The 101,871-nt window shown below is 35.3% G+C and overlaps 8 protein-coding genes, 2 long non-coding RNA genes and 1 pseudogene across 21 annotated transcripts; 9 read left to right on the top strand and 2 right to left on the bottom strand.

The window, feature by feature from the left end:
* The first annotated feature begins 6,092 nt into the window (after positions 1-6,092).
* On the top strand, positions 6,093-10,401 carry LOC109156776 (LEAF RUST 10 DISEASE-RESISTANCE LOCUS RECEPTOR-LIKE PROTEIN KINASE-like 1.2). 3 transcript variants are annotated; one of them, XM_019304615.1, is made up of 4 exons: positions 6,093-7,060; positions 8,622-8,663; positions 8,848-9,114; positions 9,207-10,401. In XM_019304615.1, the coding sequence occupies exons 1-4, from the start codon at positions 6,292-6,294 to the stop codon at positions 10,175-10,177; spliced, it is 2,049 nt and encodes a 682-aa protein (XP_019160160.1). In that variant the 5' UTR covers positions 6,093-6,291; the 3' UTR covers positions 10,178-10,401. The 3 variants fall into 3 exon arrangements, with proteins under 3 accessions (XP_019160160.1, XP_019160159.1, XP_019160157.1); XM_019304614.1 differs by having other exon boundaries at positions 8,616-8,663; XM_019304612.1 differs by having other exon boundaries at positions 8,613-8,663.
* Positions 10,402-11,435: 1,034 nt separating this feature from the next.
* Positions 11,436-14,167, top strand: LOC109156780 (LEAF RUST 10 DISEASE-RESISTANCE LOCUS RECEPTOR-LIKE PROTEIN KINASE-like 1.1). 2 transcript variants are annotated; one of them, XM_019304624.1, is made up of 5 exons: positions 11,436-12,268; positions 12,525-12,566; positions 12,694-12,933; positions 13,006-13,846; positions 14,006-14,167. In XM_019304624.1, exons 1-4 carry the CDS (start codon positions 11,554-11,556, stop codon positions 13,815-13,817), a joined length of 1,809 nt encoding a protein of 602 aa, XP_019160169.1. In that variant the 5' UTR covers positions 11,436-11,553; the 3' UTR covers positions 13,818-13,846; positions 14,006-14,167. The 2 variants fall into 2 exon arrangements, with proteins under 2 accessions (XP_019160169.1, XP_019160168.1); XM_019304623.1 differs by having other exon boundaries at positions 13,006-14,167.
* A 2,017-nt stretch (positions 14,168-16,184) lies between these two features.
* LOC109156779 (LEAF RUST 10 DISEASE-RESISTANCE LOCUS RECEPTOR-LIKE PROTEIN KINASE-like 1.1) lies at positions 16,185-22,862 on the top strand. 5 transcript variants are annotated; one of them, XM_019304618.1, is made up of 5 exons: positions 16,185-16,479; positions 20,619-21,078; positions 21,180-21,275; positions 21,402-21,641; positions 21,719-22,862. In XM_019304618.1, exons 1-5 carry the CDS (start codon positions 16,234-16,236, stop codon positions 22,564-22,566), a joined length of 1,890 nt encoding a protein of 629 aa, XP_019160163.1. In that variant the 5' UTR covers positions 16,185-16,233; the 3' UTR covers positions 22,567-22,862. The 5 variants fall into 5 exon arrangements, with proteins under 5 accessions (XP_019160163.1, XP_019160167.1, XP_019160165.1 ...); XM_019304622.1 differs by lacking the exon at positions 16,185-16,479 and having other exon boundaries at positions 20,041-21,078; positions 21,225-21,275; XM_019304620.1 differs by lacking the exon at positions 16,185-16,479 and having other exon boundaries at positions 20,041-21,078; positions 21,210-21,275.
* A 653-nt stretch (positions 22,863-23,515) lies between these two features.
* Positions 23,516-26,130, top strand: LOC109156737 (LEAF RUST 10 DISEASE-RESISTANCE LOCUS RECEPTOR-LIKE PROTEIN KINASE-like 1.1). The gene is made up of 5 exons (XM_019304571.1): positions 23,516-24,352; positions 24,482-24,517; positions 24,603-24,848; positions 24,924-25,768; positions 25,854-26,130. Exons 1-5 carry the CDS (start codon positions 23,653-23,655, stop codon positions 25,950-25,952), a joined length of 1,926 nt encoding a protein of 641 aa, XP_019160116.1. The 5' UTR covers positions 23,516-23,652; the 3' UTR covers positions 25,953-26,130.
* Positions 26,131-29,543: 3,413 nt separating this feature from the next.
* LOC109156787 lies at positions 29,544-30,058 on the bottom strand. The gene is made up of 3 exons (XR_002050113.1): positions 30,038-30,058; positions 29,868-29,902; positions 29,544-29,567 (listed from the first exon to the last, which is right to left on the bottom strand). It is a non-coding gene; the product is annotated as an uncharacterized LOC109156787 (long non-coding RNA).
* A 1,646-nt stretch (positions 30,059-31,704) lies between these two features.
* On the top strand, positions 31,705-33,625 carry LOC109156781 (LEAF RUST 10 DISEASE-RESISTANCE LOCUS RECEPTOR-LIKE PROTEIN KINASE-like 1.2). The gene is made up of 4 exons (XM_019304625.1): positions 31,705-31,837; positions 31,938-32,177; positions 32,257-33,128; positions 33,382-33,625. Exons 1-4 carry the CDS (start codon positions 31,765-31,767, stop codon positions 33,478-33,480), a joined length of 1,284 nt encoding a protein of 427 aa, XP_019160170.1. The 5' UTR covers positions 31,705-31,764; the 3' UTR covers positions 33,481-33,625.
* Positions 33,626-34,715: 1,090 nt separating this feature from the next.
* On the top strand, positions 34,716-93,884 carry LOC109156775 (LEAF RUST 10 DISEASE-RESISTANCE LOCUS RECEPTOR-LIKE PROTEIN KINASE-like 1.1). 4 transcript variants are annotated; one of them, XM_019304611.1, is made up of 7 exons: positions 68,178-68,927; positions 69,597-69,689; positions 85,785-86,321; positions 86,442-86,474; positions 86,592-86,837; positions 86,918-87,759; positions 87,884-88,113. In XM_019304611.1, the coding sequence occupies exons 1-7, from the start codon at positions 68,198-68,200 to the stop codon at positions 87,980-87,982; spliced, it is 2,580 nt and encodes an 859-aa protein (XP_019160156.1). In that variant the 5' UTR covers positions 68,178-68,197; the 3' UTR covers positions 87,983-88,113. The 4 variants fall into 4 exon arrangements, with proteins under 4 accessions (XP_019160153.1, XP_019160156.1, XP_019160154.1 ...); XM_019304609.1 differs by lacking the exons at positions 85,785-86,321; positions 86,442-86,474; positions 86,592-86,837; positions 86,918-87,759 and adding exons at positions 70,409-70,441; positions 70,540-70,548; positions 82,948-83,181; positions 83,261-84,105 and having other exon boundaries at positions 69,597-70,235; XM_019304610.1 differs by lacking the exons at positions 85,785-86,321; positions 86,442-86,474; positions 86,592-86,837; positions 86,918-87,759; positions 87,884-88,113 and adding exons at positions 70,409-70,441; positions 70,540-70,548; positions 82,948-83,181; positions 83,261-84,105; positions 84,386-84,629 and having other exon boundaries at positions 69,597-70,235.
* Positions 38,600-41,399, bottom strand: LOC109156786. The gene is made up of 3 exons (XR_002050112.1): positions 41,389-41,399; positions 39,094-39,187; positions 38,600-38,610 (listed from the first exon to the last, which is right to left on the bottom strand). It is a non-coding gene; the product is annotated as an uncharacterized LOC109156786 (long non-coding RNA).
* Positions 61,407-65,038, top strand: LOC109156778 (LEAF RUST 10 DISEASE-RESISTANCE LOCUS RECEPTOR-LIKE PROTEIN KINASE-like 2.4). Its single transcript, XM_019304616.1, has 3 exons — positions 61,407-62,197; positions 63,659-63,709; positions 63,839-65,038. Exons 1-3 carry the CDS (start codon positions 61,465-61,467, stop codon positions 64,951-64,953), a joined length of 1,899 nt encoding a protein of 632 aa, XP_019160161.1. The 5' UTR covers positions 61,407-61,464; the 3' UTR covers positions 64,954-65,038.
* On the top strand, positions 65,297-70,904 carry LOC109156783 (LEAF RUST 10 DISEASE-RESISTANCE LOCUS RECEPTOR-LIKE PROTEIN KINASE-like 1.1). 2 transcript variants are annotated; one of them, XR_002050111.1, is made up of 4 exons: positions 65,297-66,104; positions 66,264-66,311; positions 66,404-66,660; positions 70,824-70,904. XR_002050111.1 is itself a non-coding variant. In XM_019304626.1 (3 exons), exons 1-3 carry the CDS (start codon positions 65,336-65,338, stop codon positions 66,562-66,564), a joined length of 978 nt encoding a protein of 325 aa, XP_019160171.1. In that variant the 5' UTR covers positions 65,297-65,335; the 3' UTR covers positions 66,565-66,788. The 2 variants fall into 2 exon arrangements, 1 of the variants encoding a protein (XP_019160171.1); XM_019304626.1 differs by lacking the exon at positions 70,824-70,904 and having other exon boundaries at positions 66,404-66,788.
* Positions 93,885-96,236: 2,352 nt separating the features above from the next.
* Positions 96,237-100,856, top strand: LOC109156777 (annotated as a pseudogene).
* The last annotated feature ends 1,015 nt before the right edge of the window (positions 100,857-101,871 follow it).

Here is a 101,871-nt window from a genome sequence, read left to right as displayed (position 1 = left end):
ACCGAATCCACAACACGAATTGAGCTGCTTTGGAATCCAAAGCTTAAGCACAATTGATTCGTGCAACATTCGTCCATGCATTCAAAAGCAAAGCACGAAAGGTGCTAAAATCCCAAATCACTAATTAAGCTTTCAAGCTTAATCATTCTTTAAGCTATCAAATTAAAGCTTAATCACAACACTTAAGCTTAATCAAACTTACTTTCTTGCACACCTCGTGTACAACGAATCAAGCTTAATAACGAATTGCTAATTTAATTAGCAATTAGCTTAGATTTTGGCTTCTCTCAAATAGGTTCACTCTAAGAATCAATTTCTCATTCACCTATTACTCATTTTGAGCGTACATTATATTAAATTCTTCGTCTCACTACGAAGAACTCGAATCCACTTTGATCCGACCCAAATCGGAAGTGGACCCACATATATTTGTACCACAAAATAATCACTCAAAATGTCATTTTTAGCTAAAAATTCCAACTTATCAAACATTTATCTTGTAACAATTAGATCAAATTATGCATAACAATTATAATCTAAACATTTTAAATCAGAGAACTTAATACTAAATATTTATATATTATGATAATTATATCCTATTATAACCGTTGACTCAAGAAAATTATCCAATTAACATGACTTTGTTAAGCACAAATTGTTTAAAAAATCAAACCATAAATTCATTTTTTTTTTTAAATGCATCAAATTTCAATTTTTTTTTCACCGATAAACTTTTTTAATTTGAATGTAATATTATAATTTCATTCAAATGTTATCATCTCAGTTTTCATTAAAACAATAGTATCCCCACCACTGACGACTTATGATTTAAGTGAATGAACTCAATTCTTATTAGGTAAACCAATGTTTTCAAATATTGTGAGTCAATCAATAAATGTTAAAGAAGTTCTTTCAAATGAACATCCACACTTATTTAGTTTAAAATAACCAAATATATTATTATTTTTTTAAAATTATTTGTAAGGATGTGATGCACTGATGTGCCAATTTGTAACTATCACGGTGAAGACAAAACTTTGAGTTTAATATTTACACTTCAGTATTCACATGATACTTGACCAAAAATATTGAGTATTCGCTATTTTTTTTCTTATTTATCTTTAAAATATTAGATTGTTCGAGTAGCATCTCCAATTTTTTTAAAAGTTAAAATTAATAATGTTATGATTCTCAATTAAATAAAAATAAGGTTTTAAAATTTATGAATTTAAACACATCCACCGAAGCTCAAACCCACCACCTTCCACGTAAGGAAGCAACTTAATTGGTACCATTGGACCACAAGGTGATTGGTTGATATTCTTTTATTTGATTTGTTTTCAGGCTTGCATTATGCTCAAAGGTATTAAACAATTTTTTGTGGGTTTGAAAAATCATACTCCGTATTTATCTTCTTTGTTGTATTTCTTTGACTAGGCTTTGAATTTTTAGAAGTTGCAAACTAGGATTGTGATGCCAAAGGCCTCAATAATAATAATAATAATAATAATAATAATAATAATAATAATAATAATAATAATAATAATAATAATAATAATAATAATCATATTATTATTATTATTATTATTATTATTATTATTATTTTCAGATCTAATTCTGATAACTTAATCAGTTGCATCCTAATGAATTATTGACGCCAGATAGATTAGCTAAATATATAGATTTTATTTGTTGTTTGGAGGTGGTGAAATCATTTTGGTCGATTTGTAAGTAATTATAAATAATTTTATTATCATGTTATGAAATAAATATTGAAAGGTAAATTTAAAAGGAAAAAAATGTATTTTTTGTTATAGAAGCATGTATTTGTGTCATACATGATAATTACAATTGGATGAAAATGACTTTCCATTCAAAGTAAATCCAAAAGCAAATTCTTATTATTATTATTTTTTTGGGCGTGACTCATAGTTTTTATTGTCGGACACAGTGACTAATTCTCTCGCTGAATTGTAGGTATTTCTATTGAGTGAGACAACTAGTCTGGAGATTTAAGACTGCTCCATACCCAAAGTCAATGATCAATTTTTGACTTTTAGTTATGAATAAATGAGTCCCTTTCCACTCAAGTATTCAACCAGACCCCATGCTGAAAAGCAAATTCTTATGATGTGCAGTAATTGTACTAAAAAAAATACTGTCTTTTTAAGTTTTTACGATTTAATATCAAATATTATTACCACGAAAGTAAAACCAAAATCAAGAGTTGAATTATTTTTAGTGTCAATTAATATATTTATATGTGCCAAAGACTTTGTGATCAAGTGGTATGAAGTGACTCTCCCAAATGAGAGAGAATGAGTTTGAGCCTCGGTGGATAAGGGAAAATTTTGTAACTCAATTTAAGCACAAAGAGTCATGACCTCCCACATGGAAGAGGGCATCTCGCAATAGTTGAAAACTAAGTTTTACCAAATAAAAAATTCAGTAACTTCTATTATCAGTTATCAATTACTTGGTAAACTGACTTAAATAAATTAAATAAAAAAAAAAAAAAAAAAACCCTCCCCTCTCATTCTCCGAGACGAAGAGGGGATTTTTTTTTTAAATTATAAAAATTATTTTTTTAAAGTTATAGCCACATCGTCAGTCAATGATATGTGATACTATACATGTTACTTTAGATTTAATTGCATAATTTTGAATGGTTAAGACTTAAGACTTAATTGTAATTTTTAAAATTGAATGGTCTGTTAGGATCGAAACTGGTTCACAACATCAAATTTACAATAGCAACTTGAACTGGAAAATATTGAGAATAAATTCTAGTGTAAGATTTAAAATAAATCATACACAGAGCAAAGAAAATTGAAGAAGAATTATTTTCTGTATTGGCAAAAGGATAAAACAATAGGAATTACAAATATAACTCTCTATTTTTTCTCTACAGAATTTTGCTATACTCTGTGTATATTTCGTATGAGATGAGAAAGAATGGGATGGGATAATCTGATGAAGGATGTTGCCTATTTATAACACCAGGAAGGTCTAGAGAATTCTTAAGCATTTAATATAATATTAAATGCCTAGAACTTGCCATGCAAGAAAAACTTCTCCTGCAAATTTTCCCAAAGCAAATCTAGCCCCATGTTTTTCCCTTAAGTAACCTCCTCCCAAGTCCCTTAGGAAACCTCCACCCAATTCCTTTGGGAAATTTCCTCCCAAAATTATTCCAACCAAACTTCTGCCCATTCCACATTATGAATTTAATATTTACATGGTCTAATTACATTCACATACAGTTCTATCATTTATGGTCTATTTAATCTTTATTCCTAAAAAGAAGGTTATGAAAATAATTATTTCAAAGCCGTGAATAATTCCGGTGGAGAAGAAAATTCAATCAACCCATGTGAATAATTCCCATATGAAATGTGGAGGAGAATGTTGACCTTCAATAACGCAACCTTGAAATTTTTGCCAACTCCACATCAATTCAACTATTTACCATGCACGTATTTGGACTTTCAAATACGTGGGATTTACACTGTAACTTCGAAATCTTCTATTGCGTTTTCTCCCAAAGATCGAAACAAATTCTTTTTATTTATTGAGTTTCGTGAATTAATTAACTCCACCTTCCATAACAAATTGAACCTACTTATTAATCAAATATGAATTATATATTACTGATAGAATAACTAGATCAAGTATATGGGTTTCGGGTCCAACTCAAAGCCAGACGTTATGCCATGGAACCGTGTTCACCATTCATGGTGAACACGGTTTCAACAGTGTTAGTGCACCGTTATCTTTTTTTTTTTTTTAATTAATTACGTGACTGCCTACACATTCACTTTGGAACCATGCCTACACATTCACTTTGGAACCATGAGATTATGAATTTTCTGTTATGAGATTATGAATTTTCTGTTATGAGATTATGAATTTTCTGTTATGCGATTATGAATTTTCTGTTATGAGATTATGAATTTTCATTACATTCATAATTTCGGAGTTTCGGACATTCATAAATTATGAATTCATGCATGCACATTCACTTTGGAACCATGCCTACATATTCCCGTCCGAAATCACGGACATTCATAAATTATGAATCCATGCCTGCACATTCACTTTGGAACCATGCCTACACATTCACTTTGGAACCATGAGATTATGAATTTTCTGTTATAAGATTATGAATTTTCTGTTATGAGATTATGAATTTTCAGTTGTGAGATTATGAATTTTCTGTTATGCGATTATGAATTTTCTGTTATGAGATTATGAATTTTCATAAAATTCATAATCTCATAACAGAAAATTCATAATTTGATCAGTAACGCGCCGTTAACTCCACATCCGCGATTTTTTTTTTTTTTTTTTTGCCTAAAAACAACGTCGTTTTGACTTGTGTTCACCATTCTCGGTGAACACGATTCCACGGCATAATTTGCGACTCAAAGCACTACCAATAATCTACCACTAAAGCAACAGTTAATGCTGAGTGTTAGAATAGTCAATAGTACGTAACAATCAAGAGCGGGGAGTCAATCCAAGCTGAAGCCATTGCCATTAATGCCGGAGTCGCTGTGTCTGTTAGGTAATTGAGTTAATTCAAATTTCATTGAAGCAATTAATACGAGCTGTTGTATATGTTGTTAGTTTAGTATATATATATATATATAGCGTATTATATTGTAACAAATGTGGGACACGCTCTAAACTTATAATAAACCCTTCAAGCAATACAATCATTGAAACTCATTATTTGTTTACTCTTCTATTTATCTTTAATTTTTCTGTATTACATCAATTAATACCGTCAATTACCACATCAAATAATGAAAATTTTTGATTTTTTTAATCTCTATAACTTAATTCAAACGATTTTTGTGAGTACTTTATATGTTCACATTCCTATTTAATAGTTGGCATCATTTTCCAAGGAGTAAAAAGCTCTCAAAAAAAAAATAAAAATACGGAAATGAGTTGCATGCGTAAAAACCGGTGAAAAATATATTGATTACAGACATCTGAGTTTGTCCCAGCTGCATGGGTGTCTGCAATTCTGGAAATTGATTAAGCAGGAAACATGTGACCTTTCCTTAGCTGTGATTAATGTCAAACAGTCCAAGGATAATCAATTGTCAAATGCCGGATTATTAAAAATAAAAAACAACGCATCTTCAACTAATTATAAAACTTATTTTTAAAAAATTATAAATATTTCTGATATTTATATTTTAACAATTTTTTTTAACTATTAGTATTTTTTTTTTTTTGAAAATTAACTATTAGTATGGTAGAACTAATCTTATTTTTATTTTCTAAAAAGGTCCTGTTTGATAACATATTAGCTTATCAGCTAATTTTGACTTATTTAATAACTATTAACTATTTGACTTGATTAAACAATCACTATAAGTGCTTGATTAACTAGTTTTTTGGAACAACTTATTAGTCTAAAATGCTAAAATTGATAAATTTTTTGAAAAAGTTATTTTGCATGTAATCAACTATCAACTAACAGATACACTTCTATAATCACTTAATATTATCAACTAGTCAAACCCACTAACCTAATCAGCTAACAACCATTAACTAACAAGCTATTTACAAAATATCCTCCAAATCTTTTGTTTTACATGTAAGTGGGGGTTGATAAAGTTGAGGTAATATGGGACACTATTTTTAGAACAAAAATATATAATATTAATTAGGATATATTCCGTGTGCAAAAATTGCGCCTAGCGATCCTCAGGCGCCTAGAAGATGCTTAACAATTTTTTCAACATTGGATATATTAATTAATTATTAATTACGTGAGAAAATGTAATATTTATAAAAAAATGTTTCCTCTCATGAGGTGAAGATCCAAGGTGGTCTAATAAGAATATGATATTACTATATTAGATAGAAACAATCTAACCACATGTTTTAACGGTTTTGATTTCCCCACGCCTAATCCAGTTATAATTGTAAGTCAAACGTTAGCAATGATGATATATTTTATGCCGTGTACGTGGAGCACAGAGATTGGTGAATTCATGTGACTTTAATTAATATGGAATTGTGGATAAATAATAGGACCCCATTTCGGCTACTCTTGATTCTTGATTCTTGATTCTTGATTCTTGAATGCGCTCAGCAGCCTAAAGATACGACGGAGATATGGATAGTCAGCGCTTTCAGGCGGAGCCACCATTTACCCAGTCAAACAATACTCAAATCCCTCCATCTCCATCTCCATCTCCCTTCTTTTTCTGCCTCTCATTCTTTCTCCTATAATCCCTTTGCTTATCTTTCACCTGTTCAAGATCACAAATGAACCAAGAATACATAGTATCGCTGCACCTTTGTATATTCAGTTTTGTCCTTCTGGCAGCGAAATCTTATTCTGTTGCTGCTGCTGATCTACAATATGAAGCCTGTGAGTCGAAGAAATGTGCCCATGGCCCAGAAATAAAGTATCCCTTTTTTCTTCAAGGCCAGCATGAATCTTATTGTGGTTTCCCAGAGTTCAACATCAGTTGTGATGGGCAGGGCTATCCGATTCTTCGCATACCTGAAAATGATTATGTAGTTGACAACATTTCCTATGACAACAATTCTTTTCGGGTTTATAATTCTGCCGTTTCAGGAATGGAGGCTGGTTGTCTTCCTGATATTAAGAATCTAACGGTGACAAATGGGAGTTTGAGTGTTTGGTTGAGGTTGGGTACTGAATCAAGAATCAATATATTGCGGAATTGCAGTGAATCAATTGTAGAGCGTCTTTGGAGGTACAAGGTTGGTTGTAATGATTGGGGGTTGGTATTGTTTGAAGGTAGTGGAAACTTGAAATCTGCGTTGCAGGATTGCAAAGAGAATGTGTTGGCACCAGTGGAGATAAGGGAAGATGATATAACTGATAGAAGTGGTGTGGTGAACTATGATTTGTTATTGAAAAGGGGATTTGAGTTGAGATGGAATGTAAGTAGTTGCAAAGAATGTGCAGAGAGTGGAGGGCGGTGTGGGTTTAACGCCACCACTCTCCACTTCTTGTGTTTCTGTCCTGACAGGCCTCATGCCGCGAGATGCAAACCTGAACCCGGTAAGCCCCCCTTCTGTTCTTCATTTGCATTCTCTATTGGTACTTTGTTATTGCTCAGAGTTCATTCAATAATTACTGGTAATTCTTGATGCAAAGTCAATTCTAACTGTAGTTTTCCTTTCCTAACAGTAAAGTCTTCTAAAATTAAAATGTTAAGCAATAGTCTTCTGGTTTAAACAAGTTCATGTCATTATCTATCTGTATGGATTTACCCGGCCAGAGAACCTGGAGAAAATTGATCTCTATTAACCTCCATGAAATGATGTTTTATTGTGAATTAGGTTGAACTGAATGCCAGTGATTCCATTTAGGACATTAGGCCACAACAAAACCGGTGGAGCCAGCTTCTTGAGTTATGACATTTTTCTGAAAAGATGTTATGAGTAGTCTAAGAGGCATGAATGCATCCAAACAAGGTCATTTTTTTCTAAATTTCCCAAGGTTCAAACAGTTGGAATGATTTAGATATGATACCATTATGAATCCTACTTGAACCTGACTATGCATTCAATCCAAAAAGACTAGTTCGTATACAACTTTTTCTACTAGTTTCTTTGTTCACCATAGAGGTGCCCACCTAACCATTTTGCAGTTATCTTTGATATCGTCTGAGAGGATGGAGAAGGCTATCAATTCCTCTTGGTGGTGAAACTGTGAACTTAGTAGTGAAGATTGCATAGGCAGGGTCCTTACAATTACATATATTATCATTTTGGTGGAAAAAAAGAGTATTTTTGTAGAAAGTTTCAGGAGTAAGCAAATCTTTGAGGTTTTTTTGTGAGGTTCAAGCTGTAGTACCTACTAAGGATCACTTACCCCCAATGGACATCTACCCCCTAACTCTGTGCATCACGACCTCTTTGGCCTATGTGTTTAGTTTGGTCAAGAATGAAAAATCTTTCATTGTAACTACTCTGATCTGAACAGTCTGCTCTGTTGGATTTACCGCAAGGGAAAGAGGGAACACATCAGTGCATCTATAGGCCATTAGGCCGTCTTATAAAAGCTTGTGATCTTAATATAATCCCCATCCCCTATTAACTACTTACTACTTTCAATCCTATCAACTTCAGTCTTTTCAGTATAACATCACTGATTAACTGGTTTCCACACAATGGTTTATGTCCATATCTAAATGCCTAGTCATGCTTGTTGCTAAATAATAAATTGATTTTTCATTTATGTTGACGTCTTTTGGGAACTCAACCTTATGGCTTTAATTAAAAAACTTTTATATAAGTTGAATACTGCAACTATGGACCAAGTCTAAGTCAACAAGAGAGGTGAAACATCAGGTAGATATTTATTCACTAGAGCAGTAAAATACCATCCAATTACATGTTTTGAGTCCTTCACTCCTTCATGCATTTGTTTGTCATTTCTTGTCAGTCATATCAGGTAGATATTTATTCACTTGGGCCTTCTTTGTTACCATATCACGTTTATATTTTCCCTGTATATTCCTACTTAGTTTAAATATATGTTGTTGATGATATTTGTTCTCTTTGCTTCTTGTGGACATTTTAGTTAACTAACCCTTCCTGGTTGACTTTTGTAGCAGATGGAACTCCAAAAAGTAAAAAGAAGCTGATTTTAATAGCAGGTATATCTGTCATCTACCTTGATGTTTTTCGTTTTTTCATTTTTTTTTTTAAAAAAAATTTCCATTCCATGCTTTAGTGTTCTCTCATGATGTTGAAGTTTGCTTCATTGGTCAAAATATCTGCCACTCTTTTTCTTGATTTTTAGCAAACCAGACGTTTGATTATGTTTTTGTTTTAATCCAGTTTTTGGAGCAATTATATTGATCCTCGCTTCGACTCTGGTGGTGGTTTTTGTTCTTTGCCGTCTCAAGAAGGGAGGTTGGGGTTCTTCACGGTTCTTTCGTCGTAGCACTAGCACATCTTCTGATCTCTCATTGAAACGAGACCTTGAACAAGAGAGTAAATACCTTGGGGTTCCTATCTTCTCTTACTCTGAACTTGAAGAAGCAACAAACAATTTTGATCCTTCCAAAGAACTTGGAGATGGGGGGTTTGGAACTGTTTACTATGGTAAGACATCTCTAACTGAATATGGCTGTTATTCCAAATTCGTATGCAACTAACATGGTTTTGAAAGCTAATTCTTGTACGTTAATAACCAGGGAAACTTCGGGATGGAAGGGAAGTTGCTGTGAAGCGGCTATATGAGCACAACAACAAGAGAATGGAGCAATTTAGAAACGAAATTGAGATTCTCGCCTCCCTAAGACACCGTAGTCTTGTAACCCTTTATGGTTACACGTCAAGGCACAGTCATAAACTGCTCCTCGTTTACGAATACATCCCTAATGGAACAGTTGCTGATCACCTCCACGGGGAAAGAGCGACAGATGGATCGCTCACGTGGCCTATCCGCATGAACATTGCAGTGGAAGCCGCTAGTGCTTTGGCTTACCTCCATGCTTCTGGCATAATACACCGGGATGTGAAGACTACCAACATTCTCCTCGACGAAAACTTTTGTGTGAAAGTTGCAGATTTCGGGCTTTCAAGACAATGCCCCAGTAATGCCACACACGTCTCCACTGCACCCCAAGGAACGCCTGGATATGTTGACCCCGAGTACCACGAGTTCTACCAGCTCACCGATAAGAGTGATGTTTACAGTTTCGGTGTGGTTCTTATTGAGCTCATTTCATCGATGCCCGCTGTGGATATAACTAGGCATAGACATGAGATCAACTTGTCAAACTTAGCCATGAATAGGATAGTCCGACGTGCATTTGATGAGCTGATCGATCCGTGTTTGGGGTTTGAGACGGATACCGAAATTATGAGGATGACTACTTGTGTGGCTGAGCTAGCTTTTCGATGCTTGCAACACGAGAAGGATATGAGGCCTACAATGGATGAAGTCCTGGAAACATTGAAGGAGATTCAAGGGTGTGGGGTAAAAAGCAACGTGGAACGAGAGACGAGTAATAATAATAATGTATCAGGAAGTGTACAAGTCCCTCCTTCACCTGAATCAGAAGATGCCATATTGTTGAAGGGGATTAGATTGGCAGTTTCCCCGATTTCTGTGACTGATAAGTGGGTTAGTAGTTCTACTTCAACCAGCAACAGTGGGTGATTCTTACTTTGCTTCTTTAATAGTTTTTGATTTGATTTTTGTTTAAACATACACCCACTGAATTGTTTGTAAATTATGAAGCGCATTAGTTAGTTTGTGGTTCATTTGGTTTAAGTGTAGTGGTTCCCTTATACAGGTTCTAAAGGTACAGCCTGACAGGGAAAACATTAGGGAAAGTCATGTTATTCCTATAGAAACAAAAGTAATTGCAAAGTGTTCATATATATATTCTTACTATATTTGCTCTAATTTAAGCAGTCTTGTGTATTATATAAAAGTTGTTTAATTTGTTGCAGTGATTGTTAACTTGTCATCTTAAAGCACATCTAGCATCCATTGATTGGTTCCGTGTTTTTGGAGTTGGTTTTCTTCAATTATATTCTTGCATGGGCCCTATGAAAGAGATACGGAATTCTTTGATTGATTTTCATATGCAGAGGCTTCATACTTTTGTGTCAGTCTTCTCTTTTGGCTGATATCTGGCTATGGGTCAAACACTAAAATGGGAAAGAATTAAAAATTATTGACAAAAAAGAAAATTTTTTAAAAATGAACAACATTAAGAAAAAGCTCATTTGAGACATGCGTTTCTTGTCGGACATACGTTTGAACTTAATTTTTTTCCTTAAAATTAAAGAAAACACACAAGTACTACTTGAATTTTTGTGAACCTCATCTATTCAATAACTTCTCCATCGGAGTCCTCCTACACCCCAAGGGACAAGACCCATACTCACCCATCCCAGGGTGGACTGTGGAGTCCCTCAAGCAGGTGAAGTACATAGACTCCAAGCATTTCTTGATATCCAGAGGCCGTGCCGCCGTGGAACTAGTCGGAGGGAGAAAAATCGTCATTGCGCAGATCATAAGAACAGTTCAACCTCACCTTTACCATCCGCAACCCCAGCAATAGCTACCATGGATTCATGACCGTGCTGCCTGTGCAAGCTTTCGCCGGCGGAAAAACCGTGAAAGAAACACGGTAGACGGGGTAGAGACGCAAGTGATACTTGTGTCTCTGGTATAATACCTAAGACAAAAGTACCACTTATTATTATTATTATTATTATTTGTTATAATTTAAAAACAAAATTAAATTCAAACACATGTGAGACATTCATTTTTGACATTTGTTAGAAACGCATGGTCCAAATGAATTTTTCCTAATGCTGTCTATTTTTTAAAAAAATTTTCATTTTTGTCAACAATTTCTACTTCTTTCTCATTTCAGTCTTTGACCCCTGGCGTGGGAGTTGGGGGAACATAGTTGACCGAAGTCAAGGTCGTTGTTCAAGTCTAGCTTTGTGCTCTTCACCTCTTCTATAATTTCTCCTCTTCTTCCGTTTGTTGTTTGAGAGAAGGAAAAAGCTGCTGCTATGGCTTTGCCCTTTAATCCTCCTTGTTTCTTCTCCTTTCTCCTTCCCTTAATGGCCGCCTTTTACTTTGTTCATGGCGAGGCTGAGTTCCTATCAAATTGTACCAAGGAATTCTCCTGTGGAAATTTGGGTTTTCTGGAGTTCCCTTTTGGTAAACACACGCAGCCTCATTGTGGTTTAGTGGCAGTTAATTGTGATACAACACCCCCAACTGTGCAGTTGGGAACAGGAGGAGATTGGTATCAGCTTCAACTTGTATTGGATTTCAGGGGTACGTATGCGATCAACCTTGGAGACTCGAAGCTTCAGAAAACCTTTGAGAGCCATAATTACTCAAATTTAAACTACACCCTCCACTTTCACAATTCTCCTTCTATCACATTCCTCAATTGGGATGCACACTTATTGAACACCTATTTTATATGCAATGACAGTCGTCAAGCTAAGGATGTAGGCAATTATGAAAGGTATACGTGTACTGAAGGACGTAGTTTGTACTACAAACGTCACTTGCCACAGAATAACCCCAAATGTGATGCTGTTAAGTGTACCCTGTATCCATCTCCATTTGTTATTCAACAAACAAATGATGGCTTAACTGCTCATCTTGTATTGCGCTTAGAAGTCTCAAAAACTTGCCATGATTGTTACAATGGAGGAGGGCAATGCACAAAAGACAGCAAGAACAATTTTCGCTGTGCACGAGGTAACCACCTATCTAGCTTAAAACTTAATTTGCAGTGTTGATTATATTAGCTAATAATATTCACATAGAAGATGCTTTCGATTAACTGCAATGGCTATGCCTACCTCCTAACTGTTGATAGGAGATGAAAAACATGGCAGGCTGCATATAATCTTGTTTCACTTTTCTACACATTAATCAATTTTTTTTTTCTTTTACAATATGATAAAAGGGAATTTATCTTTAACATTATATGTTCACTTATTTACTCTGATCTTTACTGTAACCACAGGAAATACAAGCAAGCACAAGCTAATTCCAATCATAGGTAAGTTTTTCCATATATATATATATGTCAAAGGTTACCACATCTACCAGCAGCTAGCATTATCCTACTTTTTCTACATTTCAAAGGAAGTGAGACCTTCATATACACTTCCTCTATCTTTCTTCAGTTTCAGGTGCTTTAGCACTGATCATTGTAAGTATGGCTATCGTTCTTGTCTGGCAACGCAAGCAAGGAAGAAAAGGCTACTCGAGAAATACATCTTCGGATCCCACCTCAGATCTTGAGAGGGGTCGCAGTAGGCTCTTTGGAATTCTAGTCTTCTCCTACTCCGAACTTGAAGAAGCCACAAACAATTTTCATCCTTCTAAAGAACTTGGAGATGGAGCTTTTGGCACTGTTTACTATGGTAAAACAGTAACAGATATTCAGTTTCTTATTCACTACTTTATAGGCTAATTCTTGGAATAATGCAATGCAGGGATACTTGGGGATGGAAGAGAAGTTGCTGTGAAGCGCCTTCATGAGCGCAGCTGCAAGAGAATGGAGCAGTTTGCAAATGAAATCTCAATCCTCACCAGGCTAAGGCACCAAAATCTGGTTACATTATATGGATGCTCATCAAGGCAAAACCGTGAATTCCTCCTTGTATATGAATATATCCCGAATGGAACACTTGCAGATCACCTGCACGGCAAAAGAGCAGCAGATCAACTTCTCACGTGGCCAATCCGCATGAAGATTGCAGTGGAAACTGCTGCAGCATTGGCTTATCTCCACGCTTCAGACATAATACACCGCGATGTGAAGACTAGTAACATACTTCTTGACAACAATTTCTGCGTCAAAGTGGCAGATTTTGGGCTCTCGAGACTCTTCCCTGCTAATGTCACTCATTACACCACTACACCTCAAGGAACACCTGGATACGTTGATCCAGATTATCACGAGTGTTATCGGCTCACTTATAAGAGTGATGTTTATAGCTTTGGGGTTGTTCTTATCGAACTCTTATCATCAATGCCTGCTCTGGACATACATAGGCATACAGACGAGATCCATTTGGCAAAACTAGCAATGAGCAAGATTCTTACAGGAGCATTTGATGAACTCATTGATTCCTCTCTGGGATATGAGAATGATACCGAAATCAATAGAATGGCGACTTCAGTGGCAGCGCTAGCTTTTCAATGCTTGCAACCTGACAAGGATATGAGGCCCACAATGGAACATGTTTTGGAGTCGCTAAAGGAGATTCAAGGCAATGAGTTGAGCAACGAGGGTGAATTGTGAGGAAACTAATTAATGTGTCTAAAGAAGAGGTAAGATCTCCATGCCAGCTTATCAAAATCAGTAAATGTTAAGTGGATTAGTAGCTCTGCTACATCTATCTAGTAAATGGAGCTGTGCATTTTACCAAATGCTTGTAAAATCATGTGATATTTTAGGCCATTAATTTGTTGCTTTGAAGCATGTTGCAGCTACCAAGTGCAGCTGTTGAAGTCACTGGAACTGGCAATTGCCTTCTGACTATATGGGATTTGTAACATAGTATTTTATTTCATTTTCTTATCAAACTAGCTTATGATTATTGTACCTATACTAGTGTTTCCTAACCTATAAATGAAACTACCACTTCTATTTCGATCTTTTCTGTTGAAGTCTGGTACGTAGTTCATTTTGGTTGGGTGAATACTGAATAGCTAAAGAAATTGAAGTGAGGTCCTTGTAAATTTGTAATAATAGATGTGAAAAGTGTTCAGGGTTCACTAGGACTAGTCTCTCAACTTCTAACCAGGAAGAACTATTACTCCTAGGGATTGGGAAAAGAGATATGTGCATGGCGCTGCTGTCCAAAAACAAATTAGGATTTGTAAATGGTGCTATTAAAATGCTTGGAAAATCTGATGAAACCTTTCATGCATGGTAAAGAGCTAACAACTTAGTTCCCTAATGGATTCTACACTGTGTGGTTCCCGCAATAGCACAAAGTGTGTTGTGGATAGAATCTGTCGAGAATGTGTGGATTAATCTCTCAAGGAAAGGTTAAGAGAATGAGATACCTTTCAAATCTCAAACATTAATGAGGATATCTGATCTATCCCACTAGCAAGGTGCCTATACTGTCACCGAGTTTTACACTCAGTTAAATTAAAGTTACTTTGGGATGAGTTATTTAGCCGGAGACCTCTACCTGTTTGCATGTGCAATATAATCCGAAGTGTGCGTGTGAAGTTATAGACAAAATTAAGCTACATATATATTCAAGAAGATGAAGTTGCAAGCTAAGGTTCTTGAAGGCAGGGGCTTAATGGAATTTATTTATTCCGGAGTGAGATCTCAAATTATGCTCTTGAATCCACTCTCTAACATCAGAGGCCATTTACTGTAATAGGACATATTTCTCATGTATGGGCAAAAATAGGACACTTTTAAAAGGTGGATAATAATGGGAAAAGATACTCTGGGTCATGTATTTTGCGGTGCGGTTTTTGATCTCGTGCTCTGTTTCTGCTTGTTTGGCTTAGTTCCGGAACATACATACATGCATGAAACCCAAGTGTGATACATCATGACTTGCGTCTGTGGTCAACATTTATAAAAAATAAAAAAAAATTCATATGCATTTGGGACATCGTTTCTAACCCCAAACGCATGTCCTAAAGTATATTTTCCCATTATTGTCCACCTTTCCAGTTGTAACAGTAAAATATATTTTTCACATTGGATTTACACATTGCTTGTGTTAGATGATTATTGAACTCTATATTCATAATTTTTGAACTTCATATTCATAATTATTGAACTATATATTCATAATTAGAGAATTCTATGTTCATAATTATAAAGTTATATATTTATAATTTTTGAACTTCATATTCATAATTATTGAATCTCTATAGTCATAATTACATAATTATATATTCATAATTATGAACAGTTTTGGAACCGTGTCCACCTTGCAAGGTGGACATGATTCCACAACATAATTTGCTAATGGGATACAGGATATTTCGATATTTATTATAAGCACATTCACTTACGGTACTCACACAACTCAGTAGACACTATATGTGGTTCTGAGTCGAGTATGAGATAAAATATGGCTAACGATCTACCGTTCAAGAGACAACACAACAAAGAACATCAACTGTTGCTGAAGATCAATATTGCATCCGTTTCTATGAGGTTAGGTTATTATTCAATATGGTTAGATTATTTATATCTAATATTCAGTATCACTAAATATGTTATACAAATAGAACTAATTACACAGAACGGCACCCTTTTTTACGACAATAAAATTTGCCGTGTTATTTGAGTTAGTTTTCTTCTTGCAATCTTGCATGTGCCCTATGAAAGTGATGGAATTCTTGCATTTCCATATGCAGAGCCTTCATAGTTCATACTTTTGTGTCAGTCTTCTCTTTTGGCTCTCTGCTTACTTCGCGTGGAATAAGGGGGAACATTTTATTTTATTTTATTATTATTATTATTTTTGAATACGAATAAGGGGGAACATAGTTGACCTGAAGTCAAGGTCGAGGTCGTTCAATTCTTTGTGCTGTTCCCCTCTTCTATAATTTCTCTTCTTTTATCTTCAATAGTTCATGTACCGCTTAAGATTTGTGATTTTCATTATAGTGAGATTTTTCCCAACACTTCCATTAGTACATTTGTCCGAGAGAAGGAAAAACCTGATGCTGCTATGGCTCTGCCCTTTAATCCTGCTTGTTTCTTCTCCTTTCTCATTCCCTTAATGGCCGCATTTTACTTTGTTCATGGAGAGCCTGAGTTCCTATCTAATTGTACCAAGGAATTCTTCTGTGGAGATATCGGTTTTGTGGGGTTCCCTTTTGGTAAACACACGCAGCCTCATTGTGGTTTAGTTGCAGTTAATTGTGATGCTACACCCCCAACTCTCCAGTTGGGAACCGGAGGAGATTGGTATCCGCTTCATCAGAGTGTTCAGAATTTCTTGGCGGGTGAATATGCGATCTACCTTGGAGACTCTAAGCTTCAGAAAACCTTTGAGAGCCATAATTACTCAAATTTAAACTACACCCTCCATTTTCAGAATTCTCCTTCTATCACATTCCTCAATATGGAGGAAGAAAGCATATTTAAATCCTTTCTTCATTGCAATGACAGTAAAGCTGATGATATAGTAGGCAATTATGAAAGGTATAATTGTAGTGATGGAATTAGTTTGTATTACAAACGTCAGTTGCTAGAGAATAATCTTAAATGTGATACTGTTAACTGTACCCTGTATCCATCTCCATTTATTATTCAACAAACAAATGATGCCTTAACTGCTCAATTTGGATTGTACTTGCAAGTCTCAGAAACTTGCCAGGAGTGTTACAATGGAGGAGGGCAATGCACAGAAGACAGCAAGAACCAATTTCACTGTGCACAAGGTAACTACTTTTCTCCACAGCCTTGAACCCACCTTAAAACTATGCAGTGTTCATTATATTAGCTAATAATATTCACATAGAAGATGCTTTTGATTAACTGCAATGCCTATGGCTACCTGCTAACTGTTGATAGGAGATTAAAAACATGGCAGCTAGGCTGCATATAATCTTGTTTCACTTTTCTACACACTAATCAAAATTTTGTTTTCTTTATCACTGATAAAAGGGAATTTATCTTTAACATTAATATGTTCGCTTATTCATTCTTTACTGTAACCACAGGGAACATAACCACAGGGATCATCACCACAGGGAACACCACCACAGGAAACATCACCACATGGAACACGCCGACAGGAAATACGAGCAAGCGCAAGCCAATTCTAATCATAGGTAAGTTTTTCCATATATGTCTAAGGTTACCACATCTACCAGCAGCAGCTAGGATTATCCTACTTTTCAGAGGAAGTGAGACCTTCATATACACTTCCTCTATCTTTCTTCAGTTTCAGGCGCATTAGCACTGATCGTTGTAAGTATGGCTATCGTTCTTGTCTGGCAACGCAAGCAAGGAAGAAAAGGTTACTTGAGAAATACATCTTCGGATCCCACCTCAGACCATGAGAGGGGCCGCAGTAGGCTCTTTGGAATTCTAGTCTTCTCCTACTCCGAACTTGAAGAAGCCACAAATAGTTTTCATCCTTCTAAAGAACTTGGAGATGGAGCTTTTGGCACTGTTTACTATGGTAACACAGTAACAGATATTCAGTTTCTTATTCACTACTTTATAGGCTAATTCTTGGAATAATGCAAATTAGGGATACTTGGGGATGGAAGAGAAGTTGCTGTGAAGCGCCTTCATGAGCGCAGCTGCAAGAGAATGGAGCAGTTTGCAAATGAAATCTCAATTCTCACCCGGTTAAAGCACCAAAATCTGGTTACACTATATGGATGCTCATCAAGGCATAACCGTGAATTCCTCCTTGTATATGAATATATCCCGAATGGAACACTTGCAGATCACCTGCACGGCAAAAGAGCAGCAGATCGGCTACTCACATGGCTAATCCGCATGAAGATTGCAGTGGAAACTGCTGCAGCATTGGCTTATCTCCACGCTTCAGACATAATACACCGCGATGTGAAGACTAGTAACATACTTCTCGACAACAATTTCTGTGTTAAAGTTGCAGATTTTGGGCTCTCAAGACTCTTCCCTGCTAATGCCACTCATGCCTCCACTACACCTCAAGGAACACCTGGATACGTTGATCCAGATTATCACGAGTGTTATCAGCTCACTTATAAGAGTGATGTTTATAGCTTCGGGGTTGTTCTTATTGAACTCGTATCATCAATGCCTGCTGTGGACATGAGTAGGCATACAGACGAGATCCATTTGGCAAAACTAGCAATGAGCAAGATTGTTACAGGAGCATTTGATGAACTCATTGATTCCTCTCTGGGATATGAGAAGGATACCGAAATCAATAGAATGGCCACTTCAATGGCAGCACTAGCTTTTCAATGCTTGCAACCTGACAAGGATATGAGGCCCACAATGGAACATGTTTTGGAGTCACTAAAGGAGATTGAAGGCAATGAGTTGAGCAACGATGACGAAAGGGTGAATTATGAGGAAACTAATTAATGTGTCTAAAGAAGAGGTAAGATCTGATCTCCAGCTTATCAAAATCAGTAAATGTTAAGTGGGTTAGTAGCTCTGCTACATCTATCTAGTAAATGGAGTTGTGCATTTTATGAAATGCTTGTAAAATCATGTGATATTTTAGGCCATTAATTTGTTGCTTTTTGGTGGTCCTTCACTTGCAGATGGTGTGATTTTGAAGCATGTTGCAGCTACCAAGAGCAGTTCTTGATGAAGTCACTGGAACTGGCAATTGCCTACGGACTATATATATGGGATTTGTAACATAGTATTTTATTTCATTTTCTTATCAAACTTGTGATTATTGTACCTATACTAGTGTTTCCTAACCTATAAATGAAACTACCACTTCTATTCCCAGGGAGTAAAACCAGAGTTCCTATTTTGGTTTTATTTCATTCCAGTTTTTGGAGCAACTATAGTCTTTGTTGCACTGACCAAGTGGTCTAGGTCAATATATATTAGGCCATGTTTCCTTTTATGTAACGCTTCCATTCTCAAAAGAGGTACAAAAACACTTCAATATTTCCAGTCTGATAGTTTATTTTGGTAGGGTAAATAGCTATAGAAATTGAAGTGAGGTCGTTGTAAATTTGTAGCTGTTAAGAGTTCCACATTGAAAATATAAGAGATAACATATGAATTTATAAGGTCATAAGTTAGACTAGTTAATTGATTGGATTTAGTTTTTTATTGTGGTTTGTTTTATGTGCATTATAGCCTAATTAGGTGACCTTATGAAATCAACTTGTCAAACTTAGCCATGAATAGGACAGTCCGACGTGCATTTGATGAGCTGATTGATTTGTGTCTGGGGTTTGAGACAGGTACCAAAATTATGAGGATGACTACTTGTGTAGCAGAGCTAGCTTTTCGATGCTTGCAACGCGCGAAGGATATGAGACCTACAATGGATGAAGTCCTGGAAACATTGAAGGAGATTCAAGGTGGTGGGGTAAAAAGCAACATGGAACGAGAGACGAGTAATAATAATAATGTATCAGGGAGTGTACAAGTCCCTCCTTCATCTGAATCAGAAGATGCCATATTGTTGAAGGGGATTAGATTGACAGTTTCCCCGACTTCTGTGACTGATAAGTGGGTTAGTAGTTCTACTTCAACCAGCAACAGTGGGTGATTCTTACTTTGCTTCTTTAATGGAGTTGATAATTTTTGTTTAAACATACACCCACTGAATTGTTTGTAAATTATGAATGGCATAAGTTAGTTTGTGGTTCATTTGGTTTAAGTGTAGTGGTTCCCTTATACAGGTTCTAAAGGTACAGCCTGACAGGGAAAACATTAGGGAAAGTCATGTTATTCCCATAGAAACAAAAGTAATTGCAAAGAGTTGGTATATATTCTCACTGATCTTTGCTCTAATTTAAGCAGTCTTGTGTATTATTATATATAAAAGTTGTTTAACTTGTAAGCTTAAAGCACATCTAGCATCCATTAATTGGTGCAAAAGTAGCTAGATGTGTTTTTTGGTTGATTTTCTTCCAATTCTTGCATGGGCCCCTATGAAAGAGATATGGAATTCATTGATTTCCATTTGCAGAGGCTTTTCATACTTTTGTGCCAATCTTCATACTTTAGTTACATCTTATCCTGGCGTGGAAATAGGGGGAACAAAGTTGACCTGAAGTCAAGGTCGTCGTTTAAGTCTTTCTGCTGTTATCCTCTGCCTCTAATATAATTTTATCTTTTCCGTTAGTTGTCTGAGAGAAGGAAAAAGCTGCTGCTGTTATGGCTCTGCCCTTTAATCCTGCTTGTTTCTTCTCCTTTTTCCTTCCCTTAATGGCCGCCTTTTACTTTGGTCATGGAGAGGCTGAGTTCCAATCTAATTGTACCAAGGAATTCTCCTGTGGAAATTTGGGTTTTGTGGGGTTCCCTTTTACTAAACACACACAGACTCGCTGTGGTTTAGTGGCAGTTAATTGTGATACTACACCCCCAACTCTCCAGCTGGGCACGGGATCCGGAGGAGATTGGTATCCCCTTCTGCGTTTACTGAAGCCTTCTGGGGATTACTATATGATCAACCTTGGAGACTCGAAGCTTCAGAAACCTTTTGAGAGCCATAATTACTCAAATTTAAACTACACTCTCCACTTTCAGAATTCTCCTTCTGTCACATTCCTCAATATGGATGCAAGCTTATTGAACACCTATTTTACATGCAATGACAGTCAAGCTGATGATATAGGCAATTATGAAAGGTATAACTGTACTGAAGGATGTAGCTTGTACTACAAACGTCACTTGCCAGAGAATAATCCAAAATGTGATGCTGTTAACTGTACCCTGTATCCATCTCCATTTATTATTCAACAAACAAATGATGGCTTGACTGCTCATCTTGTATTGTACATGGAAGTCGCAAAAACTTGCCAGGAGTGTTACCAAGGAGGAGGGCAATGCACAGAAGACAGCAAGAATGAATTTCACTGTGCACGAGGTAACCACTCTTCTCCTCAGCCTTAAAACTTTGCAGTAGTGTTGATTATATTCACATAGAACATTATATGTTTGCTTATTTACTCTTTACTGTAACCACATGGAACATCACCACAGGGAACATCACCACAGGGAACATCACCACATGGAACACCCCGACAGGAAATACAAGCATGCACAAGCTAATTCCAATCATAGGTAAGTTTTTCCATATATGTCTAAGGTTACCACATCTACCTGCAGCAGCTAGGATTATCCTACTTTTTCTACATTTCAGAGAAAATGAGACCTTCATATATATACATTTCCTCTATCTTTCTTCAGTTTCAGGCGCTTTAGCACTGATAGTTGTAAGTATGGCAATCGTTCTTTTCTGGCAACGCAAGCAAGGAAGAAAAGGCTACTCGAGAAATACATCTTCAGATCCCACCTCAGACCTTGAGAGGGGCCGCAGTAGGCTCTTTGGAATTCTAGTCTTCTCCTACTCCGAACTTGAAGAAGCCACAACCAATTTTCATCCTTCTAAGGAACTTGGAGATGGAGCTTTTGGCACTGTTTACTATGGTAACACAATAACAGATATTCAGTTTCTTATTCACTACTTTATAGGCTAATTCTTGGAATAATGCAATGCAAATTAGGGATACTTGGGGATGGAAGAGAAGTTGCTGTGAAGCGCCTTCATGAGCGCACCTGCAAGAGAATGGAGCAGTTTGCAAATGAAATCTCAATCCTCACCAAGTTAAAGCACCCAAATCTGGTTACATTATATGGATGCTCATCAAGGCAAAACCGTGAATTCCTCCTTGTATATGAATATATCCCGAATGGAACACTTGCAGATCACCTGCACGGCAAAAGAGCAGCAGATCGACTGCTCACATGGCCAATCCGCATGAAGATTGCAGTGGAAACCGCTGCAGCATTGGTTTATCTCCACGCTTCAGACATAATACACCGCGATGTGAAGACTAGTAACATACTTCTCGACAACAATTTCTGTGTCAAAGTTGCAGATTTTGGGCTCTCAAGACTCTTCCCTCCTAATGTCACTCATTACACCACTACACCACAAGGAACACCTGGATACGTTGATCCAGATTATCACGAGTGTTATCAGCTAACTTATAAGAGTGATGTTTATAGCTTTGGGGTTGTTCTTATTGAACTGTTATCATCAATGCCTGCTCTGGACATGCGTAGGCATACAGACGAGATCCATTTGGCAAAACTAGCAATGAGCAAGATTCTTACAGGAGCATTTGATGAACTCATTGATTCCTCTCTGGGATACGAGAATGATACCGAAATCAATAGAATGGCAACTTCAGTGGCAGCACTAGCTTTTCAATGCTTGCAACCTGACAAGGATATGAGGCCCACAATGGAACATGTTCTGGAGTCACTAAAGGAGATTCAAGGCAATGAGTTGAGCAACGATGGTGAAAGATGTATAAATGAAGCTACCACTTCTATTCCCAGGGAGTAATTAAAACCAGACTTCCTATTTTGGTTTTGTTTCATTCCAGTTTTTGGAGCAACTATAGTGTTTAATTTGTTGCACTGACCAAGTTGTCTAGGTCAATATTAGGCCATATTTCCTTTTATGTAACGCTTCCATGCTCAAAAGATGTAAAATATAAAAACACTTCAATCTTTCCTGTTAAAGTCTGATATAGATAGTTCATTTGGTAGGGCGAATAGATAAGGATATTGAAGTAAAGTCCTTGACTCCTTGTAAAATTTGTAAGAATAGATGTGAACAGTGTGTTCACTGTTGCTGCCTCTGTGTCTTTAGGCCTTCAAGAGGAGCTAGTTTTATAACTCTTCTTGTTTGCCTCTCCTTCTTTACACCTATAATATAGTAGCTTAGGCTTAAGAAAGAAGTAGGTTAATTGAGGCATTGGTTATGGTTGTTAACTTGTCACCCTAAAGCGCCTCTACCATCCAGGTTTTCTGATTTTTATTATCACAACAAGAAGAAGCTGCAGTTCAACAAAGAAAGGTGAAAGAAAATAAAGAAATTTGTGAGTGATGTAGTAGATTGTTAGCTACTTACTATGTGTAAATAATAAAGTCAAATATGAAAATTGGCAGAGGTTTAAAATCATGGGATAAGCTTTGGAGGAGTAAATGTTTGGGATGAGATTTGGAGGAGTGGAAAATTAGAAACTGCTTCGCAAGCCTGAAAAATATGATCAAATGCTCCTTTATTTTCTAAGTCTCAGATTCTTTATTCCATACTCAGGTTCCTAAGCGATTGGGCTCAAATATCTGACTCTTCCACGGGTAAAGCACTCCTGGCATACAGATGAATGCAAAAGTCAATGGGGTACGTGTTTTTTGGGTTGGTTTTCTTCTTGCATGGGCCCTAGAAATTAAAGAGAACTGGAATTCTTTGATTTCCATTTGAACACTGTTCTTACTTCTATCAATCTTTTCTATTACCTCTCTGGTTACATATATAGCGTGGAAATACGTAACATAATTGACCTCAAGTCAAGCTCGTTTAAGTCTTTCTGCTGTTCTCTTCTTCCAATTCCATTGTTAGAGGAGGAGAAAGGTGCTATCACCTATGGCTCTATCCTTCAATCCTGCTTGTTTCTTCTCCTTTCTCATTCCCTTAATGGCCGCCTTTTACTTTGTTCATGGAGAGCCTGAGTTCCTATCTAATTGTACCAAAGAATTCTCCTGTGGAGCTATCGGTTTTCTGGACTTCCCTTTTGCTAAACACACACAGCCTCAATGTGGTTTAGTTGCAGTTAAGTGCAATACAACACCCCCAACTGTTCAGCTGGGAACGGGAGGAGATTGGTATCCGCTTCTGCTTGTGAATCGTTTCAGGGGTGCCTATATGATCTACCTTGGAGACTCAAAGCTTCAGAGACCCTTTGACAGCGATAATTACTCAAATCTAAATTACACCCTCCACTTTCAGAAATCTCCTTCTATCACATTCCTCAGCTTCGATCCAAGCACATGGAACAACCATTTTAAATGCATCAATGGCAGTGAAGCTGTTATCCGCAATTATGAAAGGTATAACTGTACTCAAGGATATAGTTTGTACTATAAACGTCACTTGCCAGAGAATCCCAAATGTGGTACTGTTAACTGTACCCTGTATCCAAATCCAATTGTTATTCAACAAACAAAAGATGGCTTAACTGCTCAATTTGGATTGCACTTGCAAGTCTCAGAAACTTGCCAGGATTGTTACCAAGGAGGAGGGCAATGCACAGAAGTCAGCAACAATGAATTTCACTGTGCACAAGGTAACCACTCTTGACTTTAATCGAAGTTTTCATTTCTTGTACAGTATGATATATCAAAGGGAATTTATCTTTAACATTATATGTTCGCTTATTTACACTTTACTGTAACCACTGGGAACACTCCCACAGGAAATAATAGCAAGAGCAAGTCAATTCTGATCATAGGTAAGTCTTGTCATCGTTGAACTATATATGTATCCTTCATATAAGTCTAATGAGACCTTCATATACACTTGCTCTTTCTCTCTAGCTTCAGTTTCAGGCGCTTTAGCACTGATCCTTTTAAGTTTCGCAATCTTTGTTGCTTGGCGAAGCAAGAAAGGAAGCAAAGGATATTCGAGATATAAATCTTCAGATCCCTCCTCAGGCCTTGAGATAGGGAGGAGTAGGCTGTTTGGAATTCTAGTCTTCTCCTACTCTGAACTTGAAGAAGCTACAACCAATTTTGATCCTTCTAGAGAGCTTGGAGATGGAGCTTTTGGCACTGTTTACTATGGTAATTTAAGAATAACAGATATTCAGTTTCTTTTTCACTAGTTTCTAGGCTAATTCTTGGAATAATGCAAATTAGGGATACTTGGGGATGGAAGAGAAGTTGCTGTGAAGCGCCTTCATGAGCGAAACTGCAAGAGAATGGAGCAGTTTGCTAATGAAATCTCAATTCTCACCCGGTTGAAGCACCGAAATCTTGTTACACTATATGGGTGCTCGACGAGGCATAGCCGTGAGCTCCTCTTCGTGTATGAATACATTCCTAATGGAACCATTGCAGATCACCTCTATGGAAAACGAGCAGCAGATCGACTGCTCACATGGCCAATCCGCATGAAGATTGCAGTGGAAACCGCTGCAGCATTGGTTTATCTCCACGCTTCAGACATAATACACCGCGATGTCAAGACTAGTAACATACTTCTCGACCACAATTTCTGTGTCAAAGTGGCAGATTTCGGGCTCTCGAGACTCTTCCCTGCTAATGTCACTCATTACACCACTACACCCCAAGGGACACCTGGATACGTTGACCCAGATTATCACGAGTGTTATCAGCTAACTTATAAGAGTGATGTTTATAGCTTCGGGGTTGTTCTTATCGAACTTGTATCATCAATGCCTGCTCTTGACATGCGTAGGCATACAGACGAAATCCATTTGGCAAAACTAGCAATGAGAAAGATTGTAACGGGAGCATTTGATGAACTCGTTGATTCCTCTCTGGGATATGAGAATGATACCGAAATCAATAGAATGACCACATCAGTAGCAGAGCTAGCTTTTCAATGCTTGCAGCCTGACAAGGATATGAGGCCTACAATGGAACATGTTTTCGAGTCACTAAAGGAGATTCAAGGCAATGAGTTGAGCAATGACGACGAAAGGGTGAATGGTGAGGAAACTAATGTGTCTAAAGAAGAGGTAAGATAATCTCCAACTTATCCAAAATCAGTAAATATTTTAGGCCATTAATTTGTTTCATTTTTGGTGTAATGTTATGACATAGGAGGTGCGACGAAAAGCAATGCGATGGACATGGGGTGGTCCTTCACTTGCAGATGGTGTGATTTTGAAGCACGTTGCAGCTACTAAGAGCAGTTCTTGAAGTCACTGGAACTGGCAATTGGCTTTTTACTATATGGGATTTGTAACAGAGTATTTGATTTCATCTTCTTATCAAACTTATGATTACTGTACCTAGTATTCTATTCCAGGGAGTATATATTCTAACCACACTATTGTTATTGATTTTTAGCAAATTAGGCATTCTATTATGTTTTTGAATTGTTTCGTTCCTGTTTTTGGAGCAATTATATGATCTGTCAAAGATAACTCCAGACGATCAACAATCGGCTCCAGTTATTTTGTTGGAAGTTTTTATGTTGCGTTCCGCACCTTTTTTTTTTTTTTTTTTTTTTTTTTTTTAAAGTTTTTCAACTTACACTAGATTAATCTTAAATCCATGTCTAAGAGTAGCTGGAGAAGGTAAATCACGAGTTGTCCAAGCAGCCTCCCAATCAGTTCTTATCGTTGACTCTGCGCTGAAGTTATCATTTTATACACTACCGTCAATTTGAGAAACCCAAGAGCTCAAACACTAACTTGGTGAGCCTACCTCCAACTCTCCAAGATGTTGTTGGTGGGAGTCAGGCCCCACCCTACCACTGAACAACAACTATACCATGGACCTTGAGCCACCTAACAAGGTGAGTCCTGATTCAAATTACACAATTTACATATTGAATGCTCACAATTTAAATTGTGAACATTCAGTATGTAAATTATATATGTAATTGTAAATATTTAGTATGTAAATTTGTAAACAGTTAATATATGTAAATTGTATATTTTTGAACCCTAATCCACCTTACAAGGTGGATCCCTGTCCACAGAATAATAAGCGACCATTGAAGTGGTGACTTTAGGTTAAGGGTCCGTTTGGAAACTCAAAAAATAACTTTTGAAAAATGTTTTTCGAGTTTTCAGTGTTTGGATGCAACAGGAAAATTCAGTCAACGGAAAATTTTTCTGTTGACAGGGAAAAATGAAGTCATTTTGGCGAAAAATGACTTCCACCAAAATATTTAAACATACAATTCTACTCATTTTTCCAGAAAATAAACTAAACACATCAAGTTTTCCAAAATGCAATCAAACACGGCAAAAGAAAATATTTTTTAAAAAATGACTCATTTTCTAAGAGGCCACACCCTATTGTCCATGTGGTTCGGATAAAAAAATGATTCATCTTCCTTATATTGATCATATTGATCAGATTAATAGTAAAATAATTCTTATAAATAATTATAAAAAATTATGACTTCTCGAATTACTAATTCTTTTCATTTTTTTTTTTTTGCTAACCTTATTATTATTAATTGTTTAGACGGATAATTAAAAAGGAAAATTTTGTTTTTAATAAGTTTATTCCCTAATTGACTAGTTATTATTGTTCTTTAATAAGTATACTGATTCTTATAGAAAAGGAAACAGAAAAGGATCACTAATTGACTGAAAAAAAATACTATTAATTATTATTGTTTAATAAGTATTACTGATTATTATTTCCTTATTATTATATAAAAGGAAAGGAGAATTACTTTAAGTATTACTTATTGTTATTTCTTTTAGAAAGGTTTTGTTTTTAATAATAACTAGTATTTTCGCCCGTGCGATGCACGGGATGGATTTGTTATAATATATTAAAAATATTTGGATTGATATATAATTATTTAAATTAGAACATCAAATATTATACAGTGCAATTGAAGATATGTTTTGGATTATTTATGTGTTTTGATGTTATCATTGTTTGAATTTGAGCAAATAATTGCTCAAATTAAACGTTAATGTGTAGATGTATGCATGCGATGTTGTAACTTTGGAGATTTTATTTATCATTGTTTAGTATTTTTTTTTTATATAAATTAGGCAAATATGTTCGTTCTCTAGCAACTCAGTTATAGGAATGAATTGCTATCTTACATTTGTATGGAATATATATATTTTTTTGTCTAGATATATAGCAATTTTGTCATTTTAAAAAAACATAATATCAACGATTGTATTTACACATTATTGAAATCTGTTTGTATATGACATTGGTTGTAGCAACGCAATCCTGTCCATCATCGTATAGAGCTAACACCTTCAGTCCATCAGGATAGGTGACTCGGGTGAAAATATATAATGGTAGAGTATTAGTCAATTAGCAATCCTTTTATATTTTAAGTCAATTAGTAATATCAAATTCATTTTCAGCAAATTATTCTTATATATTTTTAGTCAATTAGTCAATTAGTCAATTAGAATATCATATGTAGTGATATTTTTACCTAATTTTCGTTCAATTTTTAATTGATGATGTATAATATTATTATTGAAATATTCACGTTCCATTTTTAATTTTATCTTTAATATTGTTTAAAATATGCATTTACTATTTATGATGTAGAATTATTATTGAAATATTTTCATCAAATTTTAGTTTCCGTTCCATTTTTAATTAAAATGCAATGATCAAACCATTTATTTTTTTCATATTAATCAATTATGGATCATTTTTTATTTGCAGTCAACTATTAATATTCATTTCTTTTTATATTTTCAGTCAATTTGTAATGACATATTCATTTTCAGCCAATTTTTTTTTTCCATTCAATTAGTCAATTAGAATATCAGATGCAGTGATATTTTTACCTAATTTTCATTTCATTTTTAATTGATGATGTAGAATATTATTACTGAAATATTTCGGTTTTATTTTTAATTTTTGTTTCATTTTTAATTTACATTTACTATTGTTTAAAATATGCATTTACTATTGATTATGTAGAATATTATTATTTAAATATTTTCTTTTCATTTTTAATTTACTTTTACTTGATGATGTAGAATATTATTATTAAAATATTTTCGTTCTATTTTTAATTTTCGTTTTAAAATTGTGAAATATTTATGACATAATTATGATTTGATGTATTTTATTGTATAATATTATTGTGAAAAATTAAAATGTAATGATCTGGCCATTTCCTTTTCTATTTTAGTCAATTATGGATCATTTTTATTTTCACTTAATTATTAATATTCATTTCCTTTTCCAATTAACCTAACTTCAATTCATTTTTTTTCATTTTTAATTTTCAGTAAATTATTAATATTCATTTTAATTGATGATGTAGAATATTATTGTGAAATATTTATGTTCATTTTTTCATTCTTTTTTTAATTTACCTTTACTATTTACTATTGTTTAGACAAGAAATCAAGTAAATAGGATTTTGATTTTGAATTTTTTTTCATTGTTACATATCGTGACATAACTGGCTAATCAAAAAGAACATTCATTACTTGTCATTATTCAAACACTTTCAAATATAAAGAAAAATTAAAACACTTTGTTTAGATTAACTCTTCGTATCATTTTTAACTCTACACCAACCATAGGATTTGCAAGGCCAGAATTTAAAAAAAAAAAAAAAAAAAAAGTTTCAACTCTTGGCCTTGGTATATGTTGATCCCACACTGTAGCTTTCAATTGATTGTCCCTATAAACAAATAAACTACGGAGTACTTAATAAAAAATACATATACAAAATACAATAAAAATAACAAAATTAGATAATTTACTTTGTATCCACGTACAATTAGAAAATCAATAAGTTAAGAAGGCTTCCCTGCAATGATCTTATCCAATGGGGAGTATATCTCAACGATTCTACCAATAACGTCAAACATGTTAATAAAAATAAATAAATTCAAATGTAGATTAAAATTGTAAATGAAACTTACCAACGAATTGTTTATCATCTACAGACTTCAAAGATGAAAATAATTTCAATAAATAAATTTGTCTAGAAAAGTTGTCATTTTTTTTTATATTCTTTAACCAAAGTAGCATAGTGGAATTACAACATAAAATAATGAGTGCATTTTTTGAAAATATAGAAATTACTTATCACCATAAAATTTTTAATGGCATAAACTTTTCATTGTTTGAAAAGCTTACAGTACTTACCAACATGTTCCCTTGGTATATGAGCATGAAGTTCCCTACAATGAAGTAAAAAAGAAAAGTGTTATTTTGCAACTTATTTTTGCAGTATAGGAAGCAGCTTTGTAATGCATCTTTTTTCCAATTTCATATACAACATGAGTTCTAGAAAAAAACAAAATCGAAAAAAATACCATTAGATCGGGAAATATGCACTCTCTAGATTTTATGGAATCACTCCCCTTTCTCTATGGGACTTCATATAGGTGCACACCAATCACCATCTAATAGCTCTGGAAGTCTTCAATGGAGAAATATCCTAGGCAAGAATAAACATTGGAGTCGTATAAAAAAAAAACAAAATTGAAAAAAAAATACCTCTTGATCTTCAAACATGCACTCTCTAGATTTTATGAATTCACTCCCCTTTCTCTATGGGACTTCATATAGGTGCACACCAATTGCAGTCTAATAGCTCTGCAAGTCTTCAATGGAGAAATATCCTGGGCAAGAATAAACATTGGAGGTATGTTAGTATACATATCTATATCTCTATATATAATTACTCAATATAAAAGAATGAATAAATGAATATAAGGAAAAAATATTACCAATTAATAGATTTACCAATTAGGTTAATACGTGAATATGGAAACAATATTATCAATTAATAGATTTTAATTAATTTTTATTTTAAATTTGATTACCAAATAAGTTTTACTACAAAAGTTTGGACGGGAAAATAAAATAGGAGGATTTTACTTTTATATATATATAGATATGGATAGATTTTTTCATCTCAACAAACACCCTGTTAACATAGGAGGATTTTACTTTTATATATATATATAGATATGGATAGATTTTTTCATCTCAACAAACACCCTGTCAGAAGTCATACATGGAATTTTGAGTATCAAATTCCTTATTTCCTTGTTTGCGGTTTATAGCTTCTAAAGTCATGTCCGGAAGTCCAAGTCAATATATTCTTTCACACCTCAAGTCAAGCTCGAACGTTTAATTATTTCTGCTGTTCTCCTCTCTTCTTCCATTGATAGAGGAGCTGAGGAAGGAAGCTGCTATGGCTCTGCCCTACATTCCTTGTTTCTCATTTCTGTTCCCCTTAGTGGCCTTTTACTTCGCTCATGGAAAAGACGAGTCCCTATCTGATTGTCCCAAGGGATTCTCCTGTGGAAATCTCGGTCCCCTGGAGTTCCCTTTCGCTCACCACACAAACCCTCATTGTGGCTTAATCTCAGTAGATTGTGATGCTAAACCACTTGCAACGCTCCAGTTGGAAACAGGGGGAGATTGGTATCAGATTGTGAGTATAAGCTGGGATGACAGTACAATCACTCTTGAAGACTCGAAGCTTCGGACGCTCTTTCGTAGCCGTGATTGCTCAATTTCAAACTACAGCGTCAAATTTCCTAATTCTCCTTGTATCACTTTTGACAATTTGGAAGGAAACAAATTGCAACATAAATATATAAAATGCAAATACAGTGAAGCTGTTGCTATCTGCGATTATGAAAGCTATAACTGTGTTGATGGATTTAGTTTGTATCACAAACGTCAATTGGTTTCAGAGAATCGCAAATGTGATTCTGCTAACTGTACCCTGTATCCAACTCCAATTGTTGTTGAGCGAACAAGTGATCCGTTAACTACTCAATTTGGACTGTACTTTGAAGTTTCACCTGCTTGCAATCAATGTTACAATGGAGGAGGCCAATGTATATCAGACAGCAAAAATGAATTTCAATGTGCGAAAGGTAATCACACTTGTCCTCACAGCTAATCTCCATGTTTGTCTCTTTGTTTTACTCCTATTTATGTTCAAATCTTCTAGTACAATAGATGTCAAATATTATGTTGCCTGTTACTTTATTGTGTATCATGACAATTCTATAATAGAAGTATGTTACTAATGCTTAGTTGCTTATTTGCAGTGACTACAGGAAAGAGCAAGTTGAGATTGATTCTAATCACAGGTATAGCTCAAGTAATAACCATCATTAACCAGCTACATTGTCCTACTTTCTCTACATTTATGAGCAATTCAAACCTTGATGCATATTCTTCATTCTTCAGTTTTAGGTAGTCTAGCACTGATCCTTGTAAGTTTGGCTATCTTTGTTGTTTGGCGACGCAAGAAAGGAAGCAAAGGCTATTCAAGAAATACATCTTCGGATCCCACCTCAGACCTCGAGAGAGGCCAGAGTAGGTTCTTTGGAATTCTAGTCTTCTCCTACTCCGAACTTGAAGAGGCCACAAACAATTTTGATCCTTCTAAAGAACTTGGAGATGGAGGTTTTAGCACTGTTTACTATGGTAAGAGAATAAAAGATATTCAACTTTGTCTGCCATTAGATTCACTACTTTCTAGGCTAATTATTGGAATGCAATTTAGGGAGACTAGGGGATGGAAGAGAAGTTGCTGTGAAGCGCCTTCATGAGCGCACCTGTAAGAGAATGGAGCAGTTTGCAAATGAAATCTCAATTCTCACCCGTTTAAAGCACCAAAATCTTGTTACACTATATGGATGCTCAACAATGCATAACCGTGAACTCCTACTTGTGTATGAATACATACCTAATGGAACACTTGCAGATCACCTCCATAGCAAAAGAGCAGCAGATCAACTGCTCGCGTGGCCAATCCGCATGACGATTGCAGTGGAAACTGCTGCAGCATTGGTTTATCTCCATGCTTCAGACATAATACACCGCGATGTGAAGTCTAGTAACATACTTCTTGACAACAATTTCTGCGTCAAAGTTGCAGATTTTGGCCTCTCAAGACTCTTCCCTGCTAATGTCACTCATTACACCACTACACCTCAAGGAACACCTGGATACGTTGATCCAGATTATCACGAGTGTTATCAGCTCACTTATAAGAGTGATGTTTATAGCTTTGGGGTTGTTCTTATTGAACTCATATCATCAATGCCTGCTCTGGACATGCGTAGGCATACAGACGAGATCCATTTGGCAAAACTAGCAATGAGCAAGTTTCTTACAGGAGCATTTGATGAACTCATTGATTCCTCTCTGGGACATGAGCAGTATACTGAAATCAATAGAATGGCCACTTCAGTGGCAGCGCTAGCTTTTCAATGCTTGCAACCTGACAAGGATATGAGGCCGACAATGGAACATGTATTTAAGTCATTGAAGGAGATTCAAGGCAATGAGTTGAGCAACGATGACGAAAGGGTGAATGGTGTGGAAACTAATGTGTCTATAGAAGAGGTAATATCTCCAACTTATCCAAAATCAGTAAAGAAGAGCTCTGCTACATCTAGCTAGTAATAGTGTTTGAAAATTAGATCATTTTTCTTATCTGCCGAGGGAGGACAAAATATTGTTTAAACACTCCCTATGTAAATTTGTGTGGTTTATCCTATAGAGAGCATGGTAGCACAGGGATTTTATATAGTACATGGACCTGTTCTTTTTTATCAAATGCATGTAAAATCATGTAATTTTAGGCCATTAATTTGTTTCATTTTGGTGTAATCTTATGATATAGGAGGTGCGTCGAAAAGCAATGCGCTGGACATGGGCTGGTCCTTCACTTGCAGATGGTGTGATTTTGAAGCATTTTGCAGCTACCAAGAGCAGCTGTTGAAGTCACCGGAACTGGCAATTATCTTCTTACTATATGGGATTTGTAACAGAGTATTTTATTTCATTTACTTGTCAAACTTATGATTATTGTACATACTGTTTCCTAACCTATAATGAAATACCACTTCTATTCCCAGGGAGTAAAACCAGACCTTCTATTATGTTTTTGTTTCATTCCAGTTTTTGGAGCAATTATATTCTTTGTTGCAGTGACCAAGTGATCTAGGTCAATATTAGGCCCAACTCGCGTGATAAATATTTACGTATAATGATTATTTTATTTTAATACCTTAACATATTTACGTATTTAGGTAAAACGATTATTACTAATGATAAATATTGTAATACTTATAACATAAATTGTGATACTTACAAAATGTTTTGTAATTCTAATATAAATATTGTAATACTTATGAAAGAAATTGTAAAAAATTTAATACTATTTGGAATTAAATCATTACTTATGATAGATATTTTAGTACTCATATATGAAATTTTGATACTATTTTATGGTAAAATTAATTGTTATTAATGATAAATAATGTAATACTTTATAACTGGAATTGTGATAGGTGTACCTTCATTGAACATATTATCCAGTTGTCTAAAATTCGATCCATTTCATGGACAAGAATCATAGTCTCACACAATTTTTTGCCAAAAAATGAAAGTGTAATTCTCTTCAAGTAGCTAAAAATCTTAGGTGGAGGCTAAGTTATATTCCTTGAGAAAATTATATAATGTGAACGCAACGCATTGGTTATGACTTATGGCTGCTGATTGGTCACACTGAAGCGGGTGTAGTATCCACATTTCTGATTTTATGGCCTTTGGTACTAGCGAGGTAATACAAAAGTTTGTGGGGTGTTTTTTGGGTTGGTTTGACACTGACATGAGAAAGAGAAGTGAATTCTTTGATTTTCTTTTAGGTACAGACTAACAGACCGTTCATATTTTTCTGTTGACTTTACCAATAAGAAGATTTATTACTTTTAATTTAGGATTTGCCTGGTTGATCATATCACAAAATGGAAGAGCCATACAACACGTTTTTCGTACTCCCGCATTATGCACAGTACATATATATTTTGACTGTGCTCTTTTAGCTCTGTGGTTATATCGCGTGGAAATATGAATACAACACAGTTGACTCAAGTCATGGTCAACCTTTTAAGTCTTTCTGAGTTTTACTCTTCTATAATTCTTCTGTGTAGGACTGAATATTTTATTTCTTCTTTAATTCTCTTCTTCAATTCCATTGTTTGAGAGAAGGAGAAAGCTGCTATGGCTCTGCCCTCTGTTCCTTGTTTATTCTTTCTGTTTCCCTTAATGGCCGCCTTTTACTTAGCTCATGGAGAAGGTGAGTCGCCATCTAACTGTTCGAAGGAATTCTCCTGTGGAAATATAGGTTATCTGGAGTCCCCTTTTGCTAAACACACGCAGGCTGATTGTGGTTTAGTGGCAGTAAATTGTGATACAACACCTCCAAAAATCCAGTTGGAAAAGGGGGAAGATTGGTATCACCTTCAGAAAGTGAAGAAAGGCTGGGGTGTCTTTACAATCACTGTTGAAGACTCAAAGCTCCAGGGACTCTTTGACAGACGTAATTGCAAAATCTTAAACTACAGCATCCAATTTCAGAGTTCTCCTTCTATAACACTCCGCAATTTTGAGCCATACGAATCCAGCACCTTTTTAAAATGCAATGATCACAGTCAAGCTTATGATGATCTCTGCAATTATGAAAGGTATAACAACTGTACTGAAGGATACAGTTTGTACTATAAACGTCCATTGATTACAGAGGATCCCGCATGTATTCCTGATAGCTGTATCCCGTTGCCAATTCCAATTTTTATTCATCAAACAAATGATATTTTAACTGCTGGATTTGGAGTGGAATTACAAGTCACAGAAGCGTGCTATTACTGTCACTATGGAGGAGGGCAATGTAGGGCAGATAGCAACAATGAATTTCAATGTAAAAAAGGTACACACTCTAGTCCTCATAACTCTTCTCCATCTTTAACTATTTATGTTCAAAATCATTTCAAATCTTCTAGCACAAGAGTTGTCAACTCCAGAGCCTAGTTTGCAGTTAGTCAGTGAATAATGTTAATGTTTTGTGTCTTATTTACCATCTCCTCAGGGAAGAGCAAGCTGAAACTCATTCTAATCACAGGTAATTAAGTTGTTGAACTTTTTATATCCTTCATGTATCAACCACCTGCATTGTCCTACATTCTCTACATTTCTGAGGAACTGAGACCAGGATACATATTACTTTTTCATTCTTCAGTACTTTCAGGTGGTTTAGCACTGATCCTTGTAAGCTTGCTGGCTATCTTTCTTGTTTGGCAACGCAAGAAAGGAAGGAAAGGCTATTTGAGGAATACATCATCGGATCCTGCCTCAGACCTTGAGTGGGACCGTAGTAGGCTCTTCGGAATTCTAGTCTTCTCCTATTCCGAACTTGAAGAAGCCACAAACAATTTTGATCCTTCTAAAGAACTTGGGGATGGAGGTTTTGGCACTGTTTACTATGGTAAGACAATAAGAGATGGTCAAATTCTATTGCCAGTAGTTTCACTGCTATCTAGGTTTAATATTTGGAATGCAAATTAGGGATACTTGGGGATGGAAGAGAAGTTGCTGTGAAGCGCCTTCATGAATTCAACTGCAAGAGAATGGAGCAGTTTGCAAATGAAATCTCAATTCTCACCCGGTTAAAGCACCGAAATCTTGTTACACTATATGGGTGTTCAACAAGGCATAACCAACTCCTCCTTGTGTATGAATACATTCCTAATGGAACAGTTGAAAATCATCTCCATGGAAAAAGAGCAGCAGATGGACTGCTCACATGGCCCACCCGCATGAAGATTGCAGTGGAAACTGCTGCAGCGTTGGTTTATCTCCATGCCTCAGGCATAATACATTGTGATGTGAAGACTAGTAACATACTTCTTGATAACAATTTCTGCGTCAAAGTTGCAGATTTTGGGCTCTCAAGACCCTTCCCTGCTAATGCCACTCATGCCACCACTACACCTCAAGGAACACCTGGATACGTTGATCCAGATTATCATGAGTGTTATCAGCTCACTTATAAGAGTGATGTTTATAGCTTTGGGGTTGTTCTTATTGAACTCATATCATCAATGCCTGCTGTGGATATACGTAGGCACACACATGAGATCAATTTGGCAAAACTAGCAACAAACAAGATTCTAACTGGAGCATTTGATGAACTCATTGATTCCTCTCTGGGATATGAGATGGATAATGAAATAAAGAGAATGACCACATCAGTGGCAGAGCTAGCTTTTGAATGCTTGCAACTTGACAAGGATATGAGGCCTACAATGGAACGTGTATTGGAGTCGCTGAAGGAGATTCAAGGCAATGAGTTGAACAATGGGGACGAAAGGGTGAATGGTGAGGAAACTAATGTATCTAAAGAAGAGGTAAGATACCTCCAATGAATCCAAAATAAGTAAATGGAGCTGTGATTTTTATCAAAAGCTTGTGAAATCATGTGATATTTTAGGTCATTAATTTGTTTGTTTTTGGTGTATTCTTATGACATAGGATGTGCGACAAAAAGCAATGCGCTGGACATGGGCTGGTCCCTCACTTGCAGATCATGGGACTTTGAAGCATGCTGCAGCTACGAAGAGCAGCTGTTGAAGTCACTGCCACTCACTGGAGTTGGTGATTGTGTTCTTATTATGTAGGATTTGTTAGAGTATTTTATTTCATTTTAATATCCAACTTATGATTATTGTACCCTAGTGTTCCCTAACCTATAAATGAAAAATACCACTTCTATTTCCAGGGGAGTATATATTCTAATCACTATATTTTACTTGATTTTCAGCAGACCAGACTTTTGATTCTGTTCTTGTTTCATTACAGTTTTTGGAGGAATTATATTGATCCTCACTTTGACTCCGATGGTGGGTTTTTTGTTCTTGGTGTCACAAGAAGGGTGGTTGGGGTTCTTCAAAATTCTTTGATCTCTCATTAAAACAAGACCTTGAGCAAGACAGTAAATGCCGGCTATGGATATGAATAGGCATAGACATGAGATCAACTTGCTTTATGTCTTGTAGTTCCCTTATAAATTGATGAAGTTATTTTGTGATTCAATCATTTGCTTTATTAAATTTTGTCTAGTTTGTTAAGAAGTGCCAACATGTGTAATTCCTTGCATAACATAGTCTGGAAAATATCAAGAACAGATGTCTTATTCTCATAGAAACATAAGTAAATGCAAAGAGTTTGCATTCTTACTGATCTTTGCTCTAATGTAAGAGCAGTCTTATGTATTATAAAAATGTTGTTTGTTGCAGTGATATAGGTCGATATTTGGCCATATTCTTCTTTTACAATAACATTTCTTCATCCTTTCCTGTTAAAGTCTGATAGTTGGTTTTGGTACTTGGTAGGGTGAGGAGCTAAAGAAATTGGACCCTGTCACCTGCTACAGTAATGCAAAACAGTTTTTGGGTTAGTTTTCTACTTGCATGGCCCCACGAAAGAGAAATAATTCTTTGATTTCCCACCATATTTTTCTGTTGACTTTACCAATAAGAAGATTTATGAGTACTAATTTAGGATTGGTTGATCACAGCCACTCAAGAAGGGGTATGGAACCCGTTTTTCATACTCTCACGCATTATATATGCATGCACTTTACATATATATATTTTCAGTCTGCTGCTAACCACTAGTCAAACTTGGAAATTGAGTAGCAATTTCCTTGTTTGCTGTTTGTGGCTAGCTTCTAAAGTCATGGCCAGAAGTTCAAGTCAAGCTACTCTTCCATCTCTTGGGTTACATCGCGTGGAAATATTCATGCAACACAGTTGACCTCAAGTCAAGGTCGACCTTTTAAGTCTTTCTGCTGGCTGTTCTCCTCTGATCTTCTATAATTCTCTTCCTTCTTCCATTGTTTGAGAGAAGGAGAAGAAGAAGAAAGCTGGTATGGGTGTGCCCTTTAATCCTTGTTTCTTCCTTCTCTTTTCCTTAATGCTCTTTTTATACTTTGCTCATGGAGAAGATGAGTTTTTGGCATCTAATTGTACGAAGGAATTCCCCTGTGGAAGTGTGGGTTATCTGGAGTTCCCTTTTGTTCAACACACGCAGCCTCATTGTGGGTTAGTCGTAGTAAATTGTTCTGCAACACCTCCAACACTCCAGTTGGGAACGGGGGGAGATTCGTATCAGCTTCTGCGTGTGAAACCATATCCTGTCTGGGGTGAATATGTGATCTTCCTGGGAGACGTAAAGCTTCAGAGACTACTTAAGTGCCCTAATTACTCAAATTTAAACTACAGCGTCCAATTCCCGTATTCTCCTTCTATCACCTTCCGCAATTTGGAAGCAGAGGAATTGAACTCCCCCTTTTTGAAATGCAATTTCATTCAAGCTGATGATGATATGGGCAATTATGAAAGGTACAGCTGTACGGATGGATTTAGTTTGAAGTATAAAAGTGAGTTGGTTCCAGAGAATAATCCCAAATGTGATACTGCGGCTAACTGTACCCTGTATCCAACTCCAATTCTTGTCGTCGAACAAACAAATGCTCAATTCGGACTCTACTTACAAGTCTCACCTGCGTGCTATGACTGTTATTACAAAAAAGGAGGCCAATGTACAACAGACAGCAAAAATATATTTCATTGTAAAAAAGGTAAACACTCTGATCTTGTCCTCACAACTCATCTTGCGTTTATCTCTATATTTATATTCAAAACATTTCAAATCTTCTAGTACAAGCAGAGTCGTAAGATATTAAGGTCTGTTTGGTTCGCACATTAGAATCAGAATCGGAATTGAATTGGAAATGAAAATCAAATACTTGGTAACGAGAATGAGTTTTGGTGAAAGCATTTTGCATGTTTGGTAATAGGGTAGAATTTAAATGATTATTAATATTGATGTTTGGTTATGTATGATCTTATAATGGGAATAAATGTTTAAAAATACAAAACAAAAAAATTAAGACAATTGATTCAAATACAATGAGATTCCTTTTCAAAATAAAAAATACAATGAGATCCAAAGCACCAATAAGATGGAATGATACCATTTTTTAATGGAATGAGGTTTTAATTGAAGGGATAATTAAATCTCATAGTTGTGTTTTAAAAAGTTGTCAACCAAACACTAATTTTGATTTTCATTCCTAGTGTGTAAACTCATGAACCAAACACACCCTTAATGTTGCATCTTACTCTCTTGTGTATAATAACAATTCTTTAATAAATTAAAAATGGCGTGAACCTGATGTTTTGTCACTTATTTACAAACCGTGGCTACAGGAAAGAGCAAGCAGAGATTGATTCTAATCACTGGTAAGTTATTGAACTTTGTATATCCCTCATGTCTAACTAATGTAATAACCACCATCAACCCCCTTCATTCTCCTACTTTCTCTACATTTCTGCGGGAGTGAGACCCTGATACGTTCTTTTTCAAATCTTCAGTACTTTCAGGAGGTGTAGGACTGATCCTTGTAAGTTTAGCTATCTTTGTTGTTTGGCGACGCAAGAAAGGAAGCAAAGGCTATTCAAGAAATACATCTGTGGGTCTCCCCACGGACCTTGAGAGAGGTCGCAGTAGGCTGTTTGGAATTCTAGTCTTCTCCTACTCTGAACTTGAAGAAGCAACAAACAATTTTGATCCTTCTAAAGAACTTGGGGATGGAGGTTTTGGCACTGTTTACTATGGTAACACAATAACAAATATTCAATTTCATCTGCCATTAGATTCACTATTCTCTAGGCTAATTCCTGGAATGCAAATTAGGGATGCTTGGGGATGGAAGAGAAGTTGCTGTGAAGCGCCTTCATGAGCGAAACTGCAAGAGAATGGAGCAGTTTGTGAATGAAATCTCAATTCTCACCCGGCTAAAGCACCCTAATCTCGTTACACTTTACGGGTGCACATCAAGGCATAACCGCGAACTCCTCCTTGTGTATGAATACATTGCAAATGGAACACTTGAAGATCATCTCCATGGCCGAAGAGCAGTAGATGGACTGCTCACATGGCCTATCCGCATGAAGATTGCTGTGGAAACTGCAGCAGCATTGGTTTATCTCCATGCCTCAGAAGTAATCCACCGCGATGTGAAGAGCAGTAACATACTTCTTGATGAGAATTTCAGCGTCAAAGTTGCAGATTTTGGGCTCTCGAAACTCTTCCCTGCTAATGTCACTCATGCCACCACTACACCTAAAGGAACACCTGGATATGTTGATCCAGACTATCACGAGTGTTATCAGCTCACTTATAAGAGTGATGTTTATAGCTTCGGGGTCGTTCTTACTGAACTCATATCCTCAATGCCTGCTGTGGATGTACGCAGGCATGCACACGAGATCAGTTTGGCAAAACTAGCAACAAACAAGATTCTAATAGGAGCATTTGACGAACTCATTGATTCCTCTCTGGGGTATGAGATGGATACTGAAATCAAGAGAATGACTACTTCAGTAGCAGAGCTAGCTTTTCGGTGCTTGCAACCTGACAAGGATATGAGGCCTACAATGGAACAGGTATTGGAGTCATTGAAGGAGATTCGAGGCGATGAGGATGAAAGGGTGAATGGTGAGGAAACTGATGCCTCTACAGTAGAGGTAAGATCTCCAACTTATCCAAAACCAGTAAATACAATTAAAAGTTTAAACTGATAGTAAAACTATACATTTAGATTTTTGTGTTGCTTATTCTGTATAGTAATGGAGCTGTTCTTTTTGCCAAAACCATGTGATATTTTAGGCCATAAATTTGTTTCTTTTTGGTGTGATCTTATGATGCAGGAATCACAAAGAAAAGCAGTGACCTGGGCTGGTCCCTCGCTTGCACCTCGTGGGATTTTGAAGCTCGTTGCAACTAGGAAGAGCAGTTGAAGTAACCGGATTTTGCCATTGCTTCTAACTATGAGGGATTTGTTACAGAGTATTGTATTTCGTTTTCCTATCAAACTTATGATTATTGTGCCTATAATTGAAATTCAATTTCTTGAGAGTATATATTTGAACCACAGGCTTCATGTATTAATTACAGTAAAATAAGAGTGTGTATCAGAACTCCTTGTAAATAGCCCTGCTGTTTTTCAGTGGACTTCAGCATATACTTCAGATAATTAGATCATCTTGCAGATATCTCTCTTACTATCCTTGTAATTGTTATTTTAAGTCTCAAGACGTTTTAGACTTGTTTATCATTGGTTATGGTCAGGCCGGATTTTAGGATGTGCAAAATGTCCAAGAGCACATGATCTCAATTTAGGGAGCACAATATTTTAGGATGTGTAAAATTGTAATTAATCTTAAACCTCATCAATTTTTTTATTTTTTATTACCAAATCACTTCTCTCTCCTAATAATTAGGACCTAATTAATTGAGCATGCCGCATGGCAAAACCGTTATGTTTCCCAACAGATCATATGATGTCTCAAGCCCTGAATTTGTAGAGATAACTTGAAACAAGTATCATTCACCAGTTTACCATCAATACTGCCTGAGGAATTGATTCTTCCCCCTAACAGAACATTCTACTTGCATTCCAAACGATAGCGGCAACACAACAGGTAGCCACTAGCCAAGTAGTTTCAAGACGTTTTATTTTTTAAAATTTTCAGTTTGTTTAGACTTTGAAGATAGTAGGTTAGTAGGATTCACGAGTTGCGAACATGACGGTCCATCTCATTGCTAAGGAGTCTTGTTCAAAGTCGACTTGTGAAGAGTGGAATCACAATCCCCCTTGTTTATTTCTAATGCTTTGTACTCGGATTTCAATTAATGAATTCCCTTTAGCTTTAAAAAAAAAAATGTTAGTAGGATTCTTATGATTTGATTTTAAAGATTGCTCTTATACTCTTGATATGACCTCATTTATCTATAAGAACAGAATCACAAAAATTTAAAAATCGATCCTAGTTAGGATTTTATAAAGCCTAATGGGTCGAAAAAGATCAAAGAGATTACTAAGATTGGTCTAGCTATTTGTTGCAAGTTTGTAAGCTACTTAACATTTTATTTTTAAAAAAAATGTCAGATCAGATTGAAAGTCTTAGTTTCTTCTTTCAAGCCAAGATTATGTACTTATTTAAGTCATTTTGTACACCATTATTCTTATATTCTATATTTGTTATTATTAATTGGGTTGATTTTAGTGCCAATCTTGTATTATTTTCATCCTTTATGCAGAGGGGTTAATTGAATGATATTGGGGAAGTTGGGGCTCAATTGAAAATAATCCTTTGATGTCACAATCTCCACTTCGTCTACAGCCATTAGACTTTTTTTTTTTTTTTTTTTTTTTTTTTTTTTTTTTTTTTTAAATCAAGAAAAAATGAAGGTAAATTGAAAGAAAAAAAAAAGAAAAAAAAAATAAAAAAGAGACAGAAAGAAGGAAGATGATAATACATAAAAGTTTGGGGTGTTTGGTTGACATGGATTTCAATTCCTTTGCAATGAAATTCATCATCTATACCAATTACATTGTTTGATTAGAAAGAATTACAATTCCTTCAAACTATTGAATTATAATTATACCTCAAAGATTTCCAATTCAACGGCCGGTTGCAAAGGAAAAATGAATAAATTTACAAATATGTCCATTATTATTATTATTATTATTATTATTATTATTATTATTATTATTATTATTATTATTATTATTGTGAGCATATAGCCATTAATGTGCAATCCAACTATCAGCTTAAGCTTTTAGTTGAGATGGAGCACATGCTTCAATTATTATTATTATATAAAGACATTTTAGTATTTATATTACTTCTTCGGTTCTACCTTTCTCATTCTCAAAATTCTTTAAATTCTTACTTTATTCTCACATTATTCTTTTCTCACCGAATTACAAATTCATTTCCTTCTTAATTTCTTTCTCCCAACCAAAATACCCTTAGGATATTTTAGTTGGGAGGAGATGCAAGAGAAAGAGAGGAATAATGATATTTTTTTAGAGTTAATTCCATTTTTGGTCCTAGAATTATAAATGGCAATCCACTTTTAGTTCTTTTTTAAAACATCCATATTTGGTTCTAGTATTATTGTGGCATGATCATTTTTAGTTCTCCGCCAACAAAATCGTTGAAATATCGTTAAATGCAAGATCATTTCGATCATTTTTATAGAAAGTGGGTTAACCCGCTATATTTTATTTTTATTTTTAAAAAAAATTCATAATTGAAGACCTAAATGACCTTGTATTTTTTTGAAATTTAAACGGGTTTTGTTGATGGAAGACCAATAATGGTCATGTCATAATAATACTGGGACTAAAGAAGAATGGTTTGAAAAAAAAAAAAAAAAACTAAAAGTGAAATGTGAATTATAAATCTAGGATAAAAAATGAAATTAACTATTTTTTTTTTTACCATAATGATTGGATATCACAGCATTCTACCATTTAGAATGATTTGACGATGAAAACTAACGAGGTTATGCAATTTTACTTAATCATTAGATTTTTAACAATAAAAAATCAAATTGAATAATTTTAAAGTTCGGTGCCTTTCAGAGTGTTTGTAACATAAATGAATTTACAGGGCGTTTGGTTGGAGAGAATTTAAATTCCCTTCCCAGTTAATTCTCACATAATTTCAAAGGCCATAAAATTTTTTAGTTTGGTTGGAAGAATTGTAATTCCATGGAATTACAATTTTTTCCATTTTCATGGAATTAAAATCCCATGTCCCCTTGGAATTTTAATTCCTGAGATTTTAAGGAGAAAAAAAGTTAGAAATGAGACAAAATTATCTCTTTTTTTAAAAAAATGTAAAATTAATACCACAACAACAATAGGCATTTTGGATTTTATACTATTTATTCCCTTTCAATTCTTATGTATACCAAACATTGAAATTGAAATTTCCAGAAATTCTATTTCTGTAAACCAAACAGTGAAATTTAAATTCCCACTTTATTTTTAGTAATTCATCTCTTATGAAATTGCAATTCTTTTCTCACGTAATCCCCTCCGATCAAACGCCCTGTTAGTAGAGTGATATGTGGGCATATATTTATAGTGGCATAATAGGTTTAGAGAAAACTAATTAAGTGAGGTAAATGCTACTGTTTTAAAATTATAAAATTGAGGTATAGCCATTTTAATGCATGCGTTGGGGATTGCAGAAGGAGTAGAGTCATTTTAATGCATGCGTTGGATGGCCTGGGGATTAAACATGTATTAATAATGTATATTAATTAATTAATTAATTGCAATAATATTAATTCTGCTTAACATTATATTAGTGCCAGAACACTAATATCAACCCATGAACGGTATAAATTATTTTACAGGAAATGTACAAATAGGTCATTGAACTATTTAGGTGATAATAATTAAGCCATCAAATTCGAATAAACTCCAAATTCATCCATAAATTCAGAAAAAAATTAATTAATATTTTTAGCAGGTTAACAACCGGTTTGCGCTGATTAGGATGCTATTAATATTTATATATATTTTTTCCTATTATCCTACTTGGACTACTTGTAAGCGTTTGACCTTTTAAAGTCAAAATTTAAAGCCCTAATTTCTTCACTCCTCTATTTTCATGTAAATCCAGACATCTATTTATTAAAATATAAATACACGTGGCATCCCAATCAGCAAAATTGTAGTTAACCTGCTAAACATGCTAATAGCTCTTTTTTCCGAGTTCATGATGAATTTGGAACTTATTCGAGTCCGGTAACTTAATTGATATTCTCCAGTTCAATGACCTATTTGTAGATTTTCCATAATTTTACTGGACTTCAAAAGTGCATTTGGCGGAAATGAACCAATTTTTTCTACATAGCATATTAGCATGTAACAATTCTGATCATTAGTGATTGTACAAGGGAAAATGTGACAAGATTTTTCAAATCTTTCATAAAAAAAAATTGAAAAATAGATATTGGGGATCACATATAAAAATGGTACAATAGTCCGAAATTAAAAAATATATATATTCTACTGCATATCTTTTTTTTTTTTTTTGAAATACTAATGATTCTTTACAAGGTAGTATCTGTTCAATACTTTCTTAAACATTTTCAGCCTAAAGAATCTAAGCTCCCACCACCGGAGTTCAAATCTATGACCATCCATTTGGATGGATAATCGGGATGCCATATCAGATTACATGGTAGTTAATTATTACACATTAAGTATGTGAATATTAAATTTGAATTTACTAAGAATTAGCTCACTAAAATCAAATTAAAGAAGGATTAATAGCAATTAAAAACTGACACTATATATTGGCTCCATGAGAACATATTTTTTGTTATACTATGCACCCCTGGAAAATTTTAAGATACGTACACTTTAAAGTTTTGTATAGTCCAAGTTTACACTCAACTCATTTCCATGTATAATTTGAAATTTTGTAACTTTAGCTTTAGTTGAGGCTGGCTATACAAAATTTGAGAAAATAATACAAAACTTTGTATAGCCCGCCTTTGCAGAGCATTCGGAATGGTCAGAAATTTCCACCCTTGCTTTCCCAACATTGTCATATTCATATCTTTCACTGCCCTAAACCCCATACCACCAAACTTCTTCGGTTTACAAAGATCCCCCCAAGTACTCCATCTAATTCCCTTTCCCCCTCGTTGCTTACACCCCCACCAAAAAGAGTTCATCAGCTGCTCAATCTCCCCGCAAAGCCCTTTAGGAAGTAAAAAAACATTCATAGCAATCCAACCGTACCCTAACAACCCACAAACCAAGCTAAGCATGCAAAAAATACTTTGTACATGTCGAAAAGTTCAATCCAACCCTAACAAGTAACAACCCACAAACTAAGCTTGACCCATTTCTCAAAATCATAATGTTATAAATCTCAAATAGGCTAAAGAATCAATTACTTATTTCTTCATACGTGCACAACATCAGCGCCACGTTTTGATGACAGAATGCTAAACTCAGCTCTCCGAGCCATTTCACTGCCTAACAAAGACCTATTCTGATCTGATTCAATTCTTTTTAGTGACAATAATTATCCTGTGACTTAAGGGATCTTTTGTTGGTTTTAGCATAGTACTAATGGAGTACTTTCTCTTGTGAGTCTAGTTCATAATCTCTTGCAAATTCCACTTTGTAGATCAATAATTAACAAATATTGCCATGTTTTCTTCAATTCCATTTCATCAGTTCGTTTAATTTCATTTCAAGTTTTTCTATTTCACTTGAGCTTTTATTACATGCAATTTTATTGTGCTTTTACTTTAAATCTCTAATCATGAGTAGCTAGAATTGCTTTTGGATTAAGCTTGCTCTTATTATATATGCTTAAATTGGATCAATTTGCATTAGAGGAATGAAATGCATGTAGAGTAGCTAGTTTGCTAATGCTTCTGGCCCTTCTCCATTATTACATAATAACTATTTTTTTTAAGTATTACTGACTTCCTACTGAAGCACAAAGAATCAATTTCGCATCCATTGAGCCTTGAACCCACAACTTTCCATATGTTGAGCATCCGTGATCGTTCTTAGAAAACAAGGTCACGGATTCTCTCTCTCTCTCTCTCTCTCTCTCTCTCTCTAATTAGGTACCTGCAACCCTTCCAACTGAGGAACGGTTGCGGATGCCTTTTTAAAAAAAAATATATGTATATTTTTTCTAAAATTAATTAATTAATTAATAAAAAAACCTCTTATTTATTTATTTATTTAAAATCTTATACAAAATTTTGCAAAACCAACAAAATAAATTATACAATATATTCTTCACAATAATATATTATAATCTTCCCTAAATTTATTTTTTTTGGATTAAACACATCCCTAATTAAGAAACTAGGGAAATAATAATCCCTATTAAGAAACTACAGATCAAAATGATATATCTATAATGAATATTGATGTTTAAATGACAAAATTTTAAATTAGCTTACCAAATTTTGATTGACTTACTAAATATTAGCAATTTAAAAACAAAAATAAAGGCCTATTGGGAAGATTTGAAGGCTACTCAATTGAAAATGGCATGAGATCAGTAAAAATTATATATGGAAGAAATATTGTTGTTTAAATGGCAAACTTTTAAATTAATTTACCAAAATTTTGATTGACTTGCTAAAAGCAAAAGGGGAAAAAAATATTATCAATTTAGAAACGAAATGAAAGGCATATCGCATAGTGGAAAACTTTGACACTATATATTGGCTTCATTTCAACATAAATCATATGTTTTTTGTCTTGTCACCTTGTAGTGCCTTGAAAACTTTTAAGGTACACACACCTTTAAAGTTTTGTATAGCCAACATTTGCACACAACTCTTTTACACGCATAATATGAAGTTTATAAATGTTTGTAACCTTAGCTTTTGTGAATTTGATCAATTTAATGGTGTAGGTGGGCTCTTAGACATGATGCTTTTTAAAGGAGGAAAGCTGCTTCAATGGGTTGTATGTGTAATCTTTGTTATAGGTAATGCTTTTTTTTTTTTTTTTTTTTGGCGTTGTCATCACACTTTTTTTTTTTTTTTTGTTTTATGTTATATATATATATATATATATATATATATATATATATATATATATATTGGATTACTAGTGATTATAATCTAGTTACATTGATTCTAATTAATGAAGACTAAATAACTTCAGTAACTAGTTCTCAATTCAATAGTCTTTATATGTATGGTAATAAAGTTCAGTAGTACTCAAAATAAAAATAAAAAAATCTTTGTAATAAATTCTTACAAATAATGTACTTTGCAGGGCTTCAAGTTCTTGCGGAAGACTATGACTACAGCTTCTCTAATGAGGCAACTTCCGAGTGTCACTATTTTTACCATTTGAAACATTATAATTGGTAGCAGTTTTGTGCTAATTAATATTATATAAGTAAACATCTTGGTTTTGTTGCTTGTATACAGTGTTTGGAAAATCCTCTCAAACCTCATTACAATGGAGGGATAATGGTGAACCCAGAGATGAGAGATGGGTTGAATGAGTGGTTTGGTTTCGGAAATATTGATGTAAACCTAACGGTGGGAGTTTCCAAGAAAGGAAACAAGTTCATCATTGCTTCCAATCGAAAAGAACCAGGAGATGGTTTTTCTCAGAAGTTTGATTTGGTGAAAGATAATCACTACATTGTTTCTGGTACAAATGTTCACCGTACCCTAGCTTTTGCATATATATAATTATGGGATTATTGCGTTTTTGGTCCTTTAACTATACACATGGTATAGATCAGACTTATTAGTCAATGAGTTAGATGTGCAAAGTAGCGATTTTTTTCATTATCAACTATTTTTGCCACCAACATGTCACTTAATAAAGTGGTTGACTTAGTGGCTAAAATTGTCACTTTGCACAAGATGGTCACGCATATAACACGGGTACTAAATTTATAATATGAGTATAACGGGAGGACATAAAAATGCAATTTCACCTATAATTAAACTCTCATAATATTTTAAAATAATTATTTCTATGTTGAATTTCTTTGTTGTAGGTTGGATACAGTTAAGTGAAGGTGAAGCTAATGTAGCAGCCAAGTTTAAAACAGCAACAGGCAAAGTGTATGGAGCTTGGGTTGTAGCTAGATCTGGTTGTTGGTCCATGTTTAAAGGTGGTTTTGTTGCTAATGTTTCTGGCCCTAGTGAATTACATTTTGAGGTGTGTTTTCATATTAATTAACCCAATTTCTTTAATTTTATGAATGGCTTAACTCTGATTAGTTTTAAGATTTTAATTCATCTTTACCCCTTCCGATCCCACAGTGCAATAATACCCAAACTGAGATATGGGCAGATAGCATATCAGTAAAAGCATTCACCCCAGAGGAATGGGTATCACATCAAACTAAGAGTGTTGAGAAGGTAAAAATTATCTGAAAAATTACATTGTAGCTTATAAAAATATTTTAACCCTAAGTTATATCTGTAGTGTAAATTCAATCTTTAACGTTATTTATTGCTGAAAAGAATAAGATTTAACGTTTTTTTTTTTTTTAAATTGGTGAAAAGAATGATTAAGGTTTTTCAACTCAGGTCGTTCAAAAATGCTGTAAAATACTAAAGTCTGAATGTGTGTCTAGCATTACTCATGAATATATTATGTGAAATCAGCTTGGTTGGCATGACTGGTGGTGCATTCGTGTCCCTTAAGAGAGGTGGGGAGTCTGAACCCCCTCTCCTATAGAAAAATCAATCTGGTCAATAATTGGCCCCTTAATTGGGCATGTGTCTTCTACCGTTAGGGCTTGCTCCGGACACCTCTTGATCTTACAAAAAATAATATAGTGTGAATATTTAAATTTGGTTGAAAATGTGCAGATACGCAAGACAAAGGTGGCAATTGAAGTAGTGGATGCTCAAGGAAAACCATTACCCAATGCAACAATTTCCCTCATCAAAGGACGACCAAATTTTCCATTTGGTTGTGCTATCAACAAGAATTTCTTAAACAACCCAGCCTATCAAAACTGGTTCTTCTCAAGGTTCAAGTACACAGTGTTCGAGGACGAAATGAAGTGGTACACCAACGAGCCCTCCCAGGGCCGAGAAGACTATTCCGCCGCCGACGCCTTACTCCGCCTGGTCAAAGGCCGCGGCGTCGCCGTCCGCGGCCAAAACATTTTCTGGGACGACCCAAACTTCCAACCTTCTTGGGTCCCAAAATTAACCCCCAGCCAATTATCCGCCGCAGCTTCTAAAAGGATTGCTTCATTGTTGAAGAGATACGCGGGTCAGGTAATACACTGGGACGTTATGAACGAGAATCTTCACTCTTCGTTCTTCGAGAGCAGGCTCGGCGCCGACGCGTCGGCGATTTACTATCGATTGGCCCGCCAGTTGGACGGCAAGGCGACTCCATTCTTGAACGATTTCAACACCATTGAGCATAAAGAAGATGGGGCATCGTCGCCCAGCAAGTACCTTCAAAAGATCGCGCAGCTTCGATCGCAAAGATATTCCGGCCCTCTGGGAATCGGACTGGAATCCCATTTTGATACTCCTGACTTGGCTTATGTTAGGACTGCACTTGATACACTTTCCTCTGCAAAACTCCCCATCTGGATCACAGAGTTGGACGTTACATCACGCCCTAATCAGGTAATGCTTAAATGCTGTATGTACAGTTTAACCATTTCTCTAATTAAGATAGTTGTATGATTGTGTTGTGTACTGATGGAGACAGGCACAATACCTGGGACAAATTCTAAACGAGGTTTCGGCACATCCGGCCGTTCAAGGTATAATATTATGGTCGGCATGGAAACCGAGTGGGTGTTACAGGATGTGTTTGACGGATAACAATTTCAGAAACTTAGCAACAGGGAATGTGGTTGATGGGGTGCTTAAAGCAATGAGCCATGAAGGTTTGGTGGGCACCACCGCAGCTAATGGAAGCTTTGTGACGTCACTGTTTCATGGTGAATATGAAGTACAGGTTGATCATCCATTGTTGGAGAAATCTTTGGTTCACAACTTGACTGTAACTAAGTCAACCGTTGTTGATAGTGAAAACAGGCTTTATTTCAAAGTCTCTGCACAAGTGTAGTCCTTTAAATTTGCAAAAATAATGTGTAGAAAAATCCTTCCAATAAGGAAATTTTTAATAAGAATATGTATTACTCCGTATTTTTCTACGTTAAATCAGTTTATTTGACTGATCTTCATCAAGTCCTATTCAAAGTGCATAAGTAGAGGTGGAAACATTTATTTTATCCAAAGACTTAAGATTTGTTTAGCTTAAGCTGAGATATGTAATGTAATTTAAATAATAAAAAAAGAAGAAGAAGAAAAGGTGATATATGAAGATAAAAAATGACGATACAAGCCTGGCCTAAACGATGTCGTTTTCCATTGTCGTTAATTTCTAAAAAAAAATTCTCTATTTTGGATATACAGAATAACAGAATTGTATAATAGAATACAAATAAACTCCTAACATAATACAAATAATCTAACATAAGACATAATATAGATAAACTCTTAACATAGTATACATGATGAGAATATAGATTGTGTTGAATACTGAAGTCCAAGATACAAATATAAATACACCAAATAGAGTTCTAGTCTAATACGAATAGTATAGTCCTAATACTCTATACTCTCCCTCAAGCGCAAGGTTGGCTAGCCAAAACATTGAACTTGTGATGAAGTGAATTAAAACGTAAAGAAGAGAGAGGTTGAGTAAAAATATCGGCTAGCTATATGATCTTTGGTTGAGATAAAGTGAACTTGCAAGTCCTTCCTGGCAACTTTATCGTGAACAAAGTGGTAGTCGATCTCAATGTGCTTCGTGAGAGCATGGAACACTGGATTAGCACATAAGTAAGTTTCCCTCAGGTTGTCACACCAGAGTTTCGGCGTAGAGGGAGGTGAGAAGCCGATTTCCTGCATCAGAGAAACAAACCAGGTGACCTCAGCAGATACATCAGCTAACCCCTTGTATTCTGCTTCAGTTCGTTGCTTGCGACCCACCCAGGATATAAGATTCTTCCCTAAAAACACAACAAAACCGCTAGTGGACTTCCGATCATCCGGATTACTAGCTCAATCTGAGTCAGAGTAGGTGTGAATGCCAAGGGAATCAGAATGAGAGGTGCGAAGACCAAGATCGAGAGTCTCGTTGACATAATGCAGGGCTCTCTTCAAAGCCGCCCAGTCTGCAGAGCACCTGCAAGGTTGCGGTAATGAGTCGGATCGGCATATGGGACGACCACAGGGCTGTCCACGGGTTTGATAGAGGAAACCGGTGTGGCCACTGGTTTGCAGTCAACCATACCTGCTCTTTTGAAAATATCCTTCATGTAACGCTGTTGAGACAAGAGCATGCCACTAGACAACTGTATAGTTTCAATTCCCAAAAAGAAGGAAGGAACTCCCATATCACGAACTTTAAACTCAAGAGCCAATTTACTAACAAGAATAGCAACACGATCCGAATCCGACCCCATAACTAAAATATCATCCACATAGACAAGAAAGTACAACCGTATATTATCATGCGAATAAATGAATAAAGAGACATCAGTTTTAGAAGGCGAGAAGCCCACACAAACCAAAAAATCATAACTATAATATCATGATTCTTCCCCCCTAACAGAACATTCTACTTGCATTCCAAACGATAGCGGAAACTCAATAGGTAGCCACTAGCCAAGTAGTTTCAAACGTTTTATTTTTTAAAATTTTCAGTTTGTTTAGACTTTAATTTGGAGATAGTATGTTAGTAGGATTCACGAGTTGTGAATACGACGGTCCATCTCATTGCTAGGGAGTCTTGTTCCAAGTCGACTTGTGAGGAGTGGAATCACAATCCCCCCTTGTTTATTTCTAATGCTTTGTACTCGGATTTCAATTAATGAATTCCCTTTAGCTTTCAAAAAAAAAAAAAAAAAAGAGGCTCAAGTGTCAAATCGCACCATGAACCAATTGTGATATGTCATGTTGCAACCTGATCTTTTATATATGCTATTCCGATGCACAAACTATAAAATTTTGTTCGCCTAGACTTTTTAGCAGGTTACCATCAAGTTACTAGTAATAATATGCTGACGTAGAGGTGTTTTTTTTTTTAAAAAAATATGTATTAAAAATATGACATGGCATCCTTTTTGACTTTCTTAACATTTTTTCTCTTTGTTCTTCTCCGGCTGATTTGTTCTTATCACTCTCTACAGGAGCCCCGGCGAAGGCGTGCAGCAGAGGCCTTTGGTATCCACTCTCGCCGGCAGCCATGGCGTGAACGAGGGCAACGTTGGCTGGACCTCCGGCGGCAGTAGCACTCCCTCATTCGGTGTCACAGCAGATCTGGCGTCTTCTTGGCGAAGCTGAGCTGCGGCTGCGACGATTGGAACTGACGACCCTTAATTAGTTTATTTACTTGTAATTTTTAGTCAGTTGGGATCTCTCCGATAATGAGTGTAGTTATTTTAAATTTTGTGTTTTCAGGTTTGATCTAAAACTCCACATCGTTGTGGGATAATTGCGGTGACCTTTGAATGGCGAATCTGGTGGTGCGGCCGTTCGGAGGATTTGCATCGGACTACGCCGCAAAGTTCTTCGGAATGAGGGAGAGGCTATGGGCCTTATGGATCATGCAAACGATGGGAGGACTTTTATGCTTCCTTTTGGGGCGGACAAATTTGCTTCCCTTTGACAGGGATGCTCATCTTTTCCATCGGAGCTCAGGCGGCTTGCGGGGCCACTTTCGGCATCATACCCTTCATTTCCCATCGGTCGTTGGACATCATCTCGAGGCTGACCGACGTCGGAGGTAACTCTGGGTCCGGATTGACGCAGCTAATATTATTCTCCACCTCAAAGTTCTCCACTGCGTTGGGGCTGTCGTTCAGGGGATAATGATCAGTGTTGAAGATCACTGTGCGGATGGCCTTCAGTCCACATCAGCACATAGTCCATGAAATGAGTGTTGAATTTTAAAAATAAGTCCACATTAACACATAACCCGTGCCATGTCATCAAGGCAACTTGGAAACCTGCTAAAAAGTCTAGATGAACAAAATTTTATGATTTGTGCATCAAAACAGCAGATATGAAAGGTCAGGGTGCGGCATGACATATCACAATTGGTTCATGGTGCGGAAGGGCACTTGAGCAAAAAAAAAAAAAAAAAAAAGTTGGTATGGAGGAGATGCAAGAGAAAGAGAGGAATAATGATATTTTTTTAAGAGTTAATTCTATTTTTCGTCTTGGAATTATAAATGACAATCCATTTTTAGTTCTTTTTCAAAATATTCATCTTTGGTTATAGTATTATTGTGTCACCATTTTTTGTCTTTCGCCAACAAAATCGTTGAAATATTGTTAAATGCAAGATCATTTCAATCATTTTTATAGAAAGTGGGTTAACCTGCTAAATTTTATTTTTACTTTTTTTGAAAAAAAATCATAATTAAAGACCTAAATGGGCTTGTATTTTTTTGAAATTTAGATGGTTTTGTTGATGGAGGACCAATAATGGTCATGCCACAATAATATTAGTGATTGGATGTCACAACATTCTACAATGTAGAATAATTTGACGATGAAAACTAACGAGGTTATCAATTTTACTTAATCATTAGATTTTTAACAATAAAAATATCAAATTGAATAATTTTAAAGTTCTGTGCCTTTCAGAGTGTTTGTAACATAAATGAATTTAGTGTTTTTTTAGAGTGATATGAGGGCATATTTATAGTGGCATAATAGGTTTAGAGAAAACTAATTAAGTGAGGTAAATGCTACTGTTTTAAAATTATAAATTGAGGTATAGCCATTTTAATGCATGCGTTGGGGATTGCAGAAGGAGTAGAGTCATTTTAATGCATGCGTTGGATGGCCTGGGGATTAAACATGTATTAATAATGTAATTAATTAATTAATTGCAATAATATTATTTCTGCTTAACATTATATTAGTGCCAGAACACTAATATGAACCCATGAACCGTATAAATTATTTTACGGAAAATGTACAAATAGGCTATTGAACTTTTCAGGGGATAACAATTAAGCTACCGAATTCGAATAAGATCCAAATTCAATGAATTCGTAAAAAAAAAAAAAGTAATTAGTATTTTTAGCAGGTTAACAAGTTTGCGGCTAATTAGGATGCCATTAGTATATATCAGGGCCGTATTTTAAGTTTTGGTGGCCCTGTTCTAGTAAATAAATGTGGCCCTACCAAAATCATAATTTTTAAAACTAATACATGCAAGTTTCGAACCTTTGACCTCCAAGTTAAAATACAATAAATACACATTCTTACCATCTCTTCATGAAACCTTTAAAGTTTAATTGAAAACTTTTTAATTTTTATTTTTAAACTAGCTAGGTAAAAATTAAATATTGAACCTCTAAAATTTGGGGCCCCTCTAAAATTGGGGGCCCTGTGCGGTAGCCCAGCTTGCACAGCCTAAAATCCGGCCCTGGTATATATATATATATATATATATATATATATATATATTCCTATTATCCTACTTTACATTAGAGGAGTGAGGAGATTAGGGTTTTAAATTTTAATTTCAAAGTTCAAATGCTTATATTAGTCCAATAATGAGAAAAAAAAATATAAATACACGTGGTATCCCAATCAGCGCAAACCTTGTAGTTAACCTACTAAAAATGTTAATTACTCTTTTTCTTTGAGTTCATAGATGAATTTGGAGCTTAGTCCAGTGACTTAATTGATATCTTTTAAATAATTTAATGACTTATTTGTACATTTTCCCTTATTTTACTGGACTTCAAAAGTGCATTTCCCGGGAATGAACCAATTTTCTTTTTTCTACATAGCATATTAGCATGTAACAATTCTCATCATTAGTGATTGTACAAGGGATAAAATGTGACAAGATTTTTCAAGTCTTCCATAAAAAAAAATTGAAAAATAAATATTGGGGATCACATATAAAAATGGTACAATAGTCCGAAATTAAAATATAGGAATAAGGTTCAAATTGGCTATTGAACATAACATAAAAATGTAATTAGGTTACTGGACGAAAAAAAAAAGTATAATTAGGCAACTGAACACTCCAAATGTATACAATTTCACCTGATAGCAGGTTATCATCAATTTTAGCAGGTTACCTGCTTACGTGGCAGCTGAGTTCGCATTTTTAATAATTTTTAATAATAATTTTTAATAAAAAAACGACGGGGTGACCGCCTGTCATTTTTTATTTTTTTTTCCAATATATTATTAAAAATTATTTAAAATGCCAACTCAACTACCACGTAAACAGGTAACTTGCTAAAATTGATGGTAACCTGCTATCCGGTGAAATTGCATCCATTTGGAATGTTCAGTTGCCTAATTGCACGTTTTTGGAGTGTTTAGCGGCCTAATTGCACTTCTTTTTATTTTTTTTTTCATTCAGTAGCTTAATTGCAATTTCAGGTTACGTTCACTATATATTCTACTCCATATCTTTTATTTTTTGAAAAACTAATGATTTTTTACAAGGTAGTATCTGTTCTATACTTTCTCAAACATTTTCAGCCCAAACAATCTAAACTCCCACCACTGGGGTTCAAACCTATGACTATCCATTTGGATAGGTAATCGGGATGTAATCACACTACATGGTAATTAATTATTACACATTAAGTATGTGAATATTAAATTTGAATTTACTCAGAATTTGCTCACTAAAAGCAAATTAAAGAAGGATTAATCGCAATTAAAAACTGACATTATATATTGGCTCCATGAGAACATATTTTTTGTTATACTATGCACCCTTTGAAAATCTTAAGGTACGTACTCTTTAAAATTTTGTATAGCCAAAGTTTACACTCAACTCATTTCTATGTATAATTTGAAATTTTGTAACTTTAGCTTTACTTGAGGTTGGTTATATATACAAAATTTGAGAAAATAATACAAAACTTTATATAGCCAGCCTTTGCAGCCTATGTAAAATACAGTATTTCCCTCCTTTTCCTTGGTTCCCCTTTCCTCCATCCCCTATCCTCCTTCTAACCCCTTTCCCTAACACCTTTAAAGGTTTGTATAGCCAACATTTGCACACAACTCTTTTACACGCATAATATGAAATTTATAAATGTTTGTAACCTTAGCTTTTGTTGAGGCTGGCTTTTGTGAATTTGATCAATTTAATGGTGTAGGTGGGCTCTCAAACATGATGCTTTTTAAAGGAGGAAAGCTGCTTCAATGGGTTGTATGTGTAATTTTTGTTATAGGTAAGGTTTTTTCTTTTTCTTTGGTCACACTTTTGTTACATATATTGGATTACTGGTGATTATAATCTAGTTACATTATTTATAATTAATGAAGACTAAATAACTTCAGTAATTAGTAATAACCTGTAATGTACTTTACAGGGTTTCAAGTTCGTGCGGAAGATTATGACTATAGCTTCTCTAATGAGGCAACTTCCAAGTGTCACTATTTTTATCACTTGAAACATTATCATTGGTAGCAATTTAATTTGTGCTAATATTATATAAGTAAAACATCTTGGTTTTGTTGCTTGTATACAGTGTTTGGAAAATCCTCTCAAACCTCAGTACAATGGAGGAATAATGGTGAACTCAGAGATGAGAGATGGGTTGAATGGGTGGTTTGGTTTCGGAAATATTGATGTAAACCTAACGGTGGGAGTTTCCAAGAAAGGAAACAACTTCATCATTGCTTCCAATCGAAAAGAAGCAGGAGATGGTTTTTCTCAGAAGTTTGATTTGGTGAAAGATAATCACTACATTGTTTCTGGTACAAATGTTCACCCTAGCTTGTGCATATATATAATTATGTGAGAATTGCGTTTTTGTTCCTTCAATTATACACATGGTATTGACTTATTAGATGTGTGACTAAAATTGTCATTGGCACTTAAGTCTAAATTTGTATTATGAGTATAACTAGAGGGCAAAAAGAATGCAATTTCGCCAATAATTAAACTCTCATAATATTTTAAAATAATTATTTCTATGTTGAATATCTTTGTTGTAGGTTGGATACAGTTAAGTGAAGGTGAAGCTGATGTGGCAGCCAAGTTTAAAACAGAAACAGGCAAAGTGTATGCAGCTTGGGTTGTTGCTAGATCTGGTTGTTGGTCCATGTTTAAAGGTGGTTTTGTTGCTAATGTTTCTGGCCCTAGTGAATTACATTTTGAGGTGTGTTTTTTATATTAATTAATAATTAACCCAATTTTCTTTAATTTTTATGAATGGTTTAACTCTTAGTTTTAAGATTTTAATTCATCTTTACCCCTTCTGATCCCACAGTGCAATAATACCCAAACTGAGATATGGGCAGATAGCATATCAGTAAAAGCATTCACCCCTGAGCAATGGGTATCACATCAAGCTAAGAGTGTTGAGAAGGTAAAAATTATCTGAAAAATTACATTGTAGCTTATAATAAAAAATACTTTCTTAGTGTAAATTCAATCTTTTGGTAATTTAAAGGGTGAATATTGTCATTTCAATTATTAATATTATTTCGAAATGTTAATTTGATAAATTAAGTATCGTCATTCTTTCTAAATATCCCTTGATGCACATTTTTTATTTGCAAGAAAGTATTCTATCCTTATCCAAATTAATCAAGATTGTCTATAGAACTTTCGTTGAGAGCTAAACTTAGAACCAACTTAACTGGTTTCCATGCACATTAACTTGGTTGAAAATGTGCAGATACGCAAGACAAAGGTGGCAATTGAAGTAGTGGATGGTGAAGGAAAACCATTACCCAATGCAACGATTTCCCTCTTCAAAGGACGACCAAAATTTCCACTTGGTTGTGCTATCAACAAGAATTTATTAAACAACCGAGCCTATCAAAACTGGTTCTTCTCAAGGTTCAAATACACAGTGTTCGAGAACGAAATGAAGTGGTACCAAACCGAGCCATCCCAGGGCCGGGAGGACTATTCCGACGCCAACGCCTTACTCCGCCTGCTCAAAGGCCGCGGCGTCGCCGTCCGCGGCCACAACATTTTCTGGGACGACCCAAACTACCAACCTTCTTGGGTCCCAAAATTAACCCGCAAGCAATTATCAGCCGCGGCTTCTAAAAGGATTGGTTCATTGTTGAAAAGATACGCGGGTAAGGTAATCCACTGGGACGTTATGAACGAGAATCTTCACTCTTCGTTCTTCGAGAGCAGGCTCGGAGCCGATGCGTCGGCGATTTACTACCGATTGGCCCGCCAGTTGGACGGCAAGGCGACTCCGTTCTTGAACGATTTCAACACCATTGAGCATAAAGAAGATGGGGCATCCTCGCCCAGCAAGTACCTTCGAAAGATCAAGCAGCTCCGGTCGCAAAGATATTCCGGCCCTCTGGGAATCGGACTGGAATCCCATTTCGATACTCCTGACTTGGCTTATGTTAGGACTGCACTTGATACACTCTCCTATGCAAGACTCCCCATCTGGATCACAGAGTTGGACGTTTCACCACGCCCTAATCAGGCACAATACTTGGGACAAATTCTAAACGAGGTTTCGGCACATCCGGCCGTTCAAGGTATAATATTATGGTCGGCATGGAAACCGAGTGGGTGTTACAGGATGTGTTTGACGGATAACAATTTCAGAAACTTAGCAACAGGGAATGTGGTTGATGGGGTGCTTAAAGCAATGAGACATGAAGGTTTGGTGGGCACCACAGCAGCTAATGGAAGCTTTGTGACGTCACTGTTTCATGGTGAATATGAAGTACAGGTTGATCATCCATTGTTGGAGAAATCTTTGGTTCACAACTTGACTGTAACTAAGTCAACCGTTGTTGATAGTGAAAACAGGCTTTATTTCAAAGTCTCTGCACGAGTGTAGTCCTTTAATTTTACAAAAATAGTATGTAGAAAAATGATTTCAATAAGGAAAATTTTTAATAAGAATAATATATTATACTTGGTTTTATTTTTTAAAAGGATATGTATTACTCTGTATTTTTCTAGTTCAAGTCAGTTGATTTGACTGATCATCTTAAAGTCGATTTCATAGTGTATAAGTAGGGGCGAAAACATTTACTTTATCCAAAGACTTACGATTTATTTAGCTTAAGCTGACGAAATAAGGCTCGCCGAAGTATCTTAATGAACCCATTTTAATATGTTACAAATTTTTTTTTGTATACCAAAGGAGAAAAATCCAATCCAATGACCCACAAACCAAGCCTGGCCCATTCCATTTCATTTGTATGGCACACAAGGAATTAATGTGCAAAACTTAAAATACGAGATTAAAAATGTTAATATAATTTGGAGAAATTCTCTTAATCCATAATGCTTACTGAATAATATTAGAAATTATATGTGTTTTATATATTTTAACAAAGCTAATCAAATTGTATAAAGAATTTAGAACCCACAATAATATGTAATTTTCTACTTTTAGATAAATTTGTAAAGTACAAAATTATAACTTGATAATTTAAGCAAGTATTAAGTCAAACTTGTAAAGGAACACTTGGACGGCTCAAATTAGATAGTCATTTTCGCTACGCAAATCAATTAAGGTTGTAATTCCATCATAAAAATAAGCTTGAGAGTAAATGTTTTATCACAAATTAAATATGTACTACTCTACAATCTCTTGTAAAGTTGATGTGGAACATATTCTATACTCGACAACTTCTAACAAAAATGTAACTGCCTTTAGAGTAGGGAACTCGTACAGGTTTAAAATGAAAGAACTAGGGTATCTTAATCATTTTCTTGGTTTTGAAATTAAAACTGAAGCATAAATCAAAGCACTTATGCACGATCATCCACTACCGCACGATCCGAAATCAACTCCACGTAACGCCAGAATCGGTCTCAGCAGATTATTGGCGTTGTAACGTTTAACAGTTACAGTATGCTAATTAACATGCCTGCCAAGTTCCCAAACTATTATAATTTTTTTAATACTATTTTTCCAAAAGGTTGAACCCCAACCCTAAGGGTCCTCAACACTTCGACCCGACAGAGTATTTGGAAGGATGTAAATCATGGTAACTCAACTGAACATGAACCACAGAGGCTAGACCAATTACAAGGTAATACTATTTACTCTATTACAAAGTAGTATATGTTGTAAACTTTTTCGACTATTGCAGTCTAAAGAGTCAATACCCCACTACCGAGATTCTATCCTGTAACTTTCTCTCAAGAGGAGGCGAGGAGTCACAGAAGTGTTATCTGTGCTCAACTGACACCTCTGTGTCTCTCCTGGAAGGAATGTCATAGGATCCAACCCCGTTAATAAAGTTGATGACAGCCATCGGAAAATTTAGAGGACACTGCACACAGATATGTCCAAATCGGTCTTCTTGTTTGTGGAAATATGCGTTGGTAAAATAGACTAATCAATATAATGGACCTGAAGTCAAGGTCGTCCATTTAACTTTACTTTTAAGTAAGTCTTTCTGCTGTTTTTTTTTTTTTTTTTTTTTTTTTTTTTCTATAATTGTCTTCTTCTATTATATTGTTAGATCGAGAAGAAGAAATTAATCTGCTATGGCTTTGCTTTTTAATCCTTGTTTCTTCTTCTTTCTGTTCTCCTTAATGGCCTTTTACTTTGCTGAGGGAGATGATTATTATGAGTTCCAATCTAATTCATCATGTCCCAAGGGATTCTCCTGTGGAAGTTTGGGTCATCTGGAGTTCCCTTTTGCTCAACACACCCACCCTCATTGTGGTTTAATTGGGGTAGATTGTGATGCTAAACCTCTTCCAAAACTCCAGTTGGGAATGGGAATGGGAATGGGGGGAGAATGGTATCAGTTTGTGAATATAATAAAATCTTTCGCCAATAGAGCCATTCTTGCCCTTGAAGACTCAAAGCTTCAGAGCCTCTTAGATCCCCATAATTACTCAAATTTAAACTTCACCCTCCAATATCCGTATTCTCCTTCTCTCACATTCACCCACTTTGAAACAAATACATTCAAAGCCATTCATAAATGCAACAACTCTCCAGCTGATGATGATATGCTCAATTATAAAAGGTATTTCTGTTTTCAAGGATTTGGTTTGGTGTATAAAAAAGCCTTGGTTCCACAGGAGAATCCCAAATGTGTTGCTGCTAAGTGTACCCTGTACCCAATTAAAATTTTCGTTAACCAAACAAATGCTCTGTTAACTGCTCGATTTAGACTGGTATTCCAAGTCTCAAAAGCTTGCAATGAGTGTTACTATGGAGGAGGCCAATGTACGCAAGACATCAACAATCAATTCCATTGTGCAAAAGGTATATTAATTAAACACTCTCATCTTCTTCTCACTCCTCACAACTCTTCTGATCTTCCAAAGCATTTACAATCTTCCTTCTGGTATACAATTAAAGTTGTGGGAGTAGGGGTGACAATTGACCGGATGGTGACCCTAGCCAAAGGTTGCATATAGTTGTCCTGGCCAAATATCTGTGTGCACAATAGATCTGCTCACTTTGGACATAATCCCAATAATATCGCCGTCAAGGTTCAGACCTTAATCTCTTCTCCTGAATACTGCCTACAAAACCATTGAGCTAAGCTCTTGATGCAGGGGTTGGGTGGCTTTGGCCAAAATTAATATAACTATTTTTAAAAAAAATTGTAATGAAGTGGGTATATATTATACATAAGGAATTAATTAACTGCTATCAAATTAACCTATAGCTAGTATGATTGGTGAAATAGATATCATGTACTCCTCCTGTCCCATTTTATCTGTCATACTTAGTATTCATTAGTTAAATCAATTCTTTCTTCTTTGTTTATTTTTCTTTAGTATTTTTTACTATTTTTAAATTTAATTTTTTGTGTTTAATAGTGCTTTTAGTGTAATTTTTAAATATATAATTTTTGTATACTAATACAAAACTTAATATTATGAAAAATTAGATTAAAAATAACTTCAGTCAAGCATCGTTAACCGAACCAGTCACATAAAATGAGACGGAGGGAGTACAATAATTTAATTTATATTATGTTTTATATAATTTCAAATATGAAATAGAAGCAATCAAATTTGATTCTAATATCAATGAATTAATTGATTAGGTTATACTTTTTATACAATTAAATTGTTAATATTGCAAGATTGTGCCACATTATTGAACTTTATTACAACATCCAATGATTTTTGTATTACCAATTTGTGTAATGTACATTGATGCATGCGTACATATTATAAATTGAGTCACACTTGTGTGAAACTGTTTCACGAATTCTTATTCGTGAGACGGATCGGGTAAAATCGAGTCACTATATGCAGATGTAATACTTATACTAGCAAATGTAATATTAATTCGGGTAAAAAATATTTGTTACTTTAAAAAAAAAAAAACATAATACTTTTGAGAACAAATATAATACTTTTATATTTTGATGTAAAAGTATTACTTTTTTCATCAAAAATATTATATTTTCACATACAAGTAATAAACATTTTATTTCTGATTTAGTTTTATATTTGCTACTATAAATATTACATTTTATTTTGACCCGGTTCATCTCGCGGACAAAGATCCATGAGACGGTCTCACACAAATTTTTACATTATAAATTAGTTCCTTACAATTTAGGGACTTTGTACTAACCAATATTGCTCTCTTGGCCTAAGCTACCCACCAATTTGTCTTTTTTTTTTTTTTGAATGTACCCACCAATTTGTCTAATACTGCGTAATTAATATTTTTTTGTCCCACCCTGTTTTTACTTGAGCACAGGAAACAACACCACAAGAAGAAAGAGAAAGTTGAAACTGTTTCCAGTGTGGGGTAAGTTTTATCCATATTTAACTTTATCCTTCTTGTATAACTAAAGTAACCACCATTAACCAAAACATTATTCTACATTCTTTACATTTTTTAAGGAATGAGACATTGATACTTATACTATACCTTCAGTTTCAGGAGGGGTGATTCTGGTCCTTATATTAATGTTCATCCTACTACTTTGTATTACCAAGAAATTGTCATTTCGCTCTTGCATAGATTGGTTGACTAAAATAAAGAAAATTGAAGATGTACCCGAATTTTTAGAAAGTCATGGCCCCCTTGCACTTAAAAGATTCAGTTATACAGAAATAAAGAAAATCACAGACTCCTTCAAACATGAACTTGGTCAAGGAGGTTTTGGTTCTGTGTATAAAGGAAAATTGCGGAATGGAAGTCTCGTAGCAGTTAAGGTTTTGAAGGAATTAAGAGCTAGTGGAGAAGAATTCATCAATGAGGTGGCAAGTATTAGTAGGACTTCTCATGTTAATATTGTCACTCTGATTGGATTTTGCATTGAAGGTAGAAAAAGAGCTCTTGTTTATGAATTCATGCTTAATGGGTCTCTTGAGAAATTCATTTATGACAATAAATCTATTGTGGGTCGTCAGCTGGGATGGAAAATGTTATATGAAATATCAATAGGTATAGCCCGAGGGTTAGAGTACTTGCATCGTGGCTGCAACACTCGTATTCTACACTTGGATATAAAGCCCCATAATATTCTTTTAGATGAAAACTTCTCTCCAAAAGTTTCAGATTTTGGCCTAGCAAAGCTATGCAACAAACAAGAAAGCACCGTGTCAATCTTTGGTGCACGAGGAACTATTGGATATATTGCCCCAGAAGTTGTTTGCAAAAATATTGGAGGAGTCTCTCACAAATCAGATGTCTACAGTTATGGTATGATGGTTCTTGAGATGGTTGGAGGAAGAAGAAATGTCGATGTTGGAGTTAGCCGCAATAGTAAAATATACTTTCCTCATTGGATTTACACAAGAGTTGTGTTAGATGATGAGCTTGGATTGAATGGAGTAATGAATGAAGAGGAGAATGAGTTTGTAAGAAAGATGGTAATAGTTAGCTTGTGGTGCATACAAACTGATCCATCAACTAGACCATCAATGTCAAAGGTGGTGGAGATGTTAGAAGGTAAAGTAGAATATTTACAAATCCCACCTCAACCTTACCTCTACTCTCCCACAAGATCTGAGGAACAACACTCACCTACTGTGTATATTGCCTAGTACTTGACTTTTTGGTGCACTATGTTATACTAATGCTTTTCATACATAACAACATATTTTCATTACTGTACTATATGATGCTAAGACTTGAAAGAACAAGTTTTGAAATATATTTGTATGTTGATCAATCTTGTTCATAGTTAAATTAGTATGTTGTGAGTTACAGTGAAAGAGCAAATTGGTATGCTGTTTTTAAGAAAACAAACAACCCAAATGAGAAGTTGGGCAAAAAGTAGGAAACTTCTAATCTGTTGTTTCTATCTTCTAGACTAAACTCGGAAGTCCAAGGTTCGACTGGGTCAGCCATCCAGTTAATTACACTCCGTGGAAATTTGCAAAACAGTTGACCTCAAGTCAAGCTAAGGTCGTTTTAGTCTATCCGATGTTCTGTTCTCCGGCCTCTTCCTTAATTCTCCCTTCCATTGTTAGACAAGGAGAAAGCTCAGCTCCTATGGCTCAACCCTTTATTCCTCGTTTATTCTTTCTACTTCCCTTAATCATGGCCTTTTACTTTGCCCATGGAGAAGAAGATGAATCGCCCCTATCAAATTGTCCCAAGCGATTCACCTGTGGAAACATCGATTATCTGCACTTCCCCTTCACTCCACACACGCACCCTCATTGCGGCTTAGTGGTAGTAAATTGCTATACAACACCTCCCACAGTCCAGCTTGAAACCGATGGAGAATGGTATCAGCTTCAGAATGTGAAGCCCAAAACCATCTTCCTTGAAGACTCGAAGCTTCAGAGACTCTTCCACCGCCATGATGGCTCAATCTTAAACTACACCGTCCCATTTCAGAATTCTCCTTCCATCACGTTCCGCTATTCCAAATCAAACACGACTTTTTTGCAATGCAATAATAATGGGAGTGTAGATGAAGGTAGTATCTGCAATTATGAGAGGCATAGCAGCAACTGTATTGAAGGTCTGAGTTTGTACTATAAACGTCCAGAGAATTATGGGAGATGTCGTAGTGTTCCTGCTAGCTGTGCTCTGTTGCCAACTCCAATTATTATTAACAAAACAAATGGTTTGGTAACTGCTCAATTTGGAATAGATTTTGAAGTCTCAGAAGCTTGTTATGAGTGTTACTATGGAGGTGGTAGATGCACAGTTGATATCCACAATCAATTTCAATGTCAAAAAGGTAACTCCTTATCAATCTTTTCCCAGTTTATTTTTCGAGTTCCTACTTTCATTATATTCTTAACTGTAATTTGCTTGTCACAATAATATAATAATATATAAAAAGGGATTGGAATCTAAGTACCTAACCTTATATTTCACTTATTTAAAATGAATACAGGAAAAAGCACCATGAGAACGAAAATGCTTAAAGTAATTCTAGTGACAGGTAAGTTTTTGTTAATATTTTAGCTTTTATCCTTCATGTAAAACTGAAGTAACTATCATCAACTAACAACCACATACACTATCTTTGATCAGTTTTAAGCAGGACCACACTGATCCTTACATTCATGTTCGTCCTACTACTCTGTATTACCAAGAAGTTGTTCATTTGTCCTTGCAAGGGCGAGACAACTAAAGTAAAGAACTATCAAGATGTACCAGAGTTTTCAAAAAGAGCCATAGCCCCTTATCCTTAAAAAATTCTTTAAGAATGGATTTGATCAAGGACTCAAGGAGGCTTTGACTCTATATATGAAGGGAAGTTGCACAATGGAAGCCTTGTGGCGGTTAAGGTTTTGAAGGAACTAAAAGCCCATAGAGAATAGTTGTTTTACCGTTGTAGAGTATGACCTATATTGCATAGTGAACCACATTGATACATGTTATTTTTAATACATTATGGTTTGTTTTTACTGTATTACATACTTATTGTTTGTAGGTTCATTATATTTTTTATATATGTTTATTTTTAGTATACTATCTAAAAGTAACATATGAACACATATAAGTAGTTTACCTTGCGATGTGAACTATAATATACGGTATAATTTTACAATTATACCATGGATCAGGGTACACCTTACATTAGAGCATACTCATCATCAGAATTTGTGTCTTCCATTGATGTGTTCTCCGGTACCACCATCGTTTATTGTATGCGACTAAAATCTGTTTTTTTTTTTTTTTTTTTTTTTTTTGAGACCTGCCATGATTATAATTCATATAATTATGAAAATTATTGCTTGGCAATTATAATCCAATTAAAACAATAAACTAAAATACTATGTCACCCCTATACATTAATTATGTCCTATTTTAGGATGCAACCTCATGATCTTATCTACAAGGGTGGTCTCACAGAATTACACTCATATATATATATATATATATATATATATATATATATATATATATATATATATATATATATATATATACACACAACACAAGTGTGTGTATATTTGAAAAAATCGCTAGGTTGCTCCTCGAACGCTCGAGGGCGCCTAGCGCCTAGGCGGCGATTAAAATTTGTTTAAAATTTTTAAGATTTGATAATTATAACCTATTCAATACTCCGGACTTTAATAGTTAATACTAAATTATTAAATATTAATTTAAAAAACATGTAGAGTTTTAACAATTTAGGGTTATTTTACTCAAAACGATGTTATTTTGGGTGAAATAATCCATTTAAAAAAGAAGAGAACAAAAGCTAATCGGCCGACTAGGCAACCTAGTCAGCGCCTAGGTGACCAACTTGGTCGCTTGGCTGCCGGCCAGCGTCTAGCGCTTAGTAGTTGATTAATTGGTGGCTAGGTGGGATTTTTGCAACACTGAGTATGTGTTTTTTGGTTTGGTTTTATACTGCTGGTATGGCCACATGAAAGAGAAATGAATTGTTTGATTTGCTTTTACGTACAGATCCTTCATATTTTTGTGTTGACTTTACCAATAAGAAGATTTATCACTAATAATTTAGGACTTAATTTCTTGCTCACAAAAAATGCAAGAGCCATTCAAGAAGGGGCATTATGTACAGTACATATATTTTCATTGTGCTGCTAATCAGTAATCAGTAATCAGTAGTCAAACTTGGAAATTTAGTGGCAATTTCCTTCCTTGTTTGCTGTTTGTAGCTTCTAAAGTCATGGACAGAAGTTGAAGTAGTGAATCTACTCTTTCAGCCCTGCGGTTACATCTATCGTGTGGAAATATGCATGCAACACAGTACTGCTGACCTCAAGTCAAGCTCGACCTTTTAAGTCTTTCTGCTGCTTTAATTCTCTTCCTTCTTCCATTGTTTGAGAGAAGGAGAAGAAGAAAGCTGGTATGGGTCTACTCTTTAATCCTTCTAGTTTCTTCCTTCTCTTTACCTTAATGCTCTTTTTATACTTTGCTCATGGAGAAGATGAGTTTTTGGCATCTAATTGTACGAACCGATTCTTCTGTGGATCAAGTATGGGTTATCTGGAGTTCCCTTTTGCTCAACACACGCAGCCTCATTGTGGGTTAGTCGTAGTAAATTGTTCTGCAACACCTCCAACACTCCAGTTGGAAACGGGGGGAGATTGGTATCCGCTTCAGCATGTGAAACCATCTCCTGTCTGGGGTGACTATGTGATCTTCCTTGGAGACTTAAAGCTTCAGAGACTCCTTGAGGACCCTCCTAATTACTCAAATTTAAACTACACCCTCCAATTCCCGTATTCTCCTTCTATCACACTCCACAATTTGGAAGCAAAGGAATTGAACCCCCAGTTTTTGAAATGCACTGACAGTGAAGCTGATGATGATATGGGCAATTATGAAAGGTATAACTGTACTCAAGGATTTAGTTTTAGTTTGAACTATAAACATCCCTTGTCTCCACAGAATCCCAAATGTGAAGCTGCTAACTGTACCCTGTATCCAACTCCAATCCTTGTTAAACAAACAAATACTGTGTTAACTACTGCTCAATTTGGACTGGAATTCCAAGTCTCACAAACTTGCAATGAGTGTTACCAAGGAGGAGGGCAATGTATAGAAGACAGCAAAAATAAATTTCATTGTGCAAAAGGTAAACACTCTGATCTTGTCCTCATAACTCATCCTTTGCTTGTCTCATTATTTTCCTCCCCTTTATATTCAAATCTTCTAGTACAAGAGTTAGTCAGATATTAATGTTGCTGTGTATCGTAACCAATTCTTTAATAAAAATGGCATGTACCTAATGTTTTGAGTTGAAAGTGGTGAACTCTCACTGACCTTAATCCTCTATTTCAAAGTACTATAATGTGTAATCAATAACTTTATATCATCTGCTAATGTGTACATAATAACATGAAACCAATTCATACTTAATACTCTATTAATTTTTTCTAACTTAAATTTGTTTTTCTTCTTGTGGAAGTAAAACTAATATATAATTATATAAAATGTCATTAAAAAGCGCTAATTAAGATCATTAAATAACACATATATTGATATTTTAATTTTTTCTTTTAATGAACCTAAAGTTTCATAAAATCACTACATAAAGTTATTGAAGTCACTATAGCATGTTTATAAAATTACTACTACAGGCTAATAAAACATTACTACATTTCATAAAAATATCATGTAGGTTCATAAAGTTACTATTGTAGATCAATTAAGTTACTACTATTATATGTCAAATATCATGTAGTGTAATGGCATCCATTCATTCTCTTTCCCTTAATGCTCTTTTACTTTGCTGATGGAGAAGATGAGTTGCCATCTAACTGTACGAAGGGATTCCTGTGTGGAAGTATGGGTTATCTGGAGTTTCCTTTTGCTCAACAAACGCAGCCTCATTGTGGTTTAATTGCGGTGGATTGTGATGCTAAACCACTTCCAACACTCCAGTTGGGAACGGGGGGAGATTGGTATCAGTTTGTGAGTAATGACTTGGCTCCCAATACTATATTCCTTGAAGACTTGAAGCTTCAGGGACTCCTTGAGAGCTGTAAATACTCAAATTTAAACTACACCCTCCAATTTCCTAATTCCCAGTCTATCACATTCCGCAATTTGGAAGCAAAACCCTTTTTGGAATGCAATCACAGTCAAGCTTATGATATCGGCAATTATGAAATATGCAACTCTACTGAAGGATTTAGTTTTAGTTTGAAGTATACAAGTGAGAATAATCCCAAATGTGATACTGCGGCTAACTGTACCCTGTATCCATCTCCAATTCTTGTCGAACAAACAAATGCTCTGATAACTGCTCAATTCGGAATCTACTTAGAAGTCTCACCTGCGTGCTATGATTGTTACCATGGAGGAGGGATATGTAGAGCAGACAGCAACAATGAATTTCAATGTACAACAGACAGCAAAAATGAATCTCAGTCTAAAAAAGGTAAACACACTTGTCCTGAAACTCTTTATTTTCCTCCTATTTATATTCAAATCTTCTAGTACAAGAGTCATCAGATATCAATGTTGCATGTTACTATCTTGTGTATCATAACAATTCTTTTATAAAAATGGCATGTACCTGATGTTTTCTCGCTTATTTAACCGTGGCTACAGGAAAGAGCAAGCTGAGACTGGTCCTAATCACTGGTAAGTTATTGAACTTTGTATATATATCCCTCATGTATAACTATTAACTAAATTAAAGTAATAACCACCTGCATTCACCTACTTTGTCTACATTTCAGTACTTTCAGGTGGTTTAGGACTGAGCCTTGTAAGTTTAGCTATCTTTATTGTTTGGCGACTCAAGAAATTGCCATTTTGTGCATGCATGGATATGATAACTGAAATAAAGAATTATCAAGGTGTTGAAGAGTTTCTAGCAAACCATGGAAGCCTTGCTCCAAAAAGATTCAGTTATTCAAAAGTAAAGAAAATGACAAACTCCTTCAAGGATGAACTTGGTCAAGGAGGTTTTGGCTCGGTGTATAAGGGAAAGTTGCACAATGGATGTTATGTGGCAGTTAAGGTTTTGAAGGAACTAAGAACCAGTGGGGAAGAATTCATCAATGAAGTGGCAAGCATTAGTAGGACTTCTCATGTTAATATTGTCACTCTTATTGGGTTTTGCTTTGAAGGTAGAAAAAGAGCTCTTGTCTATGAGTTCATGTTTAATGGATCCCTTGAAAAGTTCATTTATGACAATAAATCTCTGACGGGTCGACAGTTGGAATGGAACATGTTATATAAAATTTCAATAGGTATAGCTCGAGGGTTAGAGTACTTGCATAGTGGTTGCAACACCCGAATTTTACACTTGGATATAAAGCCCCACAATATTCTTCTAGATGAAGACTTCACTCCCAAAATTTCAGATTTTGGTCTTGCTAAGTTATGCACCAAGCAAGAGAGCATTGTGTCAATCCACGGTGCACGGGGAACTATTGGATATATTGCTCCAGAAGTTGTTTGTAGGAACATTGGAGGAGTCTCTCAGAAGTCAGATGTGTACAGTTATGGGATGATGATTCTTGAAATGGTTGGAGGAAGAAAGAATGTTGATGTTGGAGTTAGTCGCAACAGTAAAATATACTTTCCACATTGGATTTACACACGGCTTGTGTTAAATGATGAGCTTGGATTGAATGGAGTAATGAATGAAGAGGAGAATGAGTTTGCAAGAAAGATGGTAATAGTTAGCTTGTGGTGCATACAAACTGATCCATCAACTAGACCAACAATGTCAAGGGTAGTGGAGATGTTAGAAGGTAAATTAGAATATTTACAAATTCCACCTCAGCCTTACCTCTACTCTTCCACAAGATCTGAGGAACAACATTCATCATCTTCTGTGTATATTACCTAGTACTTGACTTTTTGGTGCACTATGGTATTGCTTTTCATACATAACAACATATTTTCATTACTGCGTATGATGCTAAGACTTGAAAGAACACGTTTTGAAATATAATCTGTATGTTGATCAATCTTGTTCATAGTTATATTAGTATGTTGTGAGTTACAGTGGAAGAGCAAATTGGTACGCTGTTTTATAGTCACACTAGCTAAATATATGCAATGTAGTCACGAAAGATGTGGCAGAGTGGGTGGAGTATTTTTTCATATCTAAAGGTCATGAGTTTGGTTATTACTAATATTTTATCAGTTGAACACTTGAACCTATTGCAAAGGATCTACCAAGTACACACCCTCGAGTAGTGGCCATAGATTTTCTGCGTCATCCAATATATATATTGCAATTAATAAGCAGGGTATTGGCATTTATGTACAGGTGAGTAACATACACATTTATATTTAGCATTATCCACTTTAGTTCACTAATATAGTCATTCATGTCGATTAATTAAAAAAACCAAACAACCCAAATGAGAAGTTGGGCACAAAGTAGGAAACTTCTAATCTGTCGTTTCTATCTTCTAAGACTAAACTCGGAAGTCCAAGGTTCGACTGGGTCTGCCATCCAGTTCGTCACATTCCGTGGAAATTTGCAACACAGTTGACCTCAAGTCAAGGTCGTTTAAGTCTATATCCGCTGTTCTATTCTCCTCTTCCTAGCTTAATTCTCGCCTTCCATTGTTAGAGTAGGAGAAAGCTCAGCTCCTATGGCTCTGCCCTTCATTCCTCGTTTATTCTTTCTCCTTCCCTTAATCATGGCCTTTTACTTTTACTTTGGTCATGGAGAAGAAGATGAATCGCCTCATGGCGATTCACCTGTGGAAACATCGATTATCTGCACTTCCCCTTCACTCCACACACGCACCCTCATTGCGGCTTAGTCGTAGTAAATTGCTATACAACACCTCCCACAGTCCAGCTCGAAACCGATGGAGATTGGTATCAGCTTCAGAATGTGAGTACAAGCGGGGAGGCCATAACCATCTTCCTTGAAGACTCGAAGCTTCAGAGACTCTTCCACCACCATGATTGCTCGATCTTAAACTACACCGTCCCATTTCAGAATTCTCCTTCCATCACGTTCCGCTATTCCGAATCAAACACCACCTTTTTGCAGTGCAATAATAATGGGAGTGTAGATGAGGGTAGTATCTGCAATTATGAGAGGCATAGCAGCAACTGTATTGAAGGTTTGAGTTTGTACTATAATAAACGTCCAGAGAATTATGGGAGATGTAGTAGTGTTCCTGCTAGCTGTGCTCTGTTGCCAACTCCAGTAGCTATTATCAAGAAACCAAATTCTCTGTTAACTGCTCAATTTGGAGTAGACTTTGAAGTCTCAGAAGCTTGTTATGAGTGTTACTATGGAGGTGGGAGATGCACAGTTGATATCCACAATCAATTTCAATGTCAAAAAGGTAACTCCTTATCAATCTTCTCCCACTTTACTTTTCGAGTTCTACAAACACTCCCAAATCTTATTCTCTAATAGGATGGGCACTGATAAGTTACTTTTTTTAAATTGAATACAGGAAAAAGCACCCTGAGAACGAAAATGCTTAAAGTAATTCTAGTGATAGGTAAGTTTTAATTTGTTGATATTTTAACTTTATCCTCCATGTAAAACTAAAGTAACTGTCATCAACTAACAACCATATCCTCTACATACACTATCTTTGATCAGTTTTAAGCAGGACCACACTGATCCTTACGTTCATGTTCATACTACTACTCTGTATTACCAAGAAGATGTTCTTTTGTCCTTGCAAGGGCGTGACAACTAAAATAAAGAACTATCAAGATGTACCAGAGTTTCAAAAGAGCCATGACCCCTTATCCGATCCTTAAAAAATTCATCAGGTATTCATAATTAAAGAAAGTTACAAACTTCTTTAAGAATGGACTTGATCAAGGACTCAAGGAGGCTTTAACTATGTATATGAAGGGAAGTTGCACAATGGAAGCCTTGTGGCGGTTAAGGTTTTGAAGAAAAGTCCATAGAGAACAATTATTTTACTGTAGAGTATGACCTATATTGCAAAGTGGATCACATTAATACATGTTCATTTTTAATACTCCGTATATTATTACTGGTTAATTTTTATTGTATTACATACTTATTTTTAGAAGGTTTATTATATTTTTATATAATTTTTTTCACCAACTACCATGTAATGTGATTGAATTTCAATTACAATTTCAAATGCGTGATCAAAGTTTCGAATATAATATACCGTTGTGTATAATTTTACAAATTGTACCTGCAATAAACATATTATGTATAGGTACATAATTTATAAATAATCCACCATGCGCGGATTGGGTTATAGACTATGACCATCTTTGTAAGGTGAACCAAACAAATTTTTGAAAAATGACTTTTTAGGCAAAGTCTAGGTTGCTTGATCAACTTTAGTTTGTTTGATTGGTCAAACAACTAATATTGTTTAAAATACTCATGAATCTATGCTTTCACTACCAGGGCTCGAACCTATAACCACTCCTTTAGAATAGTAACCGGTTTAGAATGATAACTGAGATGTTATCATATTACATGATAGTTGGCAGTCAAACAATTAATATGTGTGATTAGCAAATATATTTTTGGCTTAGTTTATTGATGCCAATAAGCTGAAAATGAAAAAGATACTTGATATAAGTTTATTGCATGTTTGTTTTAAAAGTCTAATTTACCCTGTTGGTTATTGTTGTATTTATATTTATTCAAATTTACATTTTTAATATCATCAGAGCCGCCGAGAGCTTGACGTTTGAATTGAATCCTTGCCTAACAGACACATATACATAATTATGTTAACCGTTATGTTAAATTATTATTAATAACATATGTTTATTATGGAGTATATTTTTATTGAAATTATATTTTTAATATTGAATTATTATTAACTACAGAGCATTTCATTATAATTATAACTAGTCATTCACCCGCGTGATTCACCGGAAAAAAATTATGTTATTATAAATATAAATAAAAAAATAGAAAAAATAAAAATATTTTAAATTGTTTAATATAATAATATTTTTGAGCTTCCATTGGTCAGGTATTTATTATTTTTATAGAATACAAAATTACAATTAAAATTTTGTATGGTTAATATAATCTCTAATTATGTATATATTCAAATAAACTTATAGAGAGAATTTACATAATTACATTGATTTATTCTTAATTGTATTTCATGTATATTATAATTTTCACAATACAAATAATAACTAAGATAATTACATTTGGAAAACAAATTTGAAATTTTGTATGAGTAAATTTAAGCTCTAATTGGACACATTTTTTATATGATTATATAATATATTCTTTATGCGCATGTCATTCCATAAACCCAAATGTCATTCTATAAGCCCAAGACCACTTTTTTGTGGAGATAATTCAAATGGATTTTTTTTTCCTTTTAAAAGTCCTAAGTTTAGAAATCCACAAAAACATTAAAGACCATCAGCCAGACCAAGAATGAATGTGTAATGATGGTGATTCCACACCAGGCTCAATAAAGAATTGACCATACGATATATACATTTATATATTTAAATATTTATTTATGGCTCAAATGATTTTTATTTTTTTATTTTTTAATTCTGAAGTCCAATAATTGACCCACGGCCCACAGCATTTGCTTTCTTCATCCCTTCTCGCTTCTACGACTACCATTTCTTTGAAGCATTTGAGAAGATAGAAAAGTACACTCCACAATCTCTACCTATAGAAGATGGTTCCTTAATGTCTGGCTCTAATTTTTTTTTACCACTTTCCATGATTCTTCTCTTTTGCTTACTCCTTTTTTTTTTTTGGTAGATGTGATTGTTAGAGCCTCCTCTACATTCTACCGTATTTTGTCTCCTCCGCCGCCATGGCCATGAAAATACACAAATGGTAGGACAAATTGCTGCAGTTTACGCTCACATGGATTTGATCTAGGGTGTTTTATAGGAGAAAAATTATTTGTAGAGGATTGCATTAATTATTGCATTGTTTTGGATATCGAATAGGCTTTCGTCAAAAATTTAATTAATATTGTAATCCCAAGAAGCACCATAAATAATAAAAGCATATCAAATAGACTTTCATTGTAAAGCCAGAGATTTAATTAATATTGTATTGTTTCATATTTTCTATTAATCGGGAATCGAAATCCTTAATCATAATATCATAACATTTAATAACTCCATTAATTCAATAAATGTAATCCTTGTTATGGGCGAGAAAAAAATAGCTATTTTATTTTTCAAATGTTTTTTTTTTTTATAAAATTATTTTTGAGCAATTATTGCACAAATTCAAACAATGACAACATAAAAATACATAAACAATCCAAACCATATCTTTAATTGCACTATATAATATTAGATGTTCTAATTTAAATAATTATATATCTATTCAAATATTCTTAATATATTACAACAAATCTATTCTGTGCATCACACAGGTGAAAATAATAATAATAATAATAATAATAATAATAATAATAATAATAATAATAATAATAATAATAATAATAATAATAATAATAATAATAATAATAATAATAATAATAATAATCATAATCATAATCATAATCATAATCATAGTCATAATCATAATCATCTATCTATACTATATATAAAAACAAAACTATCCATTTTAACTTTCCGTCCAAAAGACTCCTATACTATTAAGGTTTGCGTAATATCTATACTTATCTATACTATCTATACTATATCTATACTATATATATAAAAACAAAATCCTCCATTTTAACTTCCCGTCCAACAGACTCATATACTATTAATGGTTGCTTAATATTTTAAAAATATGGTATTACAATTACTATTTGTACTACAATTGTACCAAATGGCACGGAAATTAAACCAATTGAAAAATGAAATGAAAATTAATAATTGACTCAAAATTAATATAATTCCCATATATAATTCACTGAATATAAAATGATCACGAATTCACCGATTTTCTACCATTATATACTTTTAATTCTTGTATGCTATTCTCAACTTTCTCTTTATTGTTTAGTAATGGAGTCAAATTTTGTCACTGCCTTTGATCTATCTCATAGGACAAGGAAAAGTTCTATAAGGCTCCGGTTGATGCGTTGTTATTTGTCCAGGAATATCAACGCACAACTGTCAACTACCAAACACTGCAGTGCTTATTTCATGACTCCGGGTACATTTTGCATTTTTTAAACAGTACAGTATTTAGTGATATTATATTAAATATCAATTAATATTAATATTTATGTTGTATGTTATATGTTGGACAGTCATACTTCAATATACATCATATCACATAATGAATTTGTTCTCCACAAAATATAATCACAAAAAAATTTTGTTACTCACAGAATTTATAATTTATATTATATTATTTATTAATATTAGATTAATACTATAGACTCATACTATAATTTACATTCATGCGCATACTGTATATACTCACACATGATGAATTTGTTAATAAATCTACACAGAATGAATTTGTTAATATATCTACAAAGAAAATATATATTTCATACAAATAAATTAGGATAGCAAATGATTTCTATTACTATGTTGCTAGACAATGAGCAAATTTGCCCAATTAATACAAATCCTAAACACTTATATATAAAATCTCTAAAGTTTAATCACCGGATGCGTACATCTATACATCGACTATTAATTGGACAGTTATTTTCTCGAATTCAAGCAATGATAACATAAGAAAATATAATCAATCTAACTCAATTCTTCAAAATTATATGATATATTCGATGTTATAATTTATATAATTGTATATCAATCAAAATATTTTTAGGGTTTCGTTTAGAAAGCAGGAAAATGATTTCCCCCACCCCAAAAAAAAAAGAAGGGAAGTCATTTTTTAAAGAATTAGCCTCATTTTCTATTGACTTCTATTCATTTTCCTTTGACCACTCATTTTCCAGCCTAGCCAAACACCAGAAACCCGACCTGCTTGCTTGTAATGTCTAGGACTTGTATCCTCTTTGCTTTGATTATGGTTTACAAGGCCGAATGGCCTCTTAGTTTGGTAGACAGTCTTTGTGCTTTGTAGGGCATCTTGCCCCCTATGCTCTACATCTTGGTCACTTTTGGGCCAAGCTAAACGGTGTAAGGCTTTTGAGGGCAAATTATGCTGTGCATCCGTATGCACCATGCATGGTGCATACGGATGCAAAAATGACGTCGTTTTATTAAAAACGCACGTCTCACTTTTTAAAAAAAAAAATCAGTTTCGATTATCAGCAACAATATTATATTGTGTATAATTTGAACTATATATCCAGAATCAATGAACTAAAATTGCAGAATCGATGAACTAAAATTTCAGAATCTATAAACTAAAATTCCAGAATGAATAAACTAAAATTTCAGAATCTATGAACTAAAATTCCAGAATCTATGAACTAAAATTCCAGAATGAATGAACTACAAATCAAGAATCTATGAATTAAAAGTCCATAATCTATGAACTAAAATTCCAGAATATATGAACTAAAATTCCAGAATGAATGAACAACATAATGTTGTTGAGGGAAATCGAAACTAATTTTTTTTTTTAAGTAGGATGCGTAAATTTAATAAAACGACGTCGTTTTTGCATCCGTATGCACCATGCATGGTGCATACGGATGCACAACATAACTATCCGCTTTTGAGCCCCTTTTTGAGATGATATATAGTTCTCTTTTGAAAAAAAAAAAAAAAAAAAAGAGTGTAAACGCATTCACATGTCAAAAAAAAAAAAATTATTTTCCGAGTTTCCAAATAGACCCTTTTATAACAAATCTATTCCGTGCAGGGCACGGGAAAAAATACTAGTTAAGTAAATAACATAATATACTTATGTTTTTATAGGTCATTTTACATATAATCAACTAAGCATAAATAACTAATTTATCAAAAAAAAAATAAATAGTATAACTAGCTAAAACGATTAGCTAGAAAAATACAGTGAGATTGGAAGTTGATGGATACCCGAAATTTGGGCTCAGTTGGACCGCCTAGCCCCGATTGGCCCATCTAGTCCAATTGGCCCACCTAGCCCAATTGGCCCACCTAAGAACTAGCCGTTAGTCCATATTAAATCCTATTAAACATTCTATTAAAGCCCATTTATCTACCTCATCCATAACCCTCCCAAATAAAGGCTACCTATTAAGTCTCCCACTTATTACCCCACTAATAACCAAGTTAATACCTATTAACTACCCTACTAAATGGTTCAACGGACACTTTTGGGATGGGCTAGCTATAAAAAGGAGGAGAAGACAAGAAGAAAGGGGACCACTCATTTCATCTACATGTGGGAGGACTCTCCCAAGTACTTATTCTCCCACTCGCCATTCTTTCTCCTCTAAGAAGACATATCATTCCTTCATACATACAAGCACTCTTCCTACACCACTCTTCCAAGAGAAGGCAATTCACATACACAACAAGAAGATGCATGATCCATCCACTACAAGAGAAGACTCTACAACAAAGAAGGTCAAGAAGAATACTCCCTCTCTATCTACAAAGTATAGCTTTTTCCCTACACAATATTTACATATACAAAATAGACATACAACATGTACAAAGACACCTATAAAATACATAGTGGAGTTAGGCTTGGCACCGCCCAAAAAGGCCCGTGGTTTTCCTTTCGGTTTTCACGTACAAAAGCATTGAGTTATATTTTTCTACTTATTTTTCTATAAGTCACATGTGAAAGGTGAATCCACCGACCAAGGTTGTGTTAGACCTCCTTGGGCTCGAAAACCCAAAAACCATCCGAAGTAAACAAGCTCTGACGAAAATTGTACTGACCCTTAAAATACGATACAAATATACAATTGCATAAGATTTTAAGAGTTGAAAGAGTAGGTTAATTATTTGAGACTTTTCCTTCAATTCCCCTACACATAACAGTCTTTTTACGCTGCTAATGAAATCAGGAAATTGAGTAAGAAATTCCTAATTTGGTGTTTGTTGCTTCTAAAGTCATGGCCGCCGGCCAATTCAGTCTAATGTACTGTTTCAGCTCTGCGGATACAACGCGTGGAAATATGCAATACACAGTTGACCCCAAGTCAAGGTCCATCGTTTAAATCTTTATGCATGCTGTTTTCCTCTTCTATAATTCTCTTCCTTCTTCCATTGTTTGAGAGAGAATTGAATTGAAGGAGAAAGCTGGTATGGGTCTACCCTTTAATCCTTCTAGTTTCTTCCTTCTCTTTCCCTTAATGCTCTTTTTATACTTTGCTCATGGAGAAGATGAGTTTTTGCCATCTAATTGTACGAAGGGATTCCTCTGTGGAAGTATGGGTTATCTGGAGTTCCCTTTTGCTCAACACACGCAGCCTCATTGTGGTTTAATTGTGGTGGATTGTGATGCTAAACCACTTCCAAATATCCAGTTGGAAACGGGGGGAGATTGGTATCAGCTTCTGCGTGTGAAACCACCTGTCTGGGGTGACTATGTGATCTTCCTTGGAGACTTAAAGCTTCAGAGATTCCTTGAGTACCCTCCTAATTACTCAAATTTAAACTACACCCTCCAACTCCCGAATTCTCCTTCTATCACATTCCACAATTTGGAAGCAAAGGAATTGCCCCCCGTTTTGAAATGCAATTACAGTGAAGCTGATGATATGGGCAATTATGAAATGTATAACTGTACTGAAGGATTTAGTTTTAGTTTGAACTATAAACGTCTGTTGATTCCAGAGAATCCCAAATGTGATACTGTTTACTGTACCCTGTATCCAACTCCAATTCTTATTCAACAAAAAATTGATGTCTTAACTGCTCAATTTGGATTGTACTTGGAAGTCTCACAAACTTGCCATCAGTGTTACCAAGGAGGAGGCCAATGTATAGAAGCCGGCAAAAATCAATTTCATTGTGCAAAAGGTAAACACTCTGATCTTGTCCTCACAACTCATCCTGTGCTTGTCTCTTTTATTTTCCTCCCATTTATATTCTTCTAGTACAGGAGTTAGTCATAGACCCTGTTTGGTAAAAAATTGGCTTATGGGTCAATTTTGGCTTATTTGACCACTATTAATTGTTTGATTTAGTTAAAATATCAATATAAGTGTTTGGTTATTAGCTTTTTGCAACTCCAAAATGCTAAAATTCAAAAAGCTACTCCAAACAACTTTTTCAATTAGCTTTTTTAGAAAAGAAATTATACCAAACAGCTAACAGCTAATTTACCAAACACTTTTCTACAACAGCTAATATTATCAACTAGTTATATCCTCTAATTAACACAATCAGCTAATAGTCATCCGCTAACAACCATTTACCAAACAGGGCCTAGCCAATTCTTTAATAAAAATGGCATGTACCTAATGTTTTGAGTTGAAAGTGGTGAAGTCTCACTGACCTTGCTCTTTTAATTCAAAGTACTACAATGTGTAATCAATAGTTATGTCATCTGCTCAAATGGCACTTGAGTTGGACTCTCATATGGGAGATTGGAAGCGTTATTGGCTTTTTGTGCTTCAGTAGGTTGGAAAAAAGAGTTCGCGTGCGCCGGCACCTGCGGGCACAAATGTCATCCGGAAATGGGCTGGCCTTGCGGGCTAAGTTATGCCTAACTTCGGTATCATTTTCCATCTGGTATAGTCTTTTCATTTTTTTTGTTTATGCACTAATTCTTTTCATTTTTTTTGCTAACCTTATTATTATTAATTGTTTAGACGGATAATTAAAAAAGAAAATTTTATTTTTAATAAGTTTATTCCCTAATTGACTAGTTATTATTGTTCTTTAATAAGTATACTGATTCTTATAAAAAAGGAAACCGAAAAGGATCATTAATTGACTGAAAAAAAATACTATTACTCCGTAATTATTATTGTTTAATAAGTATTACTGATTATTATTTCCTTATTATATAAAAGGAAAGGAGAATTACTTTAAGTATTACTTATTGTTATTTCTTTTAGAAAGGTTTTGTTTTTAATAATAATATATGGATAGATTTTTTCATCTCAACAAACACCCTGTCAGAAGTCATACATGGAATTTTGAGTATCAAATTCCTTATTTCCTTGTTTGCGGTTTATAGCTTCTAAAGTCATGTCCGGAAGTCCAAGTCAATATATTCTTTCACACCTCAAGTCAAGCTCGAACGTTTAATTATTTCTGCTGTTCTCCTCTCTTCTTCCATTGATAGAGGAGCTGAGGAAGGAAGCTGCTATGGCTCTGCCCTACATTCCTTGTTTCTCATTTCTGTTCCCCTTAATGGCCTTTTACATCGCTCATGGAAAACACGAGTCCCTATCTGATTGTCCCAAGGGATTCTCCTGTGGAAATCTCGGTCCCCTGGAGTTCCCTTTCGCTCACCACACAAACCCTCATTGTGGCTTAATCTCAGTAGATTGTGATGCTAAACCACTTGCAACGCTCCAGTTGGAAACGGGGGGAGATTGGTATCAGATTGTGAGTATAAGCTGGGATGACAGTACAATCACTCTTGAAGACTCGAAGCTTCGGACGCTCTTTCGTAGCCGTGATTGCTCAATTTCAAACTACAGCGTCAAATTTCCTAATTCTCCTTCTATCACTTTTGACAATTTGGAAGGAAACAAATTGCAACATAAATATATAAAATGCAAATACAGTGAAGCTGATGCTATCTGCGATTATGAAAGCTATAACTGTGTTGATGGATTTAGTTTGTATCACAAACGTCAATTGGTTTCAGAGAATCGTAAATGTGATTCTGCTAACTGTACCCTGTATCCAACTCCAATTGTTGTTGAAGGAACAAGTGATCCGTTAACTACTCAATTTGGACTGTACTTTGAAGTTTCACCTGCTTGCAATCATTGTTACAATGGAGGAGGCCAATGTACATCAGACAGCAAAAATGAATTTCAATGTGCGAAAGGTAATCACACTTGTCCTCACAGCCAATCTCCATGTTTGTCTCTTTGTTTTACTCCTATTTATGTTCAAATCTTCTAGTACAATAGATGTCAAATATTATGTTGCCTGTTACTTTATTGTGTATCATGACAATTCTATAATAGAAGTATGTTACTAATGCTTAGTTGCTTATTTGCAGTGACTACAGGAAAGAGAAAGTTGAGATTGATTCTAATCACAGGTATAGCTAAAGTAATAACCATCATTAACCAGCTACATTGTCCTACTTTCTCTACATTTATGAGCAATTCAAACCTTGATGCATATTCTTCATTCTTCAGTTTTAGGTGGTCTAGCACTGATCCTTGTAAGTTTGGCTATCTTTGTTGTTTGGCGACGCAAGAAAGGAAGCAAAGGCTATTCAAGAAATACATCTTTGGATCCCACCTCGGACCTCGAGAGAGGCCAGAGTAGGTTCTTTGGAATTCTAGTCTTCTCCTACTCCGAACTTGAGGAGGCCACAAACAATTTTGATCCTTCTAAAGAACTTGGAGATGGAGGTTTTGGTACTGTTTACTATGGTAAGAGAATAAAAGATATTCAGTTTCTTCTGCCATTAGATTCACTACTTTCTACGCTAATTCTTGGAATGCAATTTAGGGAGACTTGGGGATGGAAGAGAAGTTGCTGTGAAGCGCCTTCATGAGCGCACCTGCAAGAGAATGGAGCAGTTTGCAAATGAAATCTCAATTCTCACCCGTTTAAAGCACCAAAATCTTGTTACACTATATGGATGCTCAACAATGCATAACCGTGAACTCCTACTTGTGTATGAATACATACCTAATGGAACACTTGCAGATCACCTCCATGGCAAAAGAGCAGCAGATCAACTGCTCACGTGGCCAATCCGCATGACGATTGCAGTGGAAACTGCTGCAGCATTGGTTTATCTCCATGCTTCAGACATAATACACCGCGATGTGAAGTCTAGTAACATACTTCTTGACAACAATTTCTGCGTCAAAGTTGCAGATTTTGGGCTCTCAAGACTCTTCCCTGCTAATGTCACTCATTACACCACTACACCTCAAGGAACACCTGGATACGTTGATCCAGATTATCACGAGTGTTATCAGCTCACTTATAAGAGTGATGTTTATAGCTTTGGGGTTGTTCTTATTGAACTCATATCATCAATGCCTGCTCTGGACATGCGTAGGCATACAGACGAGATCCATTTGGCAAAACTAGCAATGAGCAAGTTTCTTACAGGAGCATTTGATGAACTCATTGATTCCTCTCTGGGACATGAGCAGGATACTGAAATCAATAGAATGGCCACTTCAGTGGCAGCGCTAGCTTTTCAATGCTTGCAACCTGACAAGGATATGAGGCCGACAATGGAACATGTATTTAAGTCATTGAAGGAGATTCAAGGCAATGAGTTGAGCAACGATGACGAAAGGGTGAATGGTGTGGAAACTAATGTGTCTATAGAAGAGGTAATATCTCCAACTTATCCAAAATCAGTAAAGAAGAGCTCTGCTACATCTAGCTAGTAATAGTGTTTGAAAATTAGATCATTTTTCTTATCTGCCGAGGGAGGACAAAATATTGTTTAAACACTCCCTATGTAAATTTGTGTGGTTTATCCTATAGAGAGCATGGTAGCACAGGGATTTTATATAGTACATGGACCTGTTCTTTTTTATCAAATGCATGTAAAATCATGTAATTTTAGGCCTATTAATTTGTTTTTTTTGGTGTAATCTTATGACATAGGAGGTGCGTCGAAAAGCAATGCGCTGGACATGGGCTGGGCCTTCACTTGCAGATGGTGTGATTTTGAAGCATTTTGCAGCTACCAAGAGCAGCTGTTGAAGTCACCGGAACTGGCAATTATATTCTTACTATATGGGATTTGTAACAGAGTATTTTATTTCATTTACTTATCAAACTTATGATTATTGTACATACTGTTTCCTAACCTATAATGAAATACCACTTCTATTCCCAGCGAGTAAAACCAGACCTTCTATTATGTTTTTGTTTCATTCCAGTTTTTGGAGCAATTATATTCTTTGTTGCAGTGACCAAGTGATCTAGGTCAATATTAGGCCCAACTTGCGTGAGACGGGTTAGGGTTAGTTAAGCCAGCTAAAAAAGAGCTAGTTTTATAACTCTTCTTGGGGCGTGCCTAATGGGGCTGGTTGGCCCACTTTGATGCTGTCTCAGTGTCTTTACCCCTTCAAAAAGGATTTATGGTAAAATTGATTGTTATTAATGATAAATAATGTAATATTTATAATTGAAATTGTGATAAGTGTACCTTCATTAAACATATTATCCAGTTGTCTACCCTATCCGTTTCACGGACAAGAATTACAGTCTCACACAATTTTTTGCCAAGAAAGAAAAGTATAATTCTCTTCAAATAGCTAAAAATCTTAGGTGGAGGCTAAGTTATATTCCTTGAGAAAATGATATAATGTGAACGCATCGCATTGGTTATGACTTATGGGCTATGGCTGCTGATTGGTCACACTGAAGCGGGTGTAGTATCCACATTTCTGATTTTATGGCCTTTGGTTCTAGCGAGGTAATACAAAAGTGTGTGGAGTGTTTTTTGGGTTGGTTTGACATTGACATGAAAGAGAAGTGAATTCTTTGATTTTCTTTTAGGTACAGACTAACAGAGCGTTCATATTTTTCTGTTGACTTTACCAATAACAAGATTTATTACTGTTAATTTAGGATTTGCCTGGTTGATCATATCGCAAAATGGAAGAGCCATGCAACACGTTTTTGGTACTCCCGCATTATGTATATTTTGACTGTGCTCTTTCAGCTCTGTGGTTATATCGCGTGGAAATATGAATACAACACAGTTGACTCAAGTCAAGGTCAACCTTTTAAGTCTTTCTGAGTTTTACTCTTCTATAATTCTTCTGTGTATGACTGAATATTTTACTCTTCTTCAATTCCATTGTTTGAGAGAAGGAGGAAGCTGCTATGGCTGTGCCCTCTGTTCCTTGTTTATTCTTTCTGTTTCCCTTAATGGCCGCCTTTTACTTAGCTCATGGAGAAGGTGAGTCGCCATCTAACTGTTCGAAGGAATTCTCCTGTGGAAATATAGGTTATCTGGAGTTCCCTTTTGCTAAACACACGCAGGCTGATTGTGGTTTAGTGGCAGTAAATTGTGATACAACTCCTCCAAAAATCCAGTTGGAAAAGGGGGAAGATTGGTATCACCTTCAGAAAGTGATTAAATTCCGGGATGTCGTTACAATCTTTGTTGAAGACTCAAAGCTCAGGGGACTCTTTGAGAGACGTAATTGCAAAATGTTAAACTACAGCATCCAATTTCGGAGTTCTCCTTCTATCACACTCCGCAATTTTGAGCCATACGAATTCAGCACCTTTTTAAAATGCAATGATCACAGTCAAGGTGATCATGATATCTGCAGTTATGAAAGGTATAAAAACTGTACTGAAGGTTACAGTTTGTACTATAAACGTCCATTGATTCCAGAGGATCCCGCATGTATTCCTGATAGCTGTATCCCGTTGCCAACTCCAATTTTTATTGATCAAACAAATGATATTTTAACTACTCGACTTGGAGTGGAATTACAAGTCACAGAAGCGTGCTATCACTGTTACAATGGAGGAGGGCAATGTAGGGCAGATAGCAACAATGACTTTCAATGTAAAAAAGGTACGCATTCTAGTCCTCATAACTCTTCTCCATCTTTAACTATTTATGTTCAAAATCATTTCAAATCTTCTAGCACAAGAGTAATGTTAATGTTTTGTGTCTTATTTACCATCTCCTCAGGGAAGAGCAAGCTGAAACTCATTCTAATCACAGGTAATTAAGTTGTTGAACTTTTTATATCCTTCATGTATCAACCACCTGCACTGTCCTACATTCTCTACATTTCTGAGGAACTGAGACCAGGATACATATTACTTTTTCATTCTTCAGTACTTTCAGGTGGTTTAGCACTGATCCTTGTAAGCTTGGTGGCTATCTTTCTTGTTTGGCAATGCAAGAAAGGAAGGAAAGGCTATTCGAGGAATACATCATCGGATCCTGCCTCAGACCTTGAGAGGGACCGTAGTAGGCTCTTTGGAATTCTAGTCTTCTCCTACTCCGAACTTGAAGAAGCCACAAACAATTTTGATCCTTCTAAAGAACTTGGGGATGGAGATTTTGGCACTGTTTACTATGGTAAGACAATAAGAGATGGTCAAATTTTATTCCCAGTAGTTTCACTGCTATCTAGGTTTAATTCTTGGAATGCAAATTAGGGATACTTGGGGATGGAAGAGAAGTTGCTGTTAAGCGCCTTCATGAATTCAACTGCAAGAGAATGGAGCAGTTTGCAAATGAAATCTCAATTCTCACCCGGTTAAAGCACCGAAATCTTGTTACACTATATGGGTGTTCAACAAGGCATAACCAACTCCTCCTTGTGTATGAATACGTTCCTAATGGAACAGTTGAAAATCATCTCCATGGAAAAAGAGCAGCAGATGGACTGCTCACATGGCCCACCCGCATGAAGATTGCAGTGGAAACTGCTGCAGCGTTGGTTTATCTCCATGCCTCAGGCATAATACATCGCGATGTGAAGACTAGTAACATACTTCTAGATAACAATTTCTGCGTCAAAGTTGCAGATTTTGGGCTCTCAAGACCCTTCCCTGCTAATGCCACTCATGCCACCACTACACCTCAAGGAACACCTGGATACGTTGATCCAGATTATCATGAGTGTTATCAGCTCACTTATAAGAGTGATGTTTATAGCTTTGGGGTTGTACTTATTGAACTCATATCATCAATGCCTGCTGTGGATATACGTAGGCATACACACGAGATAAATTTGGCAAAACTAGCAACAAACAAGATTCTAACTGGAGCATTTGATGAACTCATTGATTCCTCTCTGGGATATGAGATGGATAATGAAATAAAGAGAATGACCACATCAGTGGCAGAGCTAGCTTTTGAATGCTTGCAACTTGACAAGGATATGAGGCCTACAATGGAACGTGTATTGGAGTCTCTGAAGGAGATTCAAGGCAATGAGTTGAACAATGGGGACGAAAGGGTGAATGGTGAGGAGACTAATGTATCTAAAGAAGAGGTAAGATACCTCCAATGAATCCAAAATAAGTAAATGGAGCTGTGCTTTTTATCAAAAGCTTGTGAAATCATGTGATATTTTAGGTCATTAATTTGTTTGTTTTTGGTGTAATCTTATGACATAGGAGGTGCGACAAAAAGCAATGCGCTGGACATGGGCTGGTCCCTCACTTGCAGCTCATGGGACTTTGAAAAATGCTGCAGCTACGAAGAGCAGCTGTTGAAGTCACTGGAGTTGGTGATTGTGTTGTTATTATGTAGGATTTGTTAGAGTATTTTATTTCATTTTAATATCCAACTTATGATTATTGTACCCTATTGTTCCCTAACCTAAAAATGAAAAATACCACTTCTATTTCCAGGGGAGTATATATTCTAATCACTATATTTTACTTAATTTTCAGCAGACCAGACTTTTGATTCTGTTCTTGTTTCATTACAGTTTTTGGAGGAATCATATTGATCCTCACTTTGACTCCGATGGTGGTTTTTTGTTCTTGGTGTCACAAGAAGGGAGGTTGGGGTTCTTCACAATTCTTTGATCTCTCATTAAAACAAGACCTTGAGCAAGACAGTAAATGCCGGCTGTGGATATGAATAGGCATAGACATATATGAGATCAACTTGCTTTATGTCTAGTAGTTTAGTTCCTTTGTAAATCGATGAAGTTATTTTGTGATTCAATCATTTGCTTTATTAAATTTTGACTAGTTTGTTAAGAAGTGCCAACATGTGTGATTCCTTGCATAACATAGTCTGGAAAATATCAAGAAAAGACGTCTTATATATTCTCATAGAAACATAAGTAAATGCAAAGAGTTTGCATTTTTACTGATCTTTGCTCTAATTTAAGCAGTCTTATGTATTATAAAAATGTTGTTTGTTGCAGTGATATAGGTCGATATTCGGCCATATTCTTCTTTTACAAAAACATTTCTTCATCCTTTCCTGTTAAAGTCTGATAGTTGGTTTTGGTACTTGGTAGGTTGAGGAGCTAAAGAAATTGGACCCTGTCACCTGCTACAGTAATGCAAAACAGTTTTTGGGTTAGTTTTCTACTTGCATGGCCCCACGAAAGAGAAATAATTCTTTGATTTCCCACCATATTTTTCTGTTGACTTTACCAATAAGAAGATTTATGAGTACTAATTTAGGATTGGTTGATGATCACAGCCACTCAAGAAGGGGTATGCAACCCCTTTTTCATACTCTCCTGCATTATATATGCATGCACTTTACATATATATATTTTCAGTCTGCTGCTAACCACTAGTCAAACTTGGAAATTGAGTAGCAATTTCCTTGTTTGCTGTTTGTGGCTAGCTTCTAAAGTCATGGCCAGAAGTTCAAGTCAAGCTACTCTTCCATCTCTTGGGTTACATCGCGTGGAAATATTCATGCAACACAGTTGACCTCAAGTCAAGGTCGACCTTTTAAGTCTTTCTGCTGGCTGTTCTCCTCTGATCTTCTATAATTCTCTTCCTTCTTCCATTGTTTGAGAGAAGGAGAAGAAGAAGAAAGCTGGTATGGGTCTACTCTTTAATCCTTCTAGTTTCTTCCTTCTCTTTCCCTTAATGCTCTTTTTATACTTTGCTCATGGAGAAGATGAGTTTTTGCCATCTAATTGTACGAAGGGATTCCTCTGTGGAAGTATGGGTTATCTGGAGTTCCCTTTTGCTCAACACACGCAGCCTCATTGTGGTTTAATTGTGGTGGATTGTGATGCTAAACCACTTCCAAATATCCAGTTGGAAACGGGGGGAGATTGGTATCAGCTTCTGCGTGTGAAACCACCTGTCTGGGGTGACTATGTGATCTTCCTTGGAGACTTAAAGCTTCAGAGATTCCTTGAGTACCCTCCTAATTACTCAAATTTAAACTACACCCTCCAACTCCCGAATTCTCCTTCTATCACATTCCACAATTTGGAAGCAAAGGAATTGCCCCCCGTTTTGAAATGCAATTACAGTGAAGCTGATGATATGGGCAATTATGAAATGTATAACTGTACTGAAGGATTTAGTTTTAGTTTGAACTATAAACGTCTGTTGATTCCAGAGAATCCCAAATGTGATACTGTTTACTGTACCCTGTATCCAACTCCAATTCTTATTCAACAAAAAATTGATGTCTTAACTGCTCAATTTGGATTGTACTTGGAAGTCTCACAAACTTGCCATCAGTGTTACCAAGGAGGAGGCCAATGTATAGAAGCCGGCAAAAATCAATTTCATTGTGCAAAAGGTAAACACTCTGATCTTGTCCTCACAACTCATCCTGTGCTTGTCTCTTTTATTTTCCTCCCATTTATATTCTTCTAGTACAGGAGTTAGTCATAGACCCTGTTTGGTAAAAAATTGGCTTATGGGTCAATTTTGGCTTATTTGACCACTATTAATTGTTTGATTTAGTTAAAATATCAATATAAGTGTTTGGTTATTAGCTTTTTGCAACTCCAAAATGCTAAAATTCAAAAAGCTACTCCAAACAACTTTTTCAATTAGCTTTTTTAGAAAAGAAATTATACCAAACAGCTAACAGCTAATTTACCAAACACTTTTCTACAACAGCTAATATTATCAACTAGTTATATCCTCTAATTAACACAATCAGCTAATAGTCATCCGCTAACAACCATTTACCAAACAGGGCCTAGCCAATTCTTTAATAAAAATGGCATGTACCTAATGTTTTGAGTTGAAAGTGGTGAAGTCTCACTGACCTTGCTCTTTTAATTCAAAGTACTACAATGTGTAATCAATAGTTATGTCATCTGCTCAAATGGCACTTGAGTTGGACTCTCATATGGGAGATTGGAAGCGTTATTGGCTTTTTGTGCTTCAGTAGGTTGGAAAAAAGAGTTCGCGTGCGCCGGCACCTGCGGGCACAAATGTCATCCGGAAATGGGCTGGCCTTGCGGGCTAAGTTATGCCTAACTTCGGTATCATTTTCCATCTGGTATAGTCACTTGGTTCGGCCAGAACCGAACCGAGAGCACCTACTCTCGTGCATCTGTGACCACGAGAGTAGTGCACTCTCGGGTTGCACCACAGTGCACACGAGAGATGTACTCACTTGGTTCGGCCAGAACCGAACCGAGAGCACCTACTCTCGTGTGTAGCACGAGAGGTTGTGGTGCACCGAGAGCACAACTCTCGTGCATCTGTGACCACGAGAGTAGTGCACTCTCGGGTTGCACCACAGTGCACACGAGAGATGTACTCACTTGGTTCGGCCAGAACCGAACCGAGAGCACCTACTCTCGTGTGTAGCACGAGAGGTTGTGGTGCACCGAGAGCACAACTCTCGTGCATCTGTGACCACGAGAGTAGTGCACTCTCGGGTTGCACCACAGTGCACACGAGAGATGTACTCTCGTGTTGACTGGTCCGTGTGCTCTCGTGTGAACCTGCAACCCAACCGTCTGAAACCCGAAAGTGCAGAAGATTAAACTCATCTGTTACGGAATTAATACTGTTTTAATTTCAATTTTTAAATTCTGAGTTTAATCCTACTTAGTGGTGACCGTTACAGGTGTTACACAATTGGTTTTAACACCAATTTAATGGCCATGTTGAATGCTATCACTCCAACATCCCTATATAAAGAGAGGTAGAAGCAGTAGCATTTTACACAGTACAAAAACGAAAGGAATTCCAGTAGCTTTCAGCTTCCCAAAATTCTGCTTCTACTCTCTTCTTTACCAACTAGTGTTCTCTACTTTGCTTTGTTTGCCGGGTTCCTTGTTTAGGTGCTTAAACAAGGAATCGTAGCACGTTTTATCCTGGGAAACCTAGGCTACAACGCTCCTAGCACTTGTGGGAGGTAGCAAATAAGGTTTTAAGGAAAAGAACCTTGTGTTCGAACTCGTGCTAAACCTATACCCAAACACTCAACCTTTTCCTTCCCAATTTTCTGTTTTCCCATATAATATTAATCTTTCCGTAGAATTATTATTATTTTTGGAAATTTTCAACCATATTACCCAACACGGGTACGGTTCAGAGCAAATATAATTGACATGAGGAGACAGGTCAAGGCAACCCGAGCCGACCTCCGAGGTTGGCCCCAAGCTATCGCGGCCTCGGGCGCCCAAGGCCTGCTCCGTAGCTGGCCTAGACGCCTCGAGGCTAAGCACAACGCTCTAGCTCGAGTGGCCCTGAGCTCAGCCTCGAGCGGCCAAGGCCAAGCTCAGCGCCCGGTCTCAAGGAGCTAAGGCCGAGCCCGGTGGTCGGCCTAGGCTAGTCAAGACCCGGTCACGAGGTTGGTGGGATGCATGGACATGGTCAAAAGGGTTATAACCGCACACCCTTTTCTTAGGGACTGTTATAAGGCTAATTTATTATAAAAATCTTCTATTTGTCTTGTCAAGAACCAACAATCCTTCTAGTAATCATCTTACATAATTTATTAATACAAAGCTTTGTCTTTCCTACGTGTTTATTATTTATTCCTTAATTATTGATTCAACTAATTCGGGCCACCTAGGTTAATTTATTTCATTATATTAATTAAAATGACTTAGATATGAGTTTGGATCGATCATCAATAAAATAAAAAGGGTTTACAAGGGATAATGCTACATATTACTTTTTTTTTTTTTCTACCAAGTCAAGACTTGTAAAATTTTACTAAAGTTTCACTTGTCATTTTTCAATTAGATCTTCACTTAGAGGATGCTTTTGATTAACTACAAGTCTACAAGGACTATGGCTAGATTAGTTTATTCATCACTAATGGACAAACACCTATCAAAAGGGAATTTATCTAACATTATGTTTCACCTGTTTAAAATGAGAACAGGAAACACAAGAAAGAGAAAGCTGAAACGACTAGTTCTAGTGGCAGGTAAGTTTTGTCCCACGTTTAACTGACAATATTTTCCTACATTTTCTACATTTATGAGCAAATGAGATCGACCTTAATACAAGTACTTTTTCTTCAATCTCAGGCGGAGCAGCACTGGTCCTCATCATGTTCACCCTACTACTATTTATTATCAAGAAACTGTCATCGTTTTGTTCTAAAAGAAAGAAGTATCAAGAGACACCAGAGTTTTTAAACCGCCATGGCTTCCTTGCCCTTAAAAGATTCAGTTATTCAGAAGTAAAGAAAATCACAACTTCTTTCAAGGATGAACTTGGTCAAGGAGGTTTTGGCTCTGTATATAAAGGAAAATTGCGCAATGGAAGCCTTGTGGCAGTTAAGGTTTTGAAGGAACTAAGAGCCAGTGGAGAAGATTTCATCAATGAGGTGGCAAGTATTAGTAGGACTTCTCATGTCAATATTGTCACTCTAATTGGATTTTGCATTGAAGGTAGAAAAAGAGCTCTTGTTTATGAGTTCATGCCTAATGGATCCCTTGAGAAATTCATTTATAACACTGATCCTTTGACCGGTCGTCAATTAGGATGGAACATGTTATATAAAATTTCAATAGGCATAGCTCGTGGTTTAGAGTACTTACATCGTGGCTGCAACACTCGAATTCTACACTTGGATATAAAGCCTCATAATATTCTTCTAGATGAAGACTTCTCCCCCAAAATTTCTGATTTTGGTCTTGCAAAGCTATGCACCAAAAAGGAGAGCATCGTGTCAATCTTTGGTGCACGTGGAACTATTGGATATATTGCTCCAGAACTTGTTTGCAAAAACATCGGAGGAGTTTCTCACAAGTCCGATGTTTATAGTTATGGGATGATGGTTCTTGAGATGGTTGGAGGAAGAAGGAACGTTGATGTTGGAGTTAGCCGCAATAGTAAAATATACTTTCCACATTGGATTTACTCACGGCTTATATTAGATGATGAGCTTGGATTGATTGGAGTAATGAATGAAGAGGAGAATGAGTGTGCAAGAAAGATGGTAATAGTTAGTTTGTGGTGCATACAAACTGATCCATCAACTAGACCATCAATGTCAAAGGTTGTGGAGATGTTAGAAGGTAACCTAGAAAATTTACAAATCCCTCCTCAACCTTACCTCTATTCTCCTGCAACATCCGAGGAACAACATTCATCAGTTGTGTTTATAAGCTAGTACTTGATCTTTGGGTGCACTATATATAGTTATTATAACATTTCATTCATCTATTATAGTGTAGTAAAGCATGTTCTGAAAGGATGTGTAATGTATTGTATGATACTACAGACATGAAAGAACTAGTTTTGAAGTATATAGTTGTGTGTTCATCACTCTTGTTAACAATTAAAGCAAAATAATGTGTATGTTGCGATCTCAGTCCCTCACCAAAAAAAATAAAAAAAAAATGTGTATGTTGCGAGCTTGAACCTTTGTTTGCTTAAACTAGTTTTACGAGTTACATTAAACACTCAGGACTGATGAATAAATGTGAATAGTTATATGATGCATAATGTTTGGTTCAAAATTGATGAATTTTCATCATCATCATCTAGTTGCTAAAGTCTTGACAAGAAGACCAAGTCAACCGACTCCTTCATCTGTCTACTTAATTACACCATGTGGAAATGTCTAGCACACACATTTGACCTAATGTCTACTTAGTTATTTTCTTTTGGCCTACTCTTAAATGCCATCTCCATTATTGTTGGAAAGCTATATATATATATATATATATATATATATATATATATATATATATATATATATATATATATATATATATATATATATATATATATATATATATATATATATATGACAATTTCTGATTTTATGGCCTTTGGTTCTAGCGAGGTAATACAAAAGTGTGTGGGGTGTTTTTTGGGTTGGTTTGACATTGACATGAAAGAGAAGTGAATTCTTTGATTTTCTTTTAGGTACAGACTAACAGACCGTTCATATTTTTCTGTTGACTTTACTAGTATTAATTTAGGAGTGGCCTGGTTGATCATATCACAAAATGGAAGAGCCATGCAACGCGTTTTTGGTACAGTCAAAATATACATGTACTGTGCATAATACGGCATTATGCACAGTACCTGTATATTTTGACTGTGCTCATTCAGCTGTGGTTACATCGAGTGGAAATATGAATACAACACAATTGCCCGCATGGGCAGCTTATAACTGGTTATAGAGGTGAAAATTAGAAAGAATGATCAGGATCGAGTCTCACTAGCGGCAGTATGGGCTAACCTCTGAGGGGCTCCTGCGCAGTAAGTAAAGATCTAGCATATGTGGTTCATGTTCAGTTGAGTTACCATGATTACATCCCAAATGTTTTATTAGGCCGGAGTGTGGGGGGCCTTAATGTTGGGGTTCAAGTGTTCAACATTTTGAAAGAATGAATACAACACAGTTGACTCAAGTCAAGGTCAACCTTTTAAGTCTTTCTGGCTCTACCCTTTACAGGGCGTTTGGTTGGAAGGGGGGAATTACGTGGGAAAGGAATTGCAATTCCATGGGAGATGAATTACTAGGAATAAAGTAGGAATTTAAATTCTAGTGTTTGGTTTACGGGAATAGAATTACTGGGAATTTTAATTCCAATGTTTGGTATACATGGGAATTGAAAGGGAATAAATAGTATAAAGTCCAAAATGTCAATTATTGTTGTGGTATTAATTTTAGGTTTAAAAAAAGGAGGGATAATTTTGTCTCATCACTAGCTTTTTTTTCTTCCTAAAATCCAAGGTATTAAAATACCGGGGGGGGGGGGGAGGACATGGGATTTTAATTCCATGAAATTGGGGGAATTGCAATTCCTTCCAACCAAAGTAAGGAATTTCATGGCCTTTGGAATTAAGTGGGAATTATGTGGGAAGGGAATTTAAACTCCCTCCAACCAAACGCCCTGTTAATCTTTGTTTCTTCCTTCTCTTTCCTATTTTATACTTTGTTGAGGAAACTAAGAACTAATCTTAACCTTATATTTAGTCATTTAGACAAAAATAGGAATATGAATATGAATATGAAATTAATCTGTTTGATAAAATATATTAAGGTCACATATATTTTTTAATAGAAACAATATATTGGATATACAATATATTGTATATACAATAGAAACAATATATTGGAAACAATACTTTGATATACAATGCATTACAAAGTAATTAATAAATTAATAATTATAATATAATCACCGAATACTCCACCTTAACAATCAATGACTGTTAAATACAGCCTTTCAAAATGATCGGGAACCAAAAATGTGTTGCCATTAATTCACATTTTTATGTACTGTAAGTCTATAACTAGATAAGGGAAATTAGTTAACTGAAGTGACTTTTTATTGTTAATAGGAATGGCTACTCTTGTACAAAAATATTACTACGTACAAATTTACTTCATACTTCCAAATATATGATTTAGACAACTTTTTATAGAATTTACAAGATGAAGATATCATATCTAACATTGTCACATTAGTTTGGCAGGGCCAGTTGCACAAGGACCATTTTACCCAGTCAAGCTAAGCCATCTTCCTTGACTCAAGCTCTCATTCATTAAAATATACTTCCATGTTAGTTTATCGAACCTGTACTAATCAGCTATTCATCAGTATCACAAAATCACAAATAATGAACCAAAAAACCATATGCATCTTCATAGTGTTATTCAATTTTGTCCTTCTGCCACAAAAATCTTCTGTTGCTGCTGCTGATGATCTGCAATATGAAGCCTGTGAGCCAAAGAAATGTGCCCATGGCTCAGAAATAAAGTATCCCTTTTATCTTCAAGGCCAGCAAGAATCTTATTGTGGTTTCCCAGATTTCAACATCAGTTGTGATGGGCAGGGCTATCCAATTCTTCGCATGCCTGAAAATGATTACGTAGTCGACAACATTTCCTATGACAACAATTCTTTAAGGGTTTATAATGCTGCCGTTTCAGGGCCGGAAGCTGGTTGTCTTCCTGATATTAAAAATCTAACGGTGACAAATGGGAGTATGAGTGTTTGGTTGAGGTTGGGTACTGAATCAAGAATCAATATATTGCGGAATTGCAGTGAATCAATTGTAGAGCGTCTTTGGAGGTACAAGGTTGGTTGTAATGATTGGGGGTTGGTATTGTTTGAAGGTAGTGGAAACTTGAAATCTGCGTTGCAGGATTGCAAAGAGAATGTGTTGGCACCAGTGGAGATAAGGGAAGATGATATAACTGATAGAAGTGGTGTGGTGAACTATGATTTGTTATTGAAAAGGGGATTTGAGTTGAGATGGAATTTAAGTAGTTGCAAAGAATGTGCAGAGAGTGGAGGGCGGTGTGGGTTTAACGCCACCACTCTCCACTTCTTGTGTTTCTGTCCTGACAGGCCTCATGCCGCGAGATGCAAACTTGAACCCGGTAAGCCCCCCTTCTGTTCTTCATTTGCATTATCTATTACTACTTTGTTATTGCTCAGCTAGAGTTCATCCTTTTCTATCTCAACATTTTTCAATAAGGCAGTAGTTGCTATTTTAGGAAAACATGAAACTTCAATTCCAGACTTGCTCTCAAGTTCTTATCTTCAGTCTACAGGCATTGGTGATGATTATATATGGCCCTGTTTGGTAAAATGGTTGTTAGCTGATAGCTGTTTGTGTTAATTAGAGAGTATAAATAGTTGATAACATTAGCTGATTGTAGAAAAGTGTTTGGTAAATTAGCTGTTAGCTGATAGCTGTTTGGTATAATTTTTTTTTTTAAAAAGCTAATTGAAAAAGTTGCTTGGAGTAACTTTTTGAATTTTAGCCTTTTGGAGTTGCAAAAAGCTAATTAACCAAACATTTATATTGATATTTTAACTAAATCAAACAATTAATAGTGGTCAAATAGGCCAAAATTGGCCTATAGGCCAATTTTTTACCAAACAGGGCCTAATCTAATATGAGTTAATACTCAATTAGTCATTGATAAACTGTATTTGAAGATATCATGCCAGGCTTGGCTTAGTGATGATATAGTTATAGCATCTGGTAGCCTAGCCCCTAGCCAATTAGGGATCTAGGCCCCAAACCTCGAGTTGTTATACCATGGACCAAGGTCTACCTTGCACCGTGGTATAACAACTCCTTGCTGCATATTGACCTGTAGTTTATTTATATGGCACACTAATATGTACGGTCTTACATTAATTTTACAAGAGAGAATGGAATTGTACTTAAATTGAGATCAAATCTTCATTTATGAGCTAATTTTTATGATAAAATTAGGGTATTGATTTAAGTACTGTATTATGCACCGGGTGGACTTCCACCACTTAACGCAATATTTGGCTTATTTTTATAGAGGCCGAGACCACGAGAAAGAGCAAGCGGAAAATAATTATAATCACAGGTTAGTTTTGTCATTATCTATCATTCATGGAAAATTATAGTAGCCATCATATCTACTATCTACTATACTAATAATAGCCCAAGAGAGTTAGGCCTATAATGGGTAGAAAAAATGGCGGTCAAATTTTTTAATCAAATGAATGGTTCAGATTGATCAGATTTTAATTTTTCCTTAAGATTTCCTAATTTATCCTTAATGAATATGATTATCCGTTAACTTTTCCGTTAAATATTATCTTTTCTGTTAACTTCTGTTAGTTCACCGTTAAGTTACTCATTGATTCCAATAAGAAAGGTCTTAGGTTCAAACCTCATCCCGATCAAAGTTGGCATAATTAGTACTCTATTTTAATCTTATTAAATTAAATAATAATTTAGTAGCTACACCAAAAAAATACATATGCATTTCTTTAATTTAAAATTATGTGCCTACAATGTCTTTATTAAAAAAAAATTATTCATTATCAATAAATTAAATAAGAGAAATAATTGCATTAGTTATATTGTCTTTATTTTTCTCAAATATAAAAATTCTTTACATTCAAATTCATCAATTGATTATATTCGCTACATTTGTCCCCACAATGTCTTTATTAAAAAAAATTATTCATTATCAATAAATTAATTAAGAGAAATAAATTTATTAGTTATATTGTCTTTATTTTTCTCCAATGTAAAAATTCTTTACATTCAAATTCAATTGATTATATTCACTACATTGTCTATTATCTTTTTTGTGCACTATTTTTTTTAATTAAATATCAAAGTTATAATACAAAATAATGCTATATATTTATTTACCAAGTATTTTATTAATACCATGAAAAAATTAAGAAAAATATAATTAATAAAGTTAATCATATTAACTACGAATACTTTAGGGATTTGTTGACAAAGAAAGTATTCAAATCACACAACAAATTGAAGTGAGAACTATCTCACAATGTCCTTGTTTAACAATCAACAGTTAGCGGATTATATTAACGGATTTGACCAGCGAATTATATCAACGGTGGGTAAAAAGATATTTGAAAAAACTAGCTGTTTAGATTAACATGTAAAATGACCTAAGGGTATACATATATTTAATAATAATAATAATAATAATAATAATAATAATAATAATAATAATAATAATAATAATAATAATAATTGTTTAAAAAAATAAAAAAATAAAAAATATAATTAAGTCAATCATATTAACTACTTGGGGGATTTATTGACAAAAAAATAGTATTCAAATCACACAACAATTGAGGTGGAAAACTACCTCGCAATGTCCTTGTTTGGCAATCAGCAGTTAGCTCTTCAATATTAGTATATATTTAATATTTTATGCCCTAATTTTTATTTGCTCTCCCTTATATCCCGTATTTGGTTTTAACCATACATATAAAGTTATTTTATTGACAATTATAATCAATCTTAACTATATTATCTTGCATTTATAAACTTAGAATTAACTATTTAAATACGCAAATTCAACATTCAATTATCTATGCATGAACAATTCCAATATGATCTTGCCTTGATATACTTTAAAGTACTTATTTAAAAAAAAAAAATATTGAGCATTATCCCAATCGCGCAATGTGCGTAAAAAACTAGTATATATATAAACAAACAACATTTTCCTACACTATATTCCTGAGGAAACAAGACCTTGATAAATATTCTCTTCAGTTATAGGTGGGGCAGCACTGATCCTTATATTCATGTTCATCCTATTACTCTGCATTACCAAGAAACTGTCATTTTGTTCTTCCATGGATCTCACAACTGAGGTAGAACAGTTTCTTAAGAGCCATGGATCTTTAGCTCCAAAAAGATTTAGATATTCAGAACTAAAGAAAATCACAAACTCATTCAAGAATGAACTTGGTAAAGGAGGCTTTGGTTGTGTATATAAAGGAAAGTTAGGCAATGGAAACCTTGTGGCAGTTAAGGTTTTGAAGGAACTAAGTGCCAGTGGAGAAGAATTCATCAATGAGGTGGCGAGTATTAGTAGGACTTCTCATGTTAATATTGTCAACCTTATTGGATTTTGTATTGAAAGAAGAAAAAGAGCTCTCGTTTATGAGTTCATGGTTAATGGATCCCTTGAGAATTTTATTTATGACGATGAATCTTTGATGGGTCGTCAACTGGGATGGAACATGTTATATCAAATATCAATAGGCATAGCTAGAGGATTAGAGTACTTGCATCGCGGCTGTAACACTCGCATCCTACACTTGGATATAAAGCCTCATAATATTCTTCTAGATGAACACTTCTCTCCCAAAATTTCTGATTTTGGTCTTGCTAAGCTATGCACCAAACAGGAGAGCATTGTTTCACTCCTTGGTGCACGAGGAACTATCGGATATATTGCTCCAGAAGTTGTTTGCAAAAACATTGGATCGGAGGAGTTTCTCACAAGTCAGATGTTTATAGTTATGGGATGGTGGTTCTCGAGATGGTTGGAGGACGAAGGAATGTCGATGTTGGGGCTAGCCGCAATAGTAAAATATACTTTCCACATTGGATTTACACACGGCTTGTGTTAGATGATGAGTTTGGATTGAATGGAGTAACGAATGAAGAGGAGAAGGAGTGTGCAAGAAAGATGGTAATAGTAAGCTTGTGGTGCATACAAACTGATCCATCAACTAGACCATCAATGTCAAGGGTAGTGGAAATGTTAGAAGGTAAAGTGGAAGATTTGCCAATCCCCCCTAAACCTTACCTCTATTCCTCCACGGAATCAGAGGAACAACAGTCATCCCCAAAACCTTACCTCGTTTCCCCAATGAGATCGGAAGAACAACACTCATCCTCTGTGTTTATAACTTAGTACTTGATTCTTGGTATCATTATAGAATGTTTTTCATACATTACAATCTAGTTCCATTAGTATGTTGTGAGTTTAAATCTTGTCTTATTTAAATTAATTTTATGAGTTGCAATGACCACTCAATTCAAATTTGAGGGAAAGTGATAAATATATAAAGTTTAATACTCTGTATTTAGTTCAAAGCTAATGAACGTCATATATGGTGATTATCTATTAATTTAAATTTGATGAATCCTCATTTAAACCTTAAATTTAACAAATATTTAATTTAATTTAATTAATTTTTATTAAAGATTATCTAATTATTTGTTTGATGTTTGTCTCCCGTTATTATTAAAGAGAAACTATTCTTCTATTTTTTTTTTCCTTCAATATTTTATATTAAGTTCACTCAAAAAAGTATAACTTAATGAGATGCCATTGGAAGTTGGAGATTGGATTTACCTAAAAATTCAACCCTATAAGACAGGTGTCTGTGACAGTATGTAATAAACAATTTGAAGTTGTCTTCTAGATATTTTGGTTCTTACCAGGTGACTGGAAAAATTGGAGTGGCCTATAAGTTGTTACCATCCACTAAGAACATTGTTGCACTTGGTGTTCCACATTTCACATCTCAAGAAGAAGATTGGGGTTGGTGTTACTACACAGATTGATCCTCTAATCACAGGGCAGGAAGGGCAAGTTCTAGCTGAGCCACTTATAGTGCTGGAGAAAATAATGGTTAAGCGGAATAACAAGGCAGTTGTGTAGATTGGAAAAAGGACTGAAATGTGAAGATAGAATTACTTATTTCTTAAAATGAGAATGTCCATTTTTGTGGACAAAAATATGAAAAATGAGTTTGGGACTTGCATTTGATGTCAGAAGTAGTCAAATAAAAAACGCAAGTCCCACTTGCGTTTTTTTTTTTTAATTGGTGTGCCGGCGACACCTTTCACCAGCGAAGGAGAAGGCAATGGTTGCCTTCTCCTTCGCTGGGGAAATCGGCGACCCAAATCGCTGGCTTCTCCAGCGAATTTGGGTCGCC

This window comes from Ipomoea nil, unplaced genomic scaffold (assembly GCF_001879475.1).
Source record: "Ipomoea nil cultivar Tokyo-kokei standard unplaced genomic scaffold, Asagao_1.1 scaffold2759, whole genome shotgun sequence".
In the NCBI taxonomy this organism is placed as follows: Eukaryota; Viridiplantae; Streptophyta; class Magnoliopsida; order Solanales; family Convolvulaceae; genus Ipomoea; species Ipomoea nil.
This window is presented reverse-complemented; position numbering and strand designations above follow the sequence as displayed.

Bases quoted from the DNA above. Each gene is read 5' to 3' on its own strand.
- LOC109156776 (XM_019304612.1), top strand. From the start codon at position 6,292: ATGAACCAAGAATACATAGTATCGCTGCACCTTTGTATATTCAGTTTT. The intron at 7,061-8,612 runs GTAAGCCCCCCT...CCTGGTTGACTT, and splicing joins GAGATGCAAACCTGAACCCG to TTGTAGCAGATGGAACTCCA. The intron at 9,115-9,206 runs GTAAGACATCTC...GTTAATAACCAG, and splicing joins GTTTGGAACTGTTTACTATG to GGAAACTTCGGGATGGAAGG.
- LOC109156780 (XM_019304624.1), top strand. From the start codon at position 11,554: ATGGCTTTGCCCTTTAATCCTCCTTGTTTCTTCTCCTTTCTCCTTCCC. The intron at 12,269-12,524 runs TATCTAGCTTAA...TCTTTACTGTAA, and splicing joins CTGTGCACGAGGTAACCACC to CCACAGGAAATACAAGCAAG. The intron at 12,934-13,005 runs GTAAAACAGTAA...AATGCAATGCAG, and splicing joins TTTTGGCACTGTTTACTATG to GGATACTTGGGGATGGAAGA.
- LOC109156779 (XM_019304617.1), top strand. From the start codon at position 20,367: ATGGCTCTGCCCTTTAATCCTGCTTGTTTCTTCTCCTTTTTCCTTCCC. The intron at 21,079-21,179 runs GTAACCACTCTT...CTGTAACCACAT, and splicing joins TGAATTTCACTGTGCACGAG to GGAACATCACCACAGGGAAC. The intron at 21,276-21,401 runs GTAAGTTTTTCC...ATCTTTCTTCAG, and splicing joins CAAGCTAATTCCAATCATAG to TTTCAGGCGCTTTAGCACTG.
- LOC109156737 (XM_019304571.1), top strand. From the start codon at position 23,653: ATGGCTCTATCCTTCAATCCTGCTTGTTTCTTCTCCTTTCTCATTCCC. The intron at 24,353-24,481 runs GTAACCACTCTT...ACACTCCCACAG, and splicing joins TGAATTTCACTGTGCACAAG to GAAATAATAGCAAGAGCAAG. The intron at 24,849-24,923 runs GTAATTTAAGAA...AATGCAAATTAG, and splicing joins TTTTGGCACTGTTTACTATG to GGATACTTGGGGATGGAAGA.
- LOC109156781 (XM_019304625.1), top strand. From the start codon at position 31,765: ATGTTACTAATGCTTAGTTGCTTATTTGCAGTGACTACAGGAAAGAGC. The intron at 31,838-31,937 runs GTATAGCTCAAG...TTCATTCTTCAG, and splicing joins GAGATTGATTCTAATCACAG to TTTTAGGTAGTCTAGCACTG. The intron at 33,129-33,381 runs GTAAAGAAGAGC...CTTATGATATAG, and splicing joins CTCCAACTTATCCAAAATCA to GAGGTGCGTCGAAAAGCAAT.
- LOC109156775 (XM_019304608.1), top strand. From the start codon at position 34,764: ATGGCTCTGCCCTCTGTTCCTTGTTTATTCTTTCTGTTTCCCTTAATG. The intron at 35,470-69,596 runs GTACACACTCTA...CTGATGGAGAAG, and splicing joins TGAATTTCAATGTAAAAAAG to ATGAGTTGCCATCTAACTGT. The intron at 69,690-85,784 runs GTTTAATTGCGG...AGGCTGATTGTG, and splicing joins ACAAACGCAGCCTCATTGTG to GTTTAGTGGCAGTAAATTGT.
- LOC109156778 (XM_019304616.1), top strand. From the start codon at position 61,465: ATGGCTTTGCTTTTTAATCCTTGTTTCTTCTTCTTTCTGTTCTCCTTA. The intron at 62,198-63,658 runs GTATATTAATTA...ACTTGAGCACAG, and splicing joins TCAATTCCATTGTGCAAAAG to GAAACAACACCACAAGAAGA. The intron at 63,710-63,838 runs GTAAGTTTTATC...CTATACCTTCAG, and splicing joins GAAACTGTTTCCAGTGTGGG to TTTCAGGAGGGGTGATTCTG.
- LOC109156783 (XM_019304626.1), top strand. From the start codon at position 65,336: ATGTTCTGTTCTCCGGCCTCTTCCTTAATTCTCCCTTCCATTGTTAGA. The intron at 66,105-66,263 runs GTAACTCCTTAT...AAATGAATACAG, and splicing joins TCAATTTCAATGTCAAAAAG to GAAAAAGCACCATGAGAACG. The intron at 66,312-66,403 runs GTAAGTTTTTGT...ATCTTTGATCAG, and splicing joins TAAAGTAATTCTAGTGACAG to TTTTAAGCAGGACCACACTG.